This window comes from Schistocerca cancellata, chromosome 9 (genome assembly GCF_023864275.1).
Source record: "Schistocerca cancellata isolate TAMUIC-IGC-003103 chromosome 9, iqSchCanc2.1, whole genome shotgun sequence".
Classification (NCBI taxonomy): Eukaryota; Metazoa; Arthropoda; class Insecta; order Orthoptera; family Acrididae; genus Schistocerca; species Schistocerca cancellata.
The window spans coordinates 185,478,340-185,591,187 of record NC_064634.1 but is presented as its reverse complement, the minus strand read 5'-3'; the positions used below and the strand labels follow the sequence as shown (position 1 = coordinate 185,591,187).

General features: G+C 44.7%; 1 protein-coding gene across 1 annotated transcript; it reads left to right on the top strand.

Moving 5' to 3' along the window:
- The first annotated feature begins 2,671 nt into the window (after positions 1–2,671).
- On the top strand, positions 2,672–70,669 carry LOC126101005 (alpha-tocopherol transfer protein-like). The gene is made up of 7 exons (XM_049911671.1): positions 2,672–2,806; positions 17,525–17,663; positions 28,135–28,294; positions 45,498–45,756; positions 56,954–57,064; positions 61,989–62,091; positions 70,420–70,669. Exons 2-7 carry the CDS (start codon positions 17,525–17,527, stop codon positions 70,569–70,571), a joined length of 924 nt encoding a protein of 307 aa, XP_049767628.1. The 5' UTR covers positions 2,672–2,806; the 3' UTR covers positions 70,572–70,669.
- Positions 70,670–112,848: the final 42,179 nt, after the last annotated feature.

Genomic DNA, 112,848 nt, shown 5'->3' with positions numbered 1-112,848 from the left:
AGATAGAGAGGTAAAAACATGACATGGGGTTTTATTAAAACAAAAAAACAAAAAAGTTCACAATATGTCTGACAGATGGCGCTGGACCGCAAAAGGTAACTGCTACCGTGACGGGTGAGAGGTACGTCAACATGTTACAGAATCGCATCATCCCCAGCCTGGCTGATAAACACCTACTGGAACGTACGATGTTTATGCAGGATGGCGCTCCACCCCATATTGCTAGACGCGTGAAAGATCTCTTTCGCGCTTCACTTGGTGATGATCGTGTGCTAAGCCACAAATTTCGTCTTTCTTAGCTTCCCAGGTCCCCAGACCTCAGTCCGTGGCATTATTGGCTTTGGGGTTACCTGAAGTCGCAAGTGTATCGTGATCGACCGACATCTCTAAGGATGCTGAGAGACAACATTCGACGCCAATGCCTCACCACAACTTCGGACATGCTTTACAGTGCTGTTCACAACATTAATCCTCGACTACAGCTACTGTTGAGGAATGATGGTGGACATATTGAGCATTTCCTGAAAAAGAACATCATCTTTGCTTTTTCTTAGTTTGTTATGCTAATTATTGCTATTCTGATCAGATGAAGCGCCATCTGTCGGACATTTTTTTAACTTTTGTATTTTTTTGGTTCTAATAAAACCCCATGTCATTCCAAGCATGTGTGTCAATTTGTACCTCTCTATCTACATTATTCCGTGATTTATTCAGTTTTCAAATTTATACTGACTTTTTGATCACCTGGTAGATAACGTTTTGGAAACTGTGTGGTTGATGTAGGAATATTATTACCCATCACTTTAATTAATAGTTTAGTTCATCCCTTGTACCAGTTTGTTGTTCGACTCACTTCTCACGTGTTCTTCCTCCATGCTTCAATGATAATGTTGCTGCACGCACGCTAATCACTGTGCTCTTTGACATGTGGTGAATGGAGATCTGAGGTCTGAGGTCATCAGTCCCCTAGAACTACTTAAACCTAACTATCCTATGGTAATCACACACATCCATGCCCGAGGCGGGATTCGAACCTGCGACCGTAGCGGTCGCGCGGTTCCAGACTGTAGCGCCTAGAACCGCTCTGCCAGGCCGCAATAACAGCCTTGATACGCCTGGGCATTGAATCAAACAGAGCTTGGATGGCGTGTACAGGTACAGCTGCCCATGCAGCTTCAACACGATACCACAGTTCATCAAGAGTAGTGACGGGCGTATTGTAACGAGGAAGTTGCTCGGCCACCATTGACCAGACGTTTCCAGTTGGTGAGAGATCTGAAGGATGTGCTGGCCAGAGCAGCAGTCGAACATTTTCTGTAACCAGAAAGGCCCTTACAGGACCTGCAACATGCGGTCTTACATTATACTGCTGAAATGTAGGGTTTCGCAGGGATCGAATCAAGGGTAGAGCCACGGGTCGTAACACATATGAAATGTAACGTCCACTGTTCAAAGCGCCGTCAATGCGAACAAGAGGTGATCCAGACGTGCAACCAATGGCACCCCATACCATCACACCAGGTGATACGCCAGTATGGCGATGACGAATACACGCTTCCATTGTGCGTTCCCCGAGATGTCGCCAAATACGGATGCGACCATCATGATGCTGTAAACAGAACCTGGACGTTTCGCCATTCGTGCACCCAGGTTCGTCGTTGAGTACACCATCGAAGGCGCTCCTGTCTGAGATGCAGCGTCAAGGGTAACCGCAGCCATGGTGTCCGAGCTGATAGTCCATGCTGCTGCAAACGTCGTCGAACTGTTAGTGCAGATGATTGTTGTCTTGCAAACGTCCCCATGTGTTGACTCAGGAATCGAGACGTGGCTGCACGATCCGTTACAGCCATGCGGATAAGATGCCTGTCATCTCGACTACTAGTGATACGAGGCCGTTGGGATCCAGCACGTCGTTCCATATTACCCTCCTGAACACACCGATTCCATAATGCTAACGGTCATTGGATCTCGACCAACGGGAGCAGCAATGTCGCGTTACTATAAACCGCAATTGCGATAGGCTACAATCCGACCTTTATGAAAGTCGGAAACGTGATGGTACGCATTTCTCCTCCTTACACGAGGCATCACAATAACGTTTCACCAGGCAACGCCGGTCAACTGCTCTTTGTGTATGAGAAGTTGGTTGGAAAATTTTCCTCATGTCAGCACTTTGTAAGTGTCGCCACCGGCGCCAACCTTGTGTGAATGCTCTGAAAAGCTAATCATTTGTATATCATAGCATTTTCCTCCTGTCGGTTAAATTTCGCGTCTGTAGCACATCTTCGTGGTGTAGCAATTTTAATGGCCAGTAGTGTATTTACAATAAATACTTGCATATTAAATTCAGAGTCTCGAATATTAACTCGGTTGGAAACGTGAGGAACATGCTGGGCGTATAACCAGGTTATCGTTGCAGATGTTCCACACTATCTGAGTACTTTAGAATTTAATAACACACCCGTGAGGCTTAACACGGTGAGAAAATCCGTGCATCTTATACAATTTTAATGACAGTCTATGACTGCGTTTTACGTATGGGCTTCTGTTGTTTGCACTCGACACCTCCTACGCTTTTCAGATGCGGATACGCAGCTATCGGAGGCTCGAGTCGCCTCCGATACAGCTTGGGATTATTACCTAATCTCTGCTTATCTGTCATCATAGCTGCTCTTTGGCATTTCCGATAACAGCTACTGAGCGGTATCTTAAAAGTTTCCATACGTGCGAGTGCCGTGTGAGCGCCTGTTACATCGTCCGCAGGAGGCGCCCGTAGTGGTTCAACCTGTGCACCAGACCATTTAAGGTTAGTGAAACTATTAATTTCTGACTTAATTACTGCTCATTGCTAATTATCCTCCACTTATTGTTGTCTCTCTGTCATTGGATGTATGGGCATGATAAATTCATTTATCCCAGTGGCAATACCGGCTTTGAGGAAATTCAACTACAGCTGTATCACAAACTGTTAAACCATGTAGTAAATATAAAGTTCAACGAGTATAATTGCAGATATTTCTGTTGCTAACTGAGGGCAGTGTACTGAACATTACATCAATACTGACGTCATTTGCAGACTAATACCGAGCGAGGTGGTGCAGTTGTTAGCACAGTGGACTCGATTTGTGGAGGACGATTGTTCAAACCTGCGTCCAGCCATCCTGACTTAGGTTTTCCGTGATTTCACTAAATCGCTTAAGGCAAATGCCAGGATGGTTTCTTTGAAAGGGCACGGCCGACTTCCTTCCCTAATCCGATGGGATCGATGACCTCGCTGATTGGTCTACACCCCCAAATCAACCAACCAAACTGACTAATGATTATAGCTATTAGAAATGATATATTTTTAGGTTGGGTAGTACTTCCAAGTACATGTGGCAAGTTACTATTGCTTATTTTCTCCTGGGCAGCAGGTCAGGTGTTTCAGTGTGGATGAGTGGCCAAAAACGGTCAGTCTGTACTGAGTGTCGTGGTCCACTAAGTAGTTACAGTAGTGCAGAAAACGTCAGGTCATGAAGTTTGTAATATGTTTGTGGAAAGACTGTTCGATACAGAGAAAAAAAGCCACCAACACACTGATGTGTGTACGTATTAAGGTACAAGACATAAAAATATACCAGTTACACCCCGTATAACGTACATAAGCACACCAAGCCGAACCCCAGGAGATATCACTGTAACATCGTGTCATACCTCCTCTAGCCTTCGTAATTACCCAAGTTCCATTAAGAAGAGATGCCACATTCTTCAGGTGTGCCATCTGTATAATTAAACTGCTAACCCATTTCATGGTTCATGGTTCTTGATCCACGGTTCACAGTTCACGGTGCGCTATACCAGTTTCAGGGTGCCTCCAAGAGCCAACAAAAAACTGATCAGCAGCCTTCTGTACTATTAACAATGCTAATAATGCAACTGTAAATCCGTCGTGTCTGTCTGTTGTCTAGTAGTGAAAACTTTTAGACCAATTTTCATGGGGTTTTTACAGATAGCTTGAGCGTAGCTTGGGGCAACGTACAGGCTTCATTTAATCACAGTCGGAACAAGGAAAAAAATCGTAATTAATGTTTTATCTAAAGTCGTCTCCTCAGCTTAGCGGTATGGATGTTTAATTATCACGGCATAGTACAGAAAAAAACCAACAGATGGCGCTGTTAGCTTTTCTAACTCAGTGACGGATGTATTTTCTGGGTTTTCCGTCAGTGACAATTAAGAGCCGTAATCTTATCTCTATAGATACAAACTACCGTTCAATTTACTTGGCTAGGATATATCGATTTACTGATTTCACCTTGTGTGTTAAAAAATTGCTTCGTTCGTTAGCTTTTATTTACATTTTCTTTTACGGAAAACGAATTTATTAAGTTTGCTTTGTGATATGGGTGCCTGCTCATTACATTCTGATTTTGTTTTGCTTACGAATAAAAATGCCTAAAACGGTCGAGTCGTTCTTAGTACACCAGAATGGCTAAAATACTAATGACCATAGCTCTCAATAATCCAGTGGGGATTGTTACTTTATTTGCTAGGAAAAACAAATTTATTGGGTTTTCTTAGTGATACGGGTGCCTATTCATTACAATTTGATTTCGTTTCGCTTACGAATAAAAATATCAGTGAGTCGTTCTCAATACACCAGCACGGCTAAAAGGTTAAAGATTATGCGGTGTCAAGAATCCAAGGCAGAGGAGCACTCATTGTGGCTCGAAAACTTTGGGGCTTAACTCGCATTTTCGAAATTCCTTCTGAAATGGGAGGCGCGAGACATAACTCTGATAGAGAGTGCCATGCCATTATCTCGCCTCTCAGAACGCTTCACTCACAGAGGCTTAAGGACTGATTGCTGACAATTTACCATTTCACTTTAAACGTCTACAATTTTCAGTAAGGTTATGTTACGTCACAACCATAAACTATGCACAGGGTAAGGCTCTGCGTGTTGAGGCCATGGATCTTGGTGTCAGTTGCTTCTCACACTGCCTATTCTGCATGGCTCCCTACCAAGAAAGTGGAGCAAAGAAGACCTTTGTTCATGTCCCCAATCATACTACTTCAAATGTTATATACAAAGAAGCTTCATCCGTCGAAAATCAAATCCATACATACGAAGTCTGGGATACAGATATAAATAAATACTCAGGCAATGCCGGGTTTTTCAGGCAGTGTTTCACGTAATTAGTAAACGAATTGAAAATTTTAAAGCGCTATAAAAGTCTCTTCATGAAGAAGTGTCATGTTAAGTGTTTAATACAATAAGGCGTGTACTACAGTTAAGAACTGTATTTCTCTCTTGAGGCAGCGTAACGTATGGCTCGCAGATTACGCATACTATATTCTCTCAGTATTTGAGAATGAGATTACTAACTGACTTGCAACAAACTTTGCAAATAATTTCAAATTTTTCCAAAATTTATTCTCGCTGACACCCCCGGAAAATGATCAAAGGAAACAAGACTATCGCTTACTACATTTTCACCATTTGCACCAAAACTACAGCATAAGGCATGACCTTTCTGTTTAGTGCTTCTTTACGACTAACTCTATTCACAACTCATTTAACAGACACTGTCCCTATATACCACTGAATTTAGGCAAAATTATATCATTGAAAGATACAGTTAAGAAGACATGACGTCATAAATATTGGCATCGTGGCCTACGATAAATAAAGGGCTAAGCGCACGACTGTCTGATATCATCAGTGTAATGTTCGTGTTCATCGATTAATAGTTCTCAATGTCCTTTAGTCAAATCTCTCTTAGTGTAGTAGGAAAACATTTAGTCAATGTCTTCGATAAAAGTTAAAGCGAAGGCCTAACCAACACAGCAAAACAAGTTTACCATTGTGTACAGGTTGCTTCGCTTGTTTTAGTGCATTTGAGCTATAAAATGACGAAGTATGTGTTGTGTGTGACCACCACCACAGTGATCACTAGAAAGTATGAAGAATACTAAATTCTTCATAACATAAAGCACGCTGACTACAAAAACTGTAATAAGCGGTTTGAATAGCTGCAACAATCAGTTCCATCCGAAATGGCAGCACTGTAAATTATGTTAAGCTTACATACGAAAAAAAACGATATGGACGCAGATGCAGATGTGAAAAGCCAAGTGTATTCAAATTGTGCATAAGTTAAATAAATGTGTATTTATGTGTATTCCATATAACCTAACTTAACCTACATAAATCCCTTAAGTGGTTAACCTGTTTCAGGAATAATACGTAAAACGGTGCACTGTGGGATTCGAGTGCTACGGGTATACTGCAAGCTGGAATTGCTTTCGCATTTTGCTAACAGTCTTACCCTAACCAAGAAGCCATTTTTAGCGAAAATAGCATTCATGATTTAAATAATGATATACTGCACCACTTATGTATTTTTTCACGACTTGAGACTGCAGTAGACCACAAAAACCAACTTCAGGGTAAGACAAGCAGAAAAACACACATACAAACATCACATAAAATACCTATATGAATATTTCATCTTGATAATGAGAATAAATTCTCGAAACGCGTCATATTAAGTATGAGAAAAGACGTAACTAATTCAGTGTTTAATTATTTAAAACATAAATGACACAGTAGCAGGCTTTCTAGAAACATAAATTAGGATGATTGAAATTATGAAATTGTATCTCTTAAATGAGTATTTTGTATGCAAATACTTAGGGCCACTTTCATGAGGGCAAACTGAAATTTTTGTTCATCCATAGTCACAAAGCAAATTCTAGTGAACACTTTGAGCTTCTCTTCTTCCTACTCACGGTTTCAGTCACAATTGTTTCCATTTCTCTCTGTTTTCAACCAATGATTTCGCTACGGACATATGCTGTTGTACAGGCGATTAACTGTTTTGCATCCATTTCCGAACAACTACGACGAAATATTTTGCAGTTTCACATGGGCCTCAGGCGTCATGACTTTACTGTCTGCCGACAGTAATACTACAGGGTTATTACAAATGATTGAAGCGATTTCACAGCTCTACAATAACTTTATTATTTGAGATATTTTCACAATGCTTTGCACACACATACAAAAACTCAGAAAGTTTTTTTAGGCATTCACAAATGTTCGATATGTGCCCCTTTAGTGATTCGGCAGACATCAAGCCGATAATCAAGTTCCTCTCACACTCGGCGCAGCATGTCCCCATCAATGAGGTCGAAATCATTGTTGATGCGAGCTCGCAGTTCTGGCACGTTTCTTGGTAGAGGAGGTTTAAACACTGAATCTTTCGCATCACTATGCGTGAAACTTGCCCGCACGCGTTCAACCTCTTCTTCGCTCACTGCAGGCCGACCCGTTGATTTCCCCTTACAGAGGCATCCAGAAGCTTTAAACTGCGCGTACCATCGCCGAATGGAGTTAGCAGTTGGTGGATCTTTGTTGAACTTCGTCCTGAAGTGTCGTTGCACTGTTATGACTGACTGATGTGAGTGCATTTCAAGCACGACATACGCTTTCTCGGCTCCTGTCGCCATTTTGTCTCACTGCGCTCTCGAGCGCTCTGGCGGCAGAAACCTGAAGTGCGGCTTCAGCCGAACAAAACTTTTATGAGTATTTCTACGTATCTGTAGTGTCTCGTGACCATATGTCAATGAATGGAGCTACAGTGAATTTATGAAATCGCTTCAATCATTTGTAATAGCCCTGTACACTACTGACGTCACACAGACGTGCGCTTAGGCGCGAAAAAACTAGCCTTTGCTTAATACGGAACGCTGATTACCCTAACTCTAGTCACAAAGTGCGATGATAATGAGAGCACTCAGCAACTTCCAACAAACTTTGAAGATAATATCAAACTTTTTATGAACTTTCACCAGTTCACATGCTAAAAGTCAAATATTTATTACATTGACTCATTTTGAAAGTAATCAGACGTCTGAAGCTGTTTTACATGTAGGAGTTAGATTCCTTAAAGAGTCAATGGTTTATTGGATATTTAGATCCTGCAGAGTGGAGATGCTGATTGCTAAGTTTCACTCGCTATCCTAAGGATTTTCTGTGGTTTTAATGTCGGATAATTTAGCGGGAAAGTGGAAGTGCGGTATGGTGTGTATATGCACCGGCTTGTCAACATCACTGCTGTCATCTTGGCAGATGGGAGTTCAAATGGTTCAAATGGGTCTGAGCACTATGAGACTTAACTTCTGAGGTCATCAGTCCCCTAGAATTTAGAACTACTTAAACCTAATTAACCTTAGGACATCACACACATCCATGCCCGAAGCAGGATTCGTACCTGCGACCGTAGCGCTCGCGCGGTTCCGGACTGAAGCGCCTAGAACCGCTCGGCCACCCCGGCCGGCTGCAGATGGGAGTGTCCACAGCTCACTCGTCTTGAAGATGTAGACGAAAGAGCAACGCGACAATGTTGAAATAAACTCCCTCGTTCATCTTCACGGCAGTCTGAGTGTGTAGGCTCATACGGCTCCACGCGCGAAGCGTTGAACGTCTCATTGGACCGTCAGTGCATTCGACAACTTCATTTGAAAAGGGCTTTAAGGACCACGCTATACACCTCCAGTCAGCTACTGTCGAGTTTCAACGTTGTTTGGCCACTGAAGACGTCCAGATTCATGTGCCACTATGAGCCGTCGGCATTAGTGACGTACCCGACCCCGAATTTCCACCGCGTGCAGCTTCTTCGTGTATCATTATTAGGAAATTGTTTGAGATGAAGTTCCATTCACTAAGAGCAGCGGTTCCTGTCGAGATTGAAATCGATTGTCATTGACGAAGGTGGTTGTCTCTGATCCATGTCGGCTAGGATCTTTCCAGAGACAGTCCTTTAACCGTGTTATACAACTGCGACTGGTACACTATCCTTGTGAGACGTTGATACTCCCACTGATCGGGCACTTTCATTCACAGTGTGGTCACCGACATATTCATACACTCTATCTCTCTTCTAGGTCTATACGTCGACGCATCTTAGCACGCATTAGTGTACGCATTGGGAGTGATTTAAAATGGAATGATCATATAATGTTGATCGTCGGTAAAGCAGATGCCAGACTGAGATTCATTGGAAGAATCCTAAGGAAATGCAATCCGAAAACAAAGGAAGTAGGTTACAGCACGCTTGTTCGCCCACTGCTTGAATACTGCTCAGCAGTGTGGGATCCGTACCAGATAGGGTTGATAGAAGAGATCGAGAAGATCCATCGGAGAGCAGCGCGCTTCGTTACAGGATCATTTAGTAATCGCAAAAGCGTTACGGAGATGATAGATAAACTCCAGTGGAAGACTCTACAGGAGAGACGCTCAGTAGCTCGGTACGGGCTTTTGTCAAAGTTTCGAGAACATACCTTCACCGAAGAGTCAAGCAGTATATTGCTCCCTCCTACGTATATCTCGCGAAGAGACCATGAGGATAAAATCAGAGAGATTAGAGCCCACACAGAGGCATACCGACAATCCTTCTTTCCACGAACAATACGAGACTGGAATAGAAGGGAGAACCGATAGAGGTACTGAAGGTACCCTCCGCCACACACCGTCAGGTGGCTTGCGGAGTATGGATGTAGATGTAGATGTAGATAATTCTACATAAGCGACAATCACATACAAATCACTTCACTGCCGTATCTATGAAGGGTCACATGACCGTCTGGTACCAGTTATATACCACATATACGCTACAAAGCGACCACTGTTCTATTTTCAGGGGATGACTAACAATTTCACTGGCGAGTTTAGTACACAGCACTGGCTCATCATTCACAGTCAGAGAGTACCGAAGCTTGATACTGAACACAAGTCTGCAGTTCGGGCGATCATATGGGGCTTCGGATTGTCTTGCATAACCACTGCAATGTTTCGACAGAGAAACTAATCATTAGCAAGTCGATGATACATACCGCTGTTGGAAGACACAAGTAGGGTGTCAATTGTGGCGAAGCACGTCTGTGGGTTCCAAGTAAAGTTGTAAAACTAACGTAGGCTGCCGTGTATTATAGTAAGTAAGCAGAGACAACGGTATTTTTCCTAGCAGCATTACCTGTACGTTAGGTGTATTGCCTCATTTAGATCGCTTGTCTCCCAAGAGTCCCCTAGAAACTGGAAGCAGTGAACAGTAAGAAACTGAGTGTATCTAAAGGGTTGAGTAAAATGTGGACCACTTCGTTCTATGTAGTTATCATCCTGTCTGTTACTTAAAAATAAGGCGAATATAGCAAAACTCAAATTTTCAATACTTAATTCGAAATTTTATATTGCAAATTTGTTGATTTGCAACGTGAAACAGAGGGATGTTGTAATAAGAATAAGGAATCAATACAGATATATTATATAGTGCTTGAACACGGCAAAACCAATACATATCAAGCATCGCTTCAATACTTCAGCGAGCTTAAATCAAACATGTATCTCTTATTCAAGTATAGCTTTCGCACTTACCAATAAAAACAGAAAATTCTTGCCTTTAATCAGTAGTATTTTCAAAAACCCCACAAATAAGTGACTAGTAGGTTTAGGTCCAGAGCTCATGGTGGCCACGAAATAATCGTTTTCTTTCTGTCCATCAGTCATGAACTCTGTTGTTTAAAATCCAACAAGCACTATCACTGAAATGAGAGGAATTGCATTCTGCATGAATGGCGTGCTTCATCGCACTGAAAACCATGCATTTTCTAGCAGATCATGTACTTTCCAATGGAGCGTTGTAAGTCAGTACATTAAGCTTGAATGGGAGAATATGACACCCTAATACTAATAATGTCAACCCAAACGTTAAAGAAATACTTTGTTGATGACATGCTTCAACAATTTCGGGGGTAGTCCGTATGTGCCCACTGTGAAAACTTACAATAACTGATCTACTATTATCGGCTATAGAAAATGAGTTCTGATATGCAAATAAAGCTTTTCGGCACCCATAACCATGCAATATTTTTTCTTCTTTCATGTGTAATGAGCGTATCCTGAACCTATGTTAGTACCTTCTTGTTACATCTTGTATATCAATCATTAGCAAATAAAGATGGCACGATCAGTTAAAGTCTTTCTAAAATAACACTATGGGACTGAGGGTACGTCTTGATGCAAAGCACTTTCCTTAAATGTTTATTCCCAAAATAGTTTCAGCGACAAATGTCGCCATCATCAGCGTTTTCTTTGATTCTAAAACATGCAGAAATTGCAAAACTTTTTACATGTGCACTGTTTGGTTTTAAATATTGTTTTCTCTGAATAACTTGATACTACAGTATTAATTGTACGTCACCTCACGGTTTTACGATTGTTGCCGCTGTTTCCGGCATATTTTCTGAGTTTATTTGTTGCCGGTTTTCTCGACATACATCATGTAATCTTTAACAGTGTAAGTGGCTATTAGTAAATTACTGCAAAAAGGTGAACTTGTGGATGTCAGCGTTATACGTACAATTGGAACTGGGGTAGTGTTGTGGATGCAGTTTCGATGTTTACTAGGTTGTTACGTAGTCTACCATGTGGTCACGTTTATTGGACAGCTTCCTGCTATTTTTTACCACAGAAGAACATAACTTTCGTACCTTATTTGTTATCCAAAACATTGCGCCATCTTGCTGTTCGCCGGTGTCGCGAGAAATGTATCTCATTATGCGTGAAGGTTATGAAAATTGTAGCGGGAGTTCAGACGACTGATGTTCCTGATTTATGTATCTGTGTGTTACAGGGTAGTGATTCTGTGTGTGTGTGTGTGTGTGTGTGTGTGTGTGTGTGTGTGTGTGTGTGTGTTTTCCCTGTTCTGTGACCTGTGTCAGTTCTCTTAGAGCGGCATAGAGTGTGTTGTTGCAAAGTGTTGTGTTTTCGTTTATTACGTTTTCCCTTCCACTATATCATTTTGTATGTAGTAATTTTCTTCTATTGATAGTTTTAATATTATTATTAATTAGTGTCCTTTACTTCCGCTGATTCTGGATCTATAGTTGAACTGATGGTTAAGTACGTGGATAAAGATTTATTCTAAGTAGCAGCTTCAAAGAACGTACAAGAAGGCTCAAGCAGAGGGGTACTCCATCAGAAGCTTCAAATGGGGATCTTTGTATATTAAAACCGCTCTGCATGTCATTCGTAACAAATATAAGCGAGACGAGTGTTTCAGACACAGCACAGCGTTCATAGTAACAGAATGGCTGCACTGTATTGGTTGCGATAGTTCAACCCTGTAATATTTTGAAGCATACACCAAAGTTATCTGCATTTGAAACATACATTCACATTCAGTCAGGTTATTTTTACTTTCATGGCCTTCGTGTGCAGTTGGTAACAGATTCATTTGCTTATCTCTTGATAATGAATGTTAGACAGGTCGCTAAAACACTTGAGATCCCGGATATGGGAGTGTATCAGTGAGTGCGTGTGTGCACAGGATATATCCAGGTGTAGCAAACAACACAAATTTATGCCTGTGCTGTTCAACGCTTTCTTCATGTATCATATTTTCCTAGGGTTCTGGGGCATTCTATCGAATGGTTTCACCAAAACCTTGCTGCGTTTCTGAAATCACCTGAGCTACAGAACCGTGTGCAATAATAGAAGTAATAAATCCCCATCCTTACGCCTTGTGTTTCGACAGCCACATAACAAAACAATTTTTACCACATTTCATCATACGGTGCTATTGCCTGGTTTCCAGAGTTGAGAACCGTTACCTCGAACTAGAGTCGCGCTCTACCAAACCTACTGTTCGATAGCTTTGGTACAGGACATAGCAAATGATAGGATTACCGGTAGTACTGGTTGCATTTGTAGAGAGTAAAACATAAATGGATGTGTGAGAGAAACTCGGAGGCGACGACTTCTCTTTGTATTTTGTTTGGTTTATTTGCACATAATTAGAGCCAGGCATTGTACAGTGTTAGCCCAGTGTGTATTTTATATCCTTACAAAATACAAATTTCATTTTATAAATAATAAAAATTAGTTGATTTCGTATCTTCCGCGTTTTAATGTAACCAGAGCAATTATTTTTGATGCAGGTACAGCTTACAGGTAAAAACATAAAAAAAATGTACATAATTTTGTCGATGTTTTGTACTCAATAGAATGTTCTTCAGTACAGTAGCCGTTTTTTTGTCATTATACTCGAAAACTGACACAATATGTGAGCGTATACGGAATTCAATATGATGGGAGATTGATGCACGTATTTGTAGTAACCGATAGCATTCTCAACATTCCACGCGAGGAAGAGTTCCATGTGCTACACTGGTATGCTCTGTTGCTGTGTGTTTCCCATGGTTAATTTATTACGGAAATATGTACAAATAAAGAAAGTGTATACGGCCCCATATCCACGTAACATATTTTGCTCAATTGTGTCTTAGAAATTCTTCCAAGTCTAGCAGCAACTTTGTGTTAAACATGATATTCAGAAAAGCAGTGAATGAAGAACAAAACCCTTGAGAACCTGTACTTCACTACACCACGAGTCAGATTTTGATTCGCTCCCTGTTGCCACGTATGTAAGAAGCCGTAGACGAAATTTTTCCCCTAAGTCCGTTATGTTACGAGTTATGCCCATACAGCTAAACGCCTTAAACAAATCAAAGAGAATACTATCTTCCACGAGTTCCTCCTGAAAGTAACTCGTACAGAAATGATTAAAGACACGTGATGCTGATTCTTTTTAATAAGTAATATTTCAACAATGACATGTTGCTGTCCCAGAACACATAGTCCTGTCTCCGACAGCAGATATAGGATCATGGTGGTTCTAAATAGGAGCCAGATAGTTCAATGAGTTAACTCATGGTGTACAGTCATCGTCTATACAGTAATGTGCGAGCTAAATACACAGAACCAAAAAAATGCCAACATCGAGAAGGAGCTGTACATCAAAAATGAAAGTTGGTAGCCATATTTCTACATCTGGAAGATGACGTCTATTCAAATCTCGCGCCAGTCGCGTAAGAGTGGCGCTAGTATCGACACTATGAGCAGGCACGCAAGGTTTGCTTTAAATACAAGCTGTAACGATCGTGAGTGTCTTTCCTGATAACCTTAGTAAGGCCAACCATTTTGCTTCTTACCTCTCCGGTGTCTTTACTCTCCCTTACAATCCCCAGTTCAATTATTCCCTCTTCCCTGATGTCCGCAATCGAACTGACACCTCTGCCGCTCCACTCGCTCCTGGTTTCCACCACTTGGACAAAATTACACACACCAAACTCAATGCCCCGATTACTACTCAAGATATATCTACACTCCACACGAAACGCAACACGACCGTGTTACCTATCGTCACCTCCGTGAAGTTCCGGCCTCCTTCCTCTCCACTCTGGCCATACTTTATAATGTGGTCTTGTCCACCGGCTTCTACTCCAACCTGTGGGAAACCTTCTGGATCCTGATGTTCCTCAAACCCGACAAACCGCCATACGCTGTCTCCTCCTACCGCCCGATCAGCCTTACCTCGGTCTTCAGCAATGTCCTGGAATCCGTCCTCTCCCGACGCATCCACCAGCATCTCCTCCAGCACCGCCTCCTTCCGCTACCCAACGTGGCTTTCAGCCGTCTTTCTCTGCCGATGACCTTCTTCTTCACCTCACTCACCTCCTCTCTGAACAACTCAACTCCTGTCGCTCTGCCAACTTCCTCTCCCTCAACCATGACATGCCTACAATTGTGTATGGCATTCCGGTCTCCTTTTCAAGCTCCAAACCTTCGCTCTTCCTATTAACTACGTCCATATGGTCGCCTCCCTCCTTCCTATGTCACCATCCATAACACGGATTCCTACACCTTCTACCCCTCGACCATTGTGCCCCAAGGTTCCGTACTCTCCCCTCTTCTCTACCTTCTTTACACAGCAGACATGCCGCCACCTTCACCCCCCCCCCCTGTACCTTCTCCAGTACGCCGATGACACCGCCTTCCTTGCCCTCGCCCCCACCCTGCAACGCTCCCATCACCTTCTCCAATCCCATCTTGATCAGTTCACCACTTGGTGCAACCAGTGGCTGCTCAAGGTCAATCCTTCCAAAACCCAGGCAATCATTGTAGGCAAAATCACCCCTTCCTTCCGCCTCCTTGATTTTTGTGTCACCATCTGTGGCCATCCTATTTACCTCACCCCCACCCTCAAGTACCTTGGTGTCACAGCTGACCATCACCTTTTCTGGACACCCCATCTCTGGATGATCCAAGCCAAGGCAGGTTCCCAACTCCACCTCCTCAAATTCCTCTCTTGCTGCATATGGGGTCTGGACCCCTCAAACATCCTCCACACCTATAAATCCCTCCTCATCTGCCCCATCCTCTGCTATACCCATCCTGCCTGGATCTCTGGCCTCTCACCTATTATGTCCCTCCAAATCCTCGAACGCCACACGCTCTGACTCACCTATTACATCCGCCTCCCATCCCCCACGTAGATCCTGTATGACTCTGTTCCCTTCCTGTACCTTCTCCTTTTGCTTGAACGGATATGGATCCTTTACACCTACTGCAAGCTCGATCACCTACACCTGCTTGTTTCTCCCATCCTCGCCCATCCCAACGTGCTGCTGCAGCTGTATTCTTGCATCCCACCTGCTCTCCACCCCCTCCATACACGTTCCCAAGGTGGCTTCCACCAACTCCTCCTCTCTGATGATGTCCTTGGTCCATGTCCCATCCATCTACCCCTCCTACCAGCTCTGACTCTTCCCTCCGATTCCCCCATTCCCACTATTCTCCCAGGGCTCCCTCTCTCCCTTCTCACCTTCCTTTTCTCCCCCTCCTCTCTCCCACATCTCCCACTTCCACTCCACTCCCTGGGCTTCCAACCCCTCCATTCTCTCCACCCCTCACTCTCCCTTCTTTCTCCCACTGGCTCCAGCCCCCTCCTTCCTGCCCTCCTACCTCTCCCTTTGTCCTGGAAGCAGACTCCTCCCCCCCCCCCCCCCCCCCCACTTTCGTCAGTGTGAGTGCTTCGCCAATGATCATCACCAGTGTTTCCATGCATCAGTGTCTTTCTGTTTGTGTACAGTGTTTTCATTGGTGTTCTACTACATTCGCATCTCGACCTGGATGTCTTCGTCTAATCAACTAGTGCAACATTTCATGTACAGTGCCTTCTTTCGAACGACTTCTGATTTATTTGTGCAGTGTCCATTATGTGTTTACCATACTTTTTATGTTTTGTCTGTATTCTGTGTCTATATGTTGTGTCTCTTGGCCGAAGAGTGGCGTATGTAGGCTGCTGCTGGCCCGCCTCAGCTGAGGCATGAAATAACAATAAGAGAGAAAAAATCGTGAGTGTCAGTTACTTTTGAGACTGAACGTGGTGAGATGAAGTTAGTCAAGAATGCCTTTAAGGCGACAAAGACGTCATCGTAAGAACCTCACTGTGTTTGAACAGGGTCGTGTAATAGGGCTACCAGAAGCTGGATGTTCGTTCTCCAATACCGCAAAAAGGCTTGGCATTAATGTAATCACTGTAGATACCAGGTGGATGCGGTAGTCACTATAGTCACTAGAACGTACGGTCCCAAAAGTCCCGGGTTCAGGACAGCCGCGCGGTACTACCGAGACAGAACATTATCGTGTTCGGCATATGGCTCTGACGCATTTTAGCAGAAAGTGGCACCACAGTGACACAACGAATTACTACAGATCGGTTACTTCAAGGACAGCCCCGTAGCCTGCATTCCACTGACCCCCACCCCCAAGAAAAACGCTATTTACGACTTCAATGGTGCCAAGCGAGAGCTCATGGGAGGGCAGGGTGGAGATCTGTTGTGTTTCCTGATGACACCTATTTCTGTCTCGGTGCCAATGACGGCCGTGTGTTGTTTAGACGAAGGGCCTGCAACCAGCTTGTCTGGTGCTAGACACACTGGAACTACACCTGAAGTTGTGGGCTGGGGTGTGATTTCGTATGACACTAGGAGCACTGTCGTGGCTATGCCATGTAACCCGGCTGCAAATTAGTACGTCAGTGTGGTGATTCAACCTTTTGTGCTGCCGGTCATGAACACCTATCCACCAGGTTTTTCCAGCGTGTTAAGGCCACATACCGCTGTTGTAACCCAGTATGCTCTAAAGACTGCCGACAAGTTGCCTTGGCCCGCTAGATCTGCAGATCTGTCTCCAATTGAGCACATACGGGACACCGTCGAAAGAAAACTCTGGCCTCATCCACAAGCAGCATTAACCGTCCATGTATTGGCTGACCAAGTGCCACAGTCCTGGAACTCCACCGCACAAACTGACACCTGGCACCTATACAACAAAATTCATATACGTCTGCATGTTTGCAATCGACATTCTAGTAGCTATACCAACTATTAATGTGACAGAATTTCACACTGGCAATAGCTTATTTCGCACTAACACTTAGGTGTGATCTTGCAATGTTAATCACTTTCATTTCTAGACAAATGTATCGCGGAAATGTAATTAGTCTAAATTCATTAGTGTTCGTTGTTGCGAATTTTTTTTTTCCTGTCAGGCTATTTTATTTTAGAAGAATGTCAATGAGAAGTACATGAATAGCTGATTATCCTAAAATTGTTTCTGTTGACTACCTCGTTGTTACAGATGAGTTACCGGCAGATTTCGCCCGAACTGCAGGCTATAGCGCAGAAGAATCTGAATGAGGACCCCAAGAGGAGGGACGAAGACATCAAGCACATCAAGGAGTGGTTGAAGAAGCAGCCCCACATCAAGGCTCGCGATGGTGAGTGTTGGTGCGCCGTCGAAGAACACCCGCTACTAGCAATTATGTTTTATTTTTCAGAGATACGTCGCTGATATACATAGCAAATTTCCCAATAGCAAAGCCAAGAGAATCGTATCACCCACAGATTCTTTTTATATTTACTGATCTTGATTTAAACATACCACGCAACGGAGATCTCCTTTACGTTATCATCATTCGTCTTCCGAAGTTATACAATTACCTGAGTATGCAAGTGGAGGCTATTACACTAACACAGCGTAATTTCCAACCAAAGATACGTTTCTTTTACATAACCTAAAGCAAACATACTCATGTGACAAAAATCGTGCGATACTTCCTAATATCGTGTCGGACCTCATATTGCCCAGCGTACTGGAGCATCTGGACTTGGAATGGACTCAACAAGCAGTTGGAAGGCGCCTGCAGAAATACTGAGCCATGTTGCCTCTATAGACGTCCATATTTGCGAAAGTGTTGTCGGCCAGTGCAGGATTTTGAGCACTAAAAGACCTGTCGATTATGTCCCATAAATGTTCGATGTCATTCGTGTCGGGCGATCTGGGTGGCCAAATCACTCGCTCGGATTGTCCAGAATCTTCTTCGAACCACTTGCTAACAATTGTGGCCCGGTGACATGGCGCACTTTCATCGTTAAAAGTTCCATCGGTCTTTGGGAATATTAAGTCCAGAACTGCCTGAAAATGGTTTCCAAATACACGAACACAGCCATTCACAGTCAGTGATCGGTTCAGTTGGACCAGAGAACCCAGTATATTCCACGTAAACACAGCTCACAACGTTATGGATCTACCACCAGCTTGCAAAGTGCCTTGTTGGCAACCTGGGTCCATGGCTTCGTGGAGCCTGCGCCACATTAGATCCCCCCCATCAGCTCTTACCAACTGAAATCAGGACTCATCTGAACAGGTCACCGTTTTCCAGTCGTCTAGGGTCCAGCCGATATTGTCACGAGCCCAGGAGACGTACCGCTGGCGATATCGTGCTATTAGCAAAGGCACTCCCGTCGGTCGTCTGCCAGATATCGCGATCTGTACTAACAGATACGTTCGTTGTGCTTTCCACATTGATTTCTCCGGTTATTTCACTCAGTATTGCTTGTCTGTTTGCACTGACGACTCTACGCAAACGCCGCTGCTCTCAGTCCTTAAGTGAATGCCGCCGGCCACTGCATTATCCGTGGTGAGAGGTAATGCATGACATTTGGTATTCTTGGCACACTCTTGACGCTGTGTATATATCATAACATTGATTTCTCTAACGATTTTCGAAATGGAATGTCCTATACGTCTATTTCCAACTACCGTTTCGCTTTCAAAGTCTGTTACAATCATGTCGGATACAGCGTGAATCACCTGAATAAAGATGACAGCTCCGCCGATGTACTACCCTTTTACGCCTTGTGTACGCGTTACTATTGGCATCAGTATATGTGCATATCGTTGTTCCATGACTTTTGTCACTATAATCACTGCGTGGCAAGCACTGTTAGGAATAATGCAAAAACTACAATACAATTTAATACAATAATACTAAAAATGTAAAGAACATGTAAATATGTCATTATCATCAGAGTTTCAATGCGTTTTTGTTGTGGTCTTCCGTCCGAAGATTGCTTTCGTACGGCTTTCCACTGTAGTCTCTCCAGAACAAGTTTTTTCCTCTGTCCATGACATTCATTTGAATCGGCTTACTGTATCCAGACCATAACCTCTGTTTGCAGTGTAGCCCCTTACACTTTCCTCCGTTACTAAACCGGGGATTCCTTGTTTCATTTATGATTTCAGAAATAGCGCCGTACTGGCTATGCCCCTACAAAATGCGCAGTGTTGAGTATACGTGATTTTTCTTTAGCTGCATAACCAAACTTTATGCTTGGGTTTTGCTACACCTTCCAAATTTTGCAGGCCTATACATACGCACGTCCGGTCTGGTAAATGAAACAGGGTGACCTTGTAGCAGTAGCTCCAGATTAACTAAGTTTTATTTATACGCTATAGAAATTGTACACTATATATTGTTGTACTCTGGTCATACACCTATGATGAGTCTGTCTTGAACAACAATTTCGGTCTATCATACAGCCTCCTCCATTTATAAAGAATTGTGACAAAGTCAAACACCTACAGCCGTCCTTATGATTTTATTTTATTTTTTTGCAACCAGTTTCAACGCTTCAATGCGCCATGGCTCTGAGCACTATGGGACTTAACTTCTAAGGTCATCAGTCCCCTAGAACTTAGAACTACTTAAACCTAACTAACCTAAGGACATCACACACATCCATGCCCGAGGCAGGATTCGAACCTGCGACCGTAGCGGCCGCGCGGTTCCAGACTGTAGCGCCTTTAACCGCTTGGCCACCACGGCCGGCCAATGCGCCATCTTCAGGCTGTTGTTGATGCGGTATTGGTTAACATGATCCCTGTATATATCACATCAGTTGCCAGCATAACTGGATTCCTAGATAATGTGTCAGCACTCCAACCATCAACTGCCGACTGACTGGAGAAACATTCACATACGAAGTATTGTTGGACTTGAGAAACATTCAAATACCAAGTATTGTTAGTAGTTGATGGATAGAGTGCTGAAACATTATATACGTATCCAGTTATGCTGGCAACTGATGTGACATATATAGGCATCATATCAACCCGTACCGCATCAACAACAGCCTGAAAATGGCGCGCTGAAGCGTTGAAACTGGTTGCAACAAAATAAAATAAAATCATAATGACTGCTGTAGGAGTATTATTTTGTCACAATAGAAAAAGGCCGTCTTCCCAAAGAACTCCTGCCAAAAAGATGGACATACAAAAACTTATAAAGTAGTCCTGCAAAAGCCATTTTGAGTGAGAGTTCACGTTAGTTTCAACTACTGTCGACTTCGGCAATTTATTTGAACAGTTATACTGATTCTGATACACCACGTGTTTTTACTGTTATGTTGGGTCGTCGCCTGTGTAACGCGAGACGTGAGTGAACGTATAGTTGCATGATGGACAAGCTCATGTCGGTATAGGGCAAGGTACAGAGTGGGCTGGGTGCTGTTCTGGAGGCTGTCCACATTGTTCAGTATCGCTACCGTCTGCAAAAGACTTGGAGGTGCTCGGTCATTGGGAGCATATGGGAGACTTTCATGTGTGCAGTGATCCACATGCGACCTCTGTCACATCCATAGAGTGGATTGCCTTCATCACGCTTCTTCCGAAATGGTCTCTTATATCACTGTCTGATGTACTTTCCCAGTAAGTGTGCTATTCTCGAGACTGCACTTGCAAGCGACTCATCTGTAGCGCCTGTAAATAATCTGCTTCCGTCACTGAACACAACTTTCCACCATCCATCCATGAAGTTGGGGTTGTCGCTACTATTCACCAACAGAGGTGTGCTGCACCATGGCGAGTCGTGACCGAAGCTTTATAACGTAGCTGCCAGTAAATTATTTCTAAGGTCTCGACTTTCGGATTACAAAATTGGTCCTACTTTTATTGCGTTCGTCATAGGATTAGCAGCAACTGTTCATCTGATGTGGAAGTCCTGGCGTGAATTTAGAAACCACTGGGGTTCGTAACCACAGCGATGAGCAAGTGCTCTTTCCTTGGGTCATCAGCTCGAACATCGATACACTGGTGACACCCAGGGCCCAATATCTTGGGCTGATGTTGGAAAGAACATCCAAGCTCTCAAATGTCACCAATAGGGTTTCGCTGAACATCAGATGCCTGAAACTGTGCTTGTCGAAGCTTTCCGGAAGCACCTGCAGTGCTTACTAACACCAGGTGTTCGAATGAAAGGGAAGATTTAAGTCCCGTCAAGGACGAGAACCTTATATACAGAGAACAAACGCGTAACAGGGAAGAATGCGGATTTAAATATGGCATGTCCTCTCCAAAGAAAGCAGCCTGGCTTATCGAAAAGCGATTTAGTGCAATCACTGAATATAACTGGATGAGAGACCAGAAAACAATTGTTCGGTCATAATAAATTTTCCTCCTCTTCTCAGACTGTAAAGGAATCACACTGCTTCATTGGCACGATAAGTGCCACACAAACCAAATCCTCAGCGAAGAGGTAGTGATAAGACTGCAGAAACAAAGTGTAGTTTAATACATCCAACTCCAACTAAGTCGAATTTGGTTCTACACTCAGTACGTAAATTCTCTTATATGACTGCCACGAGGATGGCCGTACCGTACCACATTCGACGTCACTAATTCATGGTAATCCGACCACATAAATAAGACGAATGCTAGAGAGGAGGGCCACACGCCACTCAAGAACAGTGTTCACCACTATTAGAGTTCCATCCGAATAACCCGGTAAAAGAAATGATTCGCTTGCAAACATTAGATTGACAGTTCAATAAGCTGAAGCGAAGGTCGCCAGCGAGAGAAGGCTGAACGGAAGATGACCTAAAACTGACTTGTGATTGGAGATTGTTCTCAGACTATGGACAAATGCCAAGCATAAAGTCTTCACGAAACAAACTCTAATGTAAGGAAACAGTAGTTAATATCCTGTAGCAGATAGAAGCTGAAGTCTTTAATTTCCGATCAGTGAGAATTTTCGGTCTTTCTGTTCGGAACAAACTCGCAAACAGCGCTAGCTCCTGAAAGAGAGAGATAAGTCAGGTATAGTTTAACTTAAGACATATTTGAAGTAGTTCCGCCGTCTGTCTCTGTATAGTATCCATTAGTAACAGAGGTGAAAAGTAGCAGCGCTTGCTCTGAGAAGTCGACGAACACGCACTGATACGTGAAATCATTATGACCACTGTCCACCGCCAGACTGAATGCCTGTTTGAAGCATTGGGGGCACGAGCTGTGTCAAGAAAATTATGTAAGCGAAACAGAGACGAATGGAGGATCATTCTAGCGACGACATGTCTGCAAATAGGGAAATCCACAAATATAACTGGCTTCACAAATGACGGGGAGTTATGGCTGCACCAGGGAACAAGTATTTCTGAAACAGCGACGCCAATCGGCTCTTGCACATTACTGTGAGTATATGAAAAGTGGTTGAAGGACTGTGAATCCATGATAAGGTGTCAAGCTGTTGAACGTTCCAGTTTCATCACACAATGTGGAAGTTGGAGGCTTGCGCACTCTATAAAGGTGGATAGACGGCAGTCTGTGGCTGCCGTGATGACAGAGTGCTTGTAAACTGCCTGCAGACAGTCCACTGGTTAACTTACACTGAGGAGCCAAAGAAACTGGTTACACCTGTCTGATATCGTGTAGGGCCCACGCGAACACGCAGAACACGACGTGGCATGGACACGATTAATATCTGAAGTAGTGCTGGACGACAATGACACAACGAATCCTGCTGGGCTGTCCATAAATCCGTAAGAGTGCGAAGGGGTGGAGATCTCTCCTGAACATCAGGTTGCAAGGCACCCAGATATGATCAGTAATGTTTATGTCTGAGGAGTTTGGTGGCCAGCGGAAGTGTTTAAACTCAGAAGAGAGTTCCTGAAGTCACTCTGTAGAAATTTGGGACACGAATGGACGCAGATGATCAGATGACATGCTTACGTACGTGTCGCCTGTCAGAATCGTATCTAGGCGCACCGGGGTCCCATATCTCCAACTGCACACGCCCCGCACCATAACAGAGCCTCCAGAATCTTGAATAGTGGCCTGCTGACATGCAGGGTCCATGGATTCACGAGGTTATCTGCGTACCCGCACATATCCATCAGATCGATACAATCTGAAATGAGACTCGTCCGACCATGCAACATGTTCCCAGTCATCAACAGTCCATTGTCGGTGTTGACGGACTCAGGCGAGGCGTAAGGCTTTGAGTCGTAGTCATCAAAGCCACATGAGTGGGCCTTCAGCTCCGATAGCCCATATCAATGATGTTGCGTTGAATGGTTCGCACGATGACACTCGTTGATAGCCGAACATTGAGATCTGCTGCATTTCGCAGAAGGGTGGCACATCTGTCACTTCGAACGATTCTCTTCAGTCGTCGTTGGACCCGTTCTTATAGGATCTTTTTTGCGGCCGCAGTGATATCGGAGATTTGATGTTTTACTAGATTCCTAATATTCACGGTACACTCGCGAATTGGTCGTACAGGAAAATACCCCCTTCATTTCTACCTCGGAGATGCTGTGTCCCATCGCTCGTGCAGCGAATATAACATCACGATCAAACTCAGTTAAACCTAGAAACCCTGCCATTGTAGCAGCAGTAACCTATCTAACAACTGCGTCAGACACTTGCAGTCTTATACCGTATAGGCGTTGCCGACCGCAGCGCCGTATTCTGCCTGTTTATATATCGCTGTATGAGAATACGCATCGCTACACCCGTTTCATTGGTGTCAAACGCATTGTATGCATTGTATTCCTGTCTGTAGGAAAAAAAATCTCATGGGCCAGTCTTTAGCGGAGTCTTCTGATTGGTGGAGTATTCTATTGCGGGTTTTTTTTAGGAGCTGAGAGGAAAGGAGTAGAAGTACACGCTCGTGCATGGACAGCGGTACGATCGGGCTAATTACTGCACGCAGACCAACTGCTACATATTTTTGAGAATGCTTTATTAAGATGATGGTCAGTCATGTACCATATGTCCTTGCGGACATTGCCAAACCAATGTACCTCTGATTTTATTGTGTTCAGATGCTCATAATTGGTAGTTCCTGTCACTTTGCTACTTGAAGCCCACAATAATGTGTACAGGGATGGTACAAACATGGAATACCTCTCTGTTTTTCGTTCAGAAAATTTCTCAGTTTTTCACTCAAAGCAAACAAAATGTCTATAGCACATACTTTAGGATATGGTTTAATTCTTCCTATATTTTCGAATACATACTACGTTGGGAACATTCCCAAATTAGGTTTAACACAAAGTTTGACATTCTTGGCTACTCACATTATGGGGTACAAATATGGAATAGTCCGTTTGTTTCAAGTTTGTGAAGTTAAAACACTGAAGAAGATAAATTTTTTAACATCGAGTATAGATTTAAGTCTCAGGAAGTCGTTTCTGAAAGTATTTGTATGGAGTGTAGCCATGTATGGAAGTCAAACGTGGACGATAAATAGTTTAGACAAGAAGAGAATAGAAGCTTTCGAAATGTGGTGCTACAGAAGAACGCTGAAGATTAGATGGGTAGATCATATAACTAATGAGGCGGTATTGGATAGAATTGGAGAGAAGAGAAATTTGTGGCACAGCTTGACTAGAAGAAAGGATCGGTTGGTAGGGCATATTCTGAGGCATTAAGATCTCACCAATTTAGTATTGGAGGGCAGTGTGGAGGGTAAAAATCGTAGGAGGAGACCAAGAGACGAATACACTAAACAGATTCAGAAGGATGTAGGTTGCAGTAGGTACTGGGAGATGAAGAAGCTTGCACAGGATAGAGTAGCATGGAGAGCTGCATCAAACCAATCTCTGGACTGAAGACCACTACAACAAGTTAAAACAAATAATGAGAAATCTGATAATTCACTATCAAGGAAAACACTGTAAAACATGTTGAAAGAGTAGCAAAACACACGGAATATATCATTTTCAGTTATTAAATTCCTGACTAAGTAATTTCACTCGCAGACGTCCTCTGTTGTGGCATGCACATTCAGTGTGCGCCCACATTTCGCAGATTAGACACGTTACCCATTCTTCCCCTGCCTTGTCCTGAGAATATTTGCCTGAGCAAAAGAAGTAATCGGCATCTTCATTAGTGGGTAAGCTGTTGCCTGGAACGCTGAGGGTGGACAAATCGTCTCTCACACTACATACATCAACCTCAGAATCAGATGATTCTTGGTTTTGGTGCCCTGTGCTTCTTTGTCTTCAGTTTATTTGTTGCTGTCGTTGATACTTCAAGACATCTCTGGCATGGACACGAGGTTAGGACTGCTGAAGGATCTGCTTTTCTTCCCCTGGTGCCTGGCCTCTTCTCTATTTGTGGAACGGGTGAGTTCTGTCAAGATGTAATTTCCAGTGTGGCAGACAACGTTCCTTCCATGACTGCCACATTAGCCTTTCCACTTTTAGAAGCCACAGCTCCTGCAGATGGTTCATTGACTGGATCATTGGGTAAAACACCAATCATTCCTTCATTGGCAACAATGAAACCTGCATCCGTGTAAATGGGAGGATGTGACGGGTATATTCCTGTCACCCTAGCTACCTCCCTTTGTGGTACTTGAGTTAGGCCTTCCCAAACAGTTCGGCGATGTTCATATTTGTTACTGGACGTGCAGTTTCCCTCATCAGTACGCGTACCTGCTCACAGTAATGGGCTTTCAGAGGACTCATGAAAACTCTGTCCAGTGCGTCCATCTTGTGGGAGGCATGAGGAGGAAGACACAGTATGCTGACATGGTCTTCGTGTGCGAGGTTTATAACATCCATATTTCTGGAGTGGCTATAACGCCCATCCAGAATCAGAAGTCATTTCTGAGGCAATACCTATAAATAGAACAGTTTGTGACAGTGCAGTAGAAATATGGAATACTAGGGTACAAATGTGGAATACTAGTGACACAGCCATCTTGAAATTGAGAAATGGAAATTAAACCAAAAATTAAATTTAAATATGCAACAAACACGACGATTACAGTTTAATCTATTAGCTACACATCTGTTTAAAAAATATGTTAATATTTTATATGTTACGATAAGAATTAAACTGAAAACCACCAACTTGCAACAATTATTACTATTCATTAAACCGGCATCACACTCACTCACAATGGCTGACAATTGCAATACGAATTCATCCCAAGGAAGTCTACAGTTGCTGAACGTACTTTTCAAGCAGTTCACCATAGTACGGCACATACGAGATGAGAAACCTTAAGATTTCATATTACTACCCCTATTCCCCATTTGTACCTCTTGCTCTGATTATTACTTTCTTGATTAAATATTAGAAATGATTGTAATAAAATGGGTTAAGTAGAACCAAGATTTTTAATTCAGTAATTATGTTAGACCTTCATTTTTAATTATTGTGCCTCTAATTCGTTTGTACGAACAAACATCCAGAACCAAATTACGAGGGCTATTCTATTCATATCATTCAATCTGTTGTGCGAGAGAATCATACGCGTACCTGAGTTCGTGTGGAGCGATCTGTCTCTTGGTCGATCCAGCCAGCGCAGGTCGTTATAACAGCTGAAAGGCTTATTAGTTCGGTTGTCATCTAATGAACTGCTGACTATGCGAACATTACTGCGGGCTACCTGCAATACCTTCACGCTTGATGTCTTTCCGTACTGCGCTGGCATCCCGCAGCGCAGATAATGTCTGCTTCACGAGGCCAAAATCGTTCAACAGTGCTTTATGAAGCTTAATACTGAACTTACTTTCATATCTTTGGCACCAAATTCGGCTGACCTGAACCATTTGTCCGGCCGCAGTGACCGAGCGGTTCTAGGCGCTTCAATCCGGAACTGCTGCTACGGTAGCAGGTTCGAATTCTGCCTCGGGCATTGATGTGTGTGATGTCCTTAGGTTAGTTAGGTTTAACTAGTTCTAAGTCTAGGGGACTGATGACCTCAGATGTTAAGTCCCATAGTGCTTAGAGCGATTTGAACCATTTTGTGAACCATTTGGAACTCGTCTGGGACGTTATCAGCTAACATTGCCAGACCCACCCACAACCAGCCCGTAATTACAGGAATTGAATTATCTTTTCGTAGATATTTGGTGAGGTCTGTCTGTAGTTGAGTCCATGCAGCATCCAAGCAGGATCGCTACTGTAGTGCGTTGAACAGATGGATAAACTCATTGTTAAGGGGATGGTCATAATATTTTTACTCATTAGTGCATACTGGAGTTAGTCTGAAGATATGTTTCTTTCTCTGTTAGTGTAATTACTTACTTCAATAAAAGTGTAATAACCAAGGCCTATAAAAGACATTTAATCCCAAATTCTTCTCTAACTACTCGATCTAATGAAACCCTTGATTTCTCATCTCTCAACACTTTGCTGGAAAACATCCCGATTGTAGTTAGTTGCCTCACCGGAATTTTTTGTTAGGGTGCTGCTTAAACGTGGCTACGTGCACCAGTCAGACAAGCAGGTCCCTGCACGGTATTCGAAAAGACATCTACCCCTGTGTGTGTCCAGTGCGTCACGTCACTCGCTAGCAGAGAGTATTTTAAACAAAGGACTGTGTTTTTAGTGAATCAGATAAAATAATTATACCCCATCAGATTCATGCTGACTACGTACCTCATGCTGTATCCACAGAATGGCGCTTAGAATAATTATTGTTTACGCCACTTGTTGGATGATGTAACAAGTAAAACATCACATCTTTGCATGTTTTTTACTATATATTATTTAACTTTTACTTTCATAGATTTTTAAATGTTATTTATTGCTTCCATCGCATCAAAATTTTTATTTCAGTCCACTGCATAACTAGAAACTATGTTGTTTCGCACTATGATGGTGTTTCACAGACGACCAGTGGATCCTGACGTTTCTGCGCGGCTGCAAGTTCTCGCTGGAGAAGACCAAGCACAAGCTGGACATGTTCTACACGATGCGCTCGGCACTGCCGGAGATATTCATCAACAGAGACCCCTTCTCTCCGATAGCCCAGAAGTATCTCAACTCTGCGTAAGTTAAAACATGTCTCTGCCAGTGTGAAGCTACGATGGTGACATTGCATGATTGGTTTTTTATCCTTACCTTGGTTTTGCCTCCTTGCCGAAGGTCTGTTCCAGGACCGAAGGATGTACCTGTTTGTGAGACAGTGACCAACAAATCCTTACTCGAAAATGGCTATCGTTGTTCTGACACAATAATCTCTATGAGGCTGTTTTTCACACCTAATCCGAATGAAGCACACAACCAAAGTTCACACAGATCGCAGATAGGCTTTTTCACACGTGTTATGGTGACAGATTGGTAACAGGAAATATAGATGCTACGAGAAATGGTCAAAAATGCCACTCAATGTACACTTTCTAGCCAGGCTAACGTGGCGGAATAAACACATTTGCAGCGCGAGAAGTGTGGGAAGAGAGTCAATGAGGCTATGGAACGCACCGACAGGGATGCGGAGGTATGCCGATTCCAGTGCTGCGGGCAGTTGCCATAAGTTTGTCGGTTAAGGATCCGTGGCGCCAGCAGCCCAATGAAGGTGGTCCCACAGATTCTCGATTTGGTTTAAATCCGCGGAGTTTGATAGCCAGAGGAGTACAGTAAACTCCTCATGGTGCTCTTCGAACCGCGCACATACACTGCGATCTGTGTGACACGTTGCATTGTCTTGCTGGTAGGTGTCATCGTGGTGTGGAAGAACGAACTGCACGTAAGGGTAGACAAGGTCCCTAAGGATAGATCCATAGCTGTGATGATCGATTGAGCCTTCCAGAATAACGAGATCACCCTGAAAATTCCACGAGAACATTCCCCAGAGCATAAAGCTCCCTCCTTCCGACCTGGATCCTTCCCAAGCTTGTTGCAGAGAGTCGGCCATCTGTCTGACGGAGCATAAAACTTGATTAATCCGAAAAGGCCACCTACCACCAGTTGCCGTATTCACGTGCAAATTCCAGCCTTCGTCGGTGGTGAACAGCAGTCAGCATGGTTCCACGAACCAGCTGCCTGCTGCAGAGGCTCATACGCACCAACCTTCGGTGAACCGTCGCTTACGAGATACTATTGGTAGCCGCTTGGTCCATTTGGGTAGTCAGTTCCCCAACAGATGCTCGTCTACTCGCCCGTACACATCTCCACAGCCGTCATTCACTCCTGTCATCCACGGCTTGTTAACCGATTTTCTCATGTTACAGAGGTGCTATTTATTACTTTTAACTACTGTCTTGATACATCTTCCACAAACTGAAACCCCATCTCCAGCACATATGTACTGAATCTATACTTTACTTAAAGACATTAAGAAAGGCCAGACGCCAAGATTCAGCCATTCAACTCCCTAAGTGATGAATGAGATACTTTTATTTAGTCATCAGAATTCTGACTGATTTGATGCAGCCCGCCACGAATTCCACTCTAGTGTCAGACTTTTCACTTCAGTGTACCAATTGCAACGTATATCCTCAGTTACTTACTAGATGTATTCTTATTCCAATCCCAGCCTTCCTATGCATTTTTATGACATACAGCTGCCTCTAGTACCATGAAACTATTACCTGATGCCTTAACATGCATCATATCATCCTGTCCCTTAGGTTACGTAAAGTACCCGAAAAGTGTACAATAGTCTTAGAGGCGGACACTGCATTAGACAGACAGATTTCTGTGTAGCCATTGCGAAAGTAATAGTCTGACGTGTCACGTAAAAAGGCTGTTGTCGTGCTTACAGATTTAGTTATATGTTGGCACAGTGGATAGGCCTTAAAAACTGAACACAGATCAATCGAGAAAACAGGAAGAAGTTGTGTGGAACTATGAAAAAACAAGCAAAATATACGAACTAAGTAGTTCATGGGCAACATAGGTCGCGTCAAGGATGTTGTGAGCTCAAGAGCGTCGTGGTCCCGTGGTTAGCGTGAGCAGGTGCGGAACGAGAGGTCCTTGGTTCAAGTCTTCCCTCGAGTGAAGAGTTTAAATTTTTATTTTCAGACAATTATCAGAGTTCAGGCACTCACACATAATCAACTTCGCTCTCCAAAATTCCAGGACATGCTCAGATTTACTTGGACATATGCAGGATTTGACGGTCTACACACGGGAAAAATTGAAAACGTTAAAAACATATGTTGTGACAGAGCACAGAGAAAACTGTGCGACTGTGAAACTGTTGCATTCATTTGTTGCAGTTTGTATGACACACTCTTATGTTTTCATCACTTTTTTGGGAGTGATTATCACATCCACAAGAAAACCTAAATCGGGCAAGGTATAAGAATCTTTTTACCCATTCACCAAGTGTGCAAGTTAGGTGGGTCGACAACATATTCCTGTTATGTGACGCACATGCCGTCACCAGTGTCGTATAGAATATATCAGACGTGTTTTCCTAGATCAAATGTTTTCGGTTCCCATTAGAGAGGCACGTCCTTTCGTATACTAATCGCACGGTTTTGCGGTGCGGTCACAAAACACAGACACTAAACTTATTACAGTGAACAGAGACGTCAATGAACGAACGGACACATCATAACCTTGCAAAAATAAAGTGAGTATACTTTTCGCTCGAGGGAAGACTTGAACCAAGGACCCCTCGCTCCGCAGCTGCTCACGCTAACCACGGGACCACGGCGCTCTTGAGCTCACTACATCCTTGATGTGACCTATGTTGTCCATGAACTACTTAGTTCGTATATTTTGCTTACTTTTTCGTAGTTCCACATAACTTCTTCCTGTTTTCTCGATTGATCTGCGTTCAGTTTTTCAAGGCCTATCCACTGTGCAAAATTGTAACTAAATCTGAGGGGGGTGCGATGGGGAGGTTCCCTTGTTAGTACTTGCTGTCGGCATCGCAATCGACGGCTACATAAGGAAGCAAATGCATCGCGTCCAGTGTGCACACATTCGCTCTTGGAGATCATGCATGTCACCTTACGTTGACTAACACTAAACTGAGTATTTGATGTACACGCTCCATCCAGACACGGTGGACTATTGCTATTGACTGGTGTGCCGTGTGGTACCCTGGTCCGCTGCCTTCATCTTTTCTCTCCTCTCTATTAAACATCAGTTACAACCCACCCGCCACATCTTAACCCGTGGATTCTGTTGAATCTTTTGCAATTTATTCCTTCGTTCTGCCCTACTCTCCTCTCTCTTCAGTTGGTGCTGCTCGAGTTTTGGAATTCATTGGTCGATTTGTTTTTTATTATTTTATTTTTGTCCATTATATGTTTTAACTCCAACTTTTTATTTACCAAGATTGTCAAGGTCTATATGTAAGTTTATTCGTATGACAACAGAAAGTAGTTTTTGTGGTTCGATACTCAAATACACAAGCGTGTAACAACAGCGAGATGAGAAGTGGCCTGTGGTCAATCTTAAGAATGTGAATAACCCAAGGCGATATCGTTTACGACACAGAAATTATTACCAAAAAATGACGGCATAATTCTATGAGGTTATCCTCATACTTAACAAGGAATCAAAAGAACAAAATACATGCGAGCAGTCATTATTATCACTATCCAACAATCACAGGCACTGAAAAGCACGTGTTTCTTCATAAAATCACTAAAATTCTCTAAGGACTCCTTCTTTCAGTGCCTCGGACAAAACTACTTCGATAATTTGTTTTTGTCAATAATCTCTCGTTTTACCACGACTACAAGTCGGGCCATCGTTATTTTACACATGGTCGTATACAGACATCTTGAGAAACACGATTCGCTCTGTCTGTTCACAAATATCCGGAGCTTTGCAGACAACAGTGCTCGCGTCGGTGCCGTATCCAATAACTTCGTGTAGGGCTTCGATACACTTCCGCACTGCCGTTCTGTGAACAAAATACCAGCCTACGAAGTAGCAGCTTCATGGCTGCTTTCTAAACTTTCTTGCAGGCAGAATTTAACGGGTTTTTCTTAACGGGACGAACTTGACAAAGGTAAAGGCAATTTCAGCAGCAGCCCAATGGAATGCCACAGGGCTGTTAATATTTACAGATACGTGATGTTAAGGGTACAGATGTAGATATTTTTATTGGTGACTGCGGGCAGTCTACAGAGCAACATTACATTAGTATTTATTTCATTTGCATACAGATTATTGTAGCTATTGAGAGTAGCATGATTTTATGTTGGTTAGTGTCTCCAAGTGCATGTGGTAAGAGCATGACACGTTTTCGAGAAGACTGTTAGAATTAAAAAAAAAAACAATGCACTCAAATAGGTACATGTTAAGGTACCAATAACGACAATATCTACCCTTACACCACTAAGACCCTGCATGTAAACATTATTATGGATAAACTCAGAACCTCTATGAGGCTGCTGTCATTACGGCTTGACAGACCTTTATCGATAGTGGTTCTTTACATGAACCATTTGTGAGCAACAGTGATAGCCGAAGTCCCGTCCACAAACTCAGTAAACTTACTTGTGGGGGGGGGGGGGGTAGGCCACTGCAGCCATTTGTTTCTCACAATACCTAAATATGGCGGTTTTTGTATCCCACTGACCACATACACAAATTGTTCTTTTATACATATGATGTGCAAGTCTCGCTATGCAGTGCACAGAGTAAAGCTGGGACGGGAGCGGAACACCTTAATAGACGGTACAAGCAAGGACACGGCGATACGAGAGTTCACCCTAAATGTTGCAAGCCGATAAATTTCATAACTAATCCCAGGTCTGTATGTAAACGATGTAATGGATAATTTCAAAACGTCTATGAAGCTGAAACTTCCTGGCAGATTAAAACTGTGTGCCGGACCGAGACTCGAACTCGGGACCATTGCCTTTCGCAGGCAAGTGCTCTGCCAACTGAGCTACCCAAGCACGACTCACGTCCCGTCCTCACAGCTTTACTTCTGCCAGTATCTCGTCTCCTACCTTCCAAACTTTACAGAAGCTCTCCTGCGAACTTTCCAGAACTAGCACTTCTGGAAGAAAGGATATTGCGGATACATGGCTTAACCACAGCCTTGGGGATGTTTCTAGAATGAAATCTTCACTCTACAGCGGAGTGTGCGCTGATATGAAACTTCCTGGCAGATTAAAACTGTGTGCCGGACCGAGACTCAAACTCGGTACCTTTGCCTTTCGCGGGCAAGTGCTCTGCCAACTGAAGCTGTTGGCAATCGATGGCATTTCGACAACAAACACATGTGTAGCACATATAGTCACAGTTGTATCCAGATCGAAAACCAAGTCCACAGCAGGCTGATCAGCACTATGCTACACTCAAGCGTATATAAAAATAAAATCAGAGTACGGCGCTGCGATCGACAAAGCCTATATCAGACAACAAGTGTCAGGCGCAGTTGTTAGATCGGTTACTGCTGCTACAATGCCAGGTCATCAACATTTAAGTGAGTTTGAACATGGTGCTATAGTCGGCGCACGAGCGATGAGACACAGCATCTCCGAGGTAGCGAAGAAGATTTTCCCATACGACCATTTCACCACGAGTGTACCATGAATATCAGGAATCCGGTAAAACATCAAATCTCCAACATTGCTGTGGACGGGAAATGATCCTGCAAGAACGGGACTAACGACGACTGATGAAAATCGCTCTGCGTGACAGAAGCGCAACCCTTCCGCAAATTGCTGCAGATTTCAGTGCTGCCCATCAACAAGTATCAGCGTGCGAACGATTCAACGAACCATCATCGATATGGACTTCCGGAGTCGAAGGTCCACTCGTGTACCCTTGATTTCTGCACAACACAAGGATTTACGCCTCACCTGGACCCGTCAACACCGACATTGGACTGTTGATGACTGGAAACATCTTGCATGGTCGGACGAGTCTCGTTTCAAATTGTATGAAGTGGATAGACGTGTGCGGATATGGAGACAACCTCATGAATCCGTGGACCCTGCATGTAAGCAAGGGACTGTTCAAGCTGGTGGTGGCTCTGTAATAGCGGGCGTGTGGAGTTGGAGTGATATGGGACCCCTGATACGTCTAGATACGACTTTGGAAGGTGACACGTACATAAGCATCCTGTCTGATCACCTGCATCCATTCCTGTCCTTTGTGCATTCCGACGGACTTGGATAATTCCAGCAGGGCAATGAGAGAACCCACATGTCAAGAATTTCTACGGAGTGGCTCAAGGAACACTCTTCTCAGTTTAAAAATTTCCATTGGCCACCAAACTCCTCAGGCATGAACATTATTGAGCATATCTGGGATGCCCTGCAACTTGTTGTTCAGAAGAGAGCTCCACGCCCTCGTACTCTTACGGATTTATGGACAGCCCTGCAGGAATCAGGGTGTCAGTTCTCTCTAGCACTACATTAATCGTGTCCATGCCACGTCGTGTTCCGGCACTTCTGAATGCTCGCGGAGGGCCCTACACGATATTAGGCAGGTGTACCAGTTCGTTTGGCTCTTCAGTGTATAATGATGTGCAATGTAGTGCTTGCCGTACAGTATGCGAAACAGTTTCCAGACAGCAGTATTTACTAACTAAAAACAGGTGAGAAACCAAAAGGTTTGCCCACCCACGCTGCGCCTCCTGGTGGCCTCTGCAGCCACATCGCTCAGTGACTGCGTTCTCTCCACCACGAAGGCGACTGTAGAGTCCATCATGAAAATAGGCACCTCAAGGTCATCTCACCATCATCAGCATTGCCAGTTAGTGATAATTTCAAATTGTGCTAAAAATTCCGAATAAATGTTAGATATCGCAAATAATGTCCGCGGCTCGTGGTCTTGCGGTAGCGTTCTCGCTTCCCGCGCACGAGGTACCACGTTCGATTCCCGGCGGGGTCAGGGATTTTCTCTGCCTCGAGATGGCTGGGTGTTGTGTGTCTTTCATCATCACTTCATCCTCATTCCCTCGCCGCCGCAGTGGCGTTAAAGACCTTGTGGAGCGGCGGCCGAACCGCCCCGCAAGGGGTCTCACGGCCACCAATGCCATACGCTCATTATTTTTATCATCGCAAATAATTAATGTCGAGTAATAAAATTTCTGGAATAAATTTGTCTAGGCAACACATTTAAGTCATTCTCATTGCAAGATCATAGCTTAAAGTAAGCACAAGACACGCCATTGCAAATGCGAAATGCTGGTACATTAATAACTGGTGTAACCGCCAGAATGTTGAATGCAAACGTGCATGTATAGCGTTGTACGAGTGCCGGATGCCAGAACGGTGTAAAGCTCCATGCCTGTTTCACTTGGGCGGTCAATACAAGGGCGGTTGATGCTGTTTATGGATGATGTTGGAGTTGTCGTCCGATCATGTCCCGTATGTGCTCGATTGGAGACAGATCTGACGATCGAGCAGGCTAAGGCAACATATCGACACTCTGTAGCGCACAATGGGTTACAAGAGCGGTAGGTGGACGAGCGTTGTCCTGTTGAAAAACACGCTCTGGAATACTGTTCATCCTTGGCAGCACAATAGGTCCAATCACCAGTTTGATGAATAACTTGAGTCCAGATGCTTGGGGGGTTGGAGGGGGGGGGGGGGGAGTAAACACGAGAATGCTCCAGCTGCCAAACGAAATCACGCCCCTAACCATAGCTCGATGTGATGATCCAGTATGCCTAGGACATAGACAGAACGGTTGCACGCCCTCGACTGTACTCCTTCTAATCAACGTACGGCCATCACTGGCAGCGAGGCAGAACCAGCTGCCAACAGAAAACACATCAGACTTCCAACATGTCCTTCAATGTGCTCTCTCTTGACACCACTGAAATTGGAAATTGTGATGTTTCGGGGTCGGAATTCACGTTACAGGGCGTCTGTCTCGGAGCGGTCTTTGAAGTATAACCAGTTTGTGACAGTTCGTTGTGTCAGTGTGGTGACAACTATTGCTCAGATTGCTGCTGCAGATGCAGTACGATGCGCCAGGTCTATATGTCGAACACAATGGCACACATCTCGGTATTGCCACGTGGCGGACCGGAGCCCGGACTCACTACGTCCAGTCTCAAACGTAAGTAACGCTCACGATCTTTACAGACTCTGTTTAAGGCAAACTTGATTAGCATCCTCATAGTGCTACTATTGGCGTCACCGTTATGCCACTGACGCGATACCTGAATAGATATCATCTTTCAGATCGTCCTTAGCATTACTTAAACTCAACAGTAGTTGTCGATACCAGCATTATTTTTCGAATTTTAGACAGGTCAATATTATCTCATTTCCTCTTCTGAAGACTTTCACATGATTTAGTACACAGTATGTTATGTTTCAAGCTAAAATTTACGAAAAGGAATTACTATATAAAATATTTTAGTTTCGATGTTATAATCGATAAGTACTTGTTCTGAATGTACAGTTAAAATTATTCTTATTAGGAACATTAGACGCTACTAAAACTTTGCACAGTTAAAATTTGTATTATTAATTACGCAATCCTGTACTGTTAACTATGATTATTTCTGAATTCATTTGTGAAATCATAAACGAAGTTAATAATGTAACGAAAGCAAGTGGGAATTCATTTGCAAGGAAAAATTATAAACCGTTTGCAATATTGTTTTCTCCGCAGAGTGAGAGAGTCTTAAGCTTGCCTCTGATGGGGTAGGACGTATTTTTGTGCGAAAAATGTAATTTCGGATTTTTTAATGTGAAAAATCAAAATACTGTATGATATACTAAACAGTGAGAAAATATGTTTACGTAAAAAAAATGCTGCATCAATAATCTTCAGACTTAGTTAGTTCAAACTAACCGTGAGAACCTGATGTGATATTTTCAGCTTCAGGAAGCAAGTCCATAGACAAAAAGAACTGGAGCCATCTCAGTATTGCAAGCTAAGTAAAACTTGGAAGTTTATTGTAATCTTCGCTCCTTTCAAGTCTTTATAAAAGACTATGCTTACTAATTACTTATACTAGATATTGTTTAATGTGGACAATAGATGGAAGTAGGGAGGAGAGGGGAGATTACAAGATGTAGAAACTAGCCTTACAAGTTTCACTTATGCCGCACAACTCTTTCTGATTGGTGTGAGATTTTTCCCTCATAAGAAAATTCTTGCCAGTTGCTGCGAATAATATAAAAACTAATGTTACAAGAAATATCGAAGAAAAATTACTTTTTGCTTCAACCTGTCCAAAAAAACAGAGCCACTGGCATATTTGGACCGAAGAAAATATATGGATATTATGAAATTTTATAGAAGCATGTGATACATACACTGAAGGGCCAAAGAAGCTGGTACAGCTGCCTAATATCGTCTAGGGTCAATGTGAGTACGCAGAAGTGCTGCAACACGACGTGGCAAGGACTCGAATAATGTCAGAAATAGTGCTGGAGGAAACTGACACCACGAATCCTGCAGGTCTGTTAATCTGTGAGAGGACGAAGGGGTGGAGATCCCTTCTGAACAGCATATTGCAAGGTATCATAGATATGCTCAATAAAGTTGATGTCGGGAAACTTTGGTGGCCATCAGAAGTGTTTAACCTCAGGGGAGTGTTCCTGAAACCACTCTCTAGCAATTCTGAACGTGTGGGTGACGCAATGTCCTGCTGGAATTGCCCAAGTCCATCGGAAAGCGCAATGGACATGAATGGATGCAGGTGATCAGACACACCGCTTATGTACGTGTCATAAGTTAGAATCGTATCTAGACGTATCGGGGTCCCATATCACTCCAACTGCACACGCCTCACACCATTACAGAGCCTCCAAAAGCTTGAATAGTCGCCTGCTGACATGCGGGGTCAATGGCTTCATGAGGCTGCCTCCACACCCGTACACGTCCATCCGCTCTATGCAATTTGAAATGAGACTCGTCCAATCAGGCAACATGTTTCTAGTGCTCTACAGTTCAGTGCCGGTGTTCACGGGCCCAGGCGTGGAGAAAAGCTTTGTGTTGTGCAACCATCGATGATGTTTCATTGAATGGTTCTCACACTGACACTTGTTGATGGCCCAGCATTGAAATCTGCTGCAATTTGCGGGAGGGCTGCACTTGTGTCACGTTGAGTGATTCTCTTCAGTCGTCCTTGGCCCCGTTCTTACAGGATCTTTTAATGGACGCAGCGATGTCGGAGATTTGTTGTTTTACTAGATTCCTCATATGCACGGTACACTCGTGAAATGGTCGTACGGGAAAACTCTCGCTTCATCGCTACCTCGGGGAGGCTCTGTCCCATCACTCGTGCGCCGACTATAACATCACGTTCAAACTCACTTAAATCTTGATAACCTGCCATTGTAGCAGCAGTAACCGATCTAACAACTCAGCGAGACACTTGTTGTTTTTTACGTAGACCTAGTCGTTGCCGACCGCAGCGCCATATTCTGCTTATTTACTTATCTGTGAATTTGAATACGCATGCCTACACCCGTTTATTTGGCGCTTTAGTGTGTTTTATTATGAAAACATAGGAGTATTCCGAGACAAAAAATAAATCATCGTAAGAGATGTGAAACTGTTTCCCCTGAGTAACGAAAAGTGTCGTCGCTGGTGTGTTTATGTTTTGTGGGACCTTCTAGAATCTTCCAGAGAGAAAACTGTTAAGAATTCTATTTTGGTAAGATGTGAGATATCATTATTGTATCGTGTCACCTACGAACGCAATAGCATTTACGAGAGACACGGCAGCGCTCGGGTGCTTGTGTGGCAGCGCCAGAAGTTTAGTTCCGACAGCTCGGCCTAATACGACCGAGAATACTATCTACTTCTCATTTTTTTTTTTAATTTTCCGCTCTTACTGACTCTTCATCACTGCACCGTCAACCAAATCTCCGATATACTTTCAGGACAATATCTTCCTTGAAGTAGAGCAAAATATATTTGTGGGGATGCTATTAGGGAACCCAAGTTTTATCGAAGTATACTACAAAACTGTTGTCCTTAGCATGCAATAAGTGCATTGTACACTAAACTTCGTTCATGTAGGTGCAATGTCTCTGCATTCTATTAGAAATTTTCGTCCCTGGTTACACTTTCTCAGTCGAAAACCAACCGAGCAGAGAAGAGAAAGAAGTCGCTGAGGCAGAACAGTTCGTCTTTTCGCCTACATCACTCTGTATTTTTCTTGCCATCGGATGCTCTCTCCAGTCTTAGTATTTAAGTACAGTTCTAAATAATAACTTTTTGTCAAAACCTTCAAACTCTGTATAGTCTTGTATTCATTTATATCCATTTCTTGGAGATCATGCTCAAATCTAGGAATCCTGTTAATGGCACTGCACTGTTAACATTGAATACAGTCGATTCGGAAATACCACAACGTTTTGTTGTTATTTTATGAACTTGTGCTAAATTTACGTTACTCGTGGTTTCTTCACTGTTGGTCAGATCAGGAAAAAAATAATTAATATACTTGAACATTTTTACTGAACACCTGCTTTCTTTAACCTTTAAAAGGAGTGGAAGGGCTGACTCAATAAAGTGAACGTTTCAATTCCATTGTGTTTATTAGCTACCAAAAATAATCTCACATAAAAATTGACAGACATCACTCAAGCGAGATTATTTATAGAATACTCATTACATAAAATCATAAGCAAGTTAATAAATCATTAGCCAACGATCTCCCATAAACATTGATAAACGCCAGTAAGGCTGAATTTGACCATAACTTTAACAAATAACTGTAGTTAAGACACATTATTTAAGACCCTTTCAATTTCAGTATTTTAACATTATATGTAAAATAACAGTGGACAGACAGCCTTAACTTTAACACGAATACTTGGAACATATTTATTAAAACGTAACTTGGGCAATCTTGCAAATTACTAGGGAACCTTGCAGAGCGTACTACGAAATTATTCAAATGTCCATTGGCTTTTAAGATGGGCTTTAAGGGCATATAAAGTTACAACTTTGTACAATCATAAATGTGTAACAACAGGAGTAAGGCCCAAGCTTGTAAGGCCTAAGTTTAACCACGAACGATGGAGCCGACTAAGGGAAGTAATAGTTAACTACGAACCAATACGTGGCTCCATTTGCAACCCCACATCGAGTAGGCCACCGAAATGTGAACCCAGCAAACGCTGCCGGAGAGGCACGCTCGAGATCAGGCGAAGTCCACTGCCCGTAAGCCAAACCTGTAATCTAATGGCAAGCTCTGCGCTTCGGTTGCCCGCTGCCTCAGCTCACTGAAACACAGACCACACCCGGAAACAGGAGGCCAAAAAAAATTTTCTTACCTTTAACATTCATGATTGAGAAGTATATTAACACTACAAAATCAAGGCTAAACAACAACTAATTTCACTCGGGAGTCCTTTCTTTAGTCCTGAGTGAAACAGTAGCCGATAAACAAACGCTAAGAGTGGGAAATGAACTGGCTGACGAGAACGGACACTCACTAGAACTTATCGGCACACATATTGACCACCTTAAGTGGGCCTGCAAAGCTCAACACGGTAACCTTTAGAAATAAAAACTCAGATTGCCCACAGCGGACATACTGACATGGATTAACCGATATCGTAAGCAAGTTAAACATTTGCTAATAATAGCTAATGAACTAACATTCTGCAAATACATCAATATTATGCGGAAGCCGAGAACACGCTAAGTAAGAGGCATCAAATGAAATCGAGCACACATAACGTCACGCGTCCGGCAACGTCTTACTATACCAAGAGTTATCACAAACACAGTTAACTAAGCGCTCTTAGTAATTAGAGTACATAACTGCGTGTCTTAATACTGGGGCGATTTTGCGAAGACGTCAGAGCATCACTTTGCAAGACCTTAACAGCGTGTCCCGCCAAGCAAGCGCGCACATCCACAGCTCACAAGGTTGCCGGAAAATGCACAGCGCTGGCGAACTCGCACCGCCTCCAGTATAACGACGTGATAACCACTGCCCGGCCTCAGACACTCCGTTTTCGCTTCTGCCCGACAGCCAATCGCTGATTCGTGCACCGCCGCCTTCCGTTCTCAAAGCGTTGTTCCCCCTCACTCGCGGTCGGCACTTACACTACTGGCCATTGAAACTGCTACACCACGAAGATGACGTGCTACAGGCGCGAAATTTAACCGACAGGAAGAAGATGCTACGATATGCAAATGATTAGCTTTTCAGAGCATTCACACAAGGTTGGCACCGGTGGCGACACCTACAACGTGCTGACATGAGGAATGTTTCCAAACGATTTCTCATACACAAACAGCAGTTAACCGGCGTTGCCTGGTGAAACGTTGTTGTGATGCCTCGCGTGAGGAGGAGGAGAAATGCGTACCATCACGTTTCCGACTTTGATAAAGGTCGGACTGTAGCCTATCGCGATTGCGGTTTATCGTATTGCGACACTGCTGCTCGCGTTGGTCGGGATCCAATGACTGTTAAGTTATGTTGTGCAAGACGCGACAGTTGGCTGCGACTGCGACGCTGCCCCCTCCTCTTTTCCCACCCTGGCAGACGGCGACAAGGCCGCAACACGACAGGAGTCGTCGCTGTTTCCCAAGCTCCGGTCGGCGGCGGCGGATTCAAATACATAAGAAAAATAAGAATTCCGATTTTCTTGCTGTAAAAAATACTGTATGTTAATGCAACAAAGTTACATCGGCTCCCAGAGTTAGTTTTTCGATACAGATTCTCCTTTTACTTTAAAAAATTGAAAAGTATCTCTTCCGGTTTTGCGTGTTTTTTTCGCTGTATATTACTTCTCTATCGATTGTGAGGAAAGCAAAAGGCACAAAAAAATGATGTTTGCGTATCTTACAGTTTCACACCACAGCTTGATAATGACGTGTCTATTTTTCCGATATTCGTCACAGTTATTCCGATACTAAATTTACAAGTAACCTACTGCATAAAATTTGAATTGTGTACAGTGAAAAATGTGGTCGCTGGCTACTTTGCGTATGGTTCACGTTAGGTCATACATCGTTGCCGATGAAAAGAAGCTAACATATCGAAATTATTTTTAAAGTTGAGATCAGAATGATATCGATCTCCGTTTCCGAGATCTGGGCTCATATATCTCCGGGAGCGTCGCGACTAGCCGCCAGTTCTGTCGACGCGCAACGATAATCGTGTGGTCATCACACGATAGAGAATGCATTTGTTTTGTTTCGCTGACACATTTGGACCTAATGAAACCATTTTATGTCATATATTTCTCCGGTATGAGTTACTAATATTTCTCCATATGCTCTTGACAATTTCATTTAAAATTCCGCGAAATGTAGGTTTCTTAAAGCCAAGTGATCAAGCAGAACCCATTTTCTTGGTTTTGCTGAGGCATCTGAACCTGTTCCAAGCTTTCTTTCTCGTTTATTTCTCTGATACGAGTCCCGAATATTCCTCCATCTGTTTTTGCACATTTCACCTAAAATTCCAATGAAAGATAAGTTCATTAACAATAAGCGCACGCTAGCGTCATTGCATTGTTTCAAGTTCTTGACAACAAGATAGGATTACACCTTAAACATCTCTAGAATTTTCATTCTGAACGTCTACAGTATACACTGGCAGAAATGTGGAAGAAATAATGTCCGTGCTTGTTCACAAAATTTCCCCAAATTATACTTGTCAGTTTCTCCCATGCAGAAACTTTTGAAAGAAGCTAAGGCAACTATCATAGCCGACTGACTCTTTATTCCCATCCAAATGAACTTCCATATTCTTATATTCTGACAGCATACATCGTTATGGATGACATGAACATTTAATCTTGCCAAGCTGCACTCAAAAGATGACTCCAGGATTTACAAAAGACGAATTTCAATTGTGAACTGTGTCAGACCAGAAGGGCATTGTAAAACAGTTGTGCACTTTTGGCACAAGTTTTTTGAGCACCATCTTCTACCAATGAATTGAAGTGAATGTGACAAATTACTTATTGCAGCACACTGTTTGCGCAATCTGTTGAGAAACGCCTTCCTCAAAAACGAACACCTATTGATTACAGAAAGCTGTACAACAATCCGGTGGTGGTTTTTCACAACCGGAAGGTATCATCAAGACACCAATCTACCGTTTACTTTCAAAGTGAAGGTATTGTAAAATGTAACTTTCTCGTTGTACTTTAGATTGTTCACTTTATAATGTACTTGCCTTTTTCAGTTTTTATCGTCACAAAAAAAGAGAAATGCGAAAATTGACCTGCAAGTTCATTTTCATCATTCTAATTCTACATCTGCATGGATTATACTGATTTTCATAACAGGACTGAAAAATTAGCATTAATGGAAAAATCATTTCACTCACCCGTCAGTTTCAACTGTGCACCAATTTCTTCCCAAATTGTCTCTGAACAAAGTGTTCGTATATTTAGGGTTCTTCAAATCGTAAAGGCAAGGATGTTGCGAGACCAGCTCACAGAGCATCACATCCTGTGAGTGGCGCATTTCAGTTTTCCTTGACTGGCTCGATATCTTTCTGGCAGCCGTACGTCTTTGTGTCGTCCGACTTCCGTCGCAACACTGCTCACTGGTGCAGTGCTGCGGCAGCTGCCGCAACAGTCGCGAGTCGCATCCCAAACTCGAACTGCGCATGCGCCAGCAGGCAACTTCTGACGTCACGTAGCGACCCGTCGCAGTCGCTAGTGTGCGTCGCGTCTTGGACAACGTACCTTTAGCGGAATATGGAATCGGTGGGTTCAGGAGGGTAATACGGAGCGCCGAGCTGCATCCCAACGGCCTCGAATCACTAGCAGTCGAGATGACAGGCATCTTATCTGCATGGCTGTAACGGATCGGGCAGCCACGTGTCGATCCCTGAGTCAACAGATGGGGACGTTTGCAAGACAACAACCATTTGCACGAACAGTTCGACGACGTTTCCCGCAGTATGGAGTATCAGGTCGGAGACCATGGCTGCGGTTATCCATGACGCTGCATCACAGACAGGAGCACCTGCGATGGTGTACTCAATGGCGAACCTGGGTGCACGAATGGCAAAACGTCATTTTTTCGGTTGAATCCAGGTTCTGTTTACAGCATCATGATGGCCGCATCTGTGTTTGGCAATATCGCGGCGAACGGACATTGGAAGCGTGTATTTGTCATCGCCATACTGGCGTATCACCGGACGTGATGGTATGGGATGTCATTGGTAACACGTCTCGGTCACCTCTTGTTCGCATTGACGCCACTCTGAACAGTGGACATCACGTTTCAGATGTGTTACGACCCGTGGCTCTACCCTTCACTCGATCCCTGCGAAACCCTACATTTCAGCAGGGTAATGCACGACCGCATGTTGCAGGTCCTGTATGGGCCTTTCTGGAATGGTGGCCAAGCGACTGGCTCGTGACAATACGCCAGTCACTACTCTTGATGAACTGTGGTATCATGTTGAAACTGCATGGGCAGCTGTACCTATACACGCCATGCAAGCTCTGTTTGACTCAATGCCCAGGCGTATCAAGGCCGTTATTACGGCCAGAGGTGGTTGTTCTGGGTACTGATTCCTCAGGATCTGTGGACCCAAATTGCGTGAAAATGCAATCAAATGTCAGTTGTAGTATAATATATTTGTCCAATGAATACCCATTTATCATCTGCAGTTCTTCTTGGTGTAGCAATTTTAATGGGCAGTAGTGTATATCCCAAGCCGGCTCAAGCCGCAACACCAACCTCTGTACATCGTACTTGTGTCCGAGATACTACTAGCACCGGTCCCACCACGGCTCATACTTGATACGACAATTTTAGATTGTTTTCAAATGTCTTTTCGTCCTTTACGCACACCCACCAGAGTGGTATGACACGTATGCCCTTGCGCCTGCGTCTTGCTAACCACCAAACACACGCCACCACCAAACACACGTGAAAAGACGATGTCGCACAGAAATACTGATCGCCGCACGGGATTAGCCGAGCGGTCTCGGACGCTGCAGTCATGGACCGTGTGGCTGGTCCCGGCGGAGGTTCGAGTGCTCCCTCGGGCATGGGTGTGTGTGTTTGTCCTTAGGATAATTTAGGTTAAGTAGTGTGTTAGCTTAGGGACTGGTGACCTTAGCAGTTAAGTCCCATAAGATTTCACACACATTTGAACAGAAATACTGATCATTCAGCGAACGGTGACCAACTGCACGTGTAACAGCCTATACGTGGCAATATATCTCTAAGGCGGCCAAAACACAGCGCTTACAGCTTCTCGACTGTAGGCAGCGGGTGTGACCTTGAGGTGTCTAATTGCTTGACGGCTGCTTTAATCGATTCAACCTCCTTTCTACTGCCCGGTTGTGAAATATCGGCTACTTGGCGCAGATACAGTAATTTTCACCCATTGTATCAAATAACAATAAGCCTTTTTCAGGGCCGTAGTGCAGCTACCGGAACGAGACCCGGAGGGCAGACGTGTCACCTTCATGCGCGTAGCCAAGCTGGCACCGGGCGCCTTTCCACCGGAGGAGCAGGCCAAAGTCGACTTCATGAGTGGCGACGCCACCTTGTGGGAGGACGACGCCACCGTCATCTGTGGCGAGGTGATCATCCAGGACATGCAGGGCGCCACCATGGCGCACTTCACCGCCATGTCGCCCTGGCTGATGCGGCGCATCATGACCTGCTACCAGGTAAACAAAGAAAAAAATGGTTCAAATGGCTCTGAGCACTATGGCACTTAACTTCTGAGGTCATCAGTCGCCTAGGATTTAGAACTACTGAAACCTAACTAACCTAAGGACATCACACACATCCATGCCCGAGGCAGGATTCGAACCTGCGACCTTAGCGGTCGCGCGGCTCCAGACTGTAGCGCCTAGAACCGCTCGGCCACTCCAGCCGGCGTAAACAAAGAAAAACCAACAGTAGCTGCTACTACGTACACCTACGGTCGAAGCTTATTGTGTGGAAAAACCACGAGGTTCGAAACAAACCGAACTTATTGTATCAGAATATAGTGTAGGGATATCTATACACTGAGGTGACATATGCCATGGGATACCTCCTAAAATCGGTTCGGACCTCATTTGGCCCGGCACAATACAGCATCTCACCATGGCATGGACTTCAAGAAGTCGTTGGAAGTCCCGTGTAGAATTACTGAGCGCTACTGTGGGAATTTAAGGAGATGGGACCTGGATAAACTGAAAGAACCAGAGGTTGTACAGAGTTTCAGGGAGAGCATAAGGGAACAATTGACAGGACTGGGGGAAAGAAATACAGTAGAAGAAGAATGGGTAGCTTTGAGGAATGAAATAGTGAAGGCAGCAGCGGATCAAGTAGGTAAAAAGACGAGGGCTAGTAGAAATCCTTGGGTAACAGAAGAGATACTGAATTTAATTGATGAAAGGAGAAAATACAAAAATGCAGTAAGTGGAGCAGGCAAACAAGGAATACCAACGTCTCAGAAATGAGATAGACAGGAAGTGCAAAATGGCTAAGCAGGGATGGCTAGAGGACAAATGTAAGGATGTAGAGGCTTATCTCACAAGGGGTAAGATAGATACTGCCTACAGGAAAATTAAAGAGACCTTTGGAGAAAAGAGAACCCCCTTGCATCAATATCAAGAGCTCAGATGCAAACCCAGGACTGAAGACCACAACAACAACAACAACAACAACTGTCTCTATAGCCGTCCACAATTGCGATAGTGTTGCCGGCACACGATTTTTTGCACGAAGAGACCGCCCGATTATATCCTATAAAGAGTGTTCGATGAGATTCATGTCACGCGATTTGGGTGGACAAATCGTTCGCTCGAGTTGTTCAGAATGTTCTTCAAACCAATGATCAAAAACTGTGGCCCAGTGACATGGGGCGTTGACATCCATAAGAATTCCATTGCTGTTGGGGAACATCAGGTCCATGAATGCCTTCAAATGATCTTCAAATAGTCGAACGTAATCATTTTCCGTCTATCGTCCGTTCAGTTGGACGAGAAGATACAGTCCATTCCACGGAAAAACAGCGTACACCAATACGGAGCCACTACCTGCGTGCAGTGCCTCGTTGGGTCCATGGCTTCGTGTGGTCTGTGCCACTCTCCAACCCAGCCATCAGCTCCCAACAACTGAAATTCAGACTCATCTGACCAGGCCACACTTATCGCATCCGTCTCCCCTCCCCCACGCGTATCCTGTACGATCTCATTCTGTTCCCCACCTCCTCCTTTTCCTCGAACGGATACGGATCCTCTACACCTCCCGTAAAGTCGATCCCCCTCACCCGCTTGTCACTACCATCCTCTCCCGTCCCGTCCGCAGCTCGTGGTCGTGCGGTAGCGTTCTCGCTTCCCGCGCCCGGGTTCCCGGGTTCGATTCCAGACGGGGTCAGGGATTTTCTGTGCCTCGTCATGACTGGGTGTTGTGTGCTGTCCTTAGGTTAGTTAGGTTTAAGTAGTTCTAAGTTCTAGGGGACTGATGACTATAGATGTTAAGTCCCATAGTGCTCAGAGCCATTTGAACCATTTTCTCCCGTCCCCGTCCGCTGCCGCGCCTGTATTTCCACGCCCGCTCTCCATCTCTCCAATCTCCTTACCCTCTCCCAAGGTGGCTTCCGCCACCTACCCCTCCCTAACGATGCCCTCCTCCCCTCCATCTACTCCTCCTACCAACTTTGATACTCTCTCCCTCTTCCTGTGTTTGTTCCTATGGGCACCCTCTCCCCCTTCTGTCCCTCTTCCCTCCCTCCTACCTCTCTCCCGCTCCTCCCCCAGGCTTCGCCTACCCCCATACCTTCATTCCTCCCCCCATCTCTATGCCCTTGGCATCTTCGCTCTCCCCTCTCCCTCCCCCACCACCTTCTTCCCCTCTTGGCAGGTCCCCGGTCTCTCACACGTAAAGTGGATATTCGAGCGCCGGAGATCATCGCCATCGTTTTAATGTGTGTGCCGTCGTGTTTGTGCCTCAGTGTTTTTCGCCGTCCACGCTCCATCGTTCACGTGTCGTCTCTGTCAGTGTCCGTGTGCAGCGCCAACCGTTTCTTTAGGTGTCTTCGCGTGTGAATGGCTACGTGTTATTTGTTTCTGTGTCTACTGTTTTTTGCCCCTCACTTTGTTCTATGTGTCTCCATTGTATTTTGCTCTGTAAAACTTGTGGCTGAAGAGCAGCGTAGTGTGCTGCTGCCCACCTTCTTGTAAAAAAAAAGGAAAGGAAAAAGAAAAAAAAGACCAGGCCACGGCTTTTCTATCATCTACAGCCCAGCTGGTATTATCACGGGCACGGGAAACGCGCTGCAGGCGATGTCGTGGTGTTACCAAAGGCACTCGCGTCACTTCTCTGCTGCTATCGCCCATTAACGCCAAGTTTCACAGTACTTTCCTTACTGATACGTTAGTCGTACGTCCGACATTGATTTGTCCTGCCATTTCATGCAATCTTTTCCCTCTGTTAACACTAACAACTCTACGCACACGCTGCTGGTCGCGGTCGTTAAGTGAAAGGCGTCGGCAACAACGTTGTCCGTGGTGAGAGGCAATGCCCGAAATTTGGCAATCTCGACAGGCTCCTGACACTGTTGATTTCGTAATATTGAATTCCCTAACGGTTTCCGAAACAGAATTTCCCATGCGTCTATCTTCAACTTCCACTCCGCGTTCAAAGTCTGTTGCATCCCATCGTGCGGCCATAATCACTTTGCAAACCCTTTCACTTGAATCACCAGAGAAAAAACTGACAGCTCCACCAATGCCCTGCCTTTCGTTTACCTTGTGTACGCGATACTATCGCCATCTGTGTATGTACATATCACTATCCGGTGCATGGCGGAGGGTACCTCGTACCACAACTAGCATCTTCTCTCCCACTTCCAAACAGAACGAGGGAAAAATGACAGCCTATATGCCTCTGTACAAGCCCTAATCTCTCTTATCTTATATTTGTGGTCTTTCCGCGAAATGTAAGTTGGCGGCAATAAAATTGTACTGCAGTCAGCCTCAAATGCTGGTTCTCTAAATTTCCTCAGTAGCGATTCACGAAAAGAACGCCTTCTTTCCTCTAGAGACTCCCACCCGAGTTCCTGAAGCATTTCCGTAACACTCGCGTGATGATCAAACATACCAGTAACAAATCTAGCAGCCCACCTATGAATTGCTTCTATGTCCTCCCTCTATCCGACCTGATAGGGATCCCAAACGCTCGAGCAGTACTCAAGAACAGGTCGTATTAGCGTTTTATAAGCGGTCTCCTTTACAGATGAACCACATCTTCCCAAAATTCTACCAATGAACCGAAGACGACTATCCGCCTTCGCCACAACTGCCATTACATGCTTGTCCCACTTCATATCGCTCTGCAATGTTACGCCCAAATATTTAATCCACGTGACTGTGTCAAGCGCTACACTACTAATGGAGTATTCAAACATTACAGGATTCTTTTTCCTATTCATCTGCATTAATTTACATTTATCTGTATTTAGACTTAGCTGTCATTCTGTACACCAATACAAATCCTGTCCAAGTCATCTTGTACCCTCGTACAGTCTCTCACCGACGACACCTTCCCGTACACCACAGCATCATCAGCAAACAGCCGCACATTGCTATCCACCCTATCTAAAAGATCATTTATGTAGATATAAAACAAAAGCGGACCTACCAAACTTTCCTGGGGCACTCCAGATGATACCCTCACCTCCGATGAACACTCACAATCGAGGACAACGTACTGGGTTCTATTACTTAAGAAGTCTTCGAGCCACTCACATACTGGGGAACCAATCCCATGTCCTCGTACCTTAGTTAGGAGTCTGCAGTGGGGCATCGAGTCAAATGCTTTCCGGAAGTCAAGGAATATGGCATCCGTCTGATACCCTTCATCTATGGTTCGCAAGATATCATGTGAAAAAAGGGCGAGTTGCGTTTCGCAGGAGCGATGCTCCCTAAAGCCGTGCTGATGCATGTACAGCATCTTCTCTGTCTCAAGGAAATTCATTATATTCGAACTGAGAATATGTTCGAGAATCCTGCAACAAACCGATGTTAAAGATATTGGTCTGTAATTTTGAGGATCCGTCCTTCTACACTTCTTATATACAGGCGTCACCTGCGCTTTTTTGCAGTCGCTCGGGACTCTACGTTGGTCAAGAGAAATCTGGAGCCGAGCGACCGTTACGGTCGCGGGTTCGAATCCTGCCTCGGGCATGGATGTGTGTGATGTCCTTAGGTTAGTTAGGTTTAATTAGTTCTAAGTTCCAGGCGACTGATGACCTCAGAAGTTAAGTCGCATAGTGCTCAGAGCCATTTGAACCATTTTTGGGCAAGAGATTCGCTATAAATGCAAGCTAAGTAAGGAGCCGATGCAGTGGAGTACTCTCTGTAAAACCGAATTGGAATCCCATCAGGACCTGGCGATTTATTTATTTTCAACCCATTCAGCTTCTTCAAAACCCCAGGGATGTCTATCACTATGTCCTCCATACGGTAATCTGTAATAGACTCAAACGGCGGTATGTTTGTACGATCCTTCTGCCTGAAAGATTTCTCAAATGCTAAATTTAAAATTTCAGCCTTCGTTTTGCTGTCTTCCGTTGCAGGCCAGACTGATCAGTGAGTGACTGGATGGTAGCCTTCGACCCGCTTACCGATTTTACGTAAGACCAGAATTTCCCTGGGTATTCAGCAAGATCTTTTGCTAAGGTATGACGGTGGTAGTAGTTGAATGCTTCGCGCATCGCTCTTTTTACAGCAGCACGAATCTCTACGAACTTTTGCCTGTCCTCATTCTCCCGATCTTTCATGCACCGCGAGTGCAACTGCATTTGCTTCCTGAGTATTCTCCGAATTGCGCTGTTAAACCACGGTGGGTCTCAGTATAAATATCTTCAGGAGTTCAGACGACTGTGCAAAAGCTACACACAAACAGATAAATTACAACTATTGTGATGTCGTCTGAAGAATGAGGTCCCAGAGTACAGTTGGTACCTCAAAATGGCGCCACAAGTGAAAGATAGTCGCTGCCAGAGGCCATAACGAAAGGGAGATGTCGGCCTAGACATGCTCTCAAGAGTTTCCACACGCCCTCGCTGACGAAGGCCAAGGCAACATGTCGACACTCTGTAGACCATATTGGGGTACAAGTGCGGTATGTGGGTGAGTGTTATCCTGTTCGGAAACACCCCCTGGATTTCTGTTCATCAATAGCAGCACAGCAGGTCGAATCACAAGACTGACGAGCATATTTACAGTCAGTGCGCTTAGGATAACAACGATAGTGCTCCTGTTATCATACGAAATTGCTTCCGAGAGCATAACTGTAGGTACAGGACCACGCTGTCTAGCATGTAGACAAGCTGGTTGCAGGTCCTCAACTGGCCTTATTCAAACCAACACACGGCCATGAGTGCCACCGAAGCAGATTCGGCTTTCATTAGTAATCACGACAGACCTCCACCCAGCCCTCCAATCGCACTTGACTCCACTGAAGTCACAAATGGTGGTGGTTTGGCGTCAGTGGAATGCTTGCGACAGGACGTCTGGCTCGGAGCTGTCCTTGAAATAACCGATTTGTAACAGTTTGTTGTGTCACTGTGGTGCCAACAGCTGCTCAGATTGCTGCTGGAGATGCAGTGCGACACATCAGAGTCATACGTCGTACACGAAGGTCTTTCCTCTCGGTAGTGTCACGTGGCCGTCTGTGAGTCCGGTCTTCTGGCGACCGTACATAGTAGTGACAACCGCCGTGAGCAGTCATCCACAGTAGCTACAACCTGCCAAGTCTTTCTACAAGGAACATTCAGCTCCTCGTATTATCACACGACCTCATTCAACGTAGTGAGGTGTCGATAACCGCGTCTTTGTCGTCTTAAAGGCATTCCTGACTAACGTCAACTCACCACTTCCACCGTGAAAGTTAACTAACGCTCACGACCGTTACAGCGTGTATTTAAAGCAAACATGATTTGCATCCACACTTTTATGAGCCTCGCGCGAAATCTGAACGGACATAATTTTTCAGATGTAGAAACACGCCTGACAACTTTCGTTTATGCCGCACAACTCCTTCTTGGTGTCGCATTTTTTTTTTCCTCTCTGTATTTTGACATGCCACCAAGTACAACTCCACCACTAAACTTTGAGAGATCCTCTGCGCTAATGTGTGTGTTTTCTGTACGCTTTCTAGCTTTAAAACAGTCTTCTACGACCCCGAGTACACATATAATAATCCAGCTCTCTACACTATTTAAAATTTCACCACTGCCCAGCATTGACCACTGTCACCTTCCTACATGTGTCACCTACTCAATTTTACGAAATCTAAACCGGTCCACAAAATTGTTGCCACAGTCAGACCTTTACTTCCATCAGACTGCAGAACAGAAACGAAGACATTTCATTGGTCATTCCCTGCTCCCGTTAGAGGAAATTCCCTGCTGACAAGGAAAAGTCACTAATTTTTAAACAAGAGAAGTGCGATCGGCATCTCCAGGTTAGACAATGACCCCCATCTCCAGGACACTGGAAACGGACCCCAAAGGACCAGCCGAGGAGCTGCCAGGAATGGCATGTAAGAAGATTCACAATACAGCTGTACTAAAGGACAATAGAGAGACAGACATAGCATTAGAGGGAGAGACTGCTGTGTTACCACCGGAATAGTTTGACGTGTCACGTAACAAGGCTGTTGTATTTTGTACTGGTGTGGGCTTGACAGTCGAAGACCAAGTAGGCAAGCAAATGCATGGCATCTAGCGTGCACAACGCACGCTCTTGCAGATTATGCATGCCACCATACGATCGCCAATACGAAAGTCAGCGTTTAATATTCTAGTTTCAACCTGCAGCACACGCTCCGCACAGACACAGTGGAATGATGTTATTGGCTGCTGTGTGATGTGTTACACTGCCTTTTGATATCGCCCACGTCCCCACCTTCATCTACGTTCTCAACTCCAGTAAACGTGAGCTACAACCTGTCGTGGGTGTAATCTGGTTTCGCAGGACAGATCGGATCAGCTTGTGGAAAGGGGTCAAGGTCAATTACTGTTAGTTATACAAGAACACACAACTTTATTTCTCGAACCAAAGCACAGTTTTATGTTTAAAACAAAAAAGATCAATTCACGGCTGGGGGCCCAAGTAACTTATCCAAAATAAGTTTAAATGATTCCTTCTAAAAGATCAGGATTTAGAGTAAAGGCTGAAGGCCTTACTCAAGTAAAATTACAATATCTTCTCGGCTAAAGACGAAAATAATATTTCAGATCATCTAAGGAAATTCTTTAAAAGCCAAGCGTTTACAAATTCCGGCTAAAGGCCATATTAAGGAAAATTCAAGTTAATTCTTCTGCTGAAAGCCCAATTAAAAATAGTTTCTTTACATAATAAAAGACAGACTATAAAGATAAGCCTTTACACAGTAAAACAGAAAAAATCTTAAGAAAACTTGAAGTATCTTGTCGGATGAAGGCCCAAGTAGTTACGCAAGAATAATTAAAGACAACCTTAAGATAAACATTTACAGAACACGGCTGAAGGCCGCTTCAAGAATTCTAAATAGTTCAAGAGAAACCTTACAGACAAAGATTTACATATTAAAGCCACAGATTCTGAATCAAATGTGGGTGAAAGTCTAAATACCGAGCAACAAGAACTTTAAGTGAAACATGGCTAAAGGCCTAATCTTAAAGTTGTTATGAGGTTCGGCTGAAGGCCATATACTAAACGTAAAACAGTCAATATTAATGCACGGCTGAAGGCCTGGCACAGTATCTGCGACCAAATAAAATGACAATCGCAAACATCAAACAGTGGTGCTCAGAAGTATTCCAAGGGTCGGCCTGAGGAGGAAAATCTAACAACAGTTTAGGTGAGACAGGCAGCCAAGCGTAACGCTAAACAATCGGGTGGCAACACGACCTAGAGACGGCTGAAGAACCAACCAACAGCGTAATCAATTCCCCTCCACCCGACACACTCGCTGCTCTATTTCAACCGACCGACTGACAACTCCAGTACGCAGACAGCATTGATCTCCTCAGTGGAAATTTTTGTGGCGGCGTTCGTAGCGACAAACACTTCGCTGTAGAAACGGCTTACGAAGTCACCGCCACACAATTAATAGCGGGCCGACCGGTCCGCTGGAACAGTGAACAGAAAGATGAAAACCCAAACACTCTGATTAAATAAAAGTCGGTACTTATCTTTATTAACGAAGATACAGAAACCCAGTAGTGAACTCCGTGTCTACAGAAATCTGTCTAGTTCGAGTCGGAGCGGCTAGGTCAGCGTCGGCTGACGACAAACGACAACTCTGCTGCGATGAACACACAACTGACTAGCAAGTACACAAATCGGTGGCGAGTATACCACTGAGCGGCGAATACAGAACTGTCCTAGCGCTCGCGACTCCAGCGCTTAAGAAGCCAGAAGCCAGCGGTGGCGCGCGCAGACTTGTGGCGATTTCCTGTATCGCTGGCGCTGCTTATGCGGACGGCGTCCGGACTTTGATGCTGCCAACCTTTTGGCAGCGGGCTCGGTTGGCATTACTGGCTAGGATATATCAGAAATCACAGAAGCTAGACTTGGTTCTACGAAACATACTTGGACTAGAACTCGAACAATCGTAAAATTTTTGTGGTACAACAAGGACGAATCAATTCGACGCACAGTTTCCACAAGCGGTCGGCGGCCAAATACACGTCGTCCGATGAGACGACCGACCGAACGACCAACCCAGGTCGTTCCCGCTCCAGTTTCCTTCCGTCGGACAGTTCATGTGTGTCGCCAGTGGTCGGTGAATACTGGCTGTCTGCGCCTCACTGGCGCTCCGTCCCCACAACTCCCGACACACGACGACCCGGAGACACTGACTCGGACCCAACCATGCAGAGGGAACACTTGTCCATTGGCCATCCGACATCCCTGCACAAGGAAGGAACCGACCCAAGTCCCGCAAGCTGATCAATTGAAGGCGCCCAGAAGCGATCGGAAGACGAATTAAACGTCGTCTCATGAGAGACCGACCGAACGACGAACCAACGGTCGTCCCCGCTCAACTCTGCTTCCGTCGGACGGTTCATGTGTGTCGCGCCAGTGGTCGGTGAGTACTGGCTGTCCGGACCTCAATGGTGCCCCCCCCCCCCCCCCCGACTCTTGCTCCGACCACGACTTCACTGCTGCTGAGTCCCGACTCAGCTCCCAACTGAACACCCGACAGACGACGACCCGGAATTACCAGCGGTCGCTCCAGAGATGGTACGACAGTGCACTTATCGATAAACGCTGCTGCTGGCACTGACGGGCAAGCAAACCAGCAAGCTAATGTCGCCAGTAAATCGAATTAAAGAAAAAACGAGGCGACAGAGCCACAAAAAGAAGATGACGAGCAATAAACGGCACGAGCGCGAGCCGCGCACGGCTCAGTGGATTCTGTCTTGTAACTCATTCCTTCATTCCACCCTGTTCACGTGTCTCTTTTAATTGGTTCTGCTCGAGTGCAGGAATTTATTGGCCGATGTGGTTTCTTTTTTATTTTACTTTTGTCCATTACATTTTTTAAGTTCCCAATTCTTATTTGCCACTCTCTTTCTACATGTAATTTTATTCGTGAGTCAGCAGTATTTCGTTGAAGTCGTGACGAACTGTTTGCTCACTCCGAAGGACCGTAGCTTACCAGCTGTATTGTTGGTTATTTAAACGCATAAATCTGTAACAGCCAATGGTTCCAATGGCTCTGAGCACTATGGGACATAACTTGTCATCAGTCCCCTAGAACTTAGAACTACTTAAACCTAACTAACCTAAGGACATCACACACAATCAGTGCTCTAGGCAGGATTCAAACCTGCGACCGTAGCGGTCACGCGGTTCCAGACTGTAGCGCCTAGAACCGCTCGGCTACCCCGGCCGGCTCTGTAACAGCACCAAGGTGAGAGGTGACCTGTCCACTGTCGTTGTAATATGAATGACACATGGCTATATAGTTTTCGACATATGAATTGTAACGAAAAATGACGGCATAATTCTCTACGTTGTCCATCAATACCTTTGTCGCACCTATCTTGGATGAGTCTGGAAGATGTCTTTGCATCAAAACTAACTTCGCGATCTGAGCAACGGGGAATGCTTCATACTAATTGATAGCTGCTCCACTCTCTGGACTATGGCGTTATTGGACGGTGGTAATAGAGTATAATGTTCCGCACACTGCTTTCGCAGCCACTAATATTCTATTTCAAACGACATATTACTTTTCATCATCAGATCCAATCAACGCCTTTCCTGTGCATATCAGTACTCTTATATGTTGCAAGTTGCTGTCATCTAACAAGGTTACTCCAAAACATTATTTCGTTTAATCTCAAAGAATGAAAATACTCAACAAGAAAAATCAGCGTCTACTCAGGGTCAGCATTCCAGCTCTCAACGATCGGCGCTCATGTCGACTTACGCTATCCTCCATACGTATTTACGTTTGTAGCACGTTGTAGGTCTGTACTTCAGTTACTTCTTGGCATCCACGCTGCTAACACAGTCACACAAAGGTGGCTGAGCATTCCATGGGAACCACTATACGACGCCCCAACGATTACTTCTTCAATACTACCACATTCGTCTGTGTCTCTCTGTTGGTAACCCATTCCAGTTCAATGTAATACGAAATCAAAGGACAGTGACAGTTCATGAGACTCAAAACTGATCAAAGCTTAAATATTGTTTCCCTCCGATATTGTCACTCTTCCTTTATGATGTGTTGGAAAAAAGTACATAACAAGTCGAATGGAACGGACTAATGAGTTTGCAGAGTTAAACTCTTGGTTAGCTCATCAAGAGTTGAGTTTCGCTTCGTCTCCATGTAGTGAAATTTCTTTCTTTTTTCTTCTTACAGGAGGCATATCCGCTACGGCCCAAAGGCTTCCACGTCATCAACAGCAATCCTAGTCTCGAGAAAATATTCTCGTTTTTCGAGGGTTTCCTTAAAGAGAAGCTGAAGAAAAGGGTATGTACTCAAATATATATAAGTGTCATTTGTAATCAAAGTATGAATCCTCATACCATTAACATGCACGGGCGCTGAAGACCTTGCTGTCGCGCGCACAAAAAACCCCTCTACTACTACTATTAACATGCACTCTAGAAAGATTTCTAATGCAGAATCAGGTCAAATACTTCTTCATATAACAGATGTCTCAATATGGATTTAATGGATATCCTAGAAAAAGTGCACATAAAACCGAGTGTGTAACCAGGATCTGCTGTATTACTTGTAATATATCTGTCTACATATAACCCATTAATGTGTGTGTTTTATTATTTTATTTAATTTAATTTATGTTTTATTTTTAATTTGATTTTGGTTCCACTTCAAAGATATGTGAAGGCACGGATCGTTCTTAGATTTTACTAACACAATGTAGCGTGGGATCCTGAATAAATTATTGAAATTGCTTAGACGAATCCATGCTCAAAAACAGTTAATCATTATAAGCTATATAAAAATACAAAAATATATTTCACCATTTTCAGTACGTAGGGATCTACGTGTGATTTAAATACGTCTTATCTCAGGCCAAGTCTGTGTCCTATTGCACTTAAAAATCGTCAGAATAAATCATGTCAGTTTCCTACAGATCATGGATGAAAGAAATAATATCGCCGAACTCCAGCGTCACCTGTGGATAGAACGGGACAATAATTACTATAATCAGAAATTGCCGCTTAATGGCAGACAGTTGCCGTCCAGCGATGTTCAGCTTGCTGCCGGCGTGGCGTCTGAAATTCTTTCAAAACTGATGGAACAAGCAAACGGGATATGTGGTGGAGGTTACAGTTAAAATTAACAACAGTGACATTTTATACATATACTGGAGCTCACTGCTCAAATAATACATGTACACAACAGTGGCGTCCTATCCGAACAAGAACAAGCAAGAGTGTGTCTGGCGCTTTTTGTTTCACGCCGATAGCAAAAAGAACAAATATAATAATAATACTTATGTTACAGATAATAGTTTTTCTTTGTAATCGCATTATGCCTTGACTTTCAGTAGAGTTTCTTTTACGTGTGACAAATATAATTGCTCAATATCGTGGAAAAATGTTTAAGAATTTATAGTTTGCCTAATCTGGGTCGTCACCGGGATCTTCAGTACTACTTACTGTTTTAAGTATGTTTCGTTACCTGAATTCATAAACTTTAAATACCTACAATTAATAATGAAACTTACTTTCGTTTGTAACATTCATAGATTAGAAGAAAATGCTGGCTGTAGCACATTATTTGAAATTATGAGTGCATCTGTGGTAAAATACAGCTGAAAGGTTATCAGAACAGAAAACTAAAGTGTAGCTACAAGAGTCGTAGGACGTGAAAGGCAGGGAAAAGACGAGGAAAGAGTGATACAGACCTGTAGCCTATTCCCATGTTATTCGACACTGAGAAAGCACTAAAGGAAAGCAAAGAGAAATTTGGAATTGTAATTAAAATTCAAAGAGAAGAAAAGAAAAAGGTATAGTTTGCTGATGGCATTGTAATTCTGTCACAGACGGCCGAGGACTTGGAAGGGCAGTTGGACGGAACGGAAAATGCCTTGAAATTACACAGTATGATTTCTTGACAATATTAGAAAGTTTCAAGGGTTATGGAGAAGGGTAAATGTACCAATTTAACAGCATCTTCCGTCGGTTCTTGGCAGAAAAAATTTATAATAAATTACAAGCACCAGTTTGCTTTAGTCCAACAATTGTGGTAACCGGTTTTCGGCTTACAAGGCCATCTTCAGACATTTATTGAGTATTGTCACCAAAGAAGTTACAATGTTTGCCAACAACATTGGAAGAGAAGTAAGACGTCTAGACTGAAGCAGAAATATACAGTAACTAACATCTTTGACAGTATGGTGGTAATGCAATGAAGAAAACTTCTTAGATCTCATTACTGAATGGTCAGCGTGACGGACTGCCGTCCTAGGCCCTGGTTCGATTCCAGGATGGGTCGGGGATTTTCTCCACTCAGGGACTGAGTGTTGTGTTGTCTTTATCATCATTTCATCCCCATCTGGAGCTCAAGTCGCCCAATGTGGCGTCGAATGTCATAAGACCTGCACCAAGGCGGCCGGACCTGCCCCGCAAGGGGCCTCTCGCCCAATGACGCCACAGCTCATTTCCATTTTTACCACTGACATCAGTACACACACACACACACACACACACACACATTATTTCAAAATTTATAAAAAAAACTACAACTACAGACACAGTAGTATCTTCTTGCTCAGAACATCCCTTAGCTCACATACATGCAGCTTTCCACTCTGTTGTACACCGTCTCATATCCCACACTGTCTGTTCCTACATATTCCCATTTTCCTCTATTCATTAAGTTCTTTTGTTTTATTGAAGTTGTGTATGTATTCCATATAGACTGTAGTTTCAACAGCCAATGCTTTCTTTTAACTGATACTTGTATTACCGTCCATGTTTAACACCTCTTGTAGGTGTCTAATCAAATATTGTTTATATTTTACTTGATTCACTTATTTAATGCAAACTGTTACATAGCAACAGTTTTGAATATAATGTTAATGTTAAAGTGCAGTACCACCACGCTCTCCAAGTTTGCATTTACTGTACGTTCCCTCAAACGCCTACATTTTCCTGCATTTATTTATTTCTGTTTATCTTAATGATATTGTTTAAGTTCCTAATGTATACTGTAGTTACATTGATAATTGTTTCTTCTTTTAATTGGTTTGTGTATCACTCTCCATGTTTCGTACTTCCTGATGTAGCCTTGTCAAGTACTAATTTTATTTTATTTTATTTTATTAGTTTTGTTTATTAGTAGAAACTGTTATGTAGGCATGCTGTTCCTATTCTGTGTTAAAGTTTTTCCTGTCTACTCCATTTTTATTTATTTACTGTTCAATTTTTACTTCTTCATTGCATTACCACCACACTGTCAAAGACGTTACTTACTGTATGTTTCTGCTTCAGTCTAGACATGTTACACGTCTTTCAATGTTGTTTGCAAACATTGTAACTTCTTTGGTGACAATACTCAGTAAATGTCTGAAGATGGCCTTGTAAGCCGAAAACCGGTTAACATAATAAAAGTAATGATGTAGAACACAAGCAAACTGGTGCTTTCCATTTAGTACCAATTTGAGGTGAGAGATCTCGATTCGGAGACGAAAGAGTCGTATGTTGTAAGCGAAAGTAGTTCTGATACCTCTGACAGTGCAATACATCATCAGTATTGTTTTTGATAAGATTATAGGGTAGGTAACTTACAGAAGTGGTAGTATGGACCATAATAAGGAAAATTTTCCAGTAAACGTGCTCTATGAAATGCGTAAATTAAGAGCTATAGGGACTTGTTCAGTAGAAGAGATGTGTTTCACAGTATCGTAGATCAACAAGTGCCCATAGCTCTTAAGGTATTCACGCTATAGCCCATTTTTACCAGACATTTTTTCTGCTTTTGTTTCGTATTACCACCTCTGTACGTTGTCTACCCGACAATCGTAGTGACAATAGTTCCGGTACATACATTGAGATAACAGAAGTCGTGGGATAGCAATATGCACTTATACTGATGGCGGTAGTACAGTGTACACAAACTATAAAAGGGTAGTGTATCGGCAGAACTGTCATTTGTACTCACGTGATTCATGTGAAAAGATGCCAACGTGATCATGGCCGCACGAGGGGAACTAACAGACTTTGAACACAGTATGATAGTTCTAACCAGACACGTGGGACATTCCATTTCGGAATTTGTTAGAGAATTCGGTATTCCGGGATCACAGTGTCAAGAATGTGTCGAATATACCAAATTTCAAACGTTACGTCTCACAACGCATAACGCAGTGGCCGACGAGATTTGAAGCGTCAGAAAGCGCATCCGGCCAGCAAATGCCAGAGACACAACCAAAACCTATACATACCAACGCCGACCCCGTTAGTAACGGATAAAGGTAGTAGCAACAGAAGGAGAACCAGGTCATTTTTCTTCGAAAATGACACTTAAAGCAGTAGATGAGAATAAATGAGAACGGTCGAAGTACTACGGAAGATATTAAACGTTGAGTGGGAACAAGACGAAAAATGTTTCTCGAAAAGAAAATGTTTTTGCATCTAACACAAATTTTAGTTACGAACTTCCAGCAAACTCGAATAAGTTCAGGTCAGCAACTTCTGTTAATCAGTACAATGAAAAACAAGCCAAAAGTACAAATTTCATGTTTTTATTTACTTGATGACTAGCTTCGGGCCTAGCTCTATTTTTGAAATAACCAGAAAATCAAAATGCTATTTCCAAAAGTACAAGAAACATATCAAAAATATACGTATATTGAAGTGAAAATGAACGGTAACAGCGCATGTAGATTTATCTGGAGACCAAAATTGGGCGAGCAACAGAATAGACAAGACGAGAATAGTACCTTTTGAAATATGATGTTACAATAAATGTTGAAGATTATTTAACAACATGCCCAGAATCGAATTAGGGAGAAAAGAGGATTATGTTAAATCTAACTAAGAGAAAGAATAGTTTCATAGGAAACACTCTGAGGCGTCAATAAATAATAAGCTTGCTAATGGAAGGAAATGGAGCCAGTTGCAGGAGGTTGGGGAACTGCTATAGAGGGTAATTAAAGCTTGGGTACAGTAAGTGAGGGTGTAGCTTGCCGTAATTATGGAGAAATGAAGAGGCTTACACAGGACAGACTAGCGTGGAGAGCTGCTTCAAAGCAGTCTTGGGACTGAAAAACGCAACGGAAAGTTATGTAAAAAGAAGGAAGTGTGCATAACGAACGGTATTGTTATTAGAACCCGTCTGAATAGTATTTTATGCCTTAGAGCATCTCGTGATGCTTAGAAAATATTACGTTGTTATGTTTACGTTTCACGTATTTCAGATGTTCATCCATCCCAATCTGGAGTCTCTTTATAAGCACGTCCCCAAGAAGATTTTGCCAGAGGAGTACGGAGGAGAAGCCGGACCTATTGAAAAATTGCAAAGTAAGTGCAAACCATTGTCAGCGATTTTTACGTCATCCAAATTGTGCAACGTTGTGTACCCATAAGCCCTGAAACAGGCTTTTCGGAGAGGGGACTTAGTAGGTAAGTCTGCTAGGAAACCCATGATCGGAAATGTACCGATAGGACTAAAGTTTGAAAATCAGCTCACTTTCAAATCCCACGCTTCGTGGTACAACACAGCGGAAGCAAAGAGCTCTGACCTTTGTGCTTTACTGGAGCCCACGGCATGGGCAATGTTTCGAGTACTCGCCTTTGAGTGCTCTCCTACGTGACGAACGACGCTCTCTTCAAGACTAGAGAGCGGCGCGTCAGTGGAACAGCACAGTCAGCCATTCTCGTTGCAAAACGTGCCAATTTCCCGTTGCTGTAAGAGGATGAAAATGGTGTGTGACGTCATAATAGAACTGACGACAGCTGCCTCTTCTCAGTTTATGTGTGTACCGTGCAGCAGGAATTTTGAAAATGAACTGATCTTCTTATATTACATCCGAACTGTACGTTTCTGGACTTGGGTTCCTTATCAAAGCTACTAACTCCCCTTTACAACCCCTATGAGTCCGGTAACAGGAATTGTGAAATACCCTGTAAAATATATCAGGACAGCAGTATGTAAGATCAGGTAATAAATAACTGACTATTCGTTTACTTTAACAGCATCACTACATTGGCTACTGATCTTGACATACATGGCGATTAACCTGCCCTGAGTTTTATGCAACCCGCAATGCCTTCAAAAACCACAAGGGAGATTTTCATATTTTCTCGCAGACCATCAGTCCTACACAAAAAAATGAATAAGACCATTTTGCAGTTAATGTAGTTAAATTTTGTACTCGGATTCGTTTTCGCTGGAGGCCACGGTTTTTGAATTTCAACGTCACTTTTTCCAGTTTCTCTTGACTAATTCGAAAACTAGAGCCTCCAGCGGAAACGTATCCCAGTACAAACTTTAACCACATTTGAAATCCTGCAAAAAGATCCTCCACATTTTTTCTCTAGGACAGTAGTTTGTGTGTAGACACTGAGAGAATATGATAATTTCGTGTGTGGGTTTTGAAGGCATTATGGCTTGCATAAAACCCGTAGGGAGGGGAAGCTGAATCACCCTGTATAAATATAGAGAAAAAACGGCTTCCAGACCATCATCACAGCATTTTTCATATCGTTTTAAGTTGTACTAAAATAAATCGAAAGCAGTTATTATGTGATGATTTATTAAGGACCAGTTTCGCTGCGTTAAACCAACATCTTGAGGCTGTTAGTAGTGTCACATAGATAAGAACACAGAGACGCTCCCAACGTCGTTGTCACGTAATCCAACCGCATGAAGAAAGGAAGTTGTCAACAAACAGTCAGCGGCAGAGCATTGAGACGAACAGTGCGGGGGATGAGGAACCTGTTGTTGGTTATCACAAGAATAAAGTACTGACACTCTTAACAAGCTGAAGGTACTGCCTTAACGTAGCGAAACCGATCGTTAATAAATCATGCCATAATAGCTCTCTGCGGTCTATTCAAATCCAGTTTTCCATGAATTTCAACAGCTATGGTTGCCCATACTATAAAGTTCCATGTTTCTCAAATGTATTGAACTTGAAATTTTAAACATGTATATGAGCCTCTATTAAATACAAGCAATCACACACTTGGTTTCATCATTCCTAAACAATGTAGAAGTAACACTTGCAGAAAGACTAATTCCGCTTGTAATTTGAATGTCTTGAAATGATATCTTCTTTCGTTATGGCAGTACAGTGTAGCTCAGATTGGCCTCGATAGTCTGGCCTTCAGCAGATATTCAAGAGCGATAATTTTTATATGATGCGTAACAGACAACAGCCTGGAGGGTGGTGTGCTCATCCCACGCTCCTCCATATCGCGTCCAAAAGAAGCCATTGGCAGACGACGACATGACGGTAGGTCTGTCCCGAGTGGCCCGTTTGAGGCCAGAATGGTGGAACTAGGAAAAAAGAAAAAAAGAAAAATGTGAATGGCTTAGTATCCGTGTCTCAATCTCATATGGATAATGCGACTTACGCATTTCAAAAACATACGACGTGCGTGACATTTCGACTCGTCTTATATTACTAAGGGGGAGGAATAGCACAAATACAGAAGCATAATAAAGCATCCAGGATGACATTTTAACTCTGCAGTGAAGTGTGCGATGATACGAAACTTCCTGGCAAATTAAAACTGTGTGCCGGACCGAGGTTCGAACTCGGGACCTCTGCCTTTCGTGGGCAAGTGCTCTACCGACTTTTTTTTATGTAAAGGAACAGGGATACAGGGATGTTGTTTTTATTTATTTATTTAGTTATTTATTTTCCATAAAGATCACTCTGTTAAAAGGAACACGTAGATCAGTTCATGGTATAGTATGTGCATTACATATGGAGCGGTGAGAGAAGCGTCAAATGTGGACACCGACTGCACCCGGCACATCCCAACTGCGTGGGGGGTCGAGGAAGACTGCGTTAAGATAGCTGGCAAAGGTTTTCCCATAGTGTGACCATCTATGAACCTCATTGTGGGCTTGCTGCAAGAAATACCAAAAGTCGAGTCGCGACTTGGCAGCATCCCCATAGAGGTACGCGATCGTCCAACCTTTGACCCAGATGATCGAGTGTGATTTAGTCGCCGGAAAGTAGTCACTCTCCAGATATAAGAAGGAAGCAGGTGTAATATGTTGCGGGGTCACACGGAGGTAGCAAGCCACCATCTGTCTTCCTAGGAGCCATACGTCCTCCACCGCGATACAAGTTAAGCGGTGATGGTCGTCATCCACTTGGCGACATTTCGGGCATAGTGGAGTGTCCACTAGTCCAATTGCATAGAGTCGTTCGTTGGTGTTGAACTTGCCACAGGTGACAGAGAACCACAGTGCCCGAACGAAGATAGGAAGGAATTTTTGGTGCACATGTCTCCAAATCTTCGGCCAATGCAACTTGGGGTGTTTGAGTTCAATGACATTACGACTTATCCGTCGTTGCAGCCAAACATAAAAATCCTTCGCGCATGGTGGTCTCGTGCGAGGAAGCTCGTCTCTGACATAACTAAGTTCCACGATAAATGTTGATACATGCGCAAAATGTGGCGTAATGTTGCCCACCGCTACCGGAGGTGTGAGGGACGCTGGAACGAGGAGATCCAGTAGGCGGGATGTAAGGGAATCACGCCCGCTACGCCATTGCTTGTACATCGTGGCTAGAAGGAGCGCCGTCGCTCGGCAGTGAACATTCGTATGTCCGAGTCCCCCCTTGTCCGTAGGGAGCGTGAGCGTTGTGTATCGCACTTTGAGGGGCGATCCAATCATCACAAAATAGCCTAGTGCTGATTGAAGTCGACGTCCGAGCGTGAGTGGTAGGGGCAGGATCTGCGAAATATGCACCATTCGAGAAACCACATAAGTGTTCAGATATTCGACTCGCTGCAAAGAATCGAGGCGCCGTAGGAGATGTTGTCGGACCATGGTACGTGTTGTCTGTAAAATACGTCGGTAGTTAACTGCCGCAGTATATTTTACAGATGAGGTAAAGTCTATGCCGAGATAGCGGAATCGTTGCACACAAGGAAACGGACTGATTTCTTCTGGCGTAAGGCCCCTTCCAACCGGCATTGCTGCCGATTTGTTCATGTTCACTGCACTACCCGCCGTCACACTGTGGTCCAACAACAGTTCAAGGACCGTCTTCACCTCGTCTTCAGAACGAACGAGCAGCAGGAGGTCGTCCGCATAGGCACGACATTTGAAGGTGTAGCCCCGCAGTTCCATCCCAGAAAGAGAATTTGTTAGCGTCCCAATTAATGGTTCCAACGCTATCGCGAACAGCAGCATCGAAAGGGGGCAGCACTGGCGAATGGATCGTCGAATTTGAATGGGCCCTGCTATACGCCCATTAACCTGTACCAAGGATCGTGCGCCCCCATAAATCCTTCCAATGAGACCAGTAAAACGGTCTGGAAATCCCATTTGTTCCAGTACAGCGTACAGATAGTTGTGGCGCACCTTATCAAAAGCACTGTCAAAATCAAACCGCCACCATCGCCGCTTTAAGCCGGCACTCCTCCGCCAGCGCTATCACATCACGGCATTCGCCAGTAGCTGTTTGCACATTCACCGATCCACCTGGTGTCGTCTGTTCTGGAGAGAGAACGCTAAGAATTAACATACGACATCGGGACGCTAGCAACCGTGCAAAGATCTTATAGTCGGCATTAAGCAGGGTGATGGGGCGATAATGTGTGACCGTAATTCCTGGCTTCGGTTTATGTACTGGCACCAAGAGGCCTTCCATAAAAGCCGGTGGAATAGGCGCATCGGAATTTAACATCTCGTTGTACATTTCCGTCCATCGCGGTGCCATTTCGTTGCGAAATTCTCGATAAAATTCAGCAGGAAGTCCATCAATGCCTGGGGACCGGTTCAACGCACCCTTTGCGATCGCATCACGTACTTCCTGAGAGCTAATGGCTTCCAGTAAGTTTCCCGCGGCTTCCACCGTCAGTGTACGGGAGACGTACGTGGCTATACGTTCGAGGTCATCGACAGGGGCTGCTTCTTCCCGATAGATGTGTTGGTAATGATCGACGAATGCAGAGACAATGTCCGCTTGACGCGTCACTATCCGGTCTTCGCGGGTAATTAACTCCCGTACCAAAACGCGTCGTCGGTGCTTTCGTTCATTCACGACGTGGTGCATGGAAGGAATCTCGTGCATTATCGTATCGTGACATCTGGCGCGCACCATGGTTCCCTGAAGATGTTTCCGAGCTAAAGCCACTAGTTTAGCTTTTATCCTTTTGCGTTCGATCCAGACGTCCTGTCCCGGCGGACCATCGTCCAGGTCGCCCAGCGCTGCAAAATAAAAGTCGGTCGTACGGCGGCGCCATTCTGCCATCTCCCTGCTATATGAGATGAACGTACGGCGAAGCGCCGGTTTAGCACAAGTCAGCCACCAATCAAGCTTCATCGCATACCTTCCAACCCTTCGCTCGCACATCGTCCATGTCTCAAGGATCCGGTGACGGCATTCAGGATCATGTAGATGTTGAATGTTTAATTTCCACGGGGCCTTACTGTTCCACACCTCTCTACGGGGAAGAAGCACCGTACAGATGTAAGCGCTGTGATCGGAAAATGCCAATGGCCAGCGTTCCGCGTCCTGGACATCATTTGCATGAGCGCGTGAGATATAAATGCAATCTAACCTGCTCGCCGAATGACTTGTCACATAGGTGTATCCCGTTGCATCTCCATGTCGTAATTCCCACGTGTCACTAAGTACAAGGTCGTTGACAACGATTCGCAACTCCTGGCTGATGTTTGCTTGCGGCCATTGGTCTTTCTGGCTGAGAACACAGTTGAAATCTCCACCAATTATTAAACATTCATAACGTCCATGGAAAAGTGGGGCAATGTCTTCTGCATAAAATCGCGCCCTTTCCCGCCGCCGATTGTTTCCCGACGGTGCATAAAGATTGATGATGCGTGTCCCAAACGTCGTGAAAGCCATTCCCCTAGCCGAGGGAAGGTAACACACGTTTTCCACTGGGAAGCCATCACGCACGTAAACTGCCACCCCACTCCCATTGTGATCTCCATGTGACGAATAGGATTGGTAGCCTGCGATGTATGGGAGTGCAGCTATGTGTACTTCCTGCAGCAAAGCAATATCCACATCAGATGCCCAAATCGTTTCCTTCAGTAGGTGTATTTTGGCCGGTGAACGCACGTCATTGATATTTAATGTCGCAATACGGTTCGCATGTCGTTGAATCCCACTCTGTCGATGCGCAACACCATCTCCCTGCATCGGCGCTGGGGACTGAGGTATAAGACGTTCTCTCGCCCCTCTCCCTTCACCTTCAGCAATTATTAGGCCGTCTTCGTGAGTGCTGGCTGCCTCTGTATGACGTCCGGCGCCTCCTCAATATCGTCATACCACATCTTTGCAGGCGGTAATATATTCGTGTCCATTGCCACAGCATCTGCTTCGGGAGAGCCAATTGGTTGTGATTCCTCTTCAGCATCACCACGTCCCGGAACCGTCAATGTGACAGACCGCTGCGGGTCTGATCGAACAGTTTCCATTGCCTCATCCTGTTTCGTAGAGGCTGTTGTGTCGTCTTGGTCCACAGGCACATCGTCGTCGGGGCAAGGGGAGTCATCCCTAGGAGATGTCGTGCGACGACGCCGTTTCCTCCTTTTCGGGGAACGTTGTTTGCGTGACCTTCCTTCCTTGTCCTCAGATTGTAGGGAATCACGGCTGCCCGACACAAAAGCATCCGTAGGAACAGGAAGTGTTTCGAGTCCCATCGTTGTACTTGGCGGGAGTTCGGTCGAAACTGATGTTGTCGTCACAGAGTGCGTTCCAGACGGTACAGCATCCGTAGTGGCTGGAACTGCTTCATGTACTATCGGTGTGCTTGGTGGGAGTTCGGTCTCATCGGATGTTGTCTCCGAAGATTGTATGCTCGATGGAGCAGCAACCTCTGTCATCCCGACGTCTGCTACAAGGTTTCGGAGAGTGCCATCTTCCACCAGGGCTGTGTCTTTTCGGTCATCAGCAGACGCAGTGAGGGCTTTGGAATAGGTGATCGGAAGTACTGTCATCGCCGGCGACGGCTCGCGCACGTCTGAAGGCAGTTGCGTAATCCGCCGTTGCATACAGTTCGACCTGAGGTGTCCCTCCTGGCCACAGCCAGAACATGTACGTGGTTGACCATCGTAAATCACCACAGCCCGACAACCACCAATTGTCAGATAGGACGGTACATGCTTCTGAAGATCAATAGTGATCTGTCGCACTCCGTTAAGAACTGGGTACGTGGCGAATTGTGTCCAGCGTTCTGCTGTGTGACCATGTACCGTGCCGTATGGCTTAAAAGCCTCGATAACTTCGTCAGCCGGGAGCTCAAAAGGCAGCTCAAAAACACGTATTGTCCGTACACCCAGACCAGCATGTTCTACAGTTACCGTGCCGACATTCCCGTCACTATGGCAAAATCGGAGACCTGCTTTTGTCGCCTGTAGAATTCTCTCACACGCCGCGTCATTTACCATCTTAACATACACCGTGGGACTAACGATGGACAGATGAATTCCGACAATATCGTTGGGCGGTATCTTGACGTCCTCTCGAATGAATCGTTCCACTGCTAATGCCTTTGGTCGTCCGTAGTCTTTGCAGAAAGTGAATAGTAATGTAGTTTTCCTGTACTTGTTCGCCATGATCGTTGTTACTAGCCCGCGCGCAGACTAAGTCCACAAGTAAACAAACACTCGCACACGCCGCACAGGCGGAAGTAGCGGACCTCCGCTTCGCACGGCCGCTAGCGCCGAACTGCCGACTGAGCTACCCAAGCACGACTCACGCCCCGTCCTCACAGCTTTACTTCTGCCAGTTCCTCGTCTCCTACCTTCCAAACACAGTTTTAATCTGCCATGAAGATTCATATCAGCGCACACTCCGCTTCAGAGTGAAAATCTCATTCTGGAAACATCCCCCAGGCTGTGGCTAAGCCATGTCTCCGCAATATCCTTTCTTTCAGGAGTGCTAGTTCTTCAAGGTTCGCAGGAGAGCTTCTGTTAAGTTTGGAAGGTGGGAGACAAGGTACTGGTAGAAGTAAAGCTTTGAGGACGGGGCGCGAGTCGTGCTTGGGTAGCTCTGTCGGCAGAGCACTTGCCCGCGAAAGGCAAAGGTCCCGAGTTCGAGTCCCGGTCCGGCACACAGTTTTAATCTGCCAGAAAGTTCGACTCACGACCAGTCCTCACAGTTTCAGTTCTGCCAGTATCTCGTCCCCTACCTTCCAAACTTCACAAAAGTTCTTCTGCAAACTTTGCAAAACCAGCACTCCTGGAAGAAAGGATATTGCGGAGATGTGGCTTAGCCACAATACCTGGGGGACGTTTCCAGAATGACATTTTCACTCTGCTGCGGAGTGTGCGCTGATATGACACTTCCTGGCAGATTAAAACTGTGTGCCAGACCGAGACTCGAACTCGGGGACCTTAGTTCGAGTCTCGGTCCGGCACACAGTTTTAATCCACCAGGAAGTTTCATAATAAAGTAATATTTGATTATGTGTATACGTACCCCTATCCCTGTCTGTTAAGCAAAGGGAACAACCATGAAGAAAGGAACAGAATTTAGCTGTGCCGAAGTGTACTTTATAACATTAGTGTAGGAATCACTGTAGAATGATTTACCAAATGACTGGAAATTCGTAACATCAGACATTCCTAATTCCCTTAAACTTAGTTGTCCACATGGGATGTGTTTTACGATGTCACTCTGTTTGCAGATGTGTGGAAAGAGCGCATTGAGAGGAATGCGGCGTTCTTCAAGGAGGACGAGAAGTACGGGGTGGACGAGTCGAAGAGGCCCGGTAAACCCAAGACGCACACCGACCTGTTCGGCGTGGAGGGCTCCTTCCGGCAGCTGTCCGTGGACTGAGCACGATTCTCCGCCGACTTATTGTCTTTACTCTTATCAAAAGCCATTCTTAGTGGTACTACTGTTATATGCTGCTACTGTAAAATACTACCGATGAATTTGAGAATAAAATTACTTTGCTTTCAAATTCTGGCACTATATCTCTCACCAAGTCGCCTTATCATGTGTCACGGAGAGCACAAAAAGTACAACACGTAATACATGATGTGTACCTATCAATTTAACACACAAAGCAATTACAGACATTAGCTGCCAGTCGGCACTGATTTACGCTGATGAGTCATAATATTATGACCACCTGCTTAATAGTTTGTTTGTCCGCCTTCTGCGTACTGGGGATCCGACAGTTTGTTGATAAGTTTGTGGAGCTATGTGGCATACGATGTCTGCGCACAGGTCAAGTAATTCGCGTAAATAACGGGCCACTGATGGCGCCCGATAGCGACTTAGATGGGGCCCATAGGATTTACATCAGGTGAATTTGGTCGCCGAGACGAAAACGTGAGTTCTCTATAACGCTTCTCAAACCAGTATGGTACGGTTCTGGCTCCGAGACACCGACAACTGTACTGCTGGACTATCACCTCACCGTCGGGGTATATATGAAGGAATGCAGGTGGTTCGCAGCCATCAGCGTATCTATAACGCTTCTCAAACCAGTGTGGTACAGTTCTGGCTCCGAGACACGGTCAACTGTACTGCTGGACTATCACCTCACCGTCGGGGTATATATGAAGGAATGCACGTGGTTCGCAGCCGTCAGCGTATCTATAACGCTTCTCAAACCGGTGTGGTACGGTTCTGGCTCCGAGACACGGACAACTGTACTGCTGGACTATCACCTCACCGTCGGGGTATATATGAAGGAATGCAGGTGGTTCGCAGCCGTCAGCGTATCTATAACGCTTCTCAAACCAGTGTGGTACGGTTCTGGCTCCGAGACACGGACAACTGTACTGCTGGACTATCACCTCACCGTCGGGGTATATATGAAGGAATGCAGGTGGTTCGCAGCCGTCAGCGTATCTATAACGCTTCTCAAACCAGTGTGGTACAGTCCTGGCTCCGAGACACGGACAACTGTACTGCTGGACTATCACCTCACCGTCGGGGTATATATGAAGGAATGCAGGTGGTTCGCAGCCGTCAGCGTATCTATAACGCTTCTCAAACCAGTGTGGTACGGTTCTGGCTCTGAGACACGGACAACTGTACTGCTGGACTATCACCTCACCGTCGGGGTATATATGAAGGAATGCAGGTGGTTCGCAGCCGTCAGCGTATCTATAACGCTTCTCAAACCAGTGTGGTACGGTTCTGGCTCCGAGACACGGACAACTGTACTGCTGGACTATCACCTCACCGTCGGGGTATATATGAAGGAATGCAGGTGGTTCGCAGCCGTCAGCGTATCTATAACGCTTCTCAAACCAGTGTGGTACAGTCCTGGCTCCGAGACACGGACAACTGTACTGCTGGACTATCACCTCACCGTCGGGGTATATATGAAGGAATGCAGGTGGTTCGCAGCCATCAGCGTATCTATAACGCTTCTCAAACCAGTGTGGTACGGTTCTGGCTCTGAGACACGGACAACTGTACTGCTGGACTATCACCTCACCGTCGGGGTATATATGAAGGAATGCAGGTGGTTCGCAGCCGTCAGCGTATCTATAACGCTTCTCAAACCAGTGTGGTACGGTTCTGGCTCCGAGACACGGACAACTGTACTGCTGGACTATCACCTCACCGTCGGGGTATATATGAAGGAATGCAGGTGGTTCGCAGCCGTCAGCGTATCTATAACGCTTCTCAAACCAGTGTGGTACGGTTCTGGCTCCGAGACACGGACAACTGTACTGTTGGACTATCACCTCACCATCGGGGTATATATGAAGGAATGCAGGTGGTTCGCAGCCGTCAGCGTATCTATAACGCTTCTCAAACCAGTGTGGTACGGTTCTGGCTCCGAGACATGGACAACTGTACTGCTGGACTATCACCTCACCGTCGGGGTATATATGAAGGAATGCAGGTGGTTCGCAGCCGTCAGCGTATCTATAACGCTTCTCAAACCAGTGTGGTACAGTCCTGGCTCCGAGACACGGACAACTGTACTGCTGGACTATCACCTCACCGTCGGGGTATATATGAAGGAATGCAGGTGGTTCGCAGCCGTCAGCGTATCTATAACGCTTCTCAAACCAGTGTGGTACGGTTCTGGCTCTGAGACACGGACAACTGTACTGCTGGACTATCACCTCACCGTCGGGGTATATATGAAGGAATGCAGGTGGTTCGCAGCCGTCAGCGTATCTATAACGCTTCTCAAACCAGTGTGGTACGGTTCTGGCTCCGAGACACGGACAACTGTACTGCTGGACTATCACCTCACCGTCGGGGTATATATGAAGGAATGCAGGTGGTTCGCAGCCGTCAGCGTATCTATAACGCTTCTCAAACCAGTGTGGTACAGTCCTGGCTCCGAGACACGGACAACTGTACTGCTGGACTATCACCTCACCGTCGGGGTATATATGAAGGAATGCAGGTGGTTCGCAGCCGTCAGCGTATCTATAACGCTTCTCAAACCAGTGTGGTACGGTTCTGGCTCTGAGACACGGACAACTGTACTGCTGGACTATCACCTCACCGTCGGGGTATATATGAAGGAATGCAGGTGGTTCGCAGCCGTCAGCGTATCTATAACGCTTCTCAAACCAGTGTGGTACGGTTCTGGCTCCGAGACACGGACAACTGTACTGCTGGACTATCACCTCACCGTCGGGGTATATATGAAGGAATGCAGGTGGTTCGCAGCCGTCAGCGTATCTATAACGCTTCTCAAACCAGTGTGGTACGGTTCTGGCTCCGAGACACGGACAACTGTACTGCTGGACTATCACCTCACCATCGGGGTATATATGAAGGAATGCAGGTGGTTCGCAGCCGTCAGCGTATCTATAACGCTTCTCAAACCAGTGTGGTACGGTTCTGGCTCTGAGACACGGACAACTGTACTGCTGGACTATCACCTCACCGTCGGGGTATATATGAAGGAATGCAGGTGGTTCGCAGCCGTCAGCGTATCTATAACGCTTCTCAAACCAGTGTGGTACAGTCCTGGCTCCGAGACACGGACAACTGTACTGCTGGACTATCACCTCACCGTCGGGGTATATATGAAGGAATGCAGGTGGTTCGCAGCCGTCAGCGTATCTATAACGCTTCTCAAACCAGTGTGGTACAGTCCTGGCTCCGAGACACGGACAACTGTACTGCTGGACTATCACCTCACCGTCGGGGTATATATGAAGGAATGCAGGTGGTTCGCAGCCGTCAGCGTATCTATAACGCTTCTCAAACCAGTGTGGTACGGTTCTGGCTCTGAGACACGGACAACTGTACTGCTGGACTATCACCTCACCGTCGGGGTATATATGAAGGAATGCAGGTGGTTCGCAGCCATCAGCGTATCTATAACGCTTCTCAAACCAGTGTGGTACGGTTCTGGCTCCGAGACACGGACAACTGTACTGCTGGACTATCACCTCACCGTCGGGGTATATATGAAGGAATGCAGGTGGTTCGCAGCCGTCAGCGTATCTATAACGCTTCTCAAACCAGTGTGGTACGGTTCTGGCTCCGAGACACGGACAACTGTACTGCTGGACTATCACCTCACCATCGGGGTATATATGAAGGAATGCAGGTGGTTCGCAGCCGTCAGCGTATCTATAACGCTTCTCAAACCAGTGTGGTACGGTTCTGGCTCCGAGACACGGACAACTGTACTGCTGGACTATCACCTCACCGTCGGGGTATATATGAAGGAATGCAGGTGGTTCGCAGCCGTCAGCGTATCTATAACGCTTCTCAAACCAGTGTGGTACAGTCCTGGCTCCGAGACACGGACAACTGTACTGCTGGACTATCACCTCACCGTCGGGGTATATATGAAGGAATGCAGGTGGTTCGCAGCCGTCAGCGTATCTATAACGCTTCTCAAACCAGTGTGGTACAGTTCTGGCTCCGAGACACGGACAACTGTACTGCTGGACTATCACCTCACCGTCGGGGTATATATGAAGGAATGCAGGTGGTTCGCAGCCGTCAGCGTATCTATAACGCTTTTCAAACCAGTGTGGTACGGTTCTGGCTCCGAGACACGGACAACTGTACTGCTGGACTATCACCTCACCGTCGGGGTATATATGAAGGAATGCAGGTGGTTCGCAGCCGTCAGCGTATCTATAACGCTTCTCAAACCAGTGTGGTACGGTTCTGGCTCCGAGACACGGACAACTGTACTGCTGGACTATCACCTCACCGTCGGGGTATATATGAAGGAATGCAGGTGGTTCGCAGCCGTCAGCGTATCTATAACGCTTCTCAAACCAGTGTGGTACGGTTCTGGCTCCGAGACACGGACAACTGTACTGCTGGACTATCACCTCACCATCGGGGTATATATGAAGGAATGCAGGTGGTTCGCAGCCGTCAGCGTATCTATAACGCTTCTCAAACCAGTGTGGTACGGTTCTGGCTCCGAGACACGGACAACTGTACTGCTGGACTATCACCTCACCGTCGGGGTATATATGAAGGAATGCAGGTGGTTCGCAGCCGTCAGCGTATCTATAACGCTTCTCAAACCAGTGTGGTACGGTTCTGGCTCCGAGACACGGACAACTGTACTGCTGGACTATCACCTCACCATCGGGGTATATATGAAGGAATGCAGGTGGTTCGCAGCCGTCAGCGTATCTATAACGCTTCTCAAACCAGTGTGGTACGGTTCTGGCTCCGAGACACGGACAACTGTACTGCTGGACTATCACCTCACCGTCGGGGTATATATGAAGGAATGCAGGTGGTTCGCAGCCGTCAGCGTATCTATAACGCTTCTCAAACCAGTGTGGTACGGTTCTGGCTCCGAGACACGGACAACTGTACTGCTGGACTATCACCTCACCGTCGGGGTATATATGAAGGAATGCAGGTGGTTCGCAGCCGTCAGCGTATCTATAACGCTTCTCAAACCAGTGTGGTACGGTTCTGGCTCCGAGACACGGACAACTGTACTGCTGGACTATCACCTCACCGTCGGGGTATATATGAAGGAATGCAGGTGGTTCGCAGCCGTCAGCGTATCTATAACGCTTCTCAAACCAGTGTGGTACGGTTCTGGCTCCGAGACACGGACAACTGTACTGCTGGACTATCACCTCACCGTCGGGGTATATATGAAGGAATGCAGGTGGTTCGCAGCCGTCAGCGTATCTATAACGCTTCTCAAACCAGTGTGGTACGGTCCTGGCTCCGAGACACGGACTACTGTACTGCTGGACTATCACCTCACCGTCGGGGTATATATGAAGGAATGCAGGTGGTTCGCAGCCGTCAGCGTATCTATAACGCTTCTCAAACCAGTGTGGTACGGTTCTGGCTCCGAGACACGGACAACTGTACTGCTGGACTATCACCTCACCGTCGGGGTATATATGAAGGAATGCAGGTGGTTCGCAGCCGTCAGCGTATCTATAACGCTTCTCAAACCAGTGTGGTACGGTTCTGGCTCCGAGACACGGACAACTGTACTGCTGGACTATCACCTCACCGTCGGGGTATATATGAAGGAATGCAGGTGGTTCGCAGCCGTCAGCGTATCTATAACGCTTCTCAAACCAGTGTGGTACGGTTCTGGCTCCGAGACACGGACAACTGTACTGCTGGACTATCACCTCACCGTCGGGGTATATATGAAGGAATGCAGGTGGTTCGCAGCCGTCAGCGTATCTATAACGCTTCTCAAACCAGTGTGGTACGGTTCTGGCTCCGAGACACGGACAACTGTACTGCTGGACTATCACCTCACCGTCGGGGTATATATGAAGGAATGCAGGTGGTTCGCAGCCGTCAGCGTATCTATAACGCTTCTCAAACCAGTGTGGTACGGTCCTGGCTCCGAGACACGGACTACTGTACTGCTGGACTATCACCTCACCGTCGGGGTATATATGAAGGAATGCAGGTGGTTCGCAGCCGTCAGCGTATCTATAACGCTTCTCAAACCAGTGTGGTACGGTTCTGGCTCCGAGACACGGACAACTGTACTGCTGGACTATCACCTCACCGTCGGGATATATATGAAGGAATGCAGGTGGTTCGCAGCCGTCAGCATATCTATAACGCTTTTCAAACCAGTGTGGTACGGTCCTGGCTCCGAGACACGGACTACTGTACTGCTGGACTATCACCTCACCGTCGGGGTATATATGAAGGAATGCAGGTGGTTCGCAGCCGTCAGCGTATCTATAACGCTTCTCAAACCAGTGTGGTACGGTTCTGGCTCCGAGACACGGACAACTGTACTGCTGGACTATCACCTCACCGTCGGGATATATATGAAGGAATGCAGGTGGTTCGCAGCCGTCAGCGTATCTATAACGCTTTTCAAACCAGTGTGGTACGGTCCTGGCTCCGAGACACGGACTACTGTACTGCTGGACTATCACCTCACCGTCGGGGTATATATGAAGGAATGCAGGTGGTTCGCAGCCGTCAGCGTATCTATAACGCTTTTCAAACCAGTGTGGTACGGTTCTGGCTCCGAGACACGGACAACTGTACTGCTGGACTATCACCTCACCGTCGGGGTATATATGAAGGAATGCAGGTGGTTCGCAGCCGTCAGCGTATCTATAACGCTTCTCAAACCAGTGTGGTACGGTTCTGGCTCCGAGACACGGACAACTGTACTGCTGGACTATCACCTCACCGTCGGGGTATATATGAAGGAATGCAGGTGGTTCGCAGCCGTCAGCGTATCTATAACGCTTCTCAAACTAGTGTGGTACGGTTCTGGCTCCGAGACACGGACAACTGTACTGCTGGACTATCACCTCACCGTCGGGGTATATATGAAGGAATGCTGGTGGTTCGCAGCCGTCAGCGTATCTTCCATTACTTTCACAGGCCTCATGCAAACACAGGAGAATTCTTCCGTGGCCTGGTACTGTTCCCACCAGCCTGCGTCTGTGGCGCGCACCACGTGTCGGACCACCGCTCACCTCGATGACGGTGTTCGTGGAGACGACCATCCACCTACTACAGCAAAAATATGATTCGCCCGAAGAGTCGTCGTCTTTTCATTGATCCAAGGTCGAATCCCGTTGACCCGAGCACACTGCAATCCTAATTAACCATGTCGTTGGGTCAACATATGAACACGAAGAAGTGGCCTGCTGCAGAGCACCGTATTCAACAACGTATCATGACTGGTGTGCTCAGAAACACTTGTACGTGCGCCAGCGTTGTGTTCTCTCGACAGAGGTGCCACAGATCACCATTTAGCCTTCTTTTCGGAGCTGACAAGCCTCTGATATCCACGTTATGTAAAGAGTAGCGGACATCCAACCATTAGCGCCTGTTGGTCGTTATCCTGTTCTCTTTCCGTAGATGCGACAGTAGCACTTGACCATTCGATCAGCTAAGCCGTTTTCGAGACACTCATTCACAGGCTCTGCATAATGATATTCTGCCCTTTTTCATAGTCGCTTATCTCAATGGATTTTCCCATGGGCATCTCATATCTTCGCTAAGGTGATCCCTCACCCGTGTATGCCCCGCTTACATACTTATGTTACCGCGTCACGTCCCACAACGCCACCATGCGTCATCTGTCGTAGCGGTGGGCAGTGGTCATGAAGTTTTGGCCGATCAGTATATATCAATGGGGCAAGTTGAAAATTTGTGCTGGATCGGCATTCGAACCCATGTCTCCTGTTTACTAAGGAAGATGCGTTGACCGCTATGCCATCTGGACACAGTGGTCACCATAACACCACCGACTACCCTACCACGGCTCTCGTCAGACGCAAATTCTCTGCTTATACCAAAAACTACTGGTGCGGTGTCCCTGCTCATTAGCCTCATTACATCTACATCTACATTTATACTCCGCAAGCCACCCAAGGGTGTGTGGCGGAGGGCACTTTACGTGCCACTCTCATTACCTCCCTTTCCTGGTCCAGTCGCGTATGGCTCGCGGGAACAACGACTGTGTGAAAGCCTCCGTGCGCGCTCGAATCTCTCTAATTTTACATTCGTGATCTCCTCGGGAGGTATAAGTAGGGGGAAGCAATATATTCGATACCTCATCCAGAAACGCACCCTCTCGAAACCTGGCGAGCTAGCTACACCGTGATGCAGAGCGCCTCTCTTGCAGAGTCTGCCACTTGAGTTTGCTAAACATCTCCGTAACGCTATCACGGTTACCAAATAACCCTGTGACGAAACGCGCCGGTCTTCTTTGGATCTTCTCTATCTCCTCCGTCAACCCAATATGGTACGGATCCCACACTGATGAGCAATACTCAAGTGTAGGTCGAACGAGTGTTTTGTAAGCCACCTCCTTTGTTGATGGACTACATTTTATAAGGACTCTCCCAATGAATCTCAACCTGGTACCCGCCTTACCAACAATTAATTTTATATGATCATTCCACTTCAGATCGTTCCGCACGTATGCTCCCAGATATTTTACACAAGTAACTGCTACCAGTGTTTGTTCCGCTATCATATAATCATACAATAAAGGATCCTTCTTTCTATGTATTCTCAATACTTTACATTTGTCTATGTTAAGGGTCAGTTGCCACTCCCTGCACCAAGTGCCTATCCGCTGCAGATCTTACTGCATTTCGCTACAATTTTCTAATGCTGCAACTTCTCTGTATACTACAGCATCATCCGCGAAAAGCCGCATGGAACTTCCGACACTATCTACTAGGTCATTTATATATATTGTGAAAAGCAATGGTCCCATAACACTCCCCTGTGGCACGCCAGACATTACCTGAACGTCTGTAGACGTCTCTCCATTGATAACAACATGCTGTGTTCTGTTTGCTAAAAACTCTTCAATCCAGCCACACAGCTGGTCTGATATTCCGTAGGGTCTTACTTTGTTTATCAGGCGACAGTGCGGAACTGTATCGAACGCCTTCCGGAAGTCAAGGAAAATAGCATCTACCTGGTAGCCTGTATCTAATATTTTCTGGGTCTCATGAACAAGTAAAGTGAGTTGGGTCTCACACGATCGCTGTTTCCGGAATCCATGTTGATTCCTACAGAGTAGATTCTGGGTTTCCAAAAACGACATGATACGGGAGCATAAAACATGTTCTAATATTCTACAACAGATCGACGTCAGAGATATAGGTCTATAGTTTTGCGCATCTGCTCGACGACCCTTCTTGAAGACTGGGACTATCTGTGCTCTTTTCCAATCATTTGGAACCTTACGTTCCTCTAGAGGCTTGAGGTACACGGCTGTTAGAAGGTGGGCAAGTTCTTTCGCGTACTCTGTGTAGAATCGAATTGGTGTCCCGTCAGGTCCATTGGACTTTCCTCTGTTGAGTGATTTCAGTTGCTTTTCTATTCCTTGGACACTTATTTCGGTGTCAGCCTTTTTTCGTTTGTGCGAGGATTTAGAGAAAGAACTGCAGTGCGGTCTTCCTCTGTGAAACAGCTTTGAAAAAAGGTGTTTAGTATTTCAGATTTACGCGTGTCATCCTCTGTTTCAATGCCAGAATCATCCCGGAGTGTCTGGATATGCTGTGTCGAGCCACTTACTGATTTAACGTAAGACCAGAACTTCCTTGGATTTTCTGTCAAGTCGGTGCATAGAATTTTACTTTCGAATTCACTGAACGCTTCACGCATAGCCCTCCTTACGCTGACTTTGACATCGTTTAGCTTCTGTTTGAGAGGTTTTAGCTGCGTTTAAACTTGGAGTGAAGCTCTCTTTGCTTTCGCAGTAGTTTCCCAACTTTGTTGTTGAACCACGGTGGGTTTTTCCCGTCCCTCACAGTTTTACTCGGCACGTATCTGTCTAAAACGCATTTTACAATTACCTTAAACTTTTTCCATAAACACTCAACATTGTCAATGTCGAAACAGAAATTTTAGTTTTGATCTGTTAGGTAGTCTGAAATCTGCCTTCTATTACTGTTGCTAAACAGATAAACTTTCCTCCCCTTTTTTATATTACTATTAACTTCCATATTCAGGGATGCTGCAACGGCCTTATGATCACTGATTCCCTGTTCTTCATTTACAGAGTCGAAAAGTTCGGGTCTGTTTGTTATCAGTAGGTCCAAAATATTATCTCCACGAGTCGGTTCTCTGTCCCAACCACCCGTCCTAAACATCTGAGTGTCCCAGTCTATATCTGGTAAATTGAAATCTCCACCTAAGACTATAATATGCTGAGAAAATTTATGTGAAATGTATTCCAAATTTTCTCTCAGTTGTTCTGCCACTAATGCTGCTGAGTCGGGAGGTCGGTAAAAGGAGCCAATTGTTAACCTAGATCGGTTGTCGAGTGTAACCTCCACCCATAATAATTCACAGGAACTATCCACTTCTACTTCACTACAGGATAAACTACTACTAACCACCGGTTACATGCACTCTATCCTTTCTGAACACCGTCTGTGCCTTTGTAAAAATTTCGGCTGAATTTATCTCTGGCTTCAGCCAGCTTTCTGTATCTATAACGATTTCAGCTTCGGTGCTTTGCATCAGCACTTGAAGTTCCGGTACTTTACCAATGCAGCTTCGACAGTTTACAATTACAATACCGATTTCTGCTTGGTCCCCGCATGTCCTGACTTTGCCCCGTACTCTTTGAGGCTGTTGCCCTTTCTGTACTTGCCCGAGGCCATCTAACCTAAAAAACCGCCCAGTCCACGCCACACAACCCCTGCTACCCGTGTAGCCGATTGCTGCGTGTAGTGGACTCCTGACCTATCCAGCGGAACCCGAAACCCCACCACCCTATGGCGCAAGTCGAGGAATCTGCAGCCCATACGGTCGCAGAACCGTCTCAGCCTCTGATTCAGACCCTTCACTCGGCTCTGTACCAAAGTTCCGCAGTCAGTCCTGTCGACGATGCTGCAGATGGTGAGCTCTGCTTTCATCCCGCTAGCGAGACTGGCAGTCTTCACCAAATCACATAGCCGCCGGAAGTCAGAGAGCATTTCCTCCGATCCATAGCGACACACATCATTGGTGCCGACATGAGCGACCACCTGCAGATGGGTACATCCTGTACCCTTCATGGCATCCGGAAGGACCCTTTCCACATCTGGAATGACTCTCCCCGGTATGCACACGGAGTGCACATTGGTTTTCTTCCCCTCTCTTGCTGCCATATCTCTAAGGGGCCCCATTACGCGCCTGACGTTGGAGCTCCAAGCTACCAGTAAGCCCACCCTCTCGCAAACTCCCTTAAGAATTCGAGCATTTTGTGCATGTACACTGAAGAGATCATTGGCCGTCAAGGCCTTAGTTAAATATATGTGTCCGAAACAACAAGCACTAATTGTATGCTATCCATTTAATCAGAGTACAGTATTTTTTCTTAGGGACGTTACTCGTAAGTTACTTTGCGAACGAACAGTTAGGCGTCGATCCCTTATTGCGTAAGCCTTGATCCTTTATCTCTGAACAATCTGGCGAAAAAAAGAAAAACACTGGACATAAAGTAATAATGTTTTCCCGCTCTCGTAGTACTTTACTGTTGTATCTTGTACTGTTACTATCTCAACCACAGGTGTTAGTAGGACCTTTCTGTGATTAATGCTGTCAGTAATTTGTGGAGTAAACATGTCCGTAAACCCTGAAGATGCTGCAAAAGCTGTTATTCAATTAGAAAATGGTGGAAGCATGTAATATATAGCACATACTTTGAGAACTACAACATCCACGATTTCCAGAAACGTAGGAATGTACAAGGAAACTTGAGGTTTGTCAAGGAAACAAGGGTTAGGCCAGACAAGAGAAACATCGACAAGAGATGATGGTCACTTTTTCCAGCTATAAGTCCTCGTCAACCGTCACATCACCACCGTGGAAGCATTAAACCGAATCTGTCAAGTCCGACGTAGTCAGTTTTAGTAAGGAAACCGTTCAAAGGAGAGTGGAAAACGCCAGGCCAAGAACGCATCAGAGATCGTCGCATCGCTCGACTGCGTTTCGCAATGAAGTGTCGCGACTGGATTGAATAACAATGGGAGCAGGCGTTGTCCATCGATAAGCCGCGATTTGACCTGCTGACACCTGCCGATACGGAGGAGATTGGCTGAGATCTTCAGGAAACGTATTCCCCTTGCATATGTTCATCCAGGAAGCGTTTCCGCAACGGTTCTCTGGTGGGAGTGGGCAGCAACCAGCATGACTGTGAGAACAGATCTGGTCTTCGTGGAGCACGGGAGCTTTACATCACAACGCTATGTGGACGCATACCTCCTAATGACGTGTCGGACCTCCATTAGCGCGGCGTAGTGCAGTAATTCGAACTGTCATTGACTCAACAAGTCACTGGAAGTTCCTTGTGCGTACAAAGAGCTGCCTCTATAGCCATCCATAGTTCTGAGAGCGTTGCCGGTATCGGAGTTGCGCACGAACTGACCTTACGATTATGTCCAGTAAATGTTCGATGGCGTTCATGTCGGGCGACCTGGACGATCAAACCATTCACACGAATTGTCTAGAATGTTCTACAAACCAGTCGCGAACATTTGCGGCCCTGTAACATACCGTACTGTCATCCACAAAAATTCCATAGTTTCTTGGAAAAGTAAAGTCCATAAATGGCTGAAAATGCTCTCCAAGTAGTAGAACATAAGCACTTCCAGTCAATGATAGGTTCAGCTGGAACAGAGGAGACACTCAGTTTCATGGAAACACAGCCCACACGATTATTGAGCCATCACCAGCCTGCACAGTCCTTGTTGACAACATGTGTCCATGGCTTCGTGAGTCTGCGCCACACTCGAACCCTACCATCAGCTCTTACCAAGATCGGCACTCATCTGACCAGGCCACGGTTTTACAGTGGTCTAGGGTCGTCGGGGTGTGGACGGTCAAAAGTCTTAACATGATAGAAAAGTTAGAAAATGCAGAGGATCAATCTAAACACAGTGGGGGTTAATGAAGTGAAATGGAAAGAACACGGGATTGCAGGTGAGATGAGTATAGGGTAATACCAACAGCAGCAGAAAATAGTATAATTGGACTAGAATTCCTTACGAATGAGAAGGTAGGACACAGAGTAAGCTGCTGTGAACAGTTCGGTGATAGTGTTGTTCTCATCTGAATGGACAGTGGCCCAGCACCGACAACTATAGTTCAGATATACATGTCGACTTTGGAAGCCGAAGATGAAGAGATAGAGAAAGTTTATCAGGATATTGAACGGGTAATTCAGTGATAAAAATCTAATAGCCACGGGCGATTAGATGGTTCAAATGGCTCTAAGCACTATGGGACTTAACATCTGAGGTCATCGGTACCCTAGACTTAGAACTACTTAAACCTAACTAACCTAATGACATCACACATATCCATGGCCGAGGCAGGATTCGAACCTGCGACCGTAGCAGCAGCGCGGTTCCGGACTGAAGCGCCTAGAACGGCTCGGCCACAGGGTCCGGCGGGAGATTAGTATGAGGCTGTAGCTGTAGGAGTAAAAGAAAGGGCTACGAAAGAATACTGACTTGTTACTAGAAATGAGAGAGTTTAATACTGTTCTGCAGTAAAATACAGGCTAGAATCACAAGGGGAGGAGCTATACTAGGAAAAGGTCAGAAGATACGGGAAGATTTCAGTTAGATTACATCATGGTCAGGCAGAGATTCCGAAATCAGATACTGGATTGTAAGGAGTGCCCAGGAGCAGATATATATTAAGATCAAAATTTAGTAGTGATGAAGAGTAGGCTGAAGTTTAAGAGACCAGTCAGGAAAAATCAATGCCCAAATAAGTTGGGTACACAAGTACTAAGGAATGAGGATGCGATGGGGAAGAGCTCGGTAAGCAGTTCAGTTGAAGAGTAATGAACATCTGTAAAGAGGGCAACCACAGACGTCAAAAAGAAAACCATAGATAAAAAGTAAATAACTGTGAAGAAACCACGAGTACAAGAAATACTCCAGTTGATCGACGAAAGAAGACAGTAAAAAAAAAACGTTCAGGGAAGTTCAAGAGTAGAGAAATACAATTCACTTGGAACGGAATAAATAGAAACTGCAGGGAAGCAAAGGAGAAATAGCTCGGTGTAAGGCGCTGCAGTCATGGACTGTGCGGCTGGTCCCGGCGGAGGTTCGTGTCCTCCCTCTGGCAAGGGTGTGTGTGTTTGTCCTTAGGATAATTTAGGTTAAGTAGTGTGTAAGCTTAGGGACTGATGACCTTAGCAATTAAGTCCCATAAGATTTCACACACATTTGAACATTTTGAGAAATAGCTGCATGGAAAATCTGAATAAATCGAAAAAGAAGTGTGTGACAAAAGAACTGACTCAGCGAATAGAAAAATTAAAGCAACCTTCGGTGAAATTAAACGCAATAGTGGTAACATTAAGAGTGCAGCGGGAATTCCACTGTTAATGAAGAGGAGAGAGCGGATAGGTGGAAGGAGTACCTCGAAGACCTCTATGCATGGCAAAACTTGTCTGATGATGTGACAGGACTATAAACAGGAGTCGACATAGAAGAGATAGGGAATCCACTATTAGAATAAGAATTTAAAAAAAATGTAAGACTTAAGAATGAGGACGAAGGGATGGATAAGATTCTGTCACAATTTCTAAAATCATTAGGTGTAGTGGCAAGAAAGCGGCTACTCGCTTTGGTGTGTAGAGTGTCTCAGTCTGACGATATACCATCCGAATTTCGGAAAAAGGTATCAGCCTCACGTTTCCGAAGGTTGCAAGAGCCAACAAATGAAAGAATTATCGCAAAATCCAGATTAACGGCTATACGGAAGAATGGAAAAGAAAACTGACTAAGCGTTAGATGAGGATCAGTTTGGCTTTAGGAGAGATAAAGGCACCAGAGAGGCAATTCTGACGTTGCGGTTTATCATGGAAGCAAGAGTGAAGACACGTGTCTATGATTTGTCGACACGCAAAAAGCATTCGACAATGTCAAATAAAGCAAGATGTTCAAAATAATGAGGTAAAAAGAGGTAAGCCAGAAGGACAGGAGAGTTATATACAATATGTACAAGAACTAAGAAGGAATATTAACAGTGGGAGACAAAGAACGAAGTGATCGGATTAAAAATGGTGCAAAAAAGGAATGTAGTCTCACGCCACTGCTGTTAAATCTATACTTCGAAGAAGCAATGACGGAAATTAAAGAATGACTCAAGACAGGAATTAAAATTTAGAGCGAAAGGTTATCAATGACAAAATTCGTTGATGACATTGGTACCCTCAGTGAAAGTGAAGAAGACTTATAGGATCTACTGAATGGAATGAACATTGTAATGAGTACGTAACACGGACTGAGTGTAAAGCAAAGAAAGACGATACTAACGAGGAGTATCAGAAATGAGAGTAGCGAGAAACTGAACTTCGGAACTGGTAACAACGAAGTTTGTGAAGTTAAGAAATTCTGTTACCTAGGCAGCAAAATAACCCATAACGGTTGGAGCACGGAGGACATGAAAAGGAGACTAACACTGGCAAAAAGAGCATTCCTGGCCAAGAGAAATCTACTACAACCAAACACAGATCTTGATTTGATGAAGAAATTTCTGAGAATGTATGTTTGAAACACAGTATTGTGTGGCAGTGAAACGTGGACTGTGGGAAAACCAGAATAAAAGAGAAACCAAGCGCTTTAGATGTGGTTTTCCAGAAAATTAAGTGCTTATGAGATAAGGAATGAGGAGGTTCTATGGAGATTCGACGAGAAGAGAAATCTGTGGAAAACACTGGCCAGAAGAAGAGACAGGATGGTAGGGCATCTGTTAAGACATTACGAAATAGCTTACATGGTCCTAGAGGGAGCTATGGAAATGAAGTCCCATGCTTCTTGACAGAGCGTAGGGGAACGACGCGGGAGACCCTCACCGCCGTACTAGGCAGGGTGGTTTGCCGTTGCCGTTGCCTTCCTCCGACCGCAATGGGGCTCAATGATGATGAAGACGACACAACAACACCCGTCATCTCGGGGCAGGTCAAAATCACTGACCCTGCCGCGAATTTATTTATTTATTTATTGTTCCGTGGGACCAAATTAACGAGAAGTCGCCATGGTCATGGAACGAGTCAATACACGAAATTATAACACGATAGTAGAAACAGATAAAATGAAATACAAGAAACGTATTCAGGAGACAATTCGTAAGTTTAAGTAAAGAAAATCAACAATGTAACACTGGAATTTGCTTAATTTTTCAGCTCTTCCAGGAGCTCCTCGGCAGAATAGAAGAAGATAGCCATGAGGAAACTCTTCATTTAGACTTAAAAGCGTTTGGACTACTGCTAACATTTTTGAGTTCTTGTGGTAGCTTATTGAAAATGGATGCAGCAGAATTGTGCACTCCTTTCTGCACATGAGTCAAGGAAGTGCATTCCACATGCAGGATTGATTTCTGCCTAGTACTAACTGAGTGAAAGCTGCGAACTCTTGGGAATAAGCTGATAATGCTAACAACAAACGACATTCAAGAAAATATATACTGTGAGGGCAATGTTGAATAGGGGTCGACAAGAGGATCTCGAACTTACAGCACATATAGCTCGAACAGCCCGTTTTTGAGCCAAAAATACCCTTTTTGAATCAGAAGAATTACCCCAAAAAATAATGCCATATGACATAAGCGTATGAAAATATGCGAAGTAGACTACTTTTCGTGTTGAACTGTCACTTATTTCAGATACTGTTCTAATGGTAAATAAAGCAGCATTTAGTTTCTGGACAAGATCCTAAACATGGGCATTCCACAACAGCTTACTATCTATCCGAACGCCTAGGAACTTGAACTGTTCCGTCTCGCTTATAATATGCCCATTCTGTCTGATCAAAATATCAGTTCTTGTTGAATTATGAGTTAGAAACTGTAAAAACTGAGTCTTACTGTGATTTAGCATCAAATTATTTTCCACAAGCCACGAACTTGTTTCATGAACTACATTATTTGATAATGTTTCAGTATTACACACAAGATCCTTCACTACCAAGCTGGTGTCATCAGCAAACAGAAATATTTTTGAATCACCTGTAATACTAGAAGACATATCATTTACATAAATAAGAAACAGCAGTGGTCCCAGCACTGACCCTTGGGGAATGCCCCACTTAACAGTGCCCCATTGGGACTGAACATCACTACCACTCTCAATATTGCGGAGAATTACCTTCTGCCCTCTGTTGTTAAAGTAAGAGGCGAACCAATTGTAAGCTACTCCTCTTACTCCATAATGGTCCAACTTCTGCAGTAATATTTTTTGGTCAACACAGTCAAAAGCCTTCGTTAAATCAAAGGAAACCCCTAGCGTTCGCAACCTTTTATTTAATGCGTCCAAAACCTCACAGAGAAAAGAGAATATAGCATTTTCAGTTGTTAAACCGTTTCCAAAACCAAACTGTACATTTGACAGCAAATTATGTGAATTTAAATGCTCCAGTAATCTTGCATATACAAACTTCTCGATAACTTTAGCAAACACCGATGTCATGGAAATAGGTCTATAATTGTCAATATTATACCTGTCTCCCTTTTTATAAAGTGGCTTCACTACCGAGTACTTTAATCGGCCAGGAAACCGACCACTCCTAAAGGAAAAGTTACAGATATGGCTAAGTCCTGGGCTAACGTACATAGAACAATACTTCAGTATTCTGCTAGATACCCCGTCATATCCATGAGAGTTCTTGGTCTTTAGTGATTTAATTATTAACTCAATCTTGTCAGTATCATGGAGGAGCATTTCAGGTAGCAGTCTCGGAACACTTTTTTCTACGAGCGCTATATGATTCCCTGTTGGGACTCGGTTTCTATTTAGTTCACCTGCTATATTCAGAACGTGATTATTAAATACTGTACATATATGCGACTTATCAGTAACACGGACATTCCCACTACGCACTGATTCTATATCCTCGACCTGTCTCTGCAGACCAGCCACTTCCTTTACGACTGACCATATGGTTTTAATTTTATCTTGAGACTTAGCTATTCTATCTACATATCACACACTTTTTGCCTTCCTAATAACTTTTTAAGCACATTACAATACTGTTTGTAATGGACTGCTGCGTTTAGATTTTGACTGTTTCTAAAGTTTTGATACAATTGCCACTTTGTTCTACAGGATATTCTTATCCCTCTAGTCAGCCACCCAGGCTGCCTGTTTGTGCTAGTACCCTGTTTTGTACGTTCTAACGGAAAGCAACTTTCAAAGAGCACGAGAAGAGTCTTGAGGAAAGCATTATATTTATCGTCTACTGTATCAGCACTATAAACATCTTGCCACCCTTGTTCCTTGATGAGGTTTACAAAGATGTCTACAGAAACTGGATCAGCTTTCCTAAAAAGTTGATAACTATATTTAACAAGTGTTGCAGCACAAAAATCTTTTAGAGTTAAAACTTGTGCATCATGATCTGAAAGGCCATTCACTTTTTTGCTAACAGAACGCCCTTCTAGTAATTAGGAATGAACAAAAATGTTATCTATAGTTGTTCTACTGTTCCCTTGCACTCTAGTTGGAAAGAATACGGTTTGCATAAGATTATATGAATTAAGGTGGTCTATCAGAGTCCTTTTCCTTGCACAATCACTTATACAATTAATACTGAAGTCACGACATATAAGTAACTTTTTGTATTTCCTATAAAGTGAACCAAGGACCTCCTCTAGCCTTAGCAAAAATGTTGTGAAATCAGAGTCTGCGGATCTATAAATAACAACAGTTAGAAGTTTAACTCCACTAAATTTAACCATACCTGCACAACATTCAAACACCTTTTCAGTGCAGTGCTTTGAAACATCAATTGACTCAAACGGGATACCGTTTTTCATATACATGGCTTCTCCCCCACACCGCAAAGAGCTCCTAGGAAAGCTGCCAGCCAACCTGTATCCTGGTAAAGGAAACCTCTGAATTATCTCCTTATTTAAGAAGTGTTCAGATATACCAATAATTTCAGAGTCAACATCTATAAGCAGTTCACTAACTTTATCTCTAATACCTTGTATATTTTGATGAAATATACGAATTCCCTCATTACTCGGATACCTAAGCTTTGTCGAAAGTGGTTTCTTTGTTGGAGAGACTTCCCTTAAGCAGGAATACCTATCAGCTGACTTCGATCTAAAAAAGGTGCAGCTCTAACACCCACTATTACAGGAAGTTTCCCATGAGTGATCCCACCACCCCCACCTATGCTGTTACCTATAAGCTTTGACAACCTCCGCTTTACATACCTGTTGAGGTGCAGGCCATGTCTAGTGAAACCCGTCCTGCTGATAGACACCACCGACACCACTGAAATGTCATCAGCCCACCCCCAAGTCTCATGTTATTACGCTTGACGGCTGTACTAAGATGAGGCCGATCATGACGCTGAAACAGTTCCACGAAATGCACATTCGTGTTGGCAGTCTGAGTGGCTATCTTTTCCAGGTCATCATCTATAACATACTCCACATCCCTATCAATACTATTACTAGCCCCACCCACAATCACTACCTGAACCTCTTTAGTAAAATTCATACATAATCCCCCTATGTTAACAGTCACCTGAGCCAATCCTGCATTAGGCTTCACAATGCTGGTGACCTGGTACTCACTCCCCAACACTTCCTGCAACTGCTGGCCTACACCTCTACCATGAGAACTACCTAACAGCAGAACCTTCTTCTTTCTCTTAGACTTTGCAACTGTCCTAGCCACCGTAACTGCTGAGGTCTGCTGCATACTTCCTACATCTACAGCTACTAGAGATTCCTCTCCACTAGACTCTGACAGTTGGTCATATCTATTGCAAACACCAATAGTAAAACTATCTGAAAATCTCGAACATGGGATCCCATGCTCGGGAAGCGAGAACGCTACCGCGAGATCACGAGCGACGGACAGAGGGAGCTATAAAGGGTAGAAACTATGGGGGAAAACAGAGACTGGAATGCGTCCAGCGTACGATTGAGGACATATTTTGCTAGTGACACTCTGAGACCAAGAGATCAGCACAGGAGAAGAATTCACGGTGGGCCACTTCAAACCAGTCATATGACTGGCATGAAATTATCACTCTGCAGCGAAGTGTGTACTGATATGAAACTTCCTGCCAGATTAAAACTGTGTGCTGGATCGAGACTCGAACTCAGGACCTTTGCTTTACGCGAGCAAGTGCTCTACCATCTGAGCTACCTAACCACGACGCACGACCCGACCTCACAGCTTTCTCCACCTGTACCTTGTCTCCTGCCCTCAAAATTTCATAGAAGCCCTTCTGCAGAGCTCGCAGAACTAGCACTCCTAGAAGAAAGGATATTGCGGAGACATGGCTTAGTCACAGCCTGGGTGATGTTTCCAGAATGAAATTTTCACTCTGCAGCCGACTGTGCACTGATATGAAACTGCACGACAGATTAAAATTGTGTGCCGAACCGAGATTCGAATTCGGAACCTTTGTCTTTTGCGGGCAATCACTATCAATGTTAGAAAACTAATGGGGAAAAAAACGAAATGTTCACCAGCCCAGGCGAGGCGCTGCAGGCGATGTCGTGCTGTTAACAAAGGCTACCATAGCCCATTAACGCCACATTTCACGGCACTGTCTTAACGGGTACGTTCGACGTACATCCGACACTGATTTCTGTGCTTATTTCACACAGTGTTGTTTGTCAGCTAGCATTGACAACTCTATGCAAATGCCGCTGCTCTGACTCGTTAAGTGAAGGCCGTCGGCCACAGCGTTGTCTATGGTGAGAGGTAATGCCTGAAATATACACTCCTGGAAATGGAAAAAAGAACACATTGACACCGGTGTGTCAGACCCACCATACTTCCTCCGGACACTGCGAGAGGGCTGTACAAGCAATGATCACACGCACGGCACAGCGGACACACCAGGAACCGCGGTGTTGGCCGTCGAATGGCGCTAGCTGCGCAGCATTTGTGCACCGCCGCCGTCAGTGTCAGCCAGTTTGCCGTGGCATACGGAGCTCCGCGACAGCGTGGACGTGAACCGTATGTGCAGTTGACGGACTTTGAGCGAGGGCGTATAGTGGGCATGCGGGAGGCCGGGTGGACGTACCGCCGAATTGCTCAACACGTGGGGCGTGAGGTCTCCACAGTACATCGATGTTGTCGCCAGTGGTCGGCGGAATGTGCACGTGCCCGTCGACCTGGGACCGGACCGCAGCGACGCACGGATGCACGCCAAGACTGTAGGATCCTACGCAGTGCCGTAGGGGACCGCACCGCCACTTCCCAGCAAATTAGGGACACTGTTGCTCCTGGGGTATCGGCGAGGACCATTCGCAACCGTCTCCATGAAGCTGGGCTACGGTCCCGCACACCGTTAGGCCGTCTTCCGCTCACGCCCCAACATCGTGCAGCCCGCCTCCAGTGGTGTCACGACAGGCGTGAATGGAGGGACGAATGGAGGCGTGTCGTCTTCAGCGATGAGAGTCGCTTCTGCCTTGGTGCCAATGATGGTCGTATGCGTGTTTGGCACCGTGCAGGTGAGCGCCACAATCAGGACTGCATACGACCGAGGCACACAGGGCCAACACCCGGCATCATGGTGTGGGGAGCGATCTCCTACACTGGCCGTACACCACTGGTGATCGTCGAGGGGACACTGAATAGTGCGCGGTACATCCAAACCGTCATCGAACCCATCGTTCTACCATTCATAGACCGGCAAGGGAACTTGCTGTTCCAACAGGACAATGCACGTCCGCATGTATCCCGTGCCACCCAACGTGCTCTAGAAGGTGTAAGTCAACTACCCTGGCCAGCAAGATCTCCGGATCTGTCCCCCATTGAGCATGTTTGGGACTTGATGAAGCGTCGTCTCACGCGGTCTGCACGTCCAGCACGAACGCTGGTCCAACTGAGGCGCCAGGTGGAAATGGCATGGCAAGCCGTTCCACAGGACTACATCCAGCATCACTACGATCGTCTCCATGGGCGAATAGCAGCCTGCATTGCTGCGAAAGGTGGATATACACTGTACTACTGCCGACATTGTGCATGCTCTGTTGCCTGTGTCTATGTGCCTGTGGTTCTGTCAGTGTGATCATGTGATGTATCTGACCCCAGGAATGTGTCAATAAAGTTTCCCCTTCCTGGGACAATGAATTCACGGTGTTCCTATTTCAATTTCCAGGAGTGTAGTATTCTCGCCACACTTTTGATACCCCGGATTTCGGAATACTGAATTTCCTAACGATTTCCGAAATGCAATGTCTCATACGTCTAGTTCGGACTACCATTCTGCGTTCTAAATTCGGTAATCCCCGTCGTGCTTTGGAAACCTATTTACGTGAATCACCTGAGTACAGATGAGAGCTCGGCGAATGCACTGCCCTATAATACCCTGTCAATGCAATACGGCGCCATTAGTATATGTGCGTATCGCTATCACATGACTTTTGTCACCTCAGTGTACATTAATGGCTGACAGTGCATGTCCACACGTTGAGAGGATTGTGCAAGTGTTGTTGAACGAGGCCTAGATCCGTGCTATGGCTTAGCCTGCTCGAAGCCCTGATTTGAATGTTGTTGAACATCTATGGGATCAGCTGAGAAGAAGGAGCCATCTGCACTACTGAGAGCTTACAGGGCTTGCGAGAGGGCCTCCTGAAGCAATGGGAGATAATTTCTCAAGTGGACATTGCGGCATTAAACAGAAACATCAATGATAGTTTGCTGCATGAAATTGATGCCATAGGAGGCCAAGTACGCTTTTGAAGAAACGAAGAGATGTCTGTGCAATGTAGAAAACCAGGGTATAAGTGCGTTACCTTCTTAACCTTCCTCCAAATTTATTTGAAATGTGTTTCCATTCGCGTTACTTCCGCATCCCTTGCTTCTTTTGTTTTTTATCGTCTTTTTTGTTGGGCAACTAGGTGGGGTCATATATTTTATCATAAAGTAGTAGATTAGTGCTATAAAAGGAACTGGAATTTGAAACAGAAAGTTTAAAATTAAGCTTTTTCTAAGAAATTGAAGCGTTTCCTTTTCGTGCTGATCAGTGTAGTAGCCGATGCACGTCGTGTTCACTCAGCTACGTTTTTCGAGAGAGAGGGCGAATCAACTTCGCTGAGTTTGGCGGTAGTTTCCGGAGACCAACACTGATTGGCCTAATGTCACAGTCGGGCTCCAGGGATGTATGGTCGTGCGGCTTCACTGATTGGCACTTAGCGAGGCTGCTGTGTGCGGCGGGCTTGACGTACTGCCTTTACTACTAATTACGCCCCTGCTGCATTGTGACGCAGCAAACTGCCACGCTTCTATAAGCACGCCACACACGTGCAACGGACCTCTGGCACTCGCTTTGACAGCGCCACATACGAGCGAGCTATCACGCAGCCACAGACAGTATTGCGGACGCATTTTCTCTCGAGAACTGCTATGTTTAGCAGCAGTGGCTGTTTCTCGCCGTACATCCACAAATATTTGCAAATAAGGGAATAACGGCAACTGAAATTTGTTAAACTTATTTTGAAACGCTTTTCTTGGAAACTGTGGGTCACTTTACAGAACGCATTACATTTCATTTACACCAAGTAGTTTGTGTACTACTCTGTAATACATGTTTTTTCACTTATTAGTGCTCATTTCCTTTTCAATACATTTCTATTAGGTCGCTTTCTTGTTTGTTTGTCTGTCCCATACAAATTTTCCAATTGATTTTAAACTAACTTCCCGATGAGCATTCATCAGAGCCCAGAAGTGGATGGCAGTTGGAATATTAAGTGACTTTCGTGTCCAGTGTGTAGCGGAGGGTACTTGTGTTTTTCTGTCTATCTGTTAGGTGCAAATTTTGTGTTCGATTTCAAATTATTTTCTCGATGATCTAGAAACCTGAAACTTTCACGAAGCTCATGACTGGATGCAATATTAACTCGCTTTCGTGTCTGATATTTGGTGTACTTTGTTTACCACTGCTGTGTCCCATTCTCACTATTCCAATCACGAATATTTCGCGACATGAACAATGCCAGTAAGACACCGTTTGAGTCCTATTTTGTCTAATTTTTACCTTCACTGGAGAGATACATGTGGGAGGGAGCAATATATTGGACTGAGATGAAGAGGAGCTGAAATTTACCAAATAATTCTGCTGTAAACTCAGAAAATTGTTTGAAATCTGTTCATAAAATGTCACACATACAAGACAAAAAAAGAATAATAATAATTATTCATACAAAAAACTTTTCAATAAAATACGTTTTTAAGGTGGAAAACTAAAGGAAAATTAATTTCTGTTAGCCTCATGCAGATAGTCCTGAAAATTTATGCTTGCGAATTTTTAATAGCTATGACAATACTTGTAGAACTGAAAACCGAATAGTTGAGCGAATGCAGCAGACTAAAAGTACTACCACCACTTTCGTAACTCTTCAACAGTTGGCAGCATCGGTATGTGGTAGGTACTGGCTTGTTCCGCATCCTCTCTTCTATAGCTCCAGTTGGCGAGAAGCCTTAGCACTGAACTTCTGTGTAATTACAGTGTGAAGTATGGAACCCTGCGCAGAAGGTCGGTCAATGCGATTTAAGCAACGTGCAGTCATTGAATTCTTGACAGAAGAAGGTGTCACACCAAAGGAGATTCATCAGACAATGAAAGCAGTTTATGGTGATCGTGTCGATGTGAGTACTGTGCGTCGTTGGGCGAGTAAGTTTAAAGATGCTGAGGCGGGAACAATTGACCTTCCGGACAAACAAAGAGTTGGACGTCCTGTGACAGCAACGACCGAGTTTCACAAGCAAAATGTTGACAGATTGATTCAGGAGGATCGTCGTATCACTCAGAGAAAAACTGCAAGCACAATTGGCATTTCACAAGAACGTGTGGGTGACATTATTGCTTTGCTTGGTTATCGGAAGATCTGTGCACAATGGATACCCCAGAAGCTGACTCCTGAAATGAAAGCGCACAGACTTGAAATTTGCCAGCAACTCCTCTCGCGTTACGAGAATGAAGCTGACGCCTTTCTCCATTCAATTGTGACAGGAAGCGTAACGTGCGGGCATCATTACGACCGGAGACGAAACGTCAGTCGGTTGCGGGAACAGAGTGTCGACTTCTTCCGTGACGGCTTCAGAAAACTTGTTAATAGTTGTCAGAAATGTATCTAACTGGCTGGTGATTATGTGGAACAGTGAATATTGATAATTAAAGATCACATTCTAAGGATTATTTCTGAGTTTGATTTTTTTTAAATATTTCCATTCAAACGCCATTAACGAAGGTGGAGGTATTAGTTTTAATTCAACCCTCATAGATTTGCTGCAGCACGCTAGACACATTCTCTGTTAGAATACAATAAACTTCTGTTCAAAATTCAGTACAGATTTAGAAAGCATCGCTCTTGCGAAATTCAGCTTCCCTTTTGTCATATGACATCCTGCGAACCATAGATGAAGGGCAACAGGAAGATTCCACGGATATCCGGAAATCGTTTCATCTGGTGGCTCACTGCAGACTGTTAACGAAGGTACAAGTGTATGGAATAGGCTCCCAGGTATACGAGTGGCTCGAAGATTTCTTGAGGAATACAACCCAGTACGTTGTCCTCAACGGCAAGTGTTCATCAGAGATAAGGGTGACGTCAGAAGTTTTCTAAATAATTTTCTTTTTTAAAATTTGTTGAAACAGAAAAATAATTTTTATTGAAATTTTAGAAAAAGAAAACAAACAAAAACCACATGATACATAATAACAATACACACCTTTTACCTGCACGTAACAGCAAAATCATAATATCGTTGATATATAATCACCATCTCTGACTTCCTGATTTTCTCTGCAAAACGCAAAGCGTCATAGGAGCGAGAACTAAAAATTTATCTGCCAAAAATAGAATGCTATACAGACGAAATTAGTTGATTTATACACTTTGTCACCAAACAAGATTTTTTATCATTTGTCACTTCTCCAGAGTAAGTAAAAAAAGTGTAAAATAACTTAATGAACCACACGTAGACGTAAGTAAGCTATATTAATTGTAATATCAACAGGTACACTTGACAACTGCATACTAGCCAACTAAAGCTCACAGTGAATAAACACGGCTGACACAAGCTAAATAAAATATTTTGCAGCTAAATGGGAATCAGTTTATGTAAAAATGACATATTTTGATATCATATATGCAGCAGGCCCAGCAGAAAAAGAATCAGTTTATAGGAGCAGCAGCAGCAGCATCAGACAACATTATTTCTCTTGTTTTCGTTGTATAGTGTAACATTATACAAGAAACATGTGCACATTCCATTCAAGTTGTAAAAGTCAATTTGAAACTCTAGATAGGGACTGGTTCCCACTAATCGTCTTACTAGCAATAAACAAGTTTCAGTGTAGTATCAGGTCGTGGGACAGAAGAGCGTTCCGTGCACAAGGTAGCCAACAAATTTAATTATCCTCAAAATTCATATCCACTGTAAGGTACAGCCACTGTCAGAATGTATATGTAGAAATATCATATAATTTCAAAGGTTTCAAATCAATTTAAGATTTCAGTAAATTTTCAAGCAGTTTTGTCACACAGATGCGTTAATTTTTATCTTCTTTTGCTCTTTAATTACAATAACAATTCTGGTATAGTGATCGTTTACAAGATTAAGATAAAGATTAGTTACATTTTGGGCCCAGATTTTAATTTGAATCACTTTGTTTTGTAGTCAGGTAGTATACGTAAATTCTACTGAAAACGTATTGCTCTCTCCCACACGAATTGATGTACTGGGTAGCCTAGATTTCGCTTCGCGTAACGTGTGCTTCACATACTTTCGTTCAGAATTTAACTTTAAAAATAGCTCTGTTGCCCTGCGCTGAGATTTACGCATTTCAGTATACAGGGTGTTACAAAAAGATACGGCCAAACTTTCAGGAAACATTCCTCACACACAAAGAAAGAAAATATGTTATGTGGACATGTGTCCGGAAACGCTTACTTTCCACGTTAGAGCTCATTTTATTACTTCTCTTCAAATCACATTAATCATGGAATGGAAACACACAGCAACAGAACGTACCAGCGTGACTTCAAACACTTTGTTACAGGAAATGTTCAAAATGTCCTCCGTTAGCGAGGATACATGCATCCACCCTCCGTCGCTTGGAATCCCTGATGCGCTGATGCAGCCCTGGAGAATGGCGTATTCTATCACAGCCGTCCACAATACGAGCACGAAGAGTCTCTACATTTGGTACCGGGGTTGCGTAGACAAGAGCTTTCAAATGCACCCATAAATGAAAGTCAAGAGGGTTGAGCTCAGGAGAGCGTGGAGGCCATGGAATTGGTCCGCCTCTACCAATCCATCGGTCACCGAATCTGTTGTTGAGAAGCGTACGAACACTTCGACTGAAATGTGCAGGAACTCCACCGTGCATGAACCACATGTTGTGTCGTACTTGTAAAGGCACATGTTCTAGCAGCACAGGTAGATTATCCCGTATGAAATCAGGATAACGTGCTCCATTGAGAGTAGGTGGAAGAACATGAGGCCCAATCAAGACATCACCAACAATGCCTGCCCAAACGTTCGCATAAAATCTGTGTTGATGACGTGATTGCACAACTGCGTGCGGATTCTCGTCAGCCCACACATGTTGATGGTGAAAATTTACAATTTGATCACGTTGGAATGAAGACTCGTCCGTAAAGAGAACATTTGCACTGAAATGAGGATTGACACATTGTTGGATGAACTATTCGCAGAAGTGTACCCGTGGAGGCCAATCAGCTGCTGATAGTGCCTGCACACGCTGAACATGGTACGAAAACAACTGGTTCTCCCGTAGCACTCTCCATACAGTGACGTGGTCAACGTTACCTTGTACAGCAGCAACTTCTCTGATGCTGACATTAGGGTTATCGTCAACTGCACGAAGAATTGCCTCGTCCATTGCATGTGTCCTCGTCGTTCTAGGTCTTCCCCAGTCGCGAGTCATAGGCTGGAATGTTCCGTGCTCCCTAAGACGTCGATCAATTGCTTCGAACGTCTTCCTGTCGGGACACCTTCGTTCTGGAAATCTGTCTCGATACAAACGGATCGCGCCACGGCTATTGCCCCGTGCTAATCCATACATCAAATAGGCATCTGCCAACTCCGCATTTGTAAACGTTGCACTGACTGCAAAACCACGTTCGTGATGAACACTAACCTGTTGATGCTACGTACTGATGTGCTTGATGCTAGTACTGTAGAGCAATGAGTCGCATGTCAACACAAGCACCGAAGTCAACATTACCTTCCTTCAGTTGGGCCAACTGGCGGTGAATCGAGGAAGTACAGTACATACTGACGAAGCTAAAATGAGCTCTAACATGGAAATTAAGCGTTTCCGGACACATGTGCACATAACATCTTTTCTTTATTTGTGTGTGAGGAATGTTTCCTGAAAGTTTGGCCGTACATTTTTGTAACACCCTGTATAGATAAGTTTTACCAATTTCTCAGAACCAACCACACACCTACAAACACGAGTTTACAATCTTTTACAATATCGTTTCAGTTGTTAGAGAGGACGGAGCTAATGTTGAAGGAACTCGGATATGCGGCGAACGTCAGTTCCATCTCTCAAGCTTAATAAACTTTGTTTTTGCTCATGCTGCGTTAACAACTTTGAATCAAGCACAGTCGGGTAGGAAGTGAATTTGATTAGTGTTGGTAAAGTGTATTTTGATTCGTGACACTCCACACGGACAAGCATAGATGTGTTATATCAGGCGACATACCATCACTCCATCTAAATCAGTTTTCAAAGTCTCAGACCTGTGATTTTATCATCACTGACGACCACTTGGTCGCGTTAGGTTGCTTTGTGGCTTGGGTATTGTGGAATATTAATGGTCAGCGGATTCTAAATTATCCAGGCATCGTGACTTGAAGTCTAGCGTGATAGATAACATCAATCATATGCCACAAATAATAGCAGAATTGCGGCAGCTTAGAACTGTAAATTACTTTATCTTTGGTGTGAATTGTATAGTGTCCAGAGGAGGGAGATATGGTCATGTGATGTCCGTAAATTCCGATAAAAGCACTTGCAACTTCGTTAGCTGATGTAATCAACGTACACTTACAATATCGGAGGCCTCTGGGCATCAACAATATATTACGAGAATGAGATTTTCACTTTGCAGCGGAGTGTGCGCTGGTACGAAACTTCCTGGCAGATGAAAACTGTGTGCCGGACCGAGACTCGAACTTGAGACCTTTGCCTTCCGCGGGCAAGTGCTCTACCACCTGAGCTATCCAAGCACGACTCACGCCCCGTCCTCACGGCTTTACTTCCGCCAGTACCTCGTCTCTTACCAAGGTCCCAAGTTCGAGTCTCGGTCCGGCACACAGTTTTAATGTGCCAGGAAGTTCCAATATATTACGATTTCACCAAATTTGTCTGTTGCTCAGTTACAAGTGTTAAGAGAAGGTCAGCTAAGTTTAAGAGGTCGAAGTTATGCTGATAGACATCGAAGACGCAGGCGTCCTCCATCGGCAATGCTGGAATTCAATATGGTTTCGGCCCACTCTTAGCCTTGATGACGGCTTCCACTCTCGCAGGCATACGTTCAATCAGGTACTGGAAGGTTTCTTGGGGAATGGCAGCCCATTCTTCTTAGAGTGCTACACAGAGGAATGGTATCGATCTCGGTTCGTGAGGCCTGGCGCAAAGTCGGTGTTCCAAAATATCCCAAAGGTGTTCTGTAGGATTCAGGTCAGGACTCTGTACAGGCCAGTCCATTACAGGGACGTTATTGCTGTGTACCCACTCCGCCACAGGGCATTATGAACAGGTGCTTGATCGTGCTGATTGCTGTGTACCCACTCCGCCACAGGGCATTATGAACAGGTGCTTGATCGTGCTGAAAGATGCAATCGCCATCCCCAAATTGCTCTTCAACAGTAGGAAGCAAGAATATGCTTAAAACATCAGTGTAGGCCTGTGCTGTGATAGTGGCACGCAAAAAAACAAGGGTTGCAAGCCTCCTCCATGAAAAACACGACCACATCATAACACCAACACCTCCGAATGTGACTGTTGGCACTACACACATTGGCAGTTGACATTGACCTGGCATTCGCCATACCCACATCCTCCATTAGCTCGCCACACTGTGTACTGTGTTTCGTCACTCCACACAACGTTTTTCCACTGTTCAGTAGTCCAATGTTTACGCTCCTTCACCAAGCGAGGCGTCGTTTGGCATTTACCGGCGTGATGTGTGGCTTATGAGCAGCTGCTCGACCACGAAATCCAAGTTTTCTCACTTCCCGCCTAACTGTCATAGTACTTGCAGTGGATCCTGATGCAGTTTGGAATTTTTGTGTGATGGTCTGGATAGATTTCTGCCTATTACACGTTACGAACTTCTTCAACTGTCCGTGGTCTCCGTCAATCAACAGACGATGTCTGCCTGTACGCTTTTGTGCTGTACGTGTCCCTTCTCGTTTCCACTTTACTATCACATTGGAAACAACGGACCTAGGAATGCTTAGGAGTGTGGAAATCGCGCGTACAGACGTATGACACAAGTGGCACCCAATCACCTGACCACGTTCGAAGTCCGTCAGTTCAGCGGAGCGCCCCATCTGCTCTCTCACGATGTCTAATGACTACTGACGTCGGTGATATGGAGTACCTGGCAGGAGGTGGCAGTACAATGCACCTAATATGAAAAACGTATGTTTTTGGGGGTGTCCGGATACTTTTGATCACATAGTGTATATCGAGTATCACAAATATTAAACACAGTTTCTTTGTATTAATATCCAAATTTTTTGATATCAAACCATGATTTTCTAAGGCAAATATTATCAGTTATATCACTTCCATTCACAAGAAAATAATACATCCTTCGTATCATGAGTGATACGTATTCACATTACCAAGGCTGGCTGATGACTGCTTTAGACGTTCACATCCCAATGGCTGACCGATGACTAGTCCTAGACTGTGAGTGTCTCCCGCATGCCCACGCAGAGTGCACATTCATGATATTGTTGTTGTGGTCATCAGTGCGAAAACTGGTTTGATGCAGGTCTTCATATTACTGTATGCCCTGCAAGCTTCTTCTTCTGCTCTACGATGTTACCCCCTCTCTTCCCTCCAATATCATGTTGGTGACACCTTCATCTCTCAGAATGTTTACGACGAAGCGATCTCTTCTTTTAGTCACGTTGTGGCACAAATTTCTTGTCTCCCCAATTCTGTTTGGTAACTGCTCATTACTTACGTGATCTATCCACCTAATTTTCAACATTCTTCTGTAGTAACATATTTCAAAAGCTTCTATTCTATTCTTGTCTGAACTGTTTACCGTACATATTTCACTTTCATGCACTGCTACACTCAATACAAAAGATCTTCAAGAGAGACTTCCTAAAACTTAAATCTATATTCGATATTAACAAATTTCTCTTCTTCATAAATGTTTTCGTTGCCATTGTCAGTCTACGATTTATATCTTCTCTACTTCGGCCATCGTCAGTTATTTTGCTGCCCAGATGGCAAAACCTACTACATTAGGTGTTCAATGTTCCTAATATAATACCTTCAGTATCAGCTGCATTAATTCGACTACAGTCCATTATCCTTGTTTTGCTTTTGTTGATGTTTATCTCATATCCTCCTTTCAAGACATTATCCATGCCGTTCCACTAACCTTCCAAGTCTTTTGCTGTTTCTGACAAAATACAATGTCATCGAAACCTCAGAGTTTTTATTTCTTCTCTCTGAACTTTAATTCTTGCTTCAAATTTTTCTTTGGTTTCCTACACTGCTTGCTCGATGTACAGATTCAGTAACGTCAAGGATTGGCTAAAATCCCGTCTCTTTCCCTTCTCAACCACTGTTTCCCTTTCATGGTCCTCGACGTTTATAACTACTGTTTAGTTTCTGTACAAGTTGTAAATAGACTTTCGCTCCCTGTATTTTACCCATGATCCCTTCAGAATTTCAAAGAGAGTATTCCAGTCAACACTGTCGAAACCCTTCCCTAAGTCTACAAAGGCTACAAATGTAGGTTTACCTTTCCTTCACCCCTCTTCCAAGACAAGTCGTAGTCCCTCCCCCCCCCCCCGGCCCCCCCATGAACCATGGACCTTACAGTTGGTGGGGAGGCTTTCGTGCCCCAGCAATACAGATAGCCGTACTGTAGGTGCAACCACAACGGAGAGGTATCTATTGAGAGGCCAGACAAATGTGTGGTTCCTGAAGAAGGACAGCAGCCTTTTCAGTAGTTTCGGGGGCTACACTCTGGATAATTGACTGATCTGACCTTGTAACACTAACCAAAACGGCCTTGCTGTGAAGGTACTGCTAACGGCTGAAAGCAAGGGGAAACTACAGCCGTAATTTTTCCCGAGGGCATGCAGCTTTACTGTATCGTGAAATGATGATGGCGCCCATTTGCGTAAAATATTCCGGAGGTCAAATAGTCCCCCATTCGGATCTCCGGGCAGGAACTACTCAGGAGGACGTCGTTATCAGGAGAAAGAAAACTGACGTTCTGCGGATCGGAGCGTGGAATATCAGATCCCTTAATCGGGCAGGTAGGTTAGAAAATTTATAAAGGGTAACGGATAGGTTAAAGTTAGATATAGTGGGAATTAGTGAAGTTGGCAGGAGGAACAAGACTTTTGGTCAGGTAAATACAGGGTTATAAATAAACTACTGGCCATTAAAATTGCTACACCAAGAAGAAATGCAGATGATAAACGGGTATTCATTGGACAAATATATTATACTAGAACTGACATGTGATTACATTTTCACGCAATTTGGGTGCATAGAGCCTGAGAAATCAGCACCCAGAACAACCACCTCTGGCCGTAATAACGGCCTTGATACGCCTGGGCATTGCGTCAAACAAAGCTTGGATGGCATGAACAGGTACAGCTGCCCATGCGGCTTCAACACGATACCACAGTTCATCAAGAGTAGTGACTGGCGTATCGTGACGAGCCAGTTGCTCGGCCACCTTTGCCAGACGTTTTCAATTGGTGAGATATCGGGAGAATGTGCTGACCAGGGCAGCAGTCGAACATTTTCCGTATCCAGAAAGGCCCGTACATGACCTGCAACATGCGGTCGTACATTATCCTGCTGAAATATAGGGTTCCACAGGGATCGAATGAAGGGTAGAGCCACGGGTCGTAACACATCTGAAATGTAACGTCCTCTGTTCAAAGTGCTGTCAATGCGAACAAAAGGTGGCCGAGACGTGTAACCAATGGCACCCCATACCATCACGCCGGGTGACACTCCTGTATGGCGATGACGAACACACGCTTCCAATGTGCGTTCACAGCCATGTTGCCAAATACCGATGCGACCATCGTGATGCTGTAAACAGAACCTGGATTCATCCGAAAAAATGACGTTTTGCTATTCGTGCACCCAGGTTCGTCGTTGAGTACACCTCCGCAGGCGCTCCTGTGTGTGATGTTCGTGTAGATGGTTGTTGTCTTGCAAACGTCCCCATATGTTGACTTAAGGATCGAGACGTGGCTGCACGATCCGTTACAACCATGCGGATAAGATGCCTGTCATCTCGACTGCTAGTGATACGAGGCCGTTGGGATCCTACACGGCGTTCCGTATTACCCTCCTGAACGCAGCGATTCCATATTCTGTAACAGTCATTGGATCTCGACCAACGCGAGCGGCAATGTCGCGATACGATAAACTGCAATCGCGATAGGCTACTACAATCCGACATTTATCAAAGACGGAAACGTGATGGTACCCATTTCTCCTCCTTACAGGTGCAATCACAACAATGTTTCACCAGGCAACGCCGATCAACTACTGTTTGTGTATGAAAATCGGTTGGAATCTTTCCTCATGTCAGCATGTTGCAGGTGTCGCCACGGGCGACAACCTTGTGTGAATGCTCTGAAAAGCTGCCTCTAGCACGTCATCTCGGTGGTGTGGCAATTTTAATGGCCAGTAGTGTACTAAATCAAATAGGGGTAATGAAGGAGTAGGTTTAATAATTAATAAGAAAATAAGAGTGCGGGTGAGCTACCACAAACAGCATAGTGAACGCATTATTGTGGCCAAGATAGATACGAAGCCCACGCCAACCATCTACATCTACATCTACATTTATACTCCGCAAGCCACCCAAGGGTGTGTGGCGGAGGGCACTTTACGTGCCACTGTCATTACCTCCCTTTCCTGTTCCAGTCGCGTATGGTTCGCGGGAAGAACGACTGTCTGAAAGCGTCTGTGCGCGCTCTAATCTCTCTAATTTTACATTCGTGATCTCCTCGGGAGGTATAAGTAGGGGGAAGCAATATATTCGATACCTCATCCAGAAACGCACCTTCTCGAAACCTGGCGAGCAAGCTACACCGCGATGCAGAGCGCCTCTCTTGCAGAGTCTGCCACTTGAGTTTGTTAAACATCTCCGTAACGCTATCACGGTTACCAAATAACCCTGTGACGAAACGCGCCGCTCTTCTTTGGATCTTCTCTATCTCCTCCGTCAACCCGATCTGGTACGGATCCCACACTGATGAGCAATACTCAAGTATAGGTCGAACGAGTGTTTTGTAAGCCACCTCCTTTGTTGATGGACTACATTTTCTAAGGACTCTCCCAATGAATCTCAACCTGGTACCCGCCTTACCAACAATTAATTTTATATGATCATTCCACTTCAAATCGTTCCGCACGCATACTCCCAGATATTTTACAGAAGTAACTGCTACCAGTGTTTGTTCCGCTATCATATAATCATACAATAAAGGATCCTTCTTTCTATGTATTCTCAATACATTACATTTGTCTATGTTAAGGGTCAGTTGCCACTCTCTGCACCAAGTGCCTATCCGCTGCAGATCTTCCTGCATTTCGCTACAATTTTCTAATGCTGCAACTTCTCTGTATACTACAGCATCATCCGCGAAAAGCCGCATGGAACTTCCGACACTATCTACTAGGTCATTTATATATATTGTGAAAAGCAATGGTCCCATAACACTCCCCTGTGGCACGCCAGAGGTTACTTTAACGTCTGTAGACGTCTCTCCGTTGAGAACAACATGCTGTGTTCTGTTTGCTAAAAACTCTTCAATCCAGCCACACAGCTGGTCTGATATTCCGTAGGCTCTTACTTTGTTTATCAGGTGACAGTGCGGAACTGTATCGAACGCCTTCCGGAAGTCAAGGAAAATAGCATCTACCTGGGAGCCTGTATCTAATATTTTCTGGGTCTCATGAACAAATAGAGCGAGTTGGGTCTCACACGATCGCTGTTTCCGGAATCCATGTTGATTCCTACATAGTAGATTCTGAGTTTCCAAAAACGACATGATACTCGAGCAAAAAACATGTTCTAAAATTCTACAACAGATCGACGTCAGAGATATAGGTCTATAGTTTTGCGCATCTGCTCGACGCCCCTTCTTGAAGACTGGGACTACCTGTGCTCTTTTCCAATCATTTGGAACTTTACGTTCCTCTAGAGACTTGCGGTACACGGCTGTTAGAAGGGGGGCAATTTCTTTCGCGTACTCTGCGTAGAATCGAATTGGTATCCCGTCAGGTCCAGTGGACTTTCCTCTGTTGAGTGATTCCAGTTGCTTTTCTATTCCTTGGACACTTATTTCGATGTCAGCCATTTTTTCGTTTGTGCGAGGATTTAGAGAAGGAAATGCAGTGCGGTCTTCCTCTGTGAAACAGCTTTGGAAAAAGGTGTTTAGTATTTCAGCTTTACGCTTGTCATCCTCTGTTTCAATGCCATCATCATCCCGGAGTGTCTGGACATGCTGTTTCGAGCCACTTACTGATTTAACGGAAGACCAGAACTTCCTAGGATTTTCTGTCAAGTCGGTACCTAGTATTTTACTTTCGAATTCACTAAACGCTTCACGCATAGCCATCCTTACGCTAACTTTGACATTGTTTAGCTTCTGTTTGTCTGAGAGGTTTTGGCTGCGTTTAAATTTGGAGTGAAGCTCTCTTTGCTTTCGCAGTAATTTCCTAACTTTGTTGTTGTACCACGGTGGGTTTTTCCCGTCCCTCACAGTTTTACTCGGCACGTACCTGTCTAAAACGCATTTTACGATTGCCTTGAACTTTTTCCATAAACACTCAACATTGTCAGTGTCGGAACAGAAATTTTCGTTTTGATCTGTTAGGTAGCCTGAAATCTGCCTTCTATTACTCTTGCTAAACAGATAAACCTTCCTCCCTTTCTTTATATTGCTATTAACTTCCATATTCAGGGATGCTGCAACGGCCTTATGATCACTGATTCCCTGTTCTGCGCTTACAGAGTCGAAAAGTTCGGGTCTGTTTGTTATCAGTAGGTCCAAGATGTTATCTCCACGAGTCGGTTCTCTGTTTAATTGCTCGAGGTAATTTTCGGATAGTGCACTCAGTATAATGTCACTCGATGCTCTGTCCCTACCACCCGTCCTAAACATCTGAGTGTCCCAGTCTATATCTGGTAAATTGAAATCTCCACCTAAGACTATAACATGCTGAGAAAATTTATGTGAAATGTATTCCAAATTTTCTCTCAGCTGTTCTGCCACTAATGCTGCTGAGTCGGGGGGTCGGTAAAAGGAGCCAATTATTAACCTAGCTCGGTTGTTGAGTGTAACCTCCACCCATAATAATTCACAGGAACTATCCACTTCTACTTCACTACAGGATAAACTACTACTAACAGCAACGAACACTCCACCACCGGTTGCATGCAATCTATCCTTTCTAAACACCGTCTGTACGTTTGTAAAAATTTCGGCAGAATTTATCTCTGGCTTCAGCCAGCTTTCTGTACCTATAACGATTTCAGCTTCGGTGCTTTCTATCAGCGCTTGAAGTTCCGGTACTTTACCAACGCAGCTTCGACAGTTTACAATTACAATACCGATTGCTGCTTGGTCCCCGCATGTCCTGACTTTGCCCCGCACCCGTTGAGGCTGTTGCCCTTTCTGTACTTGCCCGAGGCCATCTAACCTAAAAAAACCGCCCAGCCCACGCCACACAACCCCTGCTACCCGTGTAGCCGCTTGTTGCGTGTAGTGGACTCCTGACCTATCCAGCGGAACCCGAAACCCCACCACCCTATGGCGCAAGTCGAGGAATCTGCAGCCCACACGGTCGCAGAACCGTCTCAGCCTCTGATTCAGACCCTCCACTCGGCTCTGTACCAAAGGTCCGCAGTCAGTCCTGTCGACGATGCTGCAGATGGTGAGCTCTGCTTTCATCCCGCTAGCGAGACTGGCAGTCTTCACCAAATCAGATAGCCGCTGGAAGCCAGAGAGGATTTCCTCCGATCCATAGCGACACACATCATTGGTGCCGACATGAGCGACCACCTGCAGATGGGTGCACCCTGTACCCTTCATGGCATCCGGAAGGACCCTTTCCACATCTGGAATGACTCCCCCCGGTATGCACACGGAGTGCACTTTGGTTTTCTTCCCCTCCCTTGCTGCCATATCCCTAAGGGGCCCCATTACGCGCCTGACGTTGGAGCTCCCAACTACCAGTAAGCCCACCCTCTGCGACCGCCCGGATCTTGCAGACTGAGGGGCAACCTCTGGAACAGGACAAGCAGCCATGTCAGGCCAAAGATCAGTATCAGCCTGAGACAGAGCCTGAAACCGGTTCGTCAGACAAACTGGAGAGGCCTTCCGCTCAGCCCTCCGGAATGTCTTTCGCCCCCTGCCACACATTGAGACGACCTCCCACTCTACCACAGGTGAGGGATCAGCCTCAATGCGGGCAGTATCCCGGGCAACCACAGTCGTAGTCCGATCGGGGGATGCGTGGGACGAGCTGGCTGTCCCCGACAAACCCACATCCGGACCCCCACAGTGATGACCATTGGCAACAGCCTCAAGCTGTGTGACCGAAGCCAACACTGCCTGAAGCTGGGAGCGAAGGGATGCCAACTCAGCCTGCATCCGAACACAGCAGTTGCAGTCCCTATCCATGCTAAAAACTGTTGTGCAAAGAACGTCTGAACTAATCTACAGAGAGCGCAAACAAATCGACACAAAATTTAAACGGTTATTAAAATACAAGATTGCCTAGTAAATGCAGTAATGCTGCCACTTGTGCACTGCTGACACACTGCTCGGCGGCGGAAGGAGACTACGCGATTTTACACTATTCAGGTACTAAAACGCGATGCTGCAACTCTCAAATACTATAATACGCCCGAAATTTATGAATTAAACAATGCAAGTACCAAAAACACGCAAAGAAATGAAGAATTAAACTATGTAACAAATGAATGAGCTAGGAGTATACGACTTGCTGCTGCAGCTGCTTATCCAACGGTGGCAGGGAGCACACTGACTGTGACCAACCGACACTGGCCGTTCAAAACAAAAACAGAAGACAGACGACTACGCGACTTTACACTATTCAGGTACTAAAACGCGATGCTATAACTCTCAAATACTATAATACGCCCGAAATTTATGATTTAAACAATGCAAGTACCAAAAACACGCAAAGAAATGAAGAATTAAACTATGTAACAAATGAATGAGCTAGGAGTATACGACTTGCTGCTGCAGCTGCTTATCCAACGGCGGCAGGGAGCACACTGACTGTGACCAACCGACACTGGCCGTTCAAAACAAAAACAGAAGACAGACGACTACGCGACTTTACACTATTCAGGTACTAAAACGCGATGCTACAACTCTCAAATACTATAATACGCCCGAAATTTATGATTTAAACAATGCAAGTACCAAAAACACGCAAAGAAATTAAGAATTAAACTATGTAACAAATGAATGAGCTAGGAGTATACGACTTGCTGCTGCAGCTGCTTATCCAACGGCGGCAGGGAGCACAAGTTTATATGCCAACTACATCTGCAGATGACGAAGAAATTGATGCAATGTATGACGAGATAAAAGAAATTATTCAGATAGTGAAGGGAGACGAAAATTTAATAGTCATGGGCGACTGGAATTCGATAGTAGGAAATGCAAGGCAAAGAAACGTAGTAGGTGAATATGGATTGGGGGTAAGAAATGAAAGAGGAAGCCGCCTGGTAGAATTTTCCACAGAGCATAAGTTAACCATACCTTGAAAGAAGGTTGTATGCATGGTACGAGCCTGGAGATACTAGAAGGTAACAGATAGATTATATAACGGTAAGACAGAGATTAGGAACCAGGTTTTAAATTGTAAGACATTTACAGGGGCAGATGTGCACTCTTACCACAATCTATTGGTTATGAAGTGTAGATTAAAACTGAAGAAACTGCAAAAAGGTGGGAATTTAAGGAGATGGGACCTGGATAAAATGACTAAACCAGAGGTTGTACTGAGTTTCAGGGAGAGCATAAGGGAACAATTGACAGGAATGGGGGAAAGAAATACAGTAGAAGAAGAATGGGTAGCTTTGAGGGATGAAGTAGTAAAGGTAGCAGAGGATCAAGTAGGTAAAAAGACGAGGGCTAGTAGAAATCCACGGGAAACAGAAGAGATATTGAATATAATTGACGAAAGGAGAAAATATAAAAATGCAGTAAATGAAGCGGCAAAAAGCGATACAAACGTCTCAAAAATGAGATCGACAGGAAGTGAAAAATGGCTAAGCAGGGATGGCTCGAGCACAAATGTAAGGATGTAGAGGCTTATCTCACTAACGGTAAGATAGATCCTACAGGAAAATTAAAGAGACCTTTGGAGAAAAGAGAACCATTTGAATGAATATCAAGAGCTCAGATGGAAACCCTGTTCTAAGCAAAGAAGGGAAAGCAGAAATGTGGAAGGAGTATATAGAGGGTCTATACAAGGGCGATATACTTGAGGACAATATTATGGAAATGGAAGAGGATGTAGATGAAGATGAAATGGGAGACATGAAACTGCGTGAAGAGTTTGACAGAGCACTGAAGGACCTGAGTCGAAACAAGGCCCCGGGAGTAGACAACATTCCATTAGTACTGACAGCCTTTGGAGAGCCAGTCCTGACAAAACTCTACCATCTGGTGAGCAACATGTATGAGACTGTAACTTCACGAAGGATATAATAATTCCAATCCCAAAGAAAGCAGGTGTACACAGATGTGAAAATTACCGAACTATCAGTTTAATAAGTCACAGCTGCAAAATACTAACGCGAATTCTTTACAGACGTATGAAAACTGGTAGAAGCTGACCTCGGGGAAGATCTGTTTGGATTCCGTAGAAATATTGGAACACGTGAAGCAGTACTGACTGTACGACTTATCTTAGAAGATAGATCAAGGAAAGGCAATCCTACGTTTCTAGCATTTGTAGACTTAGAGAAAGCTTTTGACAATGTTGACTGGCATACTCTCTTTCAAATTCTGAAGGTGGCAGGTGTCAAATACAGGGAGCGAAAGACTGTTTACAATTTTTACAGAAACCAGATGGCAGTTAGAAGAGTCGAGGGACATGAAAGGGAAGCAGTGGTTGGGAAGGGAGTGAGACATGGCTGTAGCCTCTCCCCGATGCTATTTAATCTGTATATTGAGCAAGCAGTAAAGGAAGCGAAAGAAAAGTTCGGAGTAGGTATTAAAATCCATGGAGAAGAAATAAAAGCTTTGAGGTTCGCCGATGATATTGTAATTCTGTCAGAGATAGCAAAGGACTTGGAAGAGCAGTTGAACGGAATGGACAGTGTCTTGAAAGGAGGATATACTCATAAGATGAATATCAACAAAAGCAAAACGAGAATAATGGAATGTAGTCGAATTAAGTCGGGTGATGCTGAGGGAATTAGATTAGGAAATGAGACACTTAAAGTAATAAAGAAGTTTTGCTATTTGGGGATCAAAATAACTGATGATGGTCGAAGTAGAGAGGATATGAAATGCAGACTGGCAATGGCAAGGAAAGCATTTCTGAAGAAGAGAAATTTGTTAACATCGAGTATAGATTTATGTGTCAGGAAGTCGTTTCTGAAAGTATTTGTATGGAGTGTAGCCATATATGGACGTGATACATGGACGATAAATAGTTTGGACGAGAAGAGAGTAGAAGCCTTCGAAATGTGGTGTTACAGAGGAATGCTTAAGATTAGATGGATAGATCACATAACTAATGAGGAGGTATTGAATAGAATTGAGGAGAAGAGGAGTTTGTGGCACAATTTGACTAGAAGAGGGGATGGGTTGGTAGGACATGTTCTGAGGCATCAAGGGATCACCATTTTAGTATTGGAGGGCAGCGTGGAGGGTAAAAATCGTAGAGGGAGACCAAGAGATGAATAGACTAAGCAGAATCAGAAGGATGTAGGTTGCAGTAGATACTGGGAGATGAAGAAGCTTGGAAAGGATAGAGTAGCATGGAGAGCTGCAACAAGCCACCCTCAGGACTGAAGAGCACAACAACAACAAAAAAGACAAGTCGTAGAGTCAGTATTACCCCGCGTGTTACTCATTCTTCTGTAAAGAATTCGTGTTAGTAATTTGTAACGTTGACATATTAAACTGATAGTTCGGTAATTTTCACACCGGCCAGAGACTGCTTTCAGGGTATTCCACACCAGATGGAAGAGTTTTGTCGTGGACGGTTCTCCCAAAGCTATCAGTAGTTCTGGCAGAATGTTGTGTACTCGCGTTTTTTTTTTTTTTTTTTTTATTATTATTTAGAAATTGGCCTTTCAGTGCTCTGTCAAATTGTTCGCGTAGTATCATATCTCCCGTCTCATCGTCATCTATGTCCTCTTCCGTTTCTATAACGTTGCCTTCACGATCATCTCCCGTGTGTAGACCTTCTACATTCTCCGTCTAACTCTCAGCTTTCCCTTTTTTCCTTAAGACTGGTTTTTCATCTGAGCTCTTGATATTCATACAGCCGTTTCCCTTTCTTTCAAATACCTCTTCAGCTTACTTGTAGGTGATATTTCTCTTTCCTCTAGTGAAACATCTTTCTAAAACCTTCCATTTGTCCTCCAGCCATTCCTCATCAGCCATTTTGCACTTCTTGTCCATCTCATTTATTACATGCCAGCGCGGCCATTACCGTCGATATTCGTTATAGTGATCTAACTCGTTTGCTATCTTCATCAGGTTCATTTTTAATCAATCAAATTACAATTTTAAAGTGTCAGCATACAGCAGAAGTAAAGACTGCAGCGTTTATGTTAATGCATGGTGTCTCTTCTTTCGGACCTGTTCGAAAGTACAGATATCACGAGGAATCAACAGCTGTGATACATATTATGTAAACTGCCAGAGTTTTTAATACGTCAATCACTAAAT

Excerpts from the sequence above, each read along its gene's own strand:
- LOC126101005 (XM_049911671.1), top strand. The coding sequence starts at position 17,525 with ATGAGTTACCGGCAGATTTCGCCCGAACTGCAGGCTATAGCGCAGAAG. Across the intron at positions 17,664-28,134 it reads CCACATCAAGGCTCGCGATG|ACGACCAGTGGATCCTGACG; the intron begins GTGAGTGTTGGT and ends GGTGTTTCACAG. Across the intron at positions 62,092-70,419 it reads ACCTATTGAAAAATTGCAAA|ATGTGTGGAAAGAGCGCATT; the intron begins GTAAGTGCAAAC and ends CTCTGTTTGCAG.